At 47.1% G+C, this 121,896-nt stretch overlaps 3 protein-coding genes and 1 pseudogene across 9 annotated transcripts in view; 1 reads left to right on the top strand and 3 right to left on the bottom strand.

Moving 5' to 3' along the window:
* Nucleotides 1-4,213: 4,213 nt before the first annotated feature.
* NDRG4 (NDRG family member 4) lies at nucleotides 4,214-72,499 on the bottom strand. Of its 7 annotated transcripts, none has more exons than XM_077453750.1 (17): nucleotides 72,448-72,499; nucleotides 43,023-43,114; nucleotides 40,031-40,078; nucleotides 33,372-33,477; nucleotides 27,734-27,854; nucleotides 27,595-27,657; nucleotides 27,404-27,464; nucleotides 22,998-23,084; nucleotides 22,863-22,919; nucleotides 13,716-13,819; nucleotides 13,525-13,581; nucleotides 11,701-11,752; nucleotides 10,208-10,255; nucleotides 7,861-7,896; nucleotides 7,606-7,657; nucleotides 6,268-6,306; nucleotides 4,214-5,587 (listed from the first exon to the last, which is right to left on the bottom strand). In XM_077453750.1, the coding sequence occupies exons 1-17, from the start codon at nucleotides 72,482-72,484 to the stop codon at nucleotides 5,433-5,435; spliced, it is 1,215 nt and encodes a 404-aa protein (XP_077309876.1). In that variant the 5' UTR covers nucleotides 72,485-72,499; the 3' UTR covers nucleotides 4,214-5,432. The 7 variants fall into 7 exon arrangements, with proteins under 7 accessions (XP_077309876.1, XP_077309872.1, XP_077309885.1 ...); XM_077453746.1 differs by lacking the exon at nucleotides 72,448-72,499 and adding an exon at nucleotides 72,048-72,300; XM_077453759.1 differs by lacking the exon at nucleotides 72,448-72,499 and adding an exon at nucleotides 72,106-72,297.
* On the top strand, nucleotides 31,974-32,061 carry LOC143956165 (U2 spliceosomal RNA; annotated as a pseudogene).
* A 24,778-nt stretch (nucleotides 72,500-97,277) lies between the features above and the next one.
* GINS3 (GINS complex subunit 3) lies at nucleotides 97,278-102,150 on the bottom strand. The gene is made up of 3 exons (XM_077453732.1): nucleotides 101,921-102,150; nucleotides 99,286-99,519; nucleotides 97,278-97,674 (listed from the first exon to the last, which is right to left on the bottom strand). Exons 1-3 carry the CDS (start codon nucleotides 102,086-102,088, stop codon nucleotides 97,444-97,446), a joined length of 633 nt encoding a protein of 210 aa, XP_077309858.1. The 5' UTR covers nucleotides 102,089-102,150; the 3' UTR covers nucleotides 97,278-97,443.
* A 3,845-nt stretch (nucleotides 102,151-105,995) lies between these two features.
* Nucleotides 105,996-121,896, bottom strand: part of CFAP263 (cilia and flagella associated protein 263) — a 26,539-nt gene continuing 10,638 nt past the window's right edge. Inside the window, exons 3-9 of the mRNA XM_077453731.1 lie at nucleotides 120,940-121,104; nucleotides 120,645-120,803; nucleotides 118,786-118,866; nucleotides 110,012-110,167; nucleotides 109,745-109,852; nucleotides 106,328-106,483; nucleotides 105,996-106,151 (exon numbers count right to left, since the gene is read on the bottom strand). Coding sequence (XP_077309857.1) covers nucleotides 106,092-106,151; nucleotides 106,328-106,483; nucleotides 109,745-109,852; nucleotides 110,012-110,167; nucleotides 118,786-118,866; nucleotides 120,645-120,803; nucleotides 120,940-121,104 — 885 coding nt within the window. The 3' untranslated portion in view covers nucleotides 105,996-106,091. The remainder of the gene's footprint in view (nucleotides 106,152-106,327; nucleotides 106,484-109,744; nucleotides 109,853-110,011; nucleotides 110,168-118,785; nucleotides 118,867-120,644; nucleotides 120,804-120,939; nucleotides 121,105-121,896) is intronic.

Below are 121,896 nucleotides of genomic sequence, written 5' to 3'. Positions count from 1 at the left end.
TGTAAAATGTGAGTAGATCTTAATATTAATAAACTAACGATTTGGTTAAGAACGTATTACACTATGGATATGTCTTTCCTTATATAATTAACGTTGGATACCATACGGACGGAATAACGAAGCTTCACCCAGTGCACCAGCAGCAGCCAGAGAGCGACACAGTGGCTTACATTGTGAAGGTCCATCCAGCCCCACAGGGGCACTAACTCTGGTGAGAGCATTCACATACTATAGCACTGAGTGGCGCACCGGGGATGAAGTTCTCTAATTGAAAACCCGCACTATTTGCACGAGTGAATCAAATATTCCCTATTGACTTTATGTACCAATTACAACAATAATCTGAAGAGGCAGTATTACTAAGCCAAATATTAACTTTGGACTTACATTGGACATAGATGCGTCTTCATGCGATTATTGGTTGAAAATATTTCAGACCCCTGGTTGTTCTGATCCTTAGTTGTTGTTTATTTGCACATTTTGCGTCTTCATGTGATTTTTTGGTTGAATTATTTCTGATCCCTGGTTGTTCTGACCTTTAGTTGCTTTTTTGCACATTTTTTGCACATGTTTGCACAATCAGTTCTGAACTAGCACATTGTTGAATACTAACAATATTTCCACCATTTTGCACACTTAAATGAATGTTTACATGGTTTTAGTACCCATCCATAGTAGGTTGATACGCATATGATAATTTAATACCCATTTTGGTTTTAATTATAATGGAACATGAATGTTGACTCCACATTAATCACACACAATTTTCTTTGGATAAAACTGTTTTAGGAAATCTCTGCACGGTATCACCAAGGCCGCGTACACACGGGCGGACTGTTCGCCCAACCTTGTCCGCTGAACAGTGTTTGGGCGGACAGTCCGCTCGTGTGTGGGCTTTCAGCGGACAGTTTCAGCGGACAGTTGGACGGACAAAGTCTTTCGGAAATTCCGAAAAACTGTCCGCTGAAACTGTGTTTGAGCGAACAGTCCGCCCGTGTGTGGGCTTGTCCGCTGTACTTTCGAAATGAGCGGACTGTTCCCGCTCGGAAAGTCCGCCCATTTCGAGCGCGTGTACAGGTAGGCGGGGCCCGCGAAGGAGACGTCGCGGGCTCCGCCGCCTGGAATGGGCTTAAAGGGGAACCCCAACGCCGAAAAAAATCGGCGTGGGGGTTCCCCCCAAGTCCACACCAGACCCTTGTCCGAGCACGCTACCCGGCCGGCCAGGAAAGGGGGGCGAGCGAGCGCGCCCCCCCTCCTGAGCCGTACCAGGCCGCGTGCCCTCAACATGGGGGGTGCCTTGGGGAAGGGGGGGCCGCGCGGCCCCCCCACCCCAAAGCACCTTGTCCCCATGTTGATGAGGACAAGGGCCTCTTCCCGACAACCCTGGCCGTTGGTTGTCGGGGTCTGCGGGCGGGGGGCTTATCGGAATCCGGGAGCCCCCTTTAAGAAGGGGGCCCCCGGATACCGGCCCCCCACCCTATGTGAATGAGTATGGGGTACAATGTACCCCTACCCATTCACCTGTAAACTAAAGTACAATAAAAAACACAACACAGAGAAAAAATATTTTATTGCACAGCTCCGGGGGTCTTCTCGCCGGACTCCTCCGCTATGTGTGTGTAGCTCTTTTGCTAGCGGAGGAGTCCGGCTTTCTTCCTCCCCGCCGCCGGCCTCTTCTCCCGACTTCGGGGGTCTTGTCCCCCTCTTCGGTTCTTCTGCCGGGCCACCGGAGAAGAAGAACAAGAACGGAAGGCGGCGGCGGCGGCGACGACAGCGGCGACAGAAGACCGGGCCACCGCCTGTAAAAGAGCTACAAGAAGGCGCGGTGGCCCGGCAGAAGAACCGAAGGCGGCGACAGAAGAACGGAAGACGGCGACAGAAGACCGGGCCACCGGACCAGGCGCGGTGGCCCGGCAGAAGAACCGAAGAGGGGGACAAGACCCCCGAAGTCGGGAGAAGAGGCCGGCGGCGGGGAGGAAGAAAGCCGGACTCCTCCGCTAGCAAAAGAGCTACACACACATAGCGGAGGAGTCCGGCGAGAAGACCCCCGAAGACCCCCGGAGCTGTGCAATAAAATATTTTTTCTCTGTGTTGTGTTTTTTATTGTACTTTAGTTTACAGGTGAATGGGTAGGGGTACATTGTACCCCATACTCATTCACATAGGGTGGGGGGCCGGTATCCGGGGGCCCCCTTCTTAAAGGGGGCTCCCGGATTCCGATAAGCCCCCCGCCCGCAGACCCCGACAACCAACGGCCAGGGTTGTCGGGAAGAGGCCCTTGTCCTCATCAACATGGGGACAAGGTGCTTTGGGGTGGGGGGGCCGCGCGGCCCCCCCTTCCCCAAGGCACCCCCCATGTTGAGGGCACGCGGCCTGGTACGGCTCAGGAGGGGGGGCGCGCTCGCTCGCCCCCCTTTCCTGGCCGGCCGGGTAGCGTGCTCGGACAAGGGTCTGGTGTGGACTTGGGGGGAACCCCCACGCCGATTTTTTTCGGCGTTGGGGTTCCCCTTTAAGCCCATTCCAGGCGGCGGAGCCCGCGACGTCTCCTTCGCGGGCCCCGCCTACCTGTACACGCGCTCGAAATGGGCGGATTTGCCTCCGCCTTACGTGGGCGAGTCCGTTCATTTCAAAAGTTGAGCGAACTGTTTGCCCAACCTTGTTCGTCAAACAGTCCGCTCGTGTGTGGGCAAGTCCGCTCATGCAAATTTTGAGCGGACTGTTTGATGAAACTGTTTGCCGAACAAGGTTGGGCGAACAGTCCGCCCGTGTGTACGCGGCCCAACAGTTTTTTTCTTTTTATATAAAAAATAAACACCAGGTTTTGATGATAAGTTAACTCATCACATCACTGATAGGGTTTAGCGCCATAACCTTTCTATTTTACACTTCTCATTTCCCTCTCCTCCCCAATAAGGAAGTGAGGGTTTCAGGCACAGGCAGCTCTAACCCAGTATATTTCCTTTTCTCTCTTCATTTTTCTAATTTTATTTCACATATTTCTATCACATTGGAGATCTGATTTTTCCATAGCGCGACTTTATTTATTCATTTACCTTTCTTAGACAGGTATCTGCACCCCCCTCCCCCCTGAAAGGTGCCAAATGTGACACCAGAGGGGGGGAGGGTTCTGAAAAGCGGAGGTTCAATTTTTGAGTGAACCTCTGCTTTAAGAGACTGGCAACCTGGGGCAATTTTTTATATTTTCATACACATGCTAAAATCAGAATTTGTTGCTAGAAAATCCCTAAAACAACCAAACGTTATATATTTTCTGAAAGCAGAGGCGCTGGAGAATAGAATGGTGGCGGTTTAATTTTTTTATATGAAATATTTGCACAGCTATTTATCAAATGCCAATTTTCAGCAAAAAAATAAAAAAAACCCTGGAGACCACCATCAATAGGTGTACCTAGTAGTGGACACTCAAGATCTCCATACCGTTAGATTTGGAGGCCTTCACTTTTAGGCCTGTCTGTTAGATCCCAGAGACCAGCATCTTTATGATGTACCATTGGTTCCTGGAGACCAGATACTAGGATCAGATACCAGGATCTAATGGTACAGCCAGACAGTGGTGATCTCAAAGGAGTTGTAAAGTCAGAAGGTTTTTTATCTTAATGCATACTATGCATTAAGATAAAAAAAAACTTCTGTGTGCAGCAGCAGCCCCGCTAATACTTACCTGAGCCCCATCTCTGTCCAGTGATGTCCATGAGTGTCTCAGCCGTCTGAGACTCTCCCTCCTTATTGGCTGAGACACAGCAGCAGAGCCATTGGCACCCGCTGCTGTCAGTCAGTCAGCCAGCCAATCAGGAGAGATATTGGGCGTGGCCAGGCCACAGCTCTGTGTCTAAATGGACACAGGGGGCTGTTATTCGGCTCGGGGTGACCCATAGCAAGGTGCTTGCTGCGGGGGGCTCAACAGGAGGGAGAGACCAGGAGCACAGAAGGGGCACCCGAGAAGAGGAGGATCTGGGCTGCTCTGTGTAAATCCACTGCAACACAGCAGGCAAGTATAACATGTTTGTTATTTTTATTGAAAAAAAAGAGACTTTACAGTCAGTTCAAGGTTCTAAAGGTTATGGCCCATTGGTGGTGGTCATCTGGGTACTAATAGTGAAGCCTAGTGGTGGTCCTAATCCCCCATCCCCACAAAAAAAAAAAAAATTGACAGAGAAAAGAGAAATGCATGAGCAGGAATAAAGAAAATGTGCAGATTTCAGACTTTTATTGAGATTTCTTGAATTTTTCCATTACTATCATGGAGTTATTTGTACTGATGGCTTAATGCAACTAGAAGCATTCACCACCACAATAGACATATATGAGTACAGAGTCACTGCACACACAGACAGGATCTGGGAATGGTCACAGGAGAGGAAGAAGAGTGAATACGCCTAGTACGTAGAATAATGTCTAGATCAGCAGAACACGCAAGTGATGGATGGGGAAGAGACATCAAGATAAGGGGACAGGGGAGACAGGACACCGCTAGAAATAAGGAAAATTTTCAAATCTACGCAAAGATAACCCCTAACTGTCCACATGTTTCTTGCCCACCACATACCTCATACCATAATTCTACATTTCACCGTCTACAACCAATATTAACTTCTGAGCTGCCAGATACACCAAACCTATCCAACTATGTCCTTCAACACACTGAACTTGTAGAGTCTGCCTTACCTACTGACAACCCTGTCCATTGAGGACTCAGAAACCACCCATTCCTAGTGTTATCTGAAGATTTCCAGATCCCAGCTCTAGATTAGAATCAACAGATCTCCACTTTCTGTTCTGTTCTAAAGATCTCCCAATCCCAGTTTCCGGGTATGTTCCTGATCCATGCTATACATGATCAAATGGACATCTCTGGCTCTCTTCTCTTAAAAAGCATAAATCCTAGCTTTACAGTTTTTATCTGGAGATCACCAGGTCTCATTTCTACAGTATTGTATTGTGACCTATAGATCCTAACCATCAAGTATAAAATGTATGGTCGCAATGTTTTTAGGTGCCATAAACAGATCTCCAGCTGACTTTCACCTCACCCAGCAATCTCTGCCCATGGGCTTTCAGAGCTTAAAATGAATCTCACCAAAGCCATCAATTTGCTGCCCCAATTCTACACCTCTACAGAGAAGAGTCAGTCTTCTGCAGCATGGGATGACTACCACATGTTTCCCTCTATATAAATCTCATCCACCACTTACCCCACACCTATCTGCTCTTACCCCTGTTAATTCCAATCACAAGGGGAACTAAGAGACAACACACCAGATGAACTACTGTCACCCAGGTTTTTGGATCCCCAAGAAACGCCAGACGCTGTTTAGAGGGGGAGGGGTGCAGGAAGCAGAACTTGCAAAGAAGAGATGGATAATGAATGGGGAAGAGGGGGACTTGGGGGAGAAGGTGCGGGTTGCAACTCTTCAGCAGGACACTTCCATGGTGTGATTGATCTGCCCAATCCCCTCGCTGCTTTCTGACTGGGTGCAGGGCCGTGGGCGTCCTCCATCCACAGAACTGGCGCTGGTGAGAGAAGCTGTGCGAGAACGGGCGAGTCGGGTCATGCTGGCGGAGGGCACTGAAGGCATAGAGAAGGGAGAACAGGATACATGTTAGTAGAGAGGCTACAGATGAACACTAGCTGCATAACAGGAGCTCCAGTAGCAACTAAATGGTTAACACCCTAACATATAAGACCCGGAATATGGCCAAGATTTAACCCTTTCATGCAGTAGGGTAGCAGCAGCCTGAGATTCTACAGGAACCTGCCAACCAGGACATGCTAACCAGAACAATACGCCCCCCGGGGGAAGGAATGCCATGGGCCCCTTGGAAAAAGGAATGCCATGGGCTTCCCCACCCCAAGATTTAACACCAAGACAGGGGCCTGGTGATAGCCTTGTTACTTTGAAATTGATGTTCTAAAAAGCAGGCAAAGAGTACCCGTTTCCACTGTTACAGTGGCAGCTGCATGTAGTGATGACAGAGGTAGGGGCAGATGCCCCATAGCTGCCAGAGTCTGGGGTGATTCAGAGGGGTCCTCGGTAACTCAGAGTCTCACATTTGCGAGAGAGGGGCCCATTACGAAGAGCTCCTCCCTGGTAGTACTGGGACTCAGAGGGGTAAGCTGGAGTTACATCATCCTCTATGAGGGAGGTAGGCACAGCAGTCATGGGGTTGAGGTGAGCTACAGCACTGGGAACATGCAGCATTGACAGCAAATCTGACAGCAGAGCAGGGGAGGGGAATATTGGGTACCTGCACTGGCACTTTGTCTCCGATCCTTCAGGGAAGCAACTGAGGGAGAAAGACGAGGAGGGAGAGAGGGGCGCACACAGGGCAGTTATGAGGAGAGGTGGAGGAGACACAGAAATGTCACATTAACACATTAGATACAAATATTCTGAGAGACAGACATGGTACACTGCACACAGGGTGAGCAAAGACATAAACATGGTGGGAGGCAGACACAGCTATAGGACCAAGGAATGGGTAGGGTGACACACAAACAATGTTAACACTAAAAGGGACTTTGGTAGACGTTTCCACTTAGGAATGTGATGGTGGTTGTGAAAACTGGACACACACACACATCGTAACACAAATTGCCAAAAGGTGTACCCACAACTGCCAGACACACAACCAAACAAAATAACCAACAGACAAATGGCGAAGACCATTGGATACTCACCATTAGGCACACATAAATGGATACCCACTACCAGCCATTCACCATTGAATACCATCCACCATCAGATACGCACCACTGAATACCCCCTCCCTTCAGGCACACACCATTGAATCCCTGCCTTCAGGCATTCAGCACTGGATAACTGCCAGTAGGAACATTCCAATAGGTACCATTCATCTGGCACATACCACTGGATACCTGCCATCAGAAATTCATCCTCAGATACCCACTATCAGGCACACGCCATTAAATAACCACCATCAGGTTCTTACCAGTGAATGCTTGCCATCAGGCAAACACCACATACCCACCATCAGGCACACAACATTGGATACAGGTCATCAGGTACTCACCATATCAGACACAAACCAATGGATACTGACCATCAGGGATTTACTATTGCATACCCCCCATCATGCAAACACCACTGGATACCCACCATCAGGCACTCCCCATTAGATACCCACCACTAGGCACTTACCACTCGATACCAGCTATCAGGCACTCACCATTGTATACCCAACATCAAGCACCCACTCTTGGATACCTGCCATCAGGCATCCACCACTGTATACCCAGCATCAGGGACTAACTTAGGCTGTCACCATTGGATACTCACAATCAGGCACTCCTCACTGCATAACCACCATTAGGGATTAACCACTGGATACCCTCCTTTAAGGATACACCAATGGCTACTGTCCATCAAGCACACACTATTGGATAACTGCCATCTGGCACTCACTGCTGAATACCTGTTATCAAGCACAAACTATTGCATACTGGCCATCGGACACACACCACTTTATATCTGCTATCAGGCACACAACATTGGATACCAGCCATTGACCACTGTGCCATATGAGCTATGATACCCCCACATGATCCAGGCAAACTGTACTTACTATATCCCATTCCTTGGAGGAAATATTTGAAGGCTTCTGTCAGTTTTCCAGGCTGTGCAGGAGAAGGCATTATGTAACTACACTTCATATTAGCGACATCTCAAGACCCACAACATACCAGTGATCCCCTCCCACAGTCTTGTTTTTGTCTCATATAATTCCTTTTGTCTAACGATCTCCCATGACAGTTTGGACATGAATGTTTATTCATAGACATAGGGTTACTGAATGATATAGAGAAATGGTTGGCGTTACCTGTGTCACTTGAGGAAGTCCACCAGAATCGGCCATCTGTGGGGGCAGAAGAAGGGGCAGCTAGTGAATAAATATGTTTACATAAGAAATGCAGCTCAGATGAAAAATAAAATATTGGTGAAAAAAAAGTGATGAACAGACACCGCTCCCCAAAATGAGAAACCAAAAATCCTGTCCTCAGCTCGCTTCACCTGCTGCTATTGTGGTAAAACAGAACAACACTGAGGAGAACCCAGTATGGTCATACCAATCAGTAAGAAGGATGAGATTAGGGGTTGAAAATTCTACAGAAGGCGTTTGGTTAATTGTAGGAGGATGGTGCACAGTAAATGGAGGCTATGGAGAAGGGGGTGGGAAAGATGGAAGAGACATTAAGGGTGGGATAGTTGGGGGAGGCAGATACTGGGGGATTGGAAGCCATGGGTAAGGGTGAGGGTGAAAGGTTGGAGGAGGGTGAGGCTGAGAGTTTATATGAGGTTGAGGAGGTTGGACTGGGCTGATACTGTGAAATGAAAGCTATAGAGAAAAGTGGGCTTGGAATGGTTAGAAGAGAGTCACACTGCGGATTAGGAGAATTGGATGGTTGGAGAATGGTAATACTGAGGGATTGGAAGCGATGGAGAAGGCGAGGATAGAAAGGCTGGTGGAAGATGATACTGAGGGTTGGGAAGGTTGGAGGAAGGTTATACTGAGGGATTAGAGGCTACAGGAGAGATTAGAGGAGGAAAGGTTGGAGGAGCGTGATACTGAAGGTTGGGATGGTTGAAGGAGGGTGAAACTAAGGGACTGGAAGCTATAGGAGGGGGCAGAGGTGGAAAGTTTAGAGCAGGGTGACACTGAAGGTTGGAACAGCTGAAGGAGGGTGATAATGAGGGATTGGAGGTTATACCAGAGGATGGAGGTGGAAAGATAAGAGGAGGGTGATAGTGAAGGTTGAGGTGGGTGAAGAAGGGTGATACTGAGGGATTGGAGGCTATAGGGAACGGTTGGAGAAGGGTGGTGTTGTGGGTGGGGATGAGGTTGGCAAGGTTGAAATAGGGGTAATGCTGGAAATTTGGAGGCTATGGGTAGCAATAAAGTTAGGATGGTTGGAGGGGGTGATACTGAGGGACTGGAGGCTATGGGGAAGGGATGTGGTTAATATTGTTGGAGGATGATGAAGCTGTGGGTTGGCAAGGTTGTAGTAGCTTAATGCTGAGACATTTGAGGCTATGGGAATGGAGCAAGGTTAGGATAACTGGAGCAGGGTGATACGGAGGCACATAGGTTATGGGGAAGTGATGCGATAAGTATAATAGGAGGAGGATAATGCTGAGAGATTGAAACAATGGTAATAGGGAAAGGTTAGGATGGCTGGAGGAGGGCGACACTGAGGCACAGGAGGCAGGGATGAGGTTAGGATGGTTGAAGGAGGATAATGCTGAGAGATTGGAGGCTATGGGGAAGGGATGAGATTAGCATGGTTGGGGGAAGGTAATGCTGAGAGATTGGAGGCTATAGGGAAGTAGTGAGATTAGGATGGTTGGGAGAGGGTGATACTGAGGCACTGTAGGCAATGGGGAAGGGGTGAGATTAGTATGATTGGAGGTGGGTAATGCTAAGAGATTGGAGGCTATGAGAATGAGGCAAGGTTAAGATGGTTTTAAGGTGATATAGAGGCACTGTGGGCTATGGAGAAGGGGTGAGGTTGGGATAATGTGAAGAAGGTGATAGAGAGGCACTGTAGGCTATGGGGAATGGATAAGATTAGCATGGTTGGAGGAGGGTAGTGCTGAGAGATTGGAAGCTATGCAAATGGGGAAGGGTATGATGGTTGGGGGGTGACACACAGGCACCAGAGGTTATTGGGAAGGGATAAGGTTAGGACGGTTAAAGGAGGGTAATGATGAAAGTATTAAAGGCTATGGGGAAGAGGTGAGGTTGGGATGGTTTAAAGAAGGTGATACAGAGGCACTTTAGGCTATAGGGAAGGGATGAGATTAGCATGGTTTGAGGAGGGTAATGCTGAGAGATTAGAGGCTATGAGAATGGGGAAGGTTAGGATGGTTGGAGGGTGACACTGAGGCACCAGAGGCTTTTGGGAAGGGTTAAGTTTGGACGGTTAAAAGAGGGTAATAATGAAAGATTGAAGGCTTTGTGGAAGGGGTGAGGTTAAGGTGACTATAGGTGGGTAATGCTGAGAGCAAGGATGAAGTTGGAATAGTTGGAGGAGTCTATAGGGAAGGGCAGGGGTGGGAAGATTGGATATATTTAAGGGGTCAGAGCCTGCAAAGAAAGATGAAGCCAGGACAGAGTTAAACTACTTCAGGGGTTCCCACAATTGTATGAGAGAAATAGTTTCAGTCACCTTCAGGAATGTTGTGTTTGTTGGGTCAAGTTTAGAATTACATTCAACCTGTTAGAGAAAAAACACACAGTGAGATCTCCACATCAATAATATCTATAAAGAGAACAATTCTCTGGCAGCAGACACTGGGATGAAGCCAGGGACACTGGGGTGCAGGACATCAGCATTCAATAAGGAAGGGACATGCAGCCAACACAGATGAGCAGTTATGATGCAACATCCCCACAACAGACCGTGACAACCATCATTCCCAGAATGCTTCTCATTAATCGCACATGTGGAGGGTGCACAGACTCCACAAATAGGAATACTCTATGATTTATGTTTCTGCATTCATCTGATCCAAGATATCTAAAGCACATACAGCCTACTCTAATAAACCACTATACCCATGGGTCTGATTTATCACAGATGATCTTGTAATCTACTACACAGTGTCTGACCAATCTCTATAAATTTCGTAACTGATTACACAATGTGTCTAATCATGTACTAGGGATCTAGTAATCTACACTATATGGGGTCTGAACAATCACATGGTAATCTATAGTTAAGCTGATCCATAGACGGAGCAATTTTCTTGATTGCCCCATCGAAACAGTCAGTGTTGATGGGGGATTCCCTCCTGTGGAGCCATTGTGTTCTACCAGCAGTGGGGGGGGGGGGGGTTGGCTAGGGGGAGCCGTCCTTGCCAAAAAAAAACACAGCAATTATTGCTACCGGCTTTAACAGCCACTAGCAAACAAACATCACAGGCTGGTTGTACCCAAGTTAATCAATTAATCGATCAGCTTGGTTACATTTAGGCTGCCCATACATGGTTCGAATCTCGGCCGATTCCTGCTGAATGGCTGAAATTCAAACAGCCTATGGCCGGCTTTAAAAGAGAAGTTGGGCTTTTTTTTATTTTTCAAAAATAATACTTACCTAGGTGGATGCAGCATCAGTCCGGTGCTGCATTAGTCCCCCTGGCTCTAAGACTGAGAACAGAGCGATCAAAGACCGCTGATCGCTCAGTTCTCAGAGCTCCCTGAGCAGAGAGCTGGTAGCTGTCAATCACCAGCTTTCTGCTCTGCCCCAGTCTGCTTCCAGAAGCCCGACTTTGTTGACGCGATTTTGCCGGAGCCTGGACTGGCTCTGTGATGTCAGCGGACGTCGACCCCCTGTCAGCTGAAAACAGGTCACAGGAATGCAGATCCTGTGATCCACAAGCGATGTGCAGCCAAGCAAGCTTTGGCTGTATTTCTCCTTTAATAAAAAATAAAATAACTTGGGCATAGGGTTTTAGCGATCCACTATACAAAAGATACGAACCTATGGCTGGGGATCTAGCAATGTACTACACACAGGCCTACCTGCTGCTGTAATCTGCTGGATCATTCAGTGTATGAGCAGAGACAGTGTAATGATACAATCTAATCCTACGTCTATGGACATGCAGATGTAGTACCAGATAGAAGAATTATCAGATGATAGAAGAGTACAGAACTGACCACACTGTCTTCAGCTGGGGAATTATCTCCAACCACCAGCATGACTGGAGCCCTGAGAGAGAGAAAGAGAGAGGACAGGGAAGCGAAAGGGACAGAGGGTGGGGGGGGGGGGGGTGAGAAAAAGGTGTGGTGGTGAGAGATAGGGAGAGTGGTGAATGAAGGGTCAAAGTTAGGGAAAGTGGAGGATGGGGGGAGTCAGAGATGAGGAGAGCAGTGAATAATGGGGTTAGAGTTGGGGAGTGTGGAGGATGGGGGTTCAGAGTAAGGGAGAGTAAGGGATGGAGGGAGGGGAAACAGAGATGGGGAGAGTGGAGGAAGGGGGGGGGGTCAGAGATGAGAAGAGTGGAGGACAAGGGGTCATACATGAGGACGGAGGATGTGGGGGGGTCAGAGATGGTGAGAAAGGTGAATTGGGGGGGCCAGGGATTGAGAGAGTGGAGGATGGTGGGGGGGTTGTCAGAGATGAGGAGAGTGAAGGATTTTGGGGGGGGGGGGGGGGGTCAGAAATGGAGAGAATGGTAAATTGAGGAGTCAGGTGGGGAGAGCAGAGGATGGGGGGGAGGTCAGAGATGGGGAGAACAGTGAATTGAGGGGGTCAGAGATGGAGAGAGTGGAGGAAGGGGGGGGGGTCAAAGATGAGAGGAGTGGAGGAAGGGGGGGGGGGTTCAAAGATGAAAAGAGTGGAGGAAGGGGGGGGGTTCAAAGATGAAAAGAGTGGAGGACGAGGGGTCATAGATAACGAGGATGGGGGGGGGGGGGTCAGAGATGGGGGAAACGGTGAATTGGGGGGGGGGGGCAGAGATGGGGAGGTTGGAGGATGAAGATTGTGTAGGATGGGTGGGTGAGAGGAGGGGAGAGTGCAGGATGGTGGGGGGGTTGTCAGAGATGAGGAGAGTGAAGGATGGGGGGGGGGGGGAATGGAGAGAATGGTAAATTGGGGAGTCAGATGGGAAAAGTGGAGGATTTGGGGGGGGGTCAGAGAGGGGGAGAACAGTGAATTGAGGGGGTCAGAGATGGAGAGAGTGGAGGATGGAGGTTGTGTAGGATGGATGGGTGAGAAGAGGGGAGAGTGAAGGATTGGATGGGGGAGGGGTCAGAGATGGAGAGAATGGTGAATGGGGGCATCAGGGATGATGAAAGTGGAGGATGGGAGAGTTTGAGATGGTGAGTGGAGGATGGTGAAGGAAGAGGTCAGAGATGGGGAGAGTGAAGGATGATGGGAGAAGAGGTCAGATATGGGGAGAGTGGTGAATGGGTGGTCAGAGATGGGGAAAGTGGAGGATGGGGGGGGGGGGGCAAAGGTAGGAAGAGCAGTGAATGGGGGGGGGGGGTCAGAGATGGAGGGAAGAATTGGGGGTCAGGGATGGGGAGATTGTAGAATAGGAGGCCAGATATGAGGAGAGTGCAGGGTGGAGGGGGGTCAGCGATGGGGAGATTGGAGGATGGGGAGAGTGGAGGGATGGGGCATTGGAGAGAAGGGGGTCAGAGATGGAGATGATGGACAGAAGGCAGAAGGGGGGGGGGGGGGGAGACAGAAGCAGAGAGAAGTAAGCAGCGGGAAGATCACATGTCAGTAACAGGACACATATGATGGATATAACAAAGGCGATGGAGAAGAACTGACAGTACAATTTACTGACATGGGAAGAGTGAGGAGACTGGAAGATGTCATCATGGGTCACATGACCACTGCAGAGCACAGATGACATATGACTTCCAGTATGGCAGTAATGTGAGGCTACATGGGCACTCCCATACTGATAGGTTTCCTGCATGCCACACAGCTGCCACATGAAACACATGTACATTCACAATGCCACTTACCTCAAAGTCTTGGCGTTCGGTACTGTCCCAGGACGGTTCATCTCCAGGTCTCTTCGGCTACAGAGTGATGAGACGGGTCATTGTGAGACACTATAGAAGCGTGTGTCATGTGTGACAATATACAAGCAAGTGGAGTACATATTACAGCTCAGATATGATGGTACACACAGCAATAGACAGACGGCTCCTACCCGTTGTACATGCTCCAGAAAAGCTGCAGGTTGTTCTGGTTGACACAGCTGCTGATCTGCTGGCGGTAATTCTGCACCAGCTCTGTGTTGTTCATCAATTCCTCCTAAGGGGGGATACAGAATGTTAACTCCAAGGGTCAACGATGTCCGCCCTGAATCGGCTATGGTGCTACTACCAGAAAGATCCATTTTGTAGCTACACTACGATAATACAGTGCAGCGTTATTAATAGCGATAGATCTGCACATAAAAGACACCTACACTGTGCACAGTCTACACACCCCTGTTAAAATGTCAGGTTTCTGTGATGTAAAAAAAAATATGAGACAAAGATAAATCATTTCAGATTTTTTTCCACCTTTATGCCGCATACACACGATCAAACTATCCGGCGGAATGTCACAATCCCAGAGGATGCTGGGACTGTGACATCATAATGGGCGGGGACATCACCCAAGGATGTCCCTATATAAGTCGCCGCACGCCGCGTCCCTGTCATTGCGGCCAGAGAGAGCGATGAGTCAACATCTGAAGAAGAGAAAAATAGAAGGCGGCGAAGACAGCGGCGACAGAAGACCGGGCTACCGCCAGTAAGAGCTGGAAGAAGGAGCGGAGGCCCGGCAAGAAGAACCGAAGAGGGGGACAAGACCCCCAAAGTCAGAAGAAGACCCCCGGACGGCGGCGGCAACGAAGAAGAAAGCTGGGCTCCTCCGCTAGTAAAAGAGCTAGCAGAAGGCAGTGGAGGAGTCCGGCGAGAAGACCCCCCAAGACGGAAGAAGACCCCCGGAGCTGTGCAATAAATTATTTTTAACCCTTGTGTGTTGTGTTTTATTTACATTTTTTTCACAGGTGAATGAGTAGGGGTACATTGTACCCCATACTCATTCACATAGGGTGGGGGGCCGGGATCCAGGGGGCCCCTTATTAAAGCCTGGCTTAATTTTGCAAAAACACATGTGAAGTCGCCCAAAAGCATGTGGGAAAATGTGTTATGGTCTGATGAAACCAAGGTTGAACTTTTTTGGCCATAATTCCAAAAGATCTGTTTGGCACAAAAACAACACTGCACATCACCAAAAGGGACCCACAGTGAAGCATGGTGGTGGCAGCATCATGCTTTGAGGCTGTTTTTCTTAGGTGCATGATAACAGTGGCAAACCCAACCGCGACAGGGGCTTTTGAAGGGGACCACAGGGTAGCCTCTTGCCTACTGACTCTGGGCCCTGGCTTTTGAGGGGGCTCTATTCTTTGGCAGGTGTGTGCCTGGGGAACCCTTGGAGTAGTTTTGCTTCTGGGCTCGGGTCTAAATCTCTCCGAAACACACAGATTCTGGGAACCAAGCACCTGGACACAGATTTGGTGCATCTGCGTCCAAACCAGCAATGACTGCTTCAACCCCTTCCCAGACTCAGAGACTCTTAAACAGATGATTATAATCAGTTCAAACAATCTGACGCTAGCGTCTCCTGCTGCTTTGTGTAAATCTGTTTATTAAGGTTTAATGTGTGACAGACCCAACTGGGGCAGAGACATTTGCAGGGGACTAGGGGCAAGCCTCCAACCCACTGATTTTGGCCCATGGAGTGGACCAGGGATCTTGTCATCTTCTTCTTCTGGTCAGATCATGGGGAAGAGCTCAGTTCAGCCTCTGATCCCATGGAGAAAGCTGATTATTTTCTAATGATGGACAACGTGATGAAACGGCGAGAGCGAGGCTTGGATTAAGTCTTTGAATAAGGGCAATAAAGCTTCCTTTCTGGAGTGGATGGATGGTAATATTAATCTTGTACAGGTTAATGGTCAGAGGAAATATGGTGGCCCTTCTGCAGACTGATTTGGAGAAGCCCATTCACTTGGGACAGTAATATTTATCAACAATATCCCTCAAGAAATCTGCGAAGATAAATTCATTCCACTTTTTTAGACTGCTGAAACATTGTGAGTTTTGTCTTTCTAGTGGACAGATTAAGTTAACCACTTAAAGACTGCCTACCAAATATATACTGTGGCAGGGCGGCTCTATTGCACGAAATGACGTACCTGTACGTCATTTTGTGCAATATATACTGTGGGCATGTGCCCCATTGGACAGAAGGGGAACCAATCAGCGGGTTGTTCCCCAGAGAGGCAGAACTGTGATCTACCTATGTAAACAAGGTAGATCGCCGTTCTGATAGGGGAGGACGCAGAGTTCTTCTGTTCCTGCTAAGCAGGAACACAGATCTCTGTGTTCACCCATTCAGTCCATCCCCCACAGTTAACAAGCACCTCCTAAGGACACACTTAACCCTTTGATCGTCCTTGGTGTTAACCCCTTCCCTATGACAGTAAATATTTTTAGCACTGATCACTGTAATAATGTCACTGGTTCCCAAAAAAGTGTCAAAGTGTCAGTTAGTTGTCCGATTTGTCCGCCGCAAATTTCGCAGTCCCGCTAAAAATCACTGTTCGCCGCCATTACTAGTAAAAAAATTAAATAAAAATGGCAGAAAAATATCCCATTGTTTATAGATGCTATAACTTTTGCGCAAACATACATATATATATATATATATATATATATATATATATATATATATATATTGTACAGGACGCCGTGGCTGGGTCCTGGAAGGACGCTATATTTCCCCTCTGTTTGGGTTGTGGTATTTTTAAATGAATAAAATTGATTAACCCACCTGTTAAGGGAGTGCCTTTAAAAAAAAACAAGACAGGAAGTGGTAGGTGTGTGGAGGAGTGGAGAACACATGGTGGATGGTGTTTGGTGTTTGTTTTGGGTTGCAGCAACTGAAGTGGACAGCAGTGTCCTGTTTGGAAGGCTCCTGGCAGGGGAAGCTACCTGCCATCAAGATCAAGCTCTGTTTCTGATAAGGACAGCTATTCTGGACTTTGCAAGTCGGTGAGACTACAAACCTTTTTCCTTTTGTTTTTGGCTGCTGTAAGCTATTTAAGTTAATAAACCCTTTGTTGTATGAAAAGCCTGTGTCCTGCGATCTACCTGGTCCCCCGAACATTACAAGTGGTGCTCGAATGCGGGCAGGACAAAGTAACAGGCATTTTCTTGCTATTTTTTATTTTTTTGCATTGGATCTGAACTGACATTTAAAGGGACAGTACAGTGAATTTATGTCCTGGGTTAAAGCTGCATAACTGTTGAAAGCTGAAACAATGGAGGAGCTAATTAAACAGCTGTCCTTAGCTAATATACAAGCGCAGACTCGCCATGAGGAAGCTAATCAGCGCTTAGCAACCCAGCTGGAGGTACAAAAAACGCACCACAATGAGTTGGTGGCCCAGTTAGCAGCCCAGCTAGCGACCCAACAAGAGGTTATGCAGGCTCAGATGGCGGCCTTAAAAGAAGCAGTGCAGCAGCTTTCTCAGGGCCGTGAACAAGTGGCCGTTGCCCCTGGCAACCAGGTGACCATAAGGGCAAGCCATTTTTTGCAGAAGTTGTCCCTGAGTGATGACGTAGAGGCGTTTCTGGCAACATTTGAGAGGACGGCAGAGAGAGAAGGGTGGCCCCAGGACCAGTGGGCCGGCTTAATTGCTCCTTTCCTCACCGGAGATTCTCAAAAAGCCTATTTTGACCTACCACCAGAAGATGCTAAAAATTATCAAAAACTAAAGGCAGAAATACTGGCTCGGTTGGGGGTGACTACGGCCGTTCGGGCCCAACGAGTGCACCAATGGAAGTATCGTTCAAACCGGCCACCGCGATCTCAAATGCATGACCTGGTGCAACTAGTAAAAAAAATGGCTGCAGCCCGAAGTGTTGTCTGGCCCCCAAATTGTGGAGCGGGTCGTGCTGGACCGATACTTAAGGTCACTGCCAGATGACCTTCAACGGTGGGTCAGCCATGGAGACCCCAAAACGGCAAACTGCCTTGTTGAGATGGTGGAACGATATACGGTGGTGGAGGATCTGCTTGGCCCCACCAAGCGTCAAGGGCCCAGTCTGCCACGGCCCTTCCGACCAACTGCCGCCCTTCGAAAGGATGTCCCCAGGAGCCCTGGAACCAACACCCCGGAAGGCCAAGAGTCACACCCGTTACCCCCTCAGCGACCTGTTCCTGATCGGAGAGGAGGGGATGTACAATGTTGGCGATGTCATGCCTGGGGCCATACCCGGGCCCACTGCCCATTGCAGGAAGAACCCATGGAGTGCGGGGTTCTTCGGAGGGGGTCTTTTTATGCTCATAAAGCGTGTACAACACATCTTGACCTTGGAGAGGGGAAGTTTGAGTGTGAAGTCCAAGTGAACCACCACCCTGCACAGGCTTTGCTGGACTCTGGAAGCATGATAACCCTGGTTCACCCTAGAGTAATTGGGAAGATCGGTCCGGTAAGCAAAAGGTTGCGGGTTGTGTGCATTCATGGGGACACTAGTGAGTACCCTCTCATCTCGGTGTCCATCTCCACAGCATGTGGCACTGGTACTCAAGAGGTGGGGGTGGTAAAGAACTTGGTACATGACGTTATCATAGGACGTGACTGTCCGTTATTTACAAAACTTTGGAGACAAGGAGAACTGTCTGAAAGGTCCAGAGACTGGGAAGAAACTAGTCCCTCTGTTCCTGTTGTTGAGGGTAATAACCCTGAGATGCCACATATTCGTAATATGGACCCAGTTGATAAAAACGCCAAGACTTTAGTTAATAATGATGAAAATAGTGCTGATACTGTTAAGGATGTCAATATGTGGGGTTCTCAGACCTACCTGAACACTGAGGGGGGGGAACCTTCCCCGCTTCAGGTAATGCTGGGGGAAGAGGATGAGGAAATGGCCTCTACCCCTGACTTGCCAGATTTGGGTGTTCCCCAGGGGACATTTGGTACTGCCCAGATGCAGGACCCCACTTTGGCCAGGGCACGGGAACAGGTTGTAGTTATAAATGGGGAGCCCCAAGAGCCAGGTGCTAATGAGCGGTGGCCACATTTTTCAATATGTAATGAATTGCTTTATCGGGTTACTAAAGTGAGAGAAAATGTGGTAGAACAATTATTGGTACCCCAACAGTATAGACGCAAGGTCCTGGAACTGGCCCATGATGATGTTTTAGGGGGACACCTGGGAGTTGAAAAGACGGAGGCACGGATCGCCGACCGGTTTTACTGGCCAGGCTTGAAAGCAGAGGTAAGAAGATACTGTACCTCTTGTCCCACCTGTCAGTTGACCGCTCCGGCGACCCATTTCCGGAGCCCGTTGGTCCCTCTGCCCATAATTGAGGTCCCATTCGAGAGGATAGCCATGGATATAGTGGGTCCCTTGGTAAAGTCGGCTCAAGGTCATTCTTGCATACTGGTGATCCTCGACTATGCCACTCGATATCCTGAGGCACTACCCCTGCGGAATACCTCCTCTAAGGCTATTGCACGGGAGTTATTCCAGTTGTTTACACGGACAGGTTTTCCCAAGGAAATTCTCACAGACCAGGGCACCCCGTTTATGTCGAAGGTTATGGCTGATGTGTGCAAACTGTTCCGGATTAAACAGCTGCGCACATCGGTCTACCATCCCCAAACAGATGGATTGGTAGAACGTTTTAATAAGACCCTTAAGTCTATGCTCAAGAGAGTGGTACAAAGGGATGGGAAAGACTGGGACTGCCTGTTACCAGCCCTCCTGTTTGCTATCCGAGAAGTGCCCCAGGCCTCCACTGGGTTTTCGCCTTTTGAATTGGTATATGGGCGGAGACCTCGTGGATTACTGGACTTTGTTAAAGAAGAATGGGAAAGTGAACCAATTCAGCATAAAAAAGTGTTCTTGAATATGTCTCCCAAATGCAGGAGAGGATCCGAACTGTAATGCCGCTAGTTAAGGAACATTTACAAAAAGCCCAGGAGGCTCAACAACGGGTCTATAATAGGGCAGCCAAAATTAGGAACTTCCAAGTGGGGGATCGAGTAGCAGTGTTGATTCCCACTGTGGAAAGTAAGTTCTTGGCCAGATGGCAAGGCCCTTTCGAGGTTGTAGAAAAAATGGGAGAGGTAAATTATAGAGTCCACCAGCCAGGCAAGAGGAAACCCTTTCAGATATATCATGTAAACTTGTTAAAGCCCTGGACAGACAGGGAACCAGTGACCTCCCTGGCTAGTACAAAACTTGAGCCTCGGGTTGGGGTGGAGAGTGTCCAAGTAGCAAATACCCTGTCTAAAACCCAAAGTCAGCAGGCAAAGGAGTTCTTGCAGAGAAATAAAGAAAAATTTTCAGACTTGCCAGGGCTCACTGGTGTCATAGAGCATGATATTGTCACAGAACCAGGAGTCAAAGTTTTTGTCCGGCCCTACCGCATCCCAGAGGCTCAAAGGAAGGCCGTTTCAGAGGAAGTAAAAAAGATGTTAGACCTAGGGATTATTGAGGAATCGCAGAGTGAGTGGTCGAGCCCGATTGTGTTGGTACCGAAGCCCAACGGGACTCCGCGATTTTGCAACGATTTCCGGAAACTTAATGAAGTTTCCCGGTTTGATGCCTACCCCATGCCCCGGGTAGATGAGCTTATCGAGAGACTAGGTCCAGCCAGGTATATCACTACGTTAGACCTTACCAAGGGGTATTGGCAAATACCGTTGACTAAGGCCGCTAGAGAGAAAACAGCTTTTTCTACCCCAGAGGGGAGTTTTCAGTACAAAAGGATGCCTTTTGGATTGCAAACTGCTACAGCCACGTTCCAGAGAGCAATGGATAGGATTTTACGACCTCACCGGAAGTATGCCTCAGTATACTTGGACGATATAGTCATTTTTAGCAAAGACTGGGAATCACATTTGCCCAAAGTGCAGGCAGTGCTGGACTCTCTTTGGAAGGAGGGGTTTACAATAAACCCTGAAAAATGTGCTTTGGGAATGGAGGAGGTGAAATACCTGGGTTATATCGTGGGTAGAGGGGTAGTGAAACCTCAGGTCAACAAGATAGAGGCTATACAGAATTGGCCCCGCCCCCTCACAAAAAAGCAGGTACGTGCATTCCTGGGCATAGTGGGATACTACAGGAGGTTTGTACCCAACTTTGCCACGTTGGCGGCTCCGTTGACCGATCTGACTAAGGGTCGGAAATCGGTCATGGTGGAGTGGAATGCAGACGCTGAGAAGGCTTTTTTGGAGCTCAAGGCGGCGCTGTGCCAACACCCTGTCCTTGTAGCACCCAATTTTTCAAAAGAATTTGTTGTCCAGACTGATGCTTCCGATGTAGGATTGGGAGCGGTGTTGTCACAGGTTATTCATGGCGAGGAACACCCGATAGTCTTCCTCAGCAGGAAGTTAACACCAGCGGAGAAAAACTATGCCATAATTGAACGAGAGTGTCTGGCCATTAAGTGGGCTCTGGAATCCCTCAGATATTACCTTTTGGGAAGGAAGTTTAGGTTGGTTTCTGACCATGCCCCTTTAACATGGCTGAGACAGGGAAAAGGGACTAATGCCAGGGTTACCCGGTGGTTCCTGGCACTCCAGGAATTTAAATTTGTAGTGGAGCATAGGCCCAGGAGACTGCATCAAAATGCAGATGCCCTCTCCCGAGTCCATTGTTTGAGCTCCACTGTTGCCTCCACCTCCTTGGCGTTGGGGCACAGGGGGGGGATATGTACAGGACGCCGTGGCTGGGTCCTGGAAGGATGCTATATTTCCCCTCTGTTTGGGTTGTGGTCTTTTTAAATGAATAAAATTGATTAACCCACCTGTTAAGGGAGTGCCTTTAAAAAAAAACAAGACAGGAAGTGGTAGGTGGGTGTGGAGGAGTGGAGAACACATGGTGGATGGTGTTTGGCGTTTGTTTTGGGTTGCAGCAACTGAAGTGGACAGCAGTGTCCTGTTTGGAAGGCTCCTGGCAGGGGAAGCTGCCTGCCATCAAGATCAAGCTCTGTTTCTGATAAAGACAGCTATTCTGGACTTTGCAAGTCGGTGAGACTACAAACCTTTTTCCTTTTGTTTTTGGCTGCTGTAAGCTATTTAAGTTAATAAACCCTTTGTTGTATGAAAAGCCTGTGTCCTGCGATCTACCTGGTCCCCCGAACATTACAATATATATATATATATATATATATATATATATATATATACACACACACACACACATACACACACGCTTATTGGGATTTTTTTTACCAAAAATATGTAGCAGAATACATATTGGCCTAAATTGATGAAGAAATTAAATTTTTTACATTGAGTGCATTTTATAGCATAAAGTAATTTTTTTTTTTTTTTTTTAATTGTCATTTTTTTTGTTTATAGTGCAAAAAATATAAACCGCAAAAGGTGATCAAATACCACCAAAAGAAAGCTCTATTTGTGGGATAAAAAAAAACATATCAATTTTATTTGGGTAGAGCGTCACCGAGTAATTGTCAGTTAAAGTACACAGTGCCGTATAGCAAAAAATGGCCTGATCATTAAGGGGGTAAAACTTTCTGGGTTCGAAGTGGTTAAAGCCAAACACATGAAGACAGCGTGTGTAATGCATTTTGTGTATTCAGGGTCGTAGACTGTTGCTGGACTGTCTGGGATCCCTGATTAGTCATAGCATTGTGGGTGGGCAGTGACTGGAGGAAGTGGTATACTGACGGAAGCACCCAAGCAGGGTGCCAAGTGATCTCGTTGTATAATTCCCCACTGTGTGCCTCCTAGGTGTGAATTCTCATTGTTAATTGAGTCACCTATTGTTTCTGTCTGTCTGCTAATCCTCTTGGAGATGTGACTAGTATTGTGTACACTTTACCTTGTTACCAAACTATTGTGGGGTGTTTATAATAGATATACTGATGATTTTACTTTAACTACTACTTTAACCTATGCATTGTTTAGGAATGTGGTTAAGCTCTTATCTGAATGTGTGTGGTATAAATTCTGTGTGAACTTACAATAAAGAGTTTGAGTTTGCACCTAAGTTAGTATGGTCTAGATCTTGAGTGCAATTCTCAACTGTAATACCTAGTTCCTGGTTCCAGAGTGGAGGAAGCTGTACCTTGGCAGAAGCACCCAGGCGGGGTGCCAGGTGGTCTGTCACAGTAACCATCACAACAGGAATTCTAGTATCATCACCACACCAGCAGGTAGCAGTAAGCCATGTTACCCTCGCTGACAGTGGTGTCTCTGCATGTCTAGGAGCCATTCTGTAAACCTGGCACAGTACATAACGCTGTATGACCCTACCTGGCTGAAGAGGTGAGACAGCACGGTGTCCGTGAGGGAGCTGGTCAGTCCAGACAGCTGGGGAGACACAAGCAGTGTGAGGACTCGGAGGGGGCACAGCAATAAATATACAGGGCATGTCTTTGCCTGGCTTACCTTGGAGGCCGCCCAATCAATCCAGCCTTTCCCATTGGGATCAATGTTCAGCAGAACCAAACCTTCCACCAGTTCCGGGAATATTAACTGTGGAAAGAGATCAGGCTAAGCGCGGGCAGTAAAAATCCAACAACTGGTTATAGCAAGAACTATCTATGAAGGAAACCCTAATAACCATCTTCAGATATGTTTTTTTTCTAATGTAACCATTTCTTGATTATTCGGCCCAGGGGATTGTCATGTCTGTTGGGGCAGTGAAAAGAATTTGCAGATGTGAAAGGACTCGTACAGCTAGTCATCTTCTCAGGTAGTTTGGGATTTACAGATGCGTTCAAGTTTGGGTTTTGCAGATGGGTTCAGGTTTGGGTTTTGCAGATGGGTTCAGGTTTGGGTTATACAGATGGGTTCAGGTTTGGGTTATACAGATGGGTTCAGGTTTGGGTTATACAGATGGGTTCAGGTTTGGGTTATACAGATGGGTTCAGGTTTGGGTTATACAGATGGGTTCAGGTTTGGGTTATACAGATGGGTTCAGGTTTGGGTTATACAGATGGGTTCAGGTTTGGGTTATAGGGATGGATTTTGGTTTGGATTATAGAGATGGGTTCAGGTTTTATTTATAGGAATGGATTCTGGTTTGGGATAAAAGGATGGGGTCAGGTTTGAATTATATAGAGATTGGGTCAGGTTTGGGTTATGGGAATGGATTCTGGTTTGCGATAAAAGGATGGGTTCAGGCTTGGATTATAGAGATGGGTTCAGGTTTGTGTTATACAGATGGGTTTGGTTTTGGGTTATAGGGATGGATTTTAGTTTGGGATAGAAGGATGAGTTCAGGTTTGGACTATAAAAGATGGGTTAAAGGCTTGGGTTATACAAGTAGGATCAGGTTTGGGTTATATGGATGGATTCTGGTCTGAGACATAAGGACATAAGGACAGGTTCTCGTTTGTGTTACAGAAATGAATTCTGGTTTAGAATATAAGGATGGGTTCAGGTTGGGTTAAAAGGAATGGATTCTGGTTTGGATTATTGGAAAGGATTCAGGTTTGGAATATAAAGATAGATTTACATTTGGGATATAAGGATGGGTTCAGGTTTGATTTTGGTTTGAGATAGAAGGTTTGTGATATAAGGATGGGTTCAAGTTTGAGTTATAGGGATGGTTTAAGTTTTGGGATGTAGGAATGAGCTCACGCTTGGATTATCGAGATGGGTTCTGGTCAGGGTTATAATCATGTATCCAGACTTGGCTTATTGGGATGGGCTCAGGTATGGGTTATAGGGATGGATTCAGGTTAGGGATAAAGGAATGTGTTTATATTTGGGTTGTAGAATTTGGATCTGGTTAGGGTTATAAGGATGTGTTTGGACTTGAGTTATAGGGATGGGTTCAGATTTGGATTATAGAGGTAGGTGTGAGTTTGAGTTATAGGAATGGATTCTGGTTTGGGTTATAGTGATGGGTTCAGGTTAGAATAATAGTGATGGATTCAGGTTTGGGTTATATGAATGGATTCTGGTCTGGGACATAAGAATGGGTTTGGGTTGGGTTATAGGAATGGATGCTGGTTTGGGATAAAAGGATAGGTTCGGATTTGGGTTATAGGGATGGACTTTGGTTTGGGATAAAATTATGGGTTCAGGTTCCAAAAACAGAATAGGGTTATAAGAATGGGTTAGGGTTGAAGAGATGGGTTCAGATTAGAATTATGCAGAAATGTTCAGGTTGGGGTTAGAGCATAAGGTTTGGGTTAGGGTTATAAGAATACATTAAGGTTAGGGTTATAAGGACGGGTTCAGGCTAGGGATTCAGTGACACAGAGACAGGCTTAGGTTAGAGTTATAGAAATAGGTTTATGTAAGGTTTAAAGGGATAGGTTCAAGTTAGGGATGGGGGAGGGTGGATTCAGTTTTGGGTTATATAAATGGGTTGGGGTTGAAGAGCTGTGCTTAAGTTAGTGTTATGGAAATGTGTTCAGGATAGGGTTATAGAGATAGGTTTAGGTTAGGGTTGAAGGGATCGATTAAGGGTTCAGGTTATAGAGAAGTGTTCAGGTTAGGGTTATAGGGACAGATTCAGATTGAGATTAGAGTAATGGGTTCAGGTTAGGATTATAGAAAAGGGCACATGATAGGTATAAAGAAATGGGTTTTGGCAATAGGTTCAGGGTAGGTTTATAGCGATGGGTTGAGGTTAGGGTTATAGGAATGTAGGATTAAGTGTAAAATGCAAAATAGGGTAAATGGGTTGGAACAGTATCAGGTTAGCGTTTTAGGTATAGGTTTAGGTTAGGTTTATAGAGGTGGGTTCAGGTCAATATAATAAAAAATTAGTTCAGGTTAGGGTTGAAGAGGTTGGTTCAGGTTAGGTTTAGAGCAGGGGTTGACAAATTTGCTTTGAATTTAGGAGCCAGTTAAAAAAGTTAGGAGCCAGTTTTTCTTCAGCTCCCGGGGTAAGGCTACTCATTTTCACCCCCTATCCCTAACTCACAATGGAGCACACAGTCAATAACTCCATTGAAAAGCTGTTACATCAGGGGTATGGGCTGACCAGAAAGAGTAAGGCTGGCAACAGATGGAACTGGCTGGCACTGCCAGGTGGCACTGGTTGCCACTGGAAGGCACGTGGAACTGCCAGATGGCACCGACAGGTGACACTAGTTGGCATTGGCAGGTGACACTGGTTTGGAACTGGCAGGTGACACTGGTTTGAAACTGGCAAGTGGCACTGGCAGGTGGCCCTGGTTGGTGATGGCAGGTGGCCCTGGTTGGTGATGGCAGGTGGCCCTGGTTGGCGATGGCAGGTGGCCCTGGTTGGCGATGGCACTAGTTGTCACTGGCAGATGGCACTGATTGGCGGTGGCACTGGTTGGTGTTGGCAGGTGGCACTGATTGGCAGTGGCACTGATTGGCGGTGGCAGGTGGCACTGGTTGGTGGTGGCATTGGTTGGCGGTGGCACTGGTTGGCGGTGGCACTGGTTGGCGGTGGCAGGTGGCACTGACTGGCGGTGGCACTCGGCACTGGCAGGTGGCACTGACAGGTGGCACTGGTAGGTGGCACTGATTGGCACTGGGTGGTGGCAGGTGGCACTGGGTGGTGGTTGCAGGTGGTATTGATTGGCGGTGGCACTGGTTGGCACTAGCAGGTGGCACTGATTTGTGGTGGCAGGTGGCACTGATTGGCGGTGGCAGATGGCACTGGTTGCCGCTGGCAGGTGGCACTGATTGGTGGTGGCACTGGCAGGTGCCAGTGGTTGGCACTGATTGGCGGTGGCAGGTGGCACTGATTGGCGGTGGCACTGGTTGGTGGCAGGTGGCACTGGTTGGTGGTGGCATTGATTGACCGTGGCACTGGCAGGTGGCACTGGTTGGCAGTGGCACTGGTTGGTGGCAGGTGGCACTGGTTGGTGGTGGCAGATGGTATTGATTGGCGGTGGCACTGGTTAGCGCTGGCAGGTGGCACTGGTTGGCGCTGGCAGGTGGCACTGGTTGGTTGCAGGTGGTATTGATTGGAGGTGGCACTGGTTGGCACTGATTGGTGGCAGGTGGCACTGATTGGCACTGGCAGGTTTCACACGGAGCACTCTGTTACTGAAATGTAACAGAGGAGCTGGCGGGACCCTGCCGGGGTGTGAAACTGACAAGTAACAGAGAGGTGGATATGTCAGATTTCAGCCTGATGTCGGGGTGGGCGGGACCCGGGCTGGGGTGGGCGGGACTCAGCAGCTATCAAACACCAGCCAACGATTGGGCTGCTTAAGAAAAGGGGCGGGCCACATACACGTAGTGGCCCGCCCAGATCCCATTGGCTGGTGTTTGATAGCTTGCTGGGTCCCGCCCCCACCCCGGCCGGGTCCCGCCCACCCCGACATCAGGCTGACAGATCCTCCTCTCTCCATTGCGTGTCAGTTTCACACACAGCGCGGTGCTGCAGAGTGTGAAGGAGGGAGGAGGACGGCAGTCAGTGTTAATGCTGCTGCATGTCTGGGGCACCGATAGTGAGTCGGCTGGTGGCAGCTTAGGCGCCAGGTCGCGATTTCTGGTCGCATTGGCGACCTGGCGCCTGGGGTTTGTCGAGCCCTGGTTTAGAGGAATGGGTTCAGGTTAGGGTTAAAGGGATATTCTCTGGTTGGAGTTATAGGGATGGTTTCTTTTTAGGATTATAGGGATAAATTACAGTTATAAAGATGGTTTCAGGGGATAGGGATGGCTTTAGGTTGGTTATTGGGAATTTAGGTACAAAACCAATAAGACAAGAAGTCAGGTCCGCTGGTTCAGGTCACAAGGTCTCTTCATTTAGGCTCTGAATGTGGACATAGGCAATGTGTGATATAGGGCAGGGATGTGGCACATGTATCCAAAAGGGCCTGCAGTTTTCCTCCACATTTATCTAATTCACTTACAGCAAACTTGGCCAGGACATATGACCCAGCGCCCACGCCAATGCCAATGATGCTCTGAAAGCTGCAAGACAGAGAAAGGATTTGTCTGTAATCACATGAACATATGTACTCATTCTGCACAAATAAGTCTGAGGTCACACAGAGCATCAACTGACACATGTGAACCCACAAAGACAGTTCACAAGTCTCACCCAAAGTGCTGCAGCACACTTGGTAACATGCCGGCCAGGTTTTCCATGGTGGGGTACTGATACCTGTGGGAAGAGAGGCATTTATAGTGTGCAGCTTATAGCTGAACCCCTGGCACTGTAGGTGGCTCATACTACTTACCCCTGTGGGAATTGGGAGGCTCCCACCTGCTGTCCTGGGGCGTCTATGTGACAAACAACAAAGTGCTTGGTGATCTCCTGCATGTCTTCGTAATTGAACAAGGTATTGAAGCAAAGCTTATCTAAAAGAAAGGAAAAGCAAGGCATTGACTATCAATAATTTGCTCAGAGGAAGATATGTGCCATCCATTCACTCATATTCTTTATCTGGTGCACATCCCATTAATCTGTGACTAGCTGGAGAAATCAGCTTTCAAAAGTGACAGATGATTAGAAGTTCTTGGCAGTGTGTTTTAGAGTCTGCATTCCATATACAGTTGTGCTCATAAGTTTACAAACCCTGGCAGGATTTCCTGGCTATTTTTCAGAGAATATGAAGGAGAACACAAAAACTTTTCTTTCACTCATGGTTAGTGTTTGGCTGAAGCCATTTATTATCAATCAACTGTGTTTATCATAATGACAACAGAAACTACCCAAATGACCCTGATCAAAAGTTTACATACCCCAGTTCTTAATACTGTGTATGCCCCTTTAACATCAATGACAGCTTGAAGTCTTTTGTGGTATTTGTGGATGAGGCTCTTTATCTTCTCAGATGGTAAAGCTGCCCATTCCTCTTACCAAAAAGCCTCCAATTCCTGTAAATTCTTGGGCTGTCTTGCACGAACTGCACATTTGAGATCTCCCCAGAGTGGCTCAATGATATTGAGATGGAGGTGGCCACTCCAGAACCTTCACTTTATTCTGCTGTAGCCAATGACAGGTCGACTTGGCCTTGTGTTTTAGATCATTGTCATGCTGGAATGCCCAAGTACGTCCCATGTGCAGCTTCCTGACTGCTGAATGCAAATGTTCGTCCAGTCTTTTTTGATAATATACTGCATTCATCTTGCCATCAATTTTGACAAAATTTCCTGAGCCTTTGTAGCTCACACATCCCCAAAACATCAGCGATCCACCTCCGTGCTTCACAGTAAGTATGGTGTACCTTTCATCATAGGCCTTGTTGACTCCTCTCCAAATGTAGCATTTATGGTTGTGGCCAAAAAGCTAAATTTTTGTCACTCCAAATGACTTTGCGTCAGAAGGTTTGAAGCTTGTCTCTGTGCTGTTTGGCGTATTGTAAGCGGGATACTTTTTGGCATTTGCGTAGTAATGGCTTTCTTCTGGCAACTCGACCATGCAACCCATCTTTCTTCAAGTGCCTCATTGTGCATCTTGAAACAGCCACACCACATGTTTTCGGAGAGTCCTGTATTTCACCTGAAGTTATTTGTGGGTTTTTCTTTGCATTCCAAACAATTTTCCTGGCAGTTGTGGCTGAAATTTTAGTTGGTCTACCTGGCCGTGGTTTGGTTTCAACACAACCCCTCATTTTTCTCTTCTCGATTAGAGTTTGAACACTGCTGATTGGCATTCTCAATTCCTTGGATATCTTTTTATATCCCTTTCTTGTTTTATACAGTTCTACTATCTTTTCCCACAGATCCTTTGACAATTCTTTTGCTTTCCTCATGACTCAGAATCCAGAAACGTAGTATAGCGCTGGATGAAAGATGCAAAGGTCTGTCAGGAGTCCAGAAACTCATTGACCTTTTATACACACTCACACACACTAATTACAAGCAAACAAATCGCAGGTGAGGATGGTTAACTTTAATAGCCATTCAAACCCTTTGTGTCAACTTGTGTGCATGTTATCAGGCTGAAATCACCAGGGTATGTAAACTTTTGATCAGGGTCATTTGGGTAGTTTCTGTTGTCATTATGATTTAAAAAGGGTAAACACAGTTGATTGATAATAAATGGCTTCAGCCAAACACTAACCATGTGTGAAAGAAATGTATTTGTGTCATCATTCATATTCTCTGAAAAATGGGCAATAAATCATAAATTAGGCCAGGGTATTTAAATGTATGAGCACAACTGTATGGGGAACACATACAGTATACCAGGGATGTGCAGTCAGGGGAGGCATGCAATGAACATTAAAAAAAATAAAAAATAAAAATTCGAGCTTCGATACTCATGGGGTGGGATTGGGTGTGTGGTGTTGATTATGTAGCCCAAGTCCTATCCCACAACTTGTATCATTGTAGGGCTCCTGCGACCTATGGCAGCCTGTCAAAAGCTAAATACAGAGGGGCCTTTAAATACATGCTGACCAGGGGCGTAACTATAGGGGGTGCAGCAGTCGCGACTGCAACTGGGCCCTGTGATGTAGGGGGCCCATTCAGCCCCTCTACATATGGCCGGCAGCAGCATAGGCAGCTAGGGGTACCAGTGCACCATGCACACGGGTGGCTGGAGGTGGAGGGTGACTAGCAGAGCTCCATGCTCGACTATCGCACTGGCTGCTCTTTAGTTGTGCATTCCCCACATGACCTGTGTCCTCAGCCGGCTCCTCAGAGTACCCCTCTCCTGCTCCATGCATTGCCTTTCAGTCCGATGTCTGTTTCCCCAGCCAGAGTCCCGTCCCCCCCGCATCCGGCCCACACTGCACTGCATACTTCTCCCGGGAAAAAAAACTTTAAGCACACAGATGCAGTGCAGCCCTATGAGAGCCGGCTCGCCGGAGGACACTGCAGGCTTGTCTGCCAGCCCCCCTCCTCCCCCGTCATACACAGATGATGAAAGGTCTTTCTGGGAGATATGCTGATCACCCGTCCAGCACACTGGATGAAGCCCAGGCCAACATGGATGAGTGTGCGGCCTACAGCTTGGTCATGGTGAGTGAGAGGACCCCATCCCCCACACACCATTACATACCCCCTCCATCTCCCCCTGGGGACAGGGACCCCCACCTCCCCTGGGGACAGGGACCCGTTCTCATCTGGGGGCAGTACCTTTATCTGCCCTGGAGAAAATGACCTAATCTCTTCTGGGGACGGGGACCCCATCCTGCCTAGGGACAGTCCCCCAATGAGGCACCTAAAAATAAAATAATAAAAAAAAACTACTGATACCTGTGGTGGAACTACAGGGCTCACAAAGGTCATACCTGTGACCACACCCTGGAGTTCCACTGCCAGACTCGGAGGGAAGGGCCCTGGCTGGGGCTCAGGGGGGCCCTTCATGGTTTCTTGCATCGGGGCCCTGAAGGTTCTAGTTACGCCACTGATGCTGACACACTCTGTTTGCAGCAGACAGAGGTTGACCTCAATGAATAGCTTGGAGTCTTGGACCAATGGTAAAGTACCATTGGTCCCAGCTGTCCAATAAAAAATGCTGCAGTGGAGGCACGCCTCTCACTGCAGTGTCATAGAAGGGGCATGTGTCTTAAGCCTCGTACACACGGTATGATTGTTGGCCAACCGAGCATCTGATTTTTGTCAAAAGGGCGTGTGCCAGGAACTTGTCTTGCCTACTAAGGGTACTACGAGGAATTTCAGCTCTTGAGAGCACCCTTTTGGCCCCTTCTGCTAATTTCGTGTTTGGTGAGCATTGATTTCAAACATGCGTGTTTGTACTTTCGACTTTTGTATGACAGATTTGTGTACTGACTATACGAAAATCTGACGTCAAACTGTTGTCCGCCGAAAATGTACTAGCCTGTCATCCAACATTTGTTTGCGGAAAATTGGACAACAATTGGCAAAAGGAGAGCACTACCGGTAAGATTTTAGGACAACAGTCTGTCAACAGATAATCCCCAGCCAACAATCGTACCGTGTGTACAAGGCTTAAAAGACAAATGCCTTTTTCCAGCCCAGCCCTCTAAACTACAAGGAAAAAACGTGTTTATGGATATAAGATTTACCCACAATCCCATGTATTTCTCACACAATTAACCACTTGCTGCCTGCCATATAGCAGAATGGCTGGACGTAATATGACATGATCAAGATAACACAGCCCATGTGCGCCTGCAGCGATTGGGAATAAAATAGTGGTCGTGGCAACTTTTCATGTCAGACGGTATCAATTTTTGTAAACGCATTTTTTTGGGGGGAAAAAAAACTTTTTCATGAATAAAAAAAAAAAAAACACGAACGTTAGCCCGCTTTTCCCGTTTTTTTTTTTTTTTTTTTGTATAATGTGAAAGATGAAATTACGCCAAGTAAATAGATACCTAACATATCACACTTTAAAATTGTGCACACTTGTGGAATGGCACCAAACTTCAGTACTTATAAATCTCCATAGGTGACGCTTTACATTTTTTTTTACAGGTAACAGGTTTAGAGTTACAGAGGTCTAGTGCTAGGATTATTGCTCTTGCTCTATCGATTGCGTCATCTGTAACGGCCTTTTGGCTAAGATCAAGTGTAGTATCTGTTCTTATCAGTTGCCAAAGGAGGCGCTGGTCCATCCCTATAGAGGGTTTGGGCGGCGCTCTCCGATGGTGTAATTTGCATCCCGAAGGATGGTTTCGGTAGGGGCCACGTCGTGCCGCCCGACAGTAAACTGGGGGCCGATGCATGGTCGAGTCTGAGCCATCTGGAAGGATGCACCTGGTGAGGGCGGAGAAACACTGGGTCGAAGCCAGGGGAGGGGACCCTGGCAGACCGGCTTGGATTGTGGCAGCTTTAGCCCCAGTCAGTTTTTCGGGATTGGAACGCTTGTTCCCCTTTAGCCTGGAGGGGGGAACGGTCAGTACGTCCTGGATGTAATTAGGTGGGAGTGACGGGAGTGAGGGTGGGACCTGATGGTAAAGGGTCTCACTAAGCTCCTTGATCTCCATGCCTTCCTGATAGGGGTGGGGGCTGTTGTGGTCTGGGCTGGGCTGTCGGGGATGCTTTTGTTGGAAAGCCCATGGTGATGTGCCCCTGGAGTGGCAGTCCAGGGGTGCCTTCTTTCACTGTGCGTCAGCACTTTGATTTAGGCACCTAGGTCACGTCACCATTACACGCTTTTTTTACACCTGCCTCTAGGGCCCGGCCTTTTGGCTAGGACCAGAGGAATTTTTGATTCCTGGCCGGAGGGCCGGCCATTGTATCTCACAATGGTCACTTTTCACTCTCCTCTTCACTATCCCTTCCCCACTTTTTATTTATTTTATCTTTGTGTGTTTGTCACTGTGTGTCACTTCACGTTTGATTAGTAGGGTGTCGGTCCTCGGACCAATCCTGAACGTCTTGTGGGAGAGCGGACATAGGCCTTCTGGCTTGGTCCAATCTCCATGAGGGGGGGCCTACCTTCGGGGAAGCCCCCTACAGTACCAAGTACCTAGGAGGTTCTGTTTCGGCAGTCCTCCCGGGGAAAGGAGGGATTCCGGTTTCGTCCGGGTCCCACTTTGTTGAGTCTGGTACCTCAGTCCCTGTCTGGAGCCTAACGCCCCGGGGGATCAGGGTATGGTCCTTCTTTTGGAGGACATCAGGCACCCGTCTGCACTTTTTAGTGTGTCACTCTTTATGTGTGTGCACTTTTTTTATGCACCGGGTGGAAGTTTTTTGGGTGTGTTTGCACGCCATGGGCTTTTTCAAAAAAAAAAAAAAAAAAAAAATCTGTAACCTGTGTGCATCTGGATCTGATACTAGCCAGTGCCTCACCAGCCATGGACCTCACCGCACGTCCCTGCAGTATACAGTACATACCCCCACCCTTCTCATCGCACCACACAGAAATGACCAAAAACTCACTTTTGCACCACAATCACAGGCTGTAAGCATCATCCAAGCATTGCCAATACTTACGGTTTAAGCCCACGTCATGGTATGTGAGTATTGCCGGGCGATTGCCTTTTGGGGTGCCCCGGATAACGACATGCAGCATGCCATAGGGCGTCTCAATGTCATGTTCCTACAAAAGAGAAAGAGTACATTTATTGTCTATGGAAATTGGGTGTAAAAATCCTCCCAGTGCTTCCACAACCTCCTCCAAGCGCCTCCAGACCCTCCATCCAAAGCTTCCACACTCTATGCCCAGAGCCTCCACCATTAACATAGAGCCTTCACACCCTCTTCTCAGAGCTTCCACACCCACAACATACATGACACACATGAAAACTGGAACACAGAACAGGTCAACCCTGCACAGTATAACTGGGCAGAGAAAAACTCAAATGTACAAAGGCCAAACTATTGTAGGACAACTGGACACAAGAAAGGATAAGCTGACATGGGATGGGACAACCAGACAGGACACAGGACAAAAGAACAGGACAACCTAACAAGGGATAGGACAGGGCATCTGGGCACAGGGCAGGAAAACAGGGAAAAGACAGGTCCTTTGATGCAGTCATGACTGAGCTTTGCCAAAGTGTACCTTGAAGATTCTGAGGCCAAATGGGATAGGTGTTATGGTCCGATGAGACTAACATTTATTTAATCGGCCTTCATACCAAAACGATACGTCTGGCAGAAATCCAATGCAGCTTACCATCCAAATAACACACCATTCCTACAGTAAAGCATGGAGGTGGTAATATCCTGCTATGGGGGTGTTTCTCTGCAGCAGCGACTGGAGCACTTGTCGGGACAGAAGGAAAAATGGATACGGTAAAATACAGTCAAATTGCTGAGGATAATCTGCTGCCCGCTGTCAGAAAGTTGCCAATGGGAGGAAGGTTTACCTTCCAACATAACAATGACCCAAAGTACACAGCAAAAATGACTACGGAGTGGCTGAAGGAGAAAAAGGTTAATGTCCTTGCATGGCCTAGTCAGAGCCCAGACTTAAACTCCATTGAAAATCTTTGGAATGATTTGAAGACTGCCGCCCACAAACGGTCACCATCAAATTTACAGTGCCTTGAAAAAGTATTCGTACCCCTTGAAATTTTCAATAATTCATGCTACAACCAAAAACGTAAATGTATTTTATTGGGGTTTTATGTGATAGACCAACACAAAATGGCACATAATGGTGAAGCGGAAGGAAAATGATAAATTGTTTGCAACATTTTTTACAAATAAATATGTGAAAAGTATTGGGTGCATTTGTAGTCAGTCCCCCCGAGTAGAACCACATTTTACTCCAATTGCAGCTGCAAATCTTTTTGGGGATGTCTCTACCAGCTTCGCACATCTAGAGAGGGACATTTTTGCCCAAGGGGCGGAGCCAGTGATGTCAGAACAATCAATCACAGAAGTACCGGATAATGGATTGAACAGTGCGCCTCGAGATGTTCAAATCATGGGATTTTTTTTTTTTTGATAACCTAATCCTGCTTTAAAAAAGGTAAAAAATTATTCCCGCATTCTGTTTGAGGGATTGAGCACTCAGCACTTTATGGATATCAGTTATTATTCATTTATGATTAATTTAGAATAATTGTGCATGAATTTATATTTTATATTGTGCTCACAAGTATATTGATTTTTTTATCTACACTAAGTTCACATTTATTGATTATTTATTATCAGATATTTTATAGATTATTGGCTTAGATATTTAGAGCCAGGAGTATTAAATACTCCCCAGACTGATCATTCAGTGCTAGATCAGCACGACACCAACACACCCCATATATAATCCTGCTTTAAACATCTCCACAAATGTATCCCTGACCTGACTGATATGTTCCTTGGCCTTCATGATGCTAATTGTTCACTAAGGTTCTCTAACAAACCTCTAAGGGCTTCACAGAACAGCTGCATTTATACTGAGATTACATTAGACACAGGAGGACTCTTTAATTCTGAACAGCAGAGACCAGATAGGGTTGGGCAGGACTTTTTTTTTCCCTCAGAGAATAGGTGCGGTACTCCTCCTTTCTGAGTCACTCCTCATGTCCGCCCCCCTACCCACCTCTGGAACTTTCCCTTGGTTCTACCCTTTACCTATAGAATACAGAAAAGTATCATTATATGGTGCTAAATAGCATGGAATTTGCTAATGAAAGACAGTAAAATGGATCTCCTACAGCCAGAAACAACAGACCCCCCCCCCCCCTCCAGCAACAATAGATCCACACAGCAAAATAGGTGCCCTCAGCATAGATAGATAGATAGATAGATAGACCCCCCCCCCCCCCGCAGCAACTATAGATACCCATAGCAACAATAAATTTACCCAAAAACAATAGATCCCTCCACAAGAAGATAAATCTACCGGTATCTAGCATCAACAGACCCCTCCCTTAACAGTAAATCTCTCCCATCAACAATTCACCCCGCCCAGAAGTATTAGACCCGCCTCCCCCCCCCCCCCCCCCGCCCCACCAGCAGCAATAAATCCCCCAGTGAGAATAGACCCCCTCAGCAGCCAGCATCAATAGACCCCCCAGCACATCCTAGCACCCCTTGGCATATACATTCAGTGCTGGAGGTGCCGGAACTGTGTTCCCCCACGTTCCTACTGAAAAAAAAACCCTGGGGATAGGGGTGGGGTTGGATATTATAATGCAGGTAATGTTAACCTGATAACAGAGATGATAAGACTATGAAGAGGAATTCCACATTGGAGATGATATATAGACAGAGGTGATGGCAGACTGCAAATTATAATGTAGAGCAACATCTACATTCTGAGACAGCCAATATTAGAGCGCATATGTATACCAGAGCATGGATGGGACAAATACAGCATATACTAGCGGCAGGGTACATACTACACTTATGACATATACCAGCAGGGTATATAATATATATTACCAACAGGATCTACATTACCGGCAGGGTAGAGATTACCGGCAGGACCTACATTATTGGCAGGACATATAGTACCAGCAGGACACTGGTGGTAGTATATGTACAGTATGTGGAGCTCAGAATACAAGCACAGCTGATATACAAATGTGAAGTCAAGGACAGGCTATATACTGGACAGCAGAGATATTGATTACACAGCAGACATTACACAGCAGATATTGGGGGGTGGAACGCTGCACAAGTCAGATATAGGTCACACATACAGACGCAGAGCATCTCACCATGTGGCAAGCACAGAGACGCAGAGCATCTCACCATGTGGCAAGCACAGAGATGCAGAGCATCCTGACGTGTCCAGCACAGAGACGCAGAGCATCCTGCCACGTGTCCAGTACAAAGATGGAGAGCATCCTGCCATGTGCCCAGCACAGAGACCCAGAGCATCCTGCCATGTGCCCAGCACAAAGATGCAGAGCATCCTTATATGTGTTTAGTACAGAGATGCAGAGCATCCTTATGTGTGTTTAGTACAGAGATGCAGAGTATCCTGACGTGTGTTTAGTACAGAGATGCAGAGCATACCACCATGCATTAAGTACAGAGATGCAGAACACCCCGCCATGTGTACAGCCTAGAGATGCAGAGCATCTCAAAATGTGTCTAGCCCAGAAGTGCAGAGTATCCCGATATGTGTTTAGCACAGGGATGCAGAGCATTCCTACCTGTGATTAGTACAAAGGCACAGAGCATCCTGACCTGGGTGCTGAGCTCCACACATTTGTCCCTGTGTCTGTGCTGTGACATTGGCAGCAGTTTGTGACCTTGAAGCTGGGACATCTGGAGGAATCCAGCACACAGATCCCCCCCACACAGAAGAAAATGTGCCCCCCCCTTTAATATTGAGATCCCCGCAAACACTCACCCCATCCCAGCACTCCGGCATGTCTAGGTGACACTGGGCAGACCACAGATAAGGAATATAGAGATGGATTTAGACAGAGGCTGCTCAGCTGTGCAGTGCTTTATACAGCCTCTCCTCCTATATCCCCCCTCCCTCCTTTTACTGCAGAGACAGCAGCTGGCTGATTGGGCGACACACACACCCTCCACCCACACACACTCATCTTCATGCAAACCCTGAACACCAGAGACCCCCTGACACAGCGCTGTACATAATACATACACATCGCTCTGTGTAATATACAGCCACCATGTGGGACCAGCCAGACTCTATATCCATATACGTGATTTAAATATATAAAGAATGGGAAGGGGGAAGAGATGACATGGTGGATCCCTGACACAGCACCGGAGCATATAATATGTATAAATATATATTTGACCCATAGAGAGAAGAATGGACTCCTCTTTCACCTTCACCTCGCTTATTATCTTATTAATCCATTGTACCAACAACCCACACCACACTAGATTTGGCACTGATGGTTTTCAGTGTATGTGATACTGACATAAATTTACCACATGTGAAAATGAAATACTAAAATAAATTACTAATTGTGAGCCAAACCTCACCCCAAAACTTCAGTTTATCACTCAGAGCCGAAATAATCTTTCCTCTGATGATGGTGGTATTTTGCCAATTCACCAAATACACCAGCATGGGACAACAAGACACAGGACGGGACAACCAGACACAGGACAACCAAACACAGGACAACCAGGTACAGGGCAGGACAACCAAACACAGGACAACCAGACACAGGACGGGACAACCAGACACAGGACAGGACAACCAGACACAGGACGGGACAACCAGACACAGGACGGGACAACCAGACACAGGACGGGACAACCAGACACAGGACAGGACAACCAGACACAGGACAGGACAACCAGACACAGGACAACCAGACACAGGACAGGACAACCAGACACAGGACAGGACAACCAGACACAGGACGGGACAACCAGACACAGGACGGGACAACCAGACACAGGACAGGACAACCAGACACAGGACGGGACAACCAGACACAGGACGGGACAACCAGACACAGGACAGGACAACCAGACACAGGACAGGACAACCAGACACAGGACAGGACAACCAGACACAGGACAGGACAACCAGACACAGGACAAGATACAATTTGCCAAAAAGAAAGAACAACCTGACAGAAAACAGCTTGACACAAGACAGGACAGCATGACACAGAGAAGGGCAATGTGACATAGCACAGAACAATGTGATGCAGGACAGGCTGGCATGACACAAGACAGAAAAACATGACACAGGACAGCACTATACAGGACAGGACAACATGACATAGGACAAGAAAACATGTCAAAGGACAAACTGACACAAAACACAACAATGGGACACAAACCAGACAATGTGACACAGGACAAGATAGTACAAAGCAATAGACAATGAGACACCAGATAGGACAAGACAACTGTCACAGGATGGGACAACCTGACAGAAAAGTACAAGGTGTTGTAGTACAGTACAACCTGTTACAAGACAACATAAGTAATGGAACAACAAGACACAAGAAAAGGATAATGTAACACAGGGCAGAACAATTTGATACAGGATAGGAAAACGTCACACAGGACAAGACAAACCGACAGGACAGGACAAAAAAAAAGGATGGGAGAACCTGACACAGGACAGAACAACCCGAAAAGACCACAAAACTAGTACAGGACAGGATTGCTGCAGACAGACAGTACAACCTTAGACAGGACGGGACTTTATACAGGACCAGACATCCTGACACAGGATGGGAAAACATGCCACAGCAGAGGACAATCTGACACAATACAAGAAAACATAATATAAGATGGCACAGCCTGACACAGGAAACAACAATGTAACACAATACAGGACAATGTTATACAGCATAGGACAACCTGATACAGGAGAGGACAATGTTATACAGGACCAGACAGCCCAACACAGGATGAGACAACATGACATAGGACCAGACAATGTGACACAATCCATAACTTTGTGACACAATCCAGGACAGCATGACACAGAAGAGGACAAGGTTACACAATACAGGACACTGCGACCGTGTTATAGATAACCAGACAACCTGACACAGGACAGGACAATGAAACACAATACAGGACAAACTGATACAGAATGAAACAATGGACAGGACAGGACAACCTGACAGAGGATGAGATAATGTAACACAATTCAGAACAATGTGACAACTGGACAAGACAACCTGAAACAGGAGATGACACAATACAATGCAGGACAATGTGACACAGGGTGAGACAAGGTGGCGCAGGACAGGACAACACTATACAGAACCAGACAACATGACACAAGATAGGACAATGTGACACAGAAAGAACAATGTCACACAATATAGGGCAATGTGATACCGGATGTAACAACATGACACAGGACAAGACAATGCAACACAGGGTAAGACAACCTGACACAGGATGGGGCAACGTTATACAGAACCAGACAATCTGACACAGGACAGGACAACATAACACTGGATCAGACAATCTAACACAATGCAGGTCAATGCAACACAATACAGGACAACCTCACACAGAATGGAATGACAAGACACAGGACAGGACAACCGGACACAGGATGGGACAATGTGAGCAGTGTGGTTCCAGGGGACAACAGTTCCAAGTATGTAGTGACAGAGTGTATGGGGGAGGGGGAAAGGTATACAATTCTTTTTATACACCATTCATCAAAAGACAATTGGCAACCAATAAGATATCCTGACATGATCTATATACAGAGGAAAACTCACCTTCCAGTCAGTGTCAGTGGATGCAGAAAGGAAAGTATCAGCTGATTCCTGAAACCACAACAAATTGTGTTTATTACTACTGATATCAATGATAGGCTCTGCAGACTATCACTCCTAATCTTTCACAGAGTATAACCCCTAATACTAAACTCCTGGGTAAAGAAATGTTCCCTACAATGCAATATTGATTATAAAACATCATGACTTGTAGTAGACAACTCTATAAAGTATTACTCCGAATACTACATGTCAGTAGAGTAATGCTCCTAATACCATATGACTAGAGCAGCCTTTCCTCAACCTTTTCAACACAGAGGAACCCTTGAAATAGTTCTCCGGGTCTCAGGGAACCCCTGCTAAAAATGTGAAATCTACAACTCATGATACATTAGTGTGATGGTCATTGGGAAGAATTACCTCCTTACAGATAGCTAAAAAGATCAATGGTGTCAGTGGGAACTTATCTGAGAGGCAGAAATTGCCCAATGCTGAAGGAACCCCTACAACCTCTGGAGGAACCCTAGTTGAGAATCACTGGACTAGAGAATCACTCCTAATACTACATAACTCTGTAGTATATTACTCCTAAACCCACACACCTCTGTAGGGTATTACTCCTAAACCCACACACCTCTGTAGGGTATTACTCCTAAACCCACACACCTCTGTAGGGTATTACTCCTAAACCCGCACACCTCTGTAGGGTATTACTCCTAAACCCACACACCTCTGTAGGGTATTACTCCTAAACCCACACACCTCTGTAGAGTATTACTCCTAAACCCACACACCTCTGTAGAGTATTACTCCTAAACCCACACACCTCTGTAGTGTATTACGCCTGAGCCCACACACCTCTGTAGGGTATTACGCCTAAACCCACACACCTCTGTAGGGTATTACTCTTAACCCTGCATGACTAGTCTGTATAGAATTACTCCTAATACTACATATCAGTAGAGTATTACTCCTAATCCTCACATATCTGTAGAGCATTAATCCTAATCCTGCCTGACTCTGTAAAGCACGTGTCAAACACAAGGCCCATGGGCCAAATCCGGCCTACCAAGCCATGACATGTGGCCCTAGCACCTCTCCTGCAGCTGCCGCAAGCCCCTCGTCTCTACCCCCGCCTTGTCTCAGCAGTTGGCAGCAGAGAGGACAGAACTTCTCCGCCAGATCCTGCGGTTCTCCATGTAGCCACGGAGAGGCTGGTCTCTGCAACCCCCCAACACCCATTTTAGCAGTTGGCAGTAGAGGGGAGGACAGACAGAACTCTGTACAGCTGCAGCACCCCCTCGTCCCTGCCTCCCCTGGTCTCAGCATTCAGCAGACTCTGCCAGCTGACTCCAGCCCTCTTCTGGTCCTCCACCAGACCCTGCACTTTCTGCTTCCATCTCCGCCCCCCCCCCCCCAGCTCCTTTCGGGCAGCAGGACATGGAATGGGGGTGGGGGGACTCTTGGGGTGCACTGTGATGTAAGGGAGGATGGAGGACCGTTGACTTCTGATGGTGGGGGGGGGGGGGGAGGCCTTGACGTCTGATATAAGGCGGAGGGGACGGGTACTTTGGAAATCTAGTCTTACAGATAAAACTGGCCCTTTGAGGGTAACCATAATGCTGATTGCGGCCCATAATGAAATGAAGTATGACAACCCTCTGCGGTACTAATCCTGCATCACTCTGTAGAGTATCACTCCTAATCCTACACAGATTTATAAAATATTACTCATAATAGTACATGACTTTGTACAGTATCACTCCTAATCTTACAGGACTCAGCAGAGTATCACTCCTAATCTTACAGGACTCAGCAGAGTATCACTCCTAATCTTACAGGACTCAGCAGAGTATCACTCCTAATCTTACAGGACTCAGCAGAGTATCACTCCTAATCTTACAGGACTCAGCAGAGTATCACTCCTAATCTTACAGGACTCAGCAGAGTATCACTCCTAATCCTACACAGATTTGTAAAATATTACTCTAATACTACATTCATTAATACTACAAATGATGTTTTACAATTTATTGCTGGAATACAGATTCTCATGAAAACATTTTGTTATCAGATATACAATGCTTAATATTAATAATGACACCTTCTCAGTCTATATACCAGTGGAAATGCTTTTTTTTTCTTTTTAAAATGGAGGGAATGAAGACATTTCTTGTATTGCCTTTGATTTTAGCAAGTTAGGTAAGTAAGATTAGAAGGAAGGTAGATCTGTAGGTAGGTGAAGGTAAGTGAGGCGCAGAGAAGGGAGATTTGCAGGTGGATGTAGGTAAGTGAGGGTAAAGGAAATATAGATCTGCAGGTGGGTGTAGGTAAGTGATGGTTAAGGGAACTCTATATGTGGGTGTAGGTAAGGAGTTAAGGGAAGTGAGATCTGCATGAGGCTGTAGGTAGTGAGGGTGCAGGGAGAAGGTAGGTACAGGTGAGAATCGGTAAGTGAGGGTGCAGAGAAGACACATGCTGGTGGGTGTAGATAAGTGAGGGTTCGTGAAGAGGATAGGTACAAGTGGGAGTAAGTGAGGGTGCAGGGAGAGGAGAGGTTTGGGTGGGAGTAGGTAAGTGGGGGTGCAGGGAGAGGAGAGGTGTGGATGGGAGTAGGTAAGTGGGGGTGCAGGGAGAGCAGAGGTGTGGGTGGGAGTAGGTAAGTGAGGGTGCAGGGACAGGAGAGGTGTGGGTGGGGGTAGGTAAGTGAGGTGTAGGCAGAGGAGAGGTGTGGGTAATAGTAGCTAAGTGAGGGTGCAGGGAAAGGATACATGCTGGTGGGTGTAGGTAAGTGAGGGTTCAGGGAAAGGATAGTTGCTGGTGGGTTTAGGTAAGTGGAAAAGCAGGGAAAGGACAGGTGCTATTAGGTGTAGGGTAAGTGATAAAGCAGAGAGAGAGAGGATAGATGTAGGTGGATGAAGGTAAGTAGGGGTTAGAGGACTGGTGCTAGGGGGTGTCCGTGGTGTTGCAGGAGCACAGCCTCGATGACACTCACCATCTCTGTGTCTTGCCCTCTCAGTAGGGGTTTCTCTTCAGGGAAGCGCAGCTCACTCATTCCCGTAATACTGAGCTCCGGCAGCAGCAAACCTGCAGATTAATACAAAACAATTTACCAGGACAGCAGCCTGCAGACAATATCTGCCCCACTACTCAACCTGCAGACAATATCTGCCCCACTACTCAACCTGCAGACAATATCTGCCCCACTACTCAACCTGCAGACAATATGGGGATATAGAAATAGTGTCTCGGTATAGAAAATCTGAGTATTGATAAAGGGTCTCGATGTAGACAGTTGGGGTATAGATGTGGGGTCTCAATATAGACAGTCCAGGTATTGATGGTGTGTCTCGGTATAGAGAGCAAGGATATTGAGGAGAAGTCTCAGTACAGACAGTCAGGATATTGAGGTGTCCCGAAGTAGTCAGGGTATTGATGAGGTGTCTTGGTATAGACAGTGAGGGTACTGATGAGGTGTCTTTGTGTAGATAGTCAAGGTATGGATGAGGTATCTTGGTATTGACAGTCAGGTTACTAATTAGGGGTATTGATGAGGGGTCTTGGATAGAGACAGCCAGAATAATGATGAGATGTCTCGATATAAACAGTGGAGTAGTGATGAGGGGTCTCATTGTAGAAAGTCGGGGTATTGTTGAGGGGTCTCAGTATAGACAGTCAGGATATTGATGAGGGGGTCTCATTTGGGATATTGATGAGGGGTCTTGGATAGAGACAGTCAGAGTATTGATGAGGTGTCTCAGTCAGTAAAGACAGTGGGGGTATTTATGAGGGATCTTTGTATAGACAGTCAAGATATTGATGAGGGGTCTCAATACAGACAGTTGGGATGTTGATGAAGTGTCTCAATATAGACAGTTGGGATATTAATGAAGGGTCTCATACAGAGACAGTCAGGCCGTTGATGAGGGGTCTTAGAATAGATAGTCAGGGTATTGATGAGGGGCCTTAGTATAGAGAGTCAGGGCATTGATGGGGTGTCTCGGATAGAGACAGTCAGTCTCCGATGTTTGCTGACTCACCCTGGTGTCACAATGAGGTGCGATCAGTTACGTAGTTCCTGATTGGAAACTGTGAACTTCCAGCTGCTGAATCTTCTCCTGAGAAACCTCAATATAACCCTCTATATACCCTTTATCTGTATATAAACATCATCTCCATATACACCTCAGCCCCTTTCTATATACCCTTCATCTCTATATAACCATCAGCCGCCCTCTATATACCCCTCATCTCTTTATAACCTTCAGCCCCCCTTTATATACCCATCAGCCCCCCTCTATATAACCATCAGCCCCACTCTATATACCCCTCATCTCTATATAACCATCAGCCCCTCTCTAGATACCCCTCATCTTTATTTAACCATCAGCCCCCCCTCTATATACCCTCATCTTGATATAACCATCAGCCCCACTCTATATACCCCTCATCTCTATATAACCATCAGCCCCCCTCTATATACCCCTCATCTCTATATAACCATCAGCCCCCCTCTATATACCTCTCATCTTGATATAACCATCAGCCCCACTCTATATACCCCTCATCTCTATATAACCATCAGCCTCCCCTCTATATATCCCTTATCTTTATATAACCATCAGCCCCCATCTATATACCCCTCATCTTTATATAACCATCAGCCCCATCTATATATCCCTCATCTTTATATAACCATCAGCCCCCTCTATATACCCCTCATCTCTATATAACCATCAGCCCCCCTCTATATAACCCTCATCTCTATATAACCATCAGCCCCCCTCTATATACACCTCATCTCTATATACCCCTCATCTCCATATACACCTCAGCCCCTTTCTATATACCCTTCATCTCTATATAACCATCAGCCGCCCTCTATATACCCCTCATCTCTTTATAACCTTCAGCCCCCCTTTATATACCCATCAGCCCCCCTCTATATAACCATCAGCCCCACTCTATATACCCCTCATCTCTATATAACCATCAGCCCCTCTCTAGATACCCCTCATCTTTATTTAACCATCAGCCCCCCCTCTATATACCCTCATCTTGATATAACCATCAGCCCCACTCTATATACCCCTCATCTCTATATAACCATCAGCCCCCCTCTATATACCCCTCATCTCTATATAACCATCAGCCCCCCTCTATATACCTCTCATCTTGATATAACCATCAGCCCCTCTATATACCCCTCATCTCTATATAACCATCAGCCTCCCCTCTATATATCCCTTATCTTTATATAACCATCAGCCCCCATCTATATACCCCTCATCTTTATATAACCATCAGCCCCATCTATATACCCCTCATCTTTATATAACCATCAGCCCCCTCTATATACCCCTCATCTCTATATAACCATCAGCCCCTCTCTATATAACCATCAGCCCCCCTCTATATAACCCTCATCTCTATATAACCATCAGCCCCCCTCTATATACACCTCATCTCTATATACCCCCATCTCCAAATACCCCTCCGCCCCCCCTATATACTCCTCATCTCTATATACCCTTTAGCCCCCCCCCCCCTATATACACCTCATCTATATATTTCTCAGCCCCCCTCTATACACCCCACTTTCTCTATATACCCGTCATCCTCTTCCCAAATTACTCCTCATCCACCCCTTTCATACACCCCCCTCAATATATCCCTCACCCCCCCCCCCCCCCCATGTATCTTTCACCCCTGAAAAGACCCCCAATCCTACAATTTATCTTTTATTCCTGCATAGACCCCCTCCTCCCTCCCTTTTCTATACTGTATACCTTTCATCTCTTAATATTCCCTTCAACATATCATTCACCTCTCCTCCTCTATATACCCCTCATCCCTCATCCCCAAATTATCCTTCTAATCCCTCAATTTATCTTCATCCAATATATATATATATATATATATATATATATATATATATATATATATATATATATATATATATATATATATATATATATATATATATACACACACATACACACATACATACATACATACACATACACACCCCTCACCTTCTCCCCAATATACACCTCATCCACTCTTATATACCCCCTCAATATTGCTCACCCCCTCCTCTACATAGCCCCTATTCCCAGTATATCTTTCTATATACCCCTTGACCCCTCTTCTAAACAGCTACCCCACCCTACCATCCCCTCCTCCATTTATCTCTAACCCATCCATATAACTGCATGGTAAGCCTCAGGAAAGCCCCCATCCAAGCACCCTCCAAATATTTAGCACCCTCCACCTCCTAAAGACATACATAGCATATCTCTGACACCTCCAGCTCCTCCGTCTCCCCCATCTATCCTCCGCTTGCCTGTGAAAATCCCTCATTTTGAAATCTCCCCCCACTATTTACCCCAGCCTCCCCATTCCAATCTTCCATCCCTCGTCTGCAACCTCTAAATGATCCCCCAGCGTCCCTCAGTGCTACATTTCCAGCCTCCCCGTTCTGCGTGGAGTGTGAAAGTTCCCTTCTCTGAACTTCCAGCAGCTGCAGTAATCCTATCTCATGCTGCAGCAGCTGCGACTGTGATGGGTGCTGTGCTCCGGATGGACACTCACCTCTCTCCTCCCCATGCCACAGAGACATCAGGGAGGAAAACATCTTCTAGCATCTGCATGCAGAGCCCTGACTCAATCCTCGCTCTCTGCCAACAGACTACACCCATCCCTCTCACTGCCAGATTCACCCTCCCCCTACCGGGCACAAACCTCACACCCACCTGTGCCCTACACTACCGACCCTCCTCCAACTGACTCCGTCCTGACACCCACCTCTGCTCTAGACCACCGACCCTCTTCTACCTGACTCCATCATCACACCCACCTCTGTTCTACACCACCTGACACCATCCTCATACCCGCTTATGCTCTACACCATTGACCCTCCTCATACCCACCTCTGCTCTACACCACTGACCCTCCTCCACCTGACACCATCCCCACACCCACCTGTGCCCTACACTACTGACCCTCCTCCTCCTGACACCACACTCACCTGTACCCTACACTACTGACCCTCCTCCAGCTGACACCTACCTCTGCACTACACCACCGACCCTCTTCCACCTGACTCCGTCCTCACACCCACCTCTGTTCTACACCACGACCCTCCTCCACCGGACACCATCCCCACACCCACCTGTGCCCTACACTACTGACCCTCCTCCTCCTGACACCATCCTCACACTCACCTGTACCCTACACTACTGACCCTCCTCCAGCTGACACCTACCTCTGCACTACACCACCGACCCTCTTCCACCTGACTCCGTCCTCACACCCACCTCTGTTCTACACCACGACCCTCCTCCACCGGACACCATCCTCATACCCACCTCTGCTCTACACCAACGACCCTCCTCCACCTAACACCATCCTCACACCCACCTCTGCTCTACACCCCTGGCCCTCCTCCACCTGACACCATCCTCACACCCACCTCTGCTCTACACCACTGGCCCTCCTCCACTTGACGCCATCCTCATACCCACCTCTGCTCTACACCACCGGTCCTCCTCCACCTGCTACCATCCTCAAACCCACGTCTGCTCTACACCATCCTCACACCTACCTCTGCTCTACACCATTGACCCTCCTCCACCTGACACCATCCTCACACCCACCTCTGCCCTACACTACCAACCCTCCTCCACCTGACACCCACCTCTGCCTTACACCACCAACCCTCCTCCAACTGACACCATCCTCATACTCACTTCTGCTCTACACCATCGACCCTCCTCCACCTGACACCATCCTTATACCCACTTCGGTTGTACACCATCGACCCTCCCCCACCTGACACCATCCTCACACCCACCTCTGCTCTACACCAATGTTTCTCAGCTCCAGTCCTCAAGTACCCCTAACAGATCATGTTTTCTGGCTTTCCATTATTTTGCACAGGTGATCTGATCAGTTTCACTGCCTTAGTATTTACCACAGCCATTTAATCTGAGGGAAATCCTGAAAACATGACCTGTTGGGGGTAGGACTGGAGTTGAGAAAAACTGCACTACACCACCGGCCTTCCTCCACCTGACATCATCCACACACCCACCTCTATCCTACACCACCGGCCCTCCTCCACCTGACATTATCCTCACACTTACCCCTGTCTTATACTACCAACTCTCTTCCACCTGACACCATCCTCACACCCACCTCTATCCTACACCATGACCCTCCTCCTCTACCTGAGATCGTCCTCACACCCATCCCTGTCCTATACTACCAACCCTCCTCGACATAACACCATCTTCACACCCACCTCTATCCTACACCATGAACCTTGGCCACCTAACTCCATCCTCACACGCGCCTCTGATTTACACCACCGACACTCCTTTGCCTGACACCATCCTCACACCCACCTCTGCTCGACACCACTGACACTCCACCTGACACCTTCCTCTCACCCACTTCTGCTCTACACCACCGATCCTCCTCCACCTGACATTGTCTTCACATCACACTCTGCCTTACAACCCCGAACCCCGTCCATCTGACACTACCCTCACACCCACCTCTGTCCTATACCACGATCCTCCTCGACCTGACACCATCCTCACACCTACCTCTGCCCTACACTACTGACACACCTTCACCTAACATTGTCTTCACATCCAACTCTGCCTTACAACCCCGACACTCCACCGGGCATCATCCCCACATGGAACTCTGTTCTAAACTGTTCTCTCTCTCTCCATCTGATAGCATACTCAAACCCACCTCTATTCTACACCATGACCCTCCTCCACCTGACACTGTCCTCTCACCCACCTCTGTCCTACACTACTGACCCTCCTCCACCTGACACCATCCTCACATCCCTGACCCTCCTCAATATGACATGGTCCTCACACCCACCCTTGCCCTACACCACTGACCCTCCTCCACTTCTGCCTTACACTGTCCCTCTGACACCATCCTCTCACCCACCTCTACTCTACGCCACTGATCACAACCTAAACCTACACCACCAATTATCCTCTCCTAAACTAACCACCTCTGCCCCAAACCATGGAACACAGTCTCATATTGCCATAACCACATCCCACCAGCTCTGACCTTCTTCACTAATCCTTATTCACCTGATGCTATTCTTACACCCACGACCTCTAACCTACATGAACATCTTCCCTGGATCCAACACAATAATCACACCCATCCACTTCTACCATGCACCTCCAACTATTCTCCATCTTCACACACAGCCCCTCTTCTCTACACCACCAATCCTCTACTACATTATTCCATCCTTACAATCTACCACCTCTCTGCTCTTCAGCACTAGCTCTTCTCACCTAACATAATCTTCACACCTGGCTACCTCTGCCCTGCAGCACATACCTTCCTGACAGCTGATACAACTGGCACACCAAGCCACCTCTGCCCTATAACATTGCCCATTCTCCACCTGATATAATCTTCAGACCCTGCCACCTCTGCCCTGAAAACGCCAACCTCCTCAACCTGTCACTCTCTTCTCTCTTCATATATAGCATCTTCTACTCTATACCTCTACTATAAGGCTGACCATCTACCACATGACGCCATCTTTACACCCTATCCAATTTGTTCTATATTAATGATACTCTTCAATCAACCATAACCTGGCACAATCCTCTCACCTGGATACTTCTGCTCTGCAACATAACCCTCTCCACCTAACACCACCCTCACACCAATACCCATTCTACACCAATAACCCTTTTCCACCTGCCACTATAATAACTTCTAGCTGCTTCTGTCTTGAACCAGCAGCCCTTCTTCATGGGATTAGACCTTCTACTACCTCAAATCATACACTTTACAATCTCTTTCCTGAACTACAGAATCTCCTTCTCATGACACTATCCTCACACAAGGCCAACTCTGCCCTATACCAGGGGTCACCAAACTTTTTAAACAAAGGGCCAGTTTACTGCCGGATTGTGTCCAGTGTGAGTAGAAAATGCCTTGGCTTCAATGGGAGTAAACAATGCCCCATGATTGGAATTGGTGGGGAGGGGATATTGCCTCATTGTTGGTATCATGGTAAGGAATAGTGCCAGTGGGAGGAATAGTGCCCCTTCACTGTTGTCAATGGGAAGAATAGTGCCCCATTGATGGGGTCAGTGGGGGGGGGGGATTGGTGTCCCATCATTTGTGTCAGTAGGAAGAATAGTGCCCCAAAGGCTGGATAAAGGTAAGCAAAGGGCCACAACCGGCCCCTGGGCCACCGTTTGGGGACCTCTGCCTTATACTATAGAATCTCCTCTACTTGACACTATCCTCATACGCCACCACATTTACCTTTCTGCCCTGCACAACCAACACATCTTTATCAAATTCCATTTTCACACCTAGCCTCTCTTAGCTACACCTCCATCCATACGGATCTTCTACTTCCTTACACGATTTTTCAAACCTGGCACCATCCACCCTGCAGCACCAATCCTACTGACAGCTGATACCATTGTCACACCAAACCACCTCAGGCCTTTGCCATTGACTGTCATAATACAGCAGTAGGTCCGGATCATATTGTCTCTTACGGTCATTAACATTTTTACTGTCACAGTCATAATCCACCCAAAAGTTAATTCACAAAATACAGTACATTCTAACATTGTCCATAGCTTATCAAGAATATGCCAAGCACTTTAACCCTCTCCTGGTGGCCTTTTAACTGGGTCTTCATGCCAGGAGGTGGCATGGACTTCCGGATCATGTGATCACTGTGATTAGCAGTCACAATGGTCACATGATCGGGAGACAGTCCTACAGGCTCTCAGCGCAGAAACCTCGGCCACTTGGATACATATGTGCATCATAGGGCATTAAAGGGGTTGTAAAGCTTTGTGTTTTTTTTCACCTTAATGCATCCTATGCATTAAGGTGAAAAAACACCTTGCACTCCCCCCCCCCCCCCCCCGAGCCCCTGTTTTACTAACCTGAATCTCTGTGGGCTCGATACCACGTTGCTTTCCCCCAGCTCTTGTGGGCTCTTTATTGGATAATTGATAGCAGCGCAGCCATTGGCTCCCGCTGCAGTCAATTGAATCAATGATGATTCATCATTGCTATGCTATGGCCGCCGAGTGTATCACACAGGAGTGCGCCCGCAAGCTAACCCCCTTGGGAGAGAGCTTCCCAGAGGGGGGTTAGCTCTTGTGGAGAGAATCCGATACAGCTGCCGAGGGACTCCAGAAGACGAGGATCGGGGCCACTCTGTGCAAAACTAACTGCACAGTGGTGGCAAGTATGATATGTTTGTTATTTTATAAAAAAAAAAAAAAAAATGGAAAGCCAAGACAACCAGCTGAAATCTATCAGTAGTTAGAAAGCAATCCTGACCCTTTGTCAGTGCAAAATAATATCAACTGGTTCAGTCTCAACTGTCAGTTACCAAGGTGTCACACAAGAAACATCTCATGATGGGTAAAAGCAAAGAGCTCTCTGAAGACATTCACAACCTTAATGTTGCAAACATATTGATGGCATTGGTTACAGAAGGATTATTAAACTTCTGAATGTTCCAGTGAGCACTGTTGGAGCCATAATCCAGAAGTGGAAAAAACATAATTTCACCATAAACCAGCCACAACCAGGTGCTTCTCGCAAGATTTCAGACAGAGGAGTTAAAATAATTATCAGAAGAGTTGTCCAAGAGCCAATGACCACTTGTGGAGAGCTTCAGAAAGACCTGGAATTAGCAGGTACAATTGTTTCAAAGAAAACCATAAGTAATGCACTCAACTGCCATGGCCTGTATGCTCGCTCACCATGCAAGACTCCATTGTTGAAGAAAAAGCATGTTCAAGTTAAACTTTGCGGCACAACATTTAGACAAGCCTGTGAAATACTGGGAGAATATAGTCTGGTCAGATAAGACCAAAATTGAACTCTTTGGATGCCATAATACACATCATGCTTGGAGGTCAAATGGCACTGCACATCACCCCCCCCCCCCCCCCCCATACCAACAGTGAAGTTTGGGAGGTGGGAACATCTATAGAACACGCTATAGATATACCCTATATGGTAAAATATGGGGGAGCTATTATTATTTAGAAATTTTTACACTGGTTTTGGTCCTGCGAGGCGTAAAGCACTGACGTTTGGTGTCTATGCAAAACAGAACAACTGGAACCAACACTCATAATTTTGGGCCCATAAATCATAACTGGACATAATTTACTAACAGGTATATCAGTCTGGATGTCACACCACTTTCTTAAACTCAAACTATCCAAAACCGAACTTATAATTTTTCCTCCCCCACTTGCCCCTTCCCCTGATCTGTCTATCAAAATGGATGGCAAAACTATGAGCCCATTCCCACATGCCAAGGTTCTAGGTGTGGTCCTGGACTCTTAACACTCCTTTAAGCCCCACGTCTAATCAGTGTCCAGATCTTGCTGCGTCTACCTCCGTAACATCTCCAAAATACACCCCTTTCTAAGCAATAACACAACAAAGCTCTTAATTCACTCCCTGGTTAACTACTGCAACTCCCTCCTCATTGGCTTACCTATACATAGTCTATGCCACCTTCAGTAAGACTCATCCACATTACCAATCACTCTGGGTCTGCTACTCCTTTATGTCAATCCCTCCACTGGCTTCTGCTCACTCAACTAATTTAATTTAAAATACTAAAAACTACTTACAAAGCCATCCACAACTTAGCCCCCCACTATGTCACTAGCCTAGTCTCTAAATACCAACCTACTCATTCTCTTTGTGCCTCTCAAGACCTCCTGCTCTCTAGTTTCCTCATTACCTCCTCCCATGCTCCCCTCCAGGACTTTTCCAGAGCCTCTCCAATCCTATGGAACTCCTTACCCCAATCTGTCCAATTATCTCCTACTCTATTAGCTTTTAGACTGGGGTAGGCAACCCCTGGCATGCAAAGCCTCTTTTGCCGGCACTTGACTCCCACCCTATCAGCAGAGCAGGGCAGGGAAGTGCGAGTGAGATGCTAATGCATTCCAATCTCACAATTCCCCATGCCGCACTTGCACTGGGGGGGGGGACACTGTACCCTCACACATTGGTTATCTAATTTTGTTGTAGCTGCTTTTGTATCAGCTTTTGTGATAGGGAAGAGTTTGGGTGCAGTTCTGCTGGGGGGGGGGGGTCCATGTTTCCAGGAAGAGGAGGACTGTGATTGGCCACTGCCAAAGCCAATCACAGTTCTGCTAGCCCCGCACACCATCTGGGGGAAGATGACTCGCTTTGGTGTCACTTACTACTGACCCCTCAGCTCTGCATCATCTACTACTACCAACCTCTACATCACCTACTCCCAACCTCTGAACTCTGGGTCACTTACACCTGACCCCTGAACTTTGCATCACTTACTACTGAAACACCACACTCTGTGTCTCTTTAAGCCACAACCAGTATTCAGCACAATAAAAATCACACTCAATTTTGCTGTGGCACTCAGCGCTGCACTTTTTCTCAGCTGCGGGGGCTCGATCTTGCACACAGGCCCACTGCTTTCAGAAAATGCCCCTGATCTGAGCTTATCAATGCATATCCATTCCAGATGCTTGTATGTGACATCACAGCAGTGGCGGCCTGTGCACTGTGGGCGCATAGGTGCCACCCCCCCATCCATGCGCCCAGCCCCTTTCAGGACACCGGACGCATGAATTCCTATAGCAGGGGTGGGAGGGGGTGGTATATTTTGAAGCAATTGATTAGAGCCAGAGGCTCTAATAGGCTTCAAAATAGGGTGGGCTTGGGGTGCAGAGAGTGAGCTCTGATCCCACCTAATTGTGTGACAATAGCGAATCAATTTTCGCCATTTTCACACTAACCTTTCTCCCAGCCAATCAGGAGGCAGGATGTCAGACCTGCTTCCTGATTGGCCAAAGCCAATGATGGGCACAAGTGGCCGCCCTTGATGGGCACAATGGATGTGTTTGATGGGCACAAGTGGCTGCCACAAGGAAGGAGGTACATTGTTGGGGCAGATGTTCAGGGTAGTACAGTGAGGGGACAAAGGAGCAGTGGGGGGACAGATTTTCAGGGGGTACAGTGATATGAGGTGTGAAGGTGCAGGAATTGGGGCTGATCTAAGGCATGAAAGTGCAGGATGTTAAAGTGACACTAAAGCTTTTTTTTTTTTTTTTAAACAACAAACATGTCATACTTACCTCCACTGTGCAGTTCGTTTTGCACAAAGTGGCCCCGAACATCCTCTTCTGGGGTCCCTCAGCGGCTCTCACGCTCTCCCAGGGGGGTTACCTTGTGGGAAAGCTTCTGAGTCATTCATTTGGCATCCATAAAAGCCGAATGTATGACTCAGCCCTGTCCCCCGGTACCCGGGTCATTGGATTTGATTGACAGCAGTGGGAGCCAATGGCTGCGCTGCTATCAATCTATCCAATCAGGACACGAGACACTGGCTTTTGCTGGTGTGCATGTCCCCGGAACATGATAGAGGGGGTACAGGTAAGTAAAACGGGGGCTCGGGGGGGCTGCAGCATTACAGGAGGTTTTTCTCCTTAATGCATAGAATGCATTGCGGTGAAAAACCGTGAAGGTTTACAACCCCTTTAAATTAGTCACTATTACTCAAGTAGTTTAGAGCATTTACTTTATAAAAAATCCTTTTTTAGATGATCCCTGAAAACCCTTCTCTTCAGAGAGGCCTATCCTACCCACACCTAACAACTGTATTTTTATTTTCTCCATCAGTTGATCCCCAACAGTCATTACCTTTTGTATCACTTGACCCTCCCTACTAGATTGTAAGCTCTAGGGATGAGCTCAGGCGTGTTCGCATGGTCCACGCGCATCGCTGCACTAATCACAGGCAGTGAGACATTGCCCCGATGTGCGGCTGCAGAGATTGGGTAATGTCTCAATGCCCACCTAGGAATTCTAAAAATATTAATATACAAGTATGGACTTTTTTTTTTTTTTTTTTTTTAAAAAGGTAAAAAACCTTGTGGGGTGCCCCCTAAAAAAAAAAAAATCTAAAGTCAGCAGCTACAAATACTGCAGCTGCTGACTTTTAATAATCGGACACTTACCTGCCCCAGGGTCCAGCGATGCGGGGGAACGAAGCCCCCCCTCGTTCCCTGCTCCGCTTGCGGCCCCGTCATTCTTACTGTGGGCACCTGGCTGTGGCTTCACAACCAGGCACCCACTGCGAATGCGCGAGCGGCTCAGGGCGCCGTGATATGCCGCACAGTCATCTGGGACACGTGACAGGTCCCAGATGACTGTGCGGCACGAGGGGAAGTGATGTCACCAGCCCGGGAAATGAAGAAGGCAGACTTCGAGGGACCCCCTAGCAACAGGCATTTAGAGGTGAGTAAAAAATGTATTTTTTCCAATTATTTTTATTTATTTTTTTAAGAATTTTAAACTATTTTTTATTTTTATTTTTTTATGGCAACACCACTTTAAGGCTTTACAACCACTTATAGCCAATTAGCTGTAAGAATGGGGTCCAAGACGAGCAAAGCAAACACCACACACATACACACACTGCTCCCCAAAGTAGTTACAGGTTAATTAAACCAAACAATATTACCATAGTTCGTACGAACACAAACCCACAGTCCCAACCTGCAATACCACCAGCCACTACTAGATGGAGACTCAACCAAAATCTAGCTGGCTGGACGAACGTAGACAGATGCAAATCTCACATACAATTTGGTGTTCTCGAATGGTTTGGTAGGCGATTCCCCGAGATATCCTGTGAGCTGGAATTCTATCCCATTATCTTTCCCACACACACATACGAGACACACAGACCCTGGTCTGACAATGAGATCTGTCCCTATCTATGACAACCTAGTTTATGACAGATACCCACTCCCACTTCCGCTTGGACCGACCACCACTGTTCCAATCTAAGGTCAGCTATCACTACCCTACGCCAACTACCTTCTACTGGGTAACACACTACTTTCTCTACTCTATAACCACTGATCATTCTCCACCATGCTAACTCAACCAACTCTGTCCTCCAATACCAACTCTTCTCTACACAATTCTCATAGCAAGCACCCTGCCCTACACCAATGATTCTACCACAAACCCTCCTCAGCCCAATGCAATACACCTTACTTCCCTATACCTGCACCTTCCACCCTACATTCCCGACTATCCTTCACATGAAACCATCCTGGTGCCACCACCTGCTCCAAAAAAAACTAAAAAGCACCCCTGTTCTGTATGCTCAACATTACAATATCTAGCATACAGGAGTGAATATCATATTAACATTTACTTAACAACCTAAATAAAACAGTAAATGGGGGCAATAATAACAATCTATAACCCCTTCAATAATATACAGTAAGGAAGTGCATAAATGCCATTCACATGTCATCACTTCCATCACAAATCCAAAAAAGGGAGAGGAACTGTGTATTAAAAAGACAATGAGGAAGTCATATATTATGCAGTATACATTTACTAGAGAGATGTCACACAGTGTATACAGATACCAGAAAGAGATCAACCTTGGCACAGTGTATACAGAACCCAGATAGAGACCAAGCCTGGCACACAGTGTATAGAGAGAGCCTGGACAGAGACCAAGCCTGGCATACAGTATATACAGAGCCGAGATAGAGACCAAGCCTGGCACACAGTGTATACAAAGCCCAGATAGTGACCAAGCCTGGCACACAGTGTATACAAATCCCAAATAGAGACAAAACCTTGAACATAGTGTATACAGAGCCCAAATAGAGACCAAGCTTGGCACACAGTGTATAGAAACCCAGATAAAGATCAAGCCTGGCACAATGTATACAGAGCTCAAACAGGGACCACACCTGGCACACAGCGTATTCAGAACCCAGATACAGACCAAGCCTAGTAGCACACAGTGTATGCAGAGGCCAGATAGAGATCAAGCCTGGCACACCGTGTATGCAGAGGCCAGATAGAGATCAAGCCTGGCACACCGTGTATGCAGAGGCCAGATAGAGATCAAGCCTGGCACACCATTTATACAAAACCCATATGATGAAGACCAAGCCTGACACATGGTGTATAGAGAGGCCAGACAGAGATCAAGCCTGGCACACCGTTTATACAAAACCCAGCTAGAAGCCAGCTAGAGGCCAAGCCTGGCACAGTGTATACGGAACCCATATAGAGACCAAGCCTAGCACAGTATTATCACTATTGAACAAATAAAGATATAGTAATGTACCATCGTCCTATCAATTGAAGAAACAAAAGGCAGCAAATTTGAGGCAACTATGGACTTTCATGGTACAGTAATATATTATATTACACTTCTGGCAGGCAGGTTATTCAGTTAGCTGCAGTGTAATTTATATATATATATATATATATATATACACACAGACAGTCTTATGTGTGTGTGTGTGTGTGTGTGTGTGTATAATAAATATAAATATATATATATATATATATATATATATATATATATATATATATATATATATATACACACATACATACATATATAAAAATATATAAATGTATTTAAGACAGAACATGATTAAAATAGTCCATTAGAGAGAAAATACAATACACATAAGCTTGAGTCCCTGAAAAAGAACTGAAAGAGTAAACGTATATCCATCCGTGAAGGGGGGGGGGGGGGGACGATCTGCTGAGGCTGAACTGATAAACGACGATTATTGATTATTATAATAATGATTACGATTACTGATTATTATAACTATTATCTGATTATTATAAAAGGCTTACCCGTAGGTAAAAATCACCAAGCTGCATTGATTGTTATCCCAAGAAAGCCGACCTGCGGGGCGGGTGCGCGTGAATTCATCACGTGCACCGACGTGTTGGACATATAGCGGTGAGTGCGGCCCCTGGGTGGTAGGTTGCCGACACCTGGTCTAGAGTTATGAGCAGGGTACCCCAGGGCTCTGTCCTGGGACCAGTTTATAACTTTTTCATAAACTATATAAAGATTGGAATCTGTTCAATCTCAAGGTTTGCTGATGATGCAAAACTAAGCAGGGAAATAACTTCACAACAGGATACAGAAACTTTACAAGTGTTTATTAAAATAGAGGGTTGAGCAGCTAAATGGCAGATGAAGTTTAATATAAATAAATAAATAAATAAATAAAAATGTAATATACTTGGGAGATACACTTGGGAGGGGGGGGGACCCCTGGGAGAATTGTGGCTGGAAAGGTCCTAGTAGAACACAGACTTAGCAATAGCATGCAATGTCAAGCTATTAGAATGCATTAACGACTGTATAACACATATACGGTGGCAAGGCAGCTCTGCTGTGCAGGATCACATACCTAGTACATGATCCTGCATATTCAGGTCTGGGGTGCATGCGCGCGCCGCCACTGGCCCGCTCCACCACCACCGACACCCGCTGATGCTTCGGTACAGAGGCAGAATGGCGATCCACCTATGTAAACAAGGCAGACTGACGTTCTGTTAGTAGGGAACGCATTGATCATGTGTTCCTGTGAAACAGAAACACCAATCCATGCCTTCCACTACATTGACAGCAGCTAGGCACACAGTTAAGCATTTGATTGCCCCTGATGTTAACCCCTTCCCAGCCAGTGTCATTAGTATTAGCATATTTTTAGCACTAATTACTGTATTAGTGTCACTGGTCCCCAAAAAGTGTCAAAAGCATCAGTGTCCGATTTGTCCACCACAATATCGCAGTCCCGCTGTAAGTCGCTGATCGCTGCCATTACCAGTAAAAAAATAAAAATTAAGAAAAAATAAAAAATCCCATAGTTTGTAGATGCTATAACTTTTGTGCAAAGCAATAAATATACACTTATTGGTATTTTTTTTTTACCCAAAATATGTAGCAGAATACATATAGGCCTAATTTTATGAAGAAAATAGATTTTTTTTCAATTTTTTTATTGGATGCGTTTAATAGCAGAAAGTAAAAAATACTCTTTTGTTTAGGATCCATGCACATTGGACGTTAAAATAACGTTATAAAAACGCCAGTAGCTTTCAACGTTTTTGCAATAGTGTTTTTTTTTGTATTTTCTTTTTTTTTTAAAGAAATTATTTTTTTTCAATGGATCAAAAACGTTAAAAAACGCTGGTTTATCTACGCTTATCAGAATTTTTTGTGGTCAGAAAAAAAGCTTCCGAACACGATTTTAGGGCATTCAGACAACAGCCCAAAAACTCCACTGCTGATAAACGTCCAAAAACGTGAAATAATGACAACGTGAAAGAAGTTTGTTTGAAATCTTTGCAAATTTATAAAAAAAAAAAAAAAAAAAAAAAAAACAATCCCATGTACATAAATATTCACAGCCTTTGCTCAATACTTTGTTGAAGCACCTTTGGAACCAATTGCAGCCTCAAGTCTTTTTTTGAGTATGGTGCTACAAGCTTGGCACTCCTATTTTTGGGCAGTTTCTCCCATTCTTCTTTGCAGGACCTCTCAAGCTCCACCAGGTTGGCTGGGGAGCGTCAGTGCACAACCATTTTCAGATCTATCCAGAGATGTTCAATCAGGTTCAAGTCTGGGCTCTGGCTGGGCCACTCATGGACACTAACAAAGTTGTCCCATAGCCACTCCTATGTTATCTTGGCTGTGTGCTTAGGGTCATTGTCCTTTTTGAAGATGAACCTTCGCCCCAGTCTGAGGTCCAGAGAGCTGGAGCAGGTTTTCATCAAGGATGTCTCTGTACATTGCTGCATTCATCTTTCCTTCAATCCTGACTAGTCTCCGAGTTTCTGCAAAAACATCCCCACAGCATGATGCTGCCACCACCATGCTTCACTGTAGGGATGGTATTGGCCAGGTGATGAGTGGTGCCTGGTTTCCTCCAGACATGATGCTTGCAATTCAGGACAAAGAGTTCAATCCTTGTTTCATCAGACCAGCAAATTTTGTTTCTCATGGTCTGAGAGTCCTTCAGGTGCCTTTTGGCAAACTCCAGTAAAAGGCACATGACAGTGTTTTGCTGAGGAGTGGCTTCTGTCTGGCCACTCTACCATACCGGCCTGATTGGTGGAGTGCTGCAGAGATGGTTGTTCTTCTGGAAGGTTCTCCTCTCACTACAGAGAAACGCTGGAGCTCTGTCAGAGTGACCATCGGGTTCTTGGTCACCTCCCTGACTAAGGCCCTTCTTCCCCCGATTGCTCGGTTTGGCCAGGTGGCTCACTCTAGGAAGAGCCCCAGTGGTTCCAAACTTCTTCCATTTAAGGGTGATGGAGGCCACTGTGGTCATTGAGACCTTCAATGCTGCCCTTCCCCAGATCTGTGCCTTGATACAATTCTGTCTCGGAGGTCGACAGACAATTCCTTAGACTTCATGGCTTGGGTTGTGCTCTAACATGCACCGTTAACATAAAAGCGCAGACATTCAGGTTGGACTTGATGGACTTGTGTCTTTTTTACACCTTACCAACTACAGGACATTATATAGACAGGTGTGTGCCTTTCCAAATCATGTCCAATCACCTGAATTTACCACAGGTGGGCTCCAATCAAGTTGTAAGAACATCTCAAGCATGATGAGTGGAAACAGAATGCACCTGAACCCAATTTGTCATGGGAAAGGCTGTGAATACTTATGTACATGTGATTTTTTTTTATTTTTAATACATTTGCATGTTGTCATTGGGGGTATTGTTTTACAGAATGTTGAGGAAAATAATGAATTTATTCAATTTTGGAATAAGGCTGAAACATAACAAAATGTGGAAAAAGTGAAGCAATGTGAATACTTTGCGGATGCACTGTAAGTATAAACCTGTTTGTTATTTAAAAAAAAAAAAAAAAAAATACGTACAGTAGGCCTGAAATGTGCCATGTTAATGTACATTTAGTGTTTTGAATACTATTTGGGGGTCACCCCACGCATTTTATACTTATTGTAATTTTTTTTTTTTTTTAATAACGCCTTATTATGCATTCTGTATGGAGGATCCACACCCTTTGTCATAATTGTGTATTCTCTTTTGTAAAAATTCTTCAATAAAAATATTGAGACACAAAAAAAATATAAAAAAAATTACAATCAGTTTAAAAAGGATATTTACTCAAGAGATAAAACTGTAAGGCCGCGTACACACGCGGGGACTGTTCGGCCAACTTTGTCCGCTGAACAGTGTTTCGGCAAACAGTCCGCTCGTGTGTGGGCTTTCAGCGGACAGTTTCAGCGAACAGTCCGCTGAACAAGGTTTTTCGGAAATTCCGAAAAACTGTCCGCTGAAACAAAGTTTCAGCGAACAGTCCCCTTGTGTGTAGGCTTGTTCGTCAAACTAAGTTCCGCGCATGCTCAGAAAGGATTTACACGCCGAAAGTTATAATGCAGTGTATAGGACGTCGTATTTTTCGTCCCGTCGTACGTGCCGTTCACGTCATCGCGCACGGTTTCAGCAAACTGTTCGTTCGTCGTGTGTGGCCATGTCCGTCCATGCTAATTTTGAGCGGACTGTTTGCCGAAACTGTTTGACGGACAAAGTTGGGCGAACAGTCCCCGCGTGTGTACGCGGCCTTACAATTATTTCGCTTTACAACACCCTGAGGATGCTGTGCAGTTTTGGTCACCAATCCTCACGAAGGACGTCCTTGAACGAGAGAGTCTAGAGAAGGACTACAAAGCTAATAAGTAAAGTAGTGAGTGTACAGCTTGTATAAATTTGCTGTCCCCTCAAAATAACTCAACACACAGCCATTAATGTCTAAACCGCTGGCAACAAAAGTGAGTACACCCAAGTGAAAATGTCCAAATTGTGCCCAATTAGCCATTTTCCCTCCCCGGTGTCATGTAACTTGTTAGTGTAGAGTGTTTTGGAGGGGACTTGCCTATGGGCCCTGGCTTTTGAGGTGGATCTATTCTTTGGGAGGTGTGTGCCTAGGGCAGTGATGGCGAACCTTGGCACCCCAGATGTTTTGGAACTACATTTCCCATGATGCTCAAGCACTTTGCAGTGTAGCTGAGCATCATGGGAAATGTAGTTCCAAAACATCTGGGGTGCCAAGGTTTGCCATCACTGGCCTAGGGGAACTTTGGAGTGGTTTTGCTTTGGATTTGGGTCCATGTCTCCCCGAAACACACAGACCCTGGGAACCTAGGACCTGGATACAGATTTGGGGCCTCTGTGCCCAAACCTGCAATGGCTGCTTCACCCTCCCCCCAAGACTCAATAGATGTTAACATAATCAGCTCAAAACAACCTGATGCTGGTGTCTCCTGCTGTTATATGTAATCTGTTTATTAAGGTGTCTCTCTATGGGACGCTCTCACATATAGACCTGTCTGTGAGCTTGTCTCAGGCTGGTACTCTGATATTGCGTATTCAGTATGACCCAAGGGGGATATCAGATCATTCTCCTCTAGTATTTTGGCCAAACTACCTTATCTATGGCCCCATGGTGCTTAAAGAGGAGGGCAGGTTTAAAAAAAAAAAATTTAAAAGTCAGCAGCTGCAAACACTGTAGCTGCTGACTTTTAATAAGCACACTTACCTGTCCAGGGCGCCCGCGATGTCGGCCGCCCGAGGCTGACCCGTCCCTCGGTCTCGGGTCCCAGCGCCGCCATTTTGGCTAAGGGAAACAGGCAGTGGAGCCGTGCGGCTTCACTGCCCGTTTCCTACTGCGCATGCGCGAGTCGCGCAGCGCTTTGTGAATGGGGCGCGCTGTGTTCTGGGACACACAGTTTCCAGAACACAGTGCGACCTATTACCCAGAAGACAACACACAGAGGAGAGAAGACCAGAAGATCTCCGTGGAGGAGGAAGAGGCAGATTAGGATGATGTGCCTAGCAACAGGCATTTCTGGTAAGTTAAAAAAAAAAAAAAATGTGTTCATTTATTTTCAGATTTTTTTCAAATTTTTAATGTATTTTTTTTTCAGGGTGGCCCTCCACTTTAAATGCGTTCTGGTTGAAACGGTTACCAGCAGACAATACCATTGCACAGCACATAACAAGCTTTATTGCTGATAATGCCCTCCATGACAATGTTTTGGTCAAATTGGAGGCATTTAAATGCTTTGTGCAAGGTATATTTTTTTCTAACATTAATACTATTACCTCTGACACAAAGCAACACGAGGAACAGCTGACTCAGCATGTTCGGAGGCTTGAGCAGGAGTATATATATTGCATCTGTCTGATAGTTCTAAAGCAGCCTGGATTTCAGCGCAAGATGCCTTAACCCATGTAATACATTCTAAGACAGAAAAAAAAAAAATTCTTCTCTAGGGAGAAGGAACAGACTGGTCGGCTCCTGGATAAAATATTAAATGTTAGACCTGCTGTTTCAGCTATAGGAGCACTGAAATCGCCCAATTGCCGGATTACTAATTTGCCCGCTGTCGTTATGGCTGAACTAGTTCCGATACTATACAGATCTATATGCTTCCAAAGAAGGAGTCTCTGTATCATTGTATTATTGTGTTCCACCTAGGTGTGAATTCTCATTGTTAAATTGAGGCACTTTTTTGTTTCTGTCCGCCTGCTAGTATTGTGTCCACTTCAACTCGTTACCAAACCATTGTGGGATGTTTATGTTAGCTGTTCATTAGATGTACTGATATTACTGTTTAAGGGCCGGTGTCTTGTCAAATAGGGTCCTCCATCAGATGCTGTCCTCTGCGTACTGCGCATGCGCAGTACACAGGAACACAGATTCCGAAAATTGCCGAGGACGAACGGCGCCTGCGCCGTGAGTCCAGGTTCTATCCCCACTATCCAAGTGGACATAGAGTTAGAATAAAAAAGAGCCGAGCGCAGCGAGGCCGAGCCCGAAGCGTGGCGAGCGAAGCTCGCCCGCGAGGGGCCCTCTAAAATTCTAAACCCTATGTCCGCTTGGATAGTGGGGCTACCTCCTCCACTCACGGCGCAGGCGCCGTTCAGCTTCGGAGATTTTCCGAAGCTTCGTCTGCTCCGTACTGCGCATGCGCAGTACGGAACGGACACATATCGATGGCCGGACTCTATTAGGCAGAACACCGGTTCACACAGCAGGCGAGGCGAGGCGACTCCGACTTGCCTCGCCGCGACCTGCAGCGGCCTCGGCGGCGACTTGCAAATGACTTCTGTATAGAAGTCAATGCAAGTCGCCCCGAGGTCGCCCGAAAGTAGTACAGGAACCTTTTTTCTGAGTCGGAGCGACTCGAGTCGCTCCTCTCAGAACGGTTCCATTGTACAGAACGGGGGCGACTTGCGGGAGCGAGGCGAGGCGAGTCGTGTCGCCTCGCATCGCCCGCTGTGTGAACCGGCCCTAAAGTTTGCATTGTTTAGAACAGCCTTTCTCAACCTTTTCAACACTGAGGAACCCTTGAAATAGTTCTCCGGTCTTGAGGAACCCATGCTAAAAATTACAACTCTACAACTCATGATACATTAGTATGATGGTCAGTGAGAGGAATGGTCCTTACAATTGTGGTCATTGGGAAGAATTACCTCCTTACAGATAGCTAAAAAGAGCAATGGTGTCATTGGGAACTTATCTGAGAGGCAGAAATTGCCCAATGCTGAAGGAACCCCTAGCAACATCTGGAGGAACCCTAGGGTTCCACGGAACCCTGGATGAGAAACACCGGTTTAGACTATTGTGATCAAGCTCTTACCTGATTTTGTGTGGTATAAATGCTGTGCGAGTTTACAATAAAGTCAGTTCCAGTTTGCACCTAAGCTAGTGTCCTCTACCTCTTGGGTGCAATTCTCAGCTATAATACCTGGGTCCTGGCTTCAGAGTAGAGGAAGCAGTATCTTGGCGGAATCACCCAGGCTGGGTGGTCTGTAACATTTGGTTGACAGCAGTGCAATCTGCTTCCTATGGGCAGTCCAAACCACCACTGGGACCCGGTACCAGGTGATATTGAACAAGTGTTCCATATCATACCAAGGAAGCGGAGTTCCAGTTTAGAATGCAAGAGATGCTCACCCAGTATAGAGAGCCTGGTTCTGCCCGGGACGTGCTGGAATTGAGAGATGGGATCCGCCTGGAGCTCTGGATAGAGGTTCTCCAAGTGGAGCAAGACTATTATGGAAAGGTCCCCCCTATGTCCATGGATTGGTACTGGCTGCAATTGGATTTGCGTATACCATTCCTAGGAGAGCATCCTTGGGAGGACTGGCTGATGGAGCAGGATAGGCTGGTCCAGATGCAAATGGTGCTGGATGATGGTTATCGGGCGCTGCAATGGTATGCTAAGCAAACATGTCCGTGGCTGAAAAACAGAAATCCTATAGAAGGCTAAGACTATGCTGGCCCGGGATGAATATCTGAGACTCTTCAGGAGTATCCACATTTCGGTAGTGCAGCGGAGTATAGATGGGAGGACATCAGAGCAGATCCACAATCCATGAGAGGAGGTGGTCGTCCTCCCTCCCCAGCAGCTTCATCGTTTCAGCTGGGGGTAGGAGCTTCACTTCATCAGCCTGTTGCTGCGGAGATAGACCATCTGCCCTGGCTTCCTGGAGCTCCGGAGTTGCTGGCGCTGGGCAGAGTCCCCAGCAGTTACTCTGCTGGGGACCCCACATCATCCGCTTTGGGGAGGAAGGCCTGCTTCCTTCACTCCCAGACTGTGGATCTACTGCTGGGGAGGGAGGACGACCACCTCCTCTCATGGATTGTGGATTTGCCGCTGGGGAGTGAGGATAGCTTCTTCCTCTCCCGAGTCTTTAAAACTGCTGCTGGGAGGATGGGCCAGCTGTTCCATCCCATGTACTCTCATCCAGCTGCTGGGAAGACGTTCCTGAGCAAGCTCTGCACTGGTGGTGCCCCAATCCTGCAGTCTGACTCAACTGTAGGAGACAGTCCTGGCACTTGCTGGACTTTCTTGGGTGCCCTGAAGCCTTCTTTGCAAATGCAGTGAAAGTGTTTTTTTATGGGAAGTTAATTTTCATGGCAAAGAGGGACTTTAATTAATTAATGGGAATTCACCTGATCACTCTTCATAATATTCTGGAGTATATGCAAATTGCCATCATAAGAACTGAGGCAGCAGGCGTTGTGAAAATTAATATTTGTGTCATTCTCAAAACTTTTGGCCATGGCTCTAGTAAAGCTCCTACTCCCAGCTGAAGCGTCTAGCACCTACAGTGCCCCAGAATGGTGAAGATCAACCAGCTGAAGCGCTGGCAGCCAAACAGAGGGTCCGCAACCTCTGTCCCACACCTACTGATGACAGCCCTTCCCTGGGGCCAAGAGTGGAGATCATGTGGACCGACTACGTGGGTTCACTCTGCCCAACTAACGCATGTCCAGACCAGGTGGAGGTCTGGGACCTGGCTAGTCTCATTTCGATGGGAGGAGAAGTGTGACAGACCCAACTGGGACAGTTTTTTTGGAGGGGACTGAAGTGTAGCCTCTTGCTTACAGACTATGGGCCCTTGCTTTTGAGAGGGGGGGGGGGAGCTCTTCTCTTTGGGAGGTGTGTGCCTGGAGGACCTTTGCAGTGGTTTTCCTTTGGGTCCATGTCTCTCCCCCGAAACACACAGACTCTGGGAACCTAGGACCTGCATACAGATTTGGGACCTGTGTGCCCAAACCAGCAATGACTGCTTTACCCAAAATCCTAACCCCCCCCCCCACCCCCCCACACTCAGAACAGATGTCAATAAAATCAGCTCAAAACAACCTGATGCTGGTGTCTTCTGCTATAATCTGTTTATTAAGCTGTCTCTCTCATTATATAATTCCCCATTGCTTACCTCCTAGGTGTGAATCCCCATTGTTAATTGAGTCACCTTTTGTTTCTGTCTGTCTGTTAGTCTTGTGTCCACTTCACCTCGTTACCATACTATTGTGGGATTTTTATGTTAGCTGTCCATTAGCTTTACTGTAGGCTTCATGTACACTGCTGCTAAACGGACGTTTAGGAGCAGTTGGGTATTTTTTTTCAGCTGTCCCTGAACTCTCCTCTATGTTATCTTATCAGTACATGCACACAGGGTCCTTTATCATTTCTAGGCAGATGAGTTTAGAAGCATTTTTTGGAAAGCAAAAAAAAAATGTGTTCAGGACGGATGTTCAGAGGCATTTGAAACGCCAAATGCCTGTAACAGCTTGTAAAAGCGTGTCGTTTACAGGTGGATTTAAAGGAGATACATTTTTGACTATTTGAAAAACAAAAAAAATGTTTTCTCAAACATTTTAAAAATGCTCCTAAATGCAAAATATTCAATGCAAAAAAAATTAAGGCCTCATGCACACGAGACGCAGTTAAACGCGCGTTCAGATGCAGTTGGACAGTTTTTTCAACTGCCCCTGAACTCATTCAATGTTATCCTATGTGTCCATGCACACAGTCTCGTTTTTTTCCGTTTTTATGCAGTTGCGTTTAGTCTCGTTTTTCCAGAAGCAAAAAAATGCGCTCAGAAACAAAAATTTCCACGTTTCAGACGCAAAACGCGGCAAAACCCGGTAAAACGCGGCAAAACGCCGCTACCGCGTTTGCGTTTATATGCATTTTTAAAGGTGACCTTTTTTTTTACATTCAAAATCTCAAAAATGATTGCAAATGATGAAAAACCATTAGAAAAATATTTTAAACAATTGCAATTGCAAGTGGACAATCCACAACTTGTGGCAAGTGACATGGCAGGTGGCAAGTGACGTGGCAAGTGGACAATCCACAACTTGTGGCAAGTGACATGGCAGGTGGCAAGTGATGTGGCAAGTGGACAATCCACAACTTGTGGCAAGTGACGTGGCAGGTGAAGTGGCAAGTGACGTGGAAAGTGGACAATCCACAACTTGTGGCAGGTGACGTGGCAAGTGACCTGGCAGGTGACGCAGCAAGTGACCTGGCAGGTGACGTGGCAAGTGGAAAATCAACAACTTTTGGCAGGTGACTGGCATGTGACGTGGCAAGTGGACAATCCATAACTTGTGGCAGGTGACGTGGCAAGTGACGTGGCAAGTGGACAATCCACTTGTGGCAGGGGACGTGGCAAGTGACGTGGCGAGTGGACAATCCACAACTTGTGTCAGGTGACGTGGCAAGTGGACAATCCACAACTTGTGGCAGGTGATGTGGCAAGTGGACAATCCACTTGTGGCAGGTGACGTGGCAGGGGACGTGGCAAGGGACGTGGCAAGTGGACAATCCACAACTTGTGGCAGGTGATGTGGCAAGTGATGTGGCAAGTGGACAATCCACTTGTGGCAGGTGACGTGGCAGGGGACGTGGCAAGGGACGTGGCAAGTGGACAATCCACAACTTGTGGCAGGTGATGTGGCAAGTGACGTGGCAGGTGATGTGGACAATCCCCAACTTGTGGCAGGTGACGTGGCAAGTGACGTGGCAAGTGGACAATCCACAACTTGTGGCAGGTGATGTGGCAGGTGACGTGGCAAGTGGACAATCCACAACTTGTGGCAGGTGACGTGGCAAGTGACGTGGCAGGTGATGTGGCAAGTGATGTGGCAAGTAGACAATCCACAACTTGTGGCAGGTGATGTGGCAAGTGACGTGGCAGGTGATGTGGCAAGTCACGTGGCAAGTGGACAATCCACAACTTGTGGCAGGTGATGTGGCAAGTGGACAATCCACAGCTTGTGGCAGGTGGCATGGCAGATGACGTGGAAAGTGGACAATCCACATCTCGTGGCAAGTGACGTGGCAGGTGATGTGGCAAGTGACGTGGCAAGTGGACAATCCACAACTTGTGGCAGGTGATGTGGCAAGTGGACAATCCCCAACTTGTGGCAAGTGAAGTGGCAAGTGGACAATCCAAAACTTGTGGCAGGTGACGTGGCAAGTGACGTGGCAAGTCACGTGGCAAGTGGACAATCCACAACTTGTGGCAGGTGACGTGGCAAGTGACGTGGTAGGTGACGTGGCAAGTAGACAATCCACAACTTGTGGCAGGTGATGTGGCAAGTGACGTGGCAGGTGATGTGGCAAGTCACGTGGCAAGTGGACAATCCACAACTTGTGGCAGGTGATGTGGCTGGTGACATGGCAAGTGGACAATCCACAGCTTGTGGCAGGTGGCATGGCAGATGACGTGGAAAGTGGACAATCCACATCTCGTGGCAAATGACGTGGCAGGTGATGTGGCAAGTGACGTGGCAAGTGGACAATCCACAACTTGTGGCAGGTGATGTGGCAAGTGGACAATCCCCAACTTGTGGCAAGTGACGTGGCAAGTGACGTGGCAAGTGGACAATCCAAAACTTGTGGCAGGTGACGTGGCAAGTGACGTGGCAGGTGATGTGGCAAGTCACGTGGCAAGTGGACAATCCACAACTTGTGGCAGGTGACGTGGCAGTTGGACAATCCACAACTTGTGGCAGATGACATGGCAAGTGACGTGGCAGGTGATGTGGCAAGTCACGTGGCAAGTGGACAATCCACAACTTGTGGCAGGTGCCGTGGCAAGTGACACGCTAAATACAAGTACACTGCAGCTCTCACAGCTGCTGCTACTCACTCTGGTCTCACAAAATTGCTGAAATAGTTAATTTTTGAGCTGGGGAGGGTCTATGATGTTAGCTTAACTAAACGCTTCTAGACGCAAACGTGGTAAAACGCCGCTAAATCGCGGTAAAAATCGCGGCAAAACGCGTGTTTCTAAACGCCGGTTTCAACATGTGTCCAGCAGCGTTTGCATCTGCGTCTCGTGTGCATGAAGCCTAAATGTGGCAAAATGTTTTTAAACGTTGTTTACTACCTGTCAAGTTAAATCGTTCAGGGGAGATTGTAAAACATCCAGCGTACAATAAAGAGGTCATAAACTGCCCGAAAAAAATCCACTCTCCCCCCCCCCCCCCCCCCCAAAAAAAAAAAAAAAAAAAAAAAAAGACCCTGCAAGACAAAGGCATAACGAGCTAGTATGCATCACATACTAGCTCATTCTTAAATACTTAACTTAAAAGGAAGCTATTGCAGAGGTCCCCTTGCAGCGATCCCCGCACACTGCTGTTATAGCCCACATTTTTCCCGAAGCTTCTTCCGGGTTTGCGGGCTTCAGTGCTGTGATTGGCTGGATCCGCCATAACATCACTCCTGTGCATGTGCGTGGGAGCCACAGTTCACAGCATCAGCTCAGAAGGAACAGCACCCGTGGGCCATTCCTATAGAGCGCATGCGCCAGTGATGTCACTGGCTGCATGCACTGGAAATATCTTCTAAACTGTACAGGTTTGGGACATATTTTCACTACCTATAGGCAAGCCTTATTATAGGTTTACCTATAGGTAAAAGTCTGCAGAGGAAGTTCACTTCCTCTTTAAGCCTTACATGATATTACTGTTTAAAGTTTGCATTGTTTAGGATAATGTGATCAAGCTCTTACCAGATTGTGTGTGTGTGTGTGTGTGTGGTATAATGTCTGTCTGAGCTTACAATAAAGTCAGTTCCAGTTTGCACCTAAGCTAGTGTTATCTAGTTGTTGGGTGCAATTCTCAGCTTTAATACCCAATTCCAGAGTGGAGGAAGCTGTATCTTGGTGGATTCACCAGGTGGGCCATCACAGAGATCAAGCCTGGCAGACAGTGTATACAGAACCCAGATACAGACCAAGACTGGCACAGTGTATAGATATCTCAGACTAAGACCAAGCCTGGCACAAAGTGTATACAAAGCCCAGCTAAGAGACCAAACTTGGCACACAGTGTATACAAAGCCCAGTTAGAGACCAAGCCTGGCACAGTGTATACAAAGCCCTGGCACAGTGTATAAAGAAGCACTAAATATAAAAAAGATAAGTGCCAGAGGGGCCCGGGTGCTGGGTCAGTCTATGTGCCAGTATTATGGGGAGTGCCGTCTCACCCAATTTTGGGTGGCGCCTATCGCTTCAACTCCTAAACACAATAGAACTGTAAAGCAAAAATTGGGGGAGAGCCCATAGGAGTTCAAAAAGGGAGGAGGGGAATGAGGCAAGCCGCGGTTGCAACCTATATACAATAACCTTTATTAGTGACAAAAAAATTCAAAGGCAAAATTAATAAGCAGACAATACAGAATCATTAAAAGACAATGTTGCCCCATCTTTTAATGATTCTGTATTGTCTGCTTGTTAATTTTTGCCTTTGAATTTTTTGTCACTAATAAAGTTTATTGTATATAGGTTGCAACCGCGGCTTGCCTCATTCCCCTCCTCCCTCTTTGAACTCCTATGGGCTCGCCCCAATTTCTGCTTTACAGTGTATGAAGAGCTCAGATAAAATTCAAGCCTGGCACACAGTGTATACAGAACCCAGATAGAGACCAAGCCTGGCACACAGTGTATACAGAACCCAGAGAGAGACCAAGCCTGGCACACAGTATATACAGAGCCTAGATAGAGACCAAGCCTGGCACACGGTGTATACAGAACCCAGATAGAGACCAAGCCTGGCACACAGTATATACAGAGCCTAGATAGAAACCAAGCCTGGCACACAGTGTATACAAAGCCTAGATAGAGACCAAGCCTGGCACACGGTGTATACAGAACCCAGATAGAGCGAAAACCTGGCATACAGAACAAAGACCAAGCTTGGCACAGAGTGCATAGATATACTTCACATAAGGATTGATGGTGCCCTTCATCTGTCGTATGCAAATGTGTATACAGATCCTATAAAGCACACAGACTAGCATTACCCCCAATAATGCCCCTCATGGCAGTGCTTCCTCCCCCCAGTGATGCCCAGTATTGGCAGTGCCCCCAGTGATGCCCAGTACTGGCAGTGCCCCCAGTGATATCCAGTATTGGCAGTGCTGCCTCCCCCTTCAGTGATACCCAGTATTGGCAGTGCCCCCAGTGACGCCCAGTATGGGCAGTGTCCCCTCCCCCCGTGATGCCCAGTATTGGCAGTGCTCCCAGTGATGCCCACTATTGTCAGTGCCCCCTCTCCCCCAGTGATGCCCAGGTTTGGCAGTGCCCCTAGTGACGCCCAGTATTGGCAGTTCCGCCTCCCCCCTCAGTGATACCCAGTATTGGCAGTGCTCCCAGTGATGCCCAGTATTGGCAGTGCCCCCTCTCCCCCAGTGATGCCAGGTATTGGCAGTGCCCTCAGTGATGCCCTATTGGCAGTGCCCCCTCCCCTCGCCGGTACCTGCCCACAGCTGGATCTTGTGCCGCAGCAGTCTCATGGCACAATGCAGAGCACTCACCGTCTCCGGGCACAGAGCCGCGTCTGCCAGCTGATCAGTGCTGCGTCACTGTGCAGAAGAGGGCGGAGCCGGCTGTCAGTTGTGTGCGGGATCCGCCCTGGCCGCCCGGTGTAGCGGTATTGTGTATCCCGGGAAATCTGCACCCCCCGTGCTGTGCCGTGCCGTGCTGTGCCGCCTTCGCATGCGCTGCTTCACATCCTCCTCGCCATCAGTGATGGTGACGTGTTGGGGGAAGGAGCGGAGAGAGCGGCGCAAACCAATTAACCCCGCGAGTGCCGGGGAGGGAGGGAGCCGGGCACACCGCACACGATCAGGCGCTCTATAACTTCACTATGTACCCACATTTCACATGGAGGAGAAGGGGTGTCCCATCCCCCATCTACGGGCCGCCACTCCCCCCATTGTATGATCAGATCTCCGATCACTACAACTGATAGATGGTGGGGGAGGGGCAACTGATTGACTTCCTGAGATTGAAGTGTTTGGAGGGGTGTCTATCAGTCTGGGGTGTCAGTGATTAGAGGTAGGTGGGTGTCAGTCTGGGGTGTGGTGTTGGGGGTAGGTGGGTAAGTTTCTATCTGGGGTGTCGCTCTGGAGTGTCAGTGTTTGGGGGTAGGCAAGTGTTATTCTGGGGTGTCAGTGGTTGGGGTGTAAGTGGTTTGGGGTAGGCGGGTGTCAGTGGTTGGGAGTAGGTGGGTGTCAGTGGTTAGGGGTAGGTGAGTGTCAGACTGGGGTGTCAGTGATTGGGAGTAGGTGAGTGTCAGTAGTTAGGGGTAGGTGGGTGTCAGTGGTTGGGGTAGGTGAATGTCAGTCTGGGGTTTTTGGGGTAGACGGGTGTCACTGGTTAGGCATAGGTGGGTGTCAGTGGTCAGGGGTAGGTGGGTGTCAGTGATTAGGGGTAGGTGGATGTCAGTCTGGGGTGTTAGGGGTAGGGGGTGTCAATGGTTGGGGGTAGGTGGATATCAGTCTGGGGTATTAGGGGTAGGTGGGTGTCAGTGGTTGGGATTTGGGATTAGGTGGATGTCAGTCTGGGGTGTCAGTGGTTGGGGGTAGGTGGGTGTCAGTGGTTGGGGGTGGGTGGGTGTCAGTCTGGGTGTCAGTGGTTGGGGCTAGGTGGGTGTCAATCTGGGGTGTCAGTGGTTGGGAGTAGGTGGGTGTCAGTCTGGCGTGTCAGTGGTTGGGGGTAGGTGGGTGTCAGTGGTTGGGGGTAGGTGGATGTCAGTGGTTGGGGTTAGGTGAGTGTCAGTCTGGGGTGTCAGTGGTTGGGGGTAGGTGGGTGTCAATCTGGGGTGTCAGTGGTTGGGAGTAGGTGGGTGTCAGTCTGGGGTGTCAGTTGTTGGGGGTAGGCGGGTGTCAGTCTGGTGTGTCAGTGGTTAGGGGTAGGTGGGTGTCAATCTGGGGTGTCAGTGGTTGGGGGGTAGGTGCGTGTCAATCTGGGGTGTCAGTGGTTGGGGGTAGGTGGGTGTCAGTGGTTGGGGGTGGGTCGGTGTCAATCTGGGGTGTCAGTGGTTGGGAGTAGGTGGGTGTCAGTCTGGGGTGTCAGTTGTTGGGGGTAGGCGGGTGTCAGTCTGGGGTGTCAGTGGTAGGTGGGTGTCAGTCGTTGGGGGTAGGTGGGTGTCAATCTGGGGTGTCAGTGGTTGGGGGTAGGTGGGTGTCAATCTGGGGTGTCAGTGGTTGGGGGTAGGTGGGTGTCAATCTGGGGTGTCAGTGGTAGGTGGGTGTCAGTCTGGGGTGTCAGTCGTTGGGGGTAGGTGGGTGTCAATCTGGGGTGTCAGTGGTTGGAGGTAGGTGGGTGTCAATCTGGGGTGTCAGTGGTTGGGGGTAGGTGGGTGTCAGTCTGGGGTGTCAGTGGTTAGGGGTAGGTGGGTGTCAATCTGGGGTGTCAGTGGTTGGGGGTAGGTGCGTGTCAATCTGGGGTGTCAGTGGTTGGGGGTAGGTGGGTGTCAGTCTGGGGTGTCAGTGGTTGGGGGTAGGTGGGTGTCAGTCGTTGGGGGTAGGTGGGTGTCAATATGGGGTGTCAGTGGTAGGTGGGTGTCAGTCTGGGGTGTCAGTCGTTGGGGGTAGGTGGGTGTCAATATGGGGTGTCAGTGGTAGGTGGGTGTCAGTCTGGGGTGTCAGTCGTTGGGGGTAGGTGGGTGTCAATATGGGGTGTCAGTGGTTGGGGGTAGGTGGGTGTCAGTTTCTGCTGTCAGTAGCTGGAGGTTGGTGGTTTTCTTAACTCTTCAGTTAATATTTAGTTGTATATTTGGATGAAATGTTTCACAATCTCTGGGTGTGTATTTATCTCGGCATTAGCGGGTATTTCCATTGATTTTCGGATCCTCCTGGAAGGGCCCATTCACTGTATATTGCTGAATCCACATGTGACAACCTTGTTTACCGCATTGCACGTTTTTGCAGCCTAAGTTTGTCAATGTGATGGGGTGGTGTTCTTAACGACACCCACTTACCTCTAACCATTGACAACCACTTACCCCCAAACACTGACATTCCAAATTGACATCTGTCTAACTACAATCACTGACACCCCAGATTGACACCTATCTACAACCAATCACTGACACCCTAGACCAGTGATGGCGAACCTTGGCACCCCAGACTGACGCCTATCTACCCCCAACCACTGACACCCCGGACTGACATCTGCCTACTAGAAAAAAAAGAGCAAAATTGTTGTAAGACTTTAATGGTTGCAACTATAATCCCAAGTGGGAAAAGAGTACTCTCATATGTATACAATTTTAAGGTTTATTGTAACAATTCTAAAATGTCATAAAAACATATTGAGAAGAGTTGTGCATTCTACATAGAACAGTCTCCCGTGTATCCAATAACAAAATACGTTGTATCATATGCTTACTCCTCCCAGAGCTGGTTGCATGTGGGTTTTTTCTTCTTCACGCTGTGGACAGGGCACCCCGTGCTTTCCAGTCTGGCCATGTACCAATAGGATTCCCTGAAGAAGCTGTTGGCGAAACGCGTAGCGATCCATTGGTGTTGGTAATTCCGTCATTTGGCCTTGCACGTGGAAGACTATTGTATACTTTCAGTATCTCACAAAAGTGAGTACACCCCTCACATTTTTATAAATATTTTATTCTATCTTCTCATGTGACAACACTGAAGAAATGACACTTTGCTACAATGTAAAGTAGTGAGTGTACAGCTTGTATAACAGTGTAATTTTACTGCCCCCTCAAAATAACTCAACACACAGCCATTAATGTCTAAACTGCTGGCAACAAAAGTGAGTACACCCCTAAGTGAAAATGTCCAAATTGGGCCAAAAGTGTCAATATTTTGTGTGGATACCATTATTTTCCAGCACTGCCTTAACCCTCTTGGGCATGGAGTTCACCAGGAGCTTCACAGGTTGCCACTGGAGTCCTCTTCTACTCCTCCATGACGACATCTCGGAGCTGGTAGATGTTAGAGACCTTGCGCTCCTCCACCTTCTGTTTGAGGATGCCCCACAGATGCTCAATAGGGTTTAGATCTGGAGACATGCTTGGCTAGTCCATCACCTTTACCTTCAGCTTCTTTAGCAAGGCAGTGGTCGTCTTGGAGGTGTGTTTGGGGCCATTATCATGTTGGAATACTGCCCTGCGGTCCAGTCTCTGAAGGGAGGGGATCATGCTCTGCTTCAGTATGTCACAGTACATGTTGGTATTCATTGTTCCCTCAATGAACTGTTGCTCCCCAGTGCTGGTGTTCCGGCATATTCAGTCCGGCCATCATATAGTGTCTGCCCTGTACTGTGCATGCACAGTACAGAGCAGAAGAAGCTTTGGAAAATTCCCGAAGATGAACGGCGCCTGCGCCATGAGTCGAGGTGGTAGCCCCACCATCCAAGCAGACATAGGGCTGGCAAAATTACAGGGCCCCTTGCGGGCTCGCTTCACTCCCAACGCTTCAGGCTTGGCCTCGCTGCGCTTGGCTCTTTTATATTCCAACTCTATGTCCACTTGGATGGTGGGGCTAGCGCCTGGACTCAAGGCCCAGGCGCCGTTCATCTTCGGCTATTTTCAGAATCTGTGTGTGCAGTACACAGCGGACACTATCCGATGGGGGACTGTATATGATAGGACACCGGCAGCACTCATGCAGCCCCAGGCAAAGACACTTCCACCACCATGCTTAACTGTAGGTTACACACATTTGTCTTTGTACTCCTCACCTGGTTGCCACCACACACACTTGACACCATAAGTTTATCTTGGTCTCATCAGACCACAGGACATGGTTCCAGTAATCCATGTCCTTAGTCTGCTTGTCTTCAGCAAACTGTTTGCAGGCCTCCTTGTGCATCATTAGAAGAGACTTCCTTCTGGGACAACAGCCATACAGATATATTTGATGCAGTGTGCGGCGTGTGGTCTGAGCACTGACAGGCTGACCCTCAACGCCTTCAACCTCTGCAGCAATGCTGGCAGCACTCATATGTCTATTTCCCAAAAACAACCTCTGGATATAACTTCTTTGTTCGACCATGACAAGGCCTGTACTGAATGGAACCTGTCCTGTTAAACCACTGTATGGTCTTGGCCATGGTGCTGCAGGTCAGTTTCAAGGTCTTGGCAATCCTCTTATAGCCTAGGCCAGTGATGGCGAACCTTGGCACCCCAGATGTTTTGGAACTACATTTCCCATGATGCTCCACTACACTGCAGAGTGCCAGAGCATCATGGGAAATGTAGTTCCAAAACATCTGGGGTGCCAAGGTTCGCCATCACTGGCCTAGGCCATCTTTATGTAGAGGAAAAAAAAAAATCAGATCCTCGGAGAGTTCTTTGCCATGAGTTGCCATATTGAACTTCCAGTGACCAGTATGAGGGAATGAGAGCGATAACACATTTAACACACCTGCTCCCCATTCACACCTGAGACCTAAGAACAGTAACGAGTCACATGACACCGGGGAGGGAACATGGCTAATCGTGCCCAATTTGGACATTTTCACTTAGGGGTGTACTCACTTTTGTTGCTAGTGGTTTAGACATTAATGGCTGTGTGTTGAGTTATTTTGAGGGGACGGCAAATTTACACTGTTATACAAACTGTGAGGGGTGTACTCACTTTTGTGAGATAATGTATGTTTCCATTTAATAAGTTACTGATTCATGGGCCATCTGAATAGGTTTCTCTGTACAGTTCTCTGTACAGTTATACATTTTGTTATTGGATACATGGGAGACATGTAGAATGCACAATTCTTCTCAATATGTTTTTATTACATTTTATATTTGTTACAATAAACCTTAACCACTTCAATACTGGGCACTTCCCCCCCCCCCCCCTTCCTGCCCAGTACAATTTTCAGGTTTCAGCGCTGTCACACTTTGAATGACAATTGTACTCAAACAAAATTTTAATCATTTTCTTCCCACAAATAGAGCTTTCTTTTGGTGGTATTTGATCACCTCTGGGGTTTTTATTTTTTGCTAAACAAACTAAAAAAAAACAAATTTCAAAAAAAGGTTTTTCTTTGTTTCTGTTATAAAATTTTGTTTTCTCCTTCACTGACGGCCACTGATGAGGCTACACTGATGGGCACTGATAAGGAGGCACTAATATGTAGAACTGATGAGCACTGATATGCGACGCTGATAGGTGGCACTGACAGGCAGCACTGATGGGTACTAATAGGTGGCACTGATGATGAGGTACTGACAGTCATTATTGATGGACACTGGCATCTATGAAGGGCACTGACAGGTGTTACTGATGGGCACTGATTGGCACTTTGGGAACTGACTAGCAGCTGATGGACAGTGATTGGCAGCTATGGTGGGCACCTCTGATGGAGGCTAAGCTGATAATCAATGTGCTGATTATCAGCGGAGACCCCCCCCACTTCCTGGTTACATGCTGTGATCAGCTGTGATTAGTCACAGCTGATCACATGGTAAAGAGCCTACATCTATCAGAAACCATGAAATCAGACTGAGACAGAAGTACAGTTCAATCACACTTGTTTAATAATAAACGTAAAAAGAACAAACGTAGTCAAAACATAGCTAAAGTTCAGTAACCAGAACGGATAGTCAGCCAAGTCAGAAGTCAGGGATCAATGTAGTGGAACAGCAAGCAGGATCTGGAACCAGAAAGGGTTGTCAGCAAAGCAAGTTTTTAAAGCGGGAGTCCGCCGGGACTCCGCGTTTTTTTTTTTTTTTAAAGCCAGCAGCTACAAATACTGTAGCTGCTGACTTTTAAAATAGTGACACTTACCTGTCCAGCGCGCCCGCGATGTCGGCACCCGAAGCCGATCTCTAGATTGTCTTGTTGGGTGCTGCCGCTGCCATCTTGGGTATGGGAATCAGGAAATGGAGCCTTTCGGCTTCATTTCCCGGTTCCCTACTGCGCATGCGCGAATCGCGCTGCGCAATAAGGATGGTCCCCGCTGCCTCTGGGATCTGTGTGTTTCCCAGCAGGCAGCGGGGCACTTGCGGAAAGGGGCGGGCACTTGCAGAAAGGGGCGTAATCTACGCTCCTTTCCGCAGAGAGCTATCCCGGAAGTGGGTGCAGAATACCTGTACTGTACAGGTATCTGCATCCCCCTCCCCCCTGAAAGGTGCCAATTGTGGCGCCGGAGGGGGGGAGGGTTCCGATGAGCGGAGGTCCACTTTAGGGTGGACCTCCGCTTTAAGACCCCTTTCACACCGAGGGTTTTGTAGGCGCTATAGCGTTAGAAATAGCGCATGCAATCCGCCCTCAAACAGCTGCACCATTGTCTCTCGGTATTTCACACTGGAGCGGTGCGCTGGCAGGACGTCAGGAAAAGTCCTGCCAGCAGCTTCTTTGGAGCGGTGAAGGAGAGGTGTGTTTACCACTGCTCCCCATTGAAATCAATGGGGCAGCGCTGCAATACCACTGGCAAAACGCCTCTATTGATGCGTACTGCGGGCAGTTTTAACGCTTTCTCTGCCACTAGCGGGGGTAAAAGCGCCCCGCTAGCGGCTGAAATGCGCTTCAAATCCGACAGTAAAACGCCACTAAAAATAGCGGCGTTTTACCGCCGACGCTATGGGCGGCGCAGTGTGAAAGTCCTCTAAACAGGAACGCAGGAGATAGGCTCTATGATATTGACCAAGGCGAAGGCAGAGATCCTTTTGGGCTGGACGGCTTATGTAGGCAGGACTGACGAACAGGATATCATCAACAGCTGAGTAACTGTGGAGAGACAGGAGCTGGCAATGAGCTGACAGGTGAGCGACCAGCTCTGAGAAGGAAGGGCTGAGCCCAGCCCTGACAATGTCATAGGCTCTTTACCACGATCGGAGATGCGGTGTGTCTGAGTGACACACCACACCATTGGTTGCTGTGCGCCCCCGCAGCTTGTCCTGCTGGACATCATATGATGTCCAGGCAAGATAACTTAACCACTTTGCGCACGTCATTCTGTTATATGGCGGGCGGGAAGTGGTTAAAATTTTACATATACAGTGAGGGAAAAAAGTATTTGATCCCCTGCTGATTTTGTACATTTGAACAAAGAAATGATCAGCCTATCATTTTAAAGGGTAACTCCACTTTCGTGGGGAAAAAATAGCAAATAAAGAAAAAATAATATAGCACATGTAATTGTGACACAAGTCATATTGTGATTGAATGTTATTAAAAATCACCTTAGCTTTTCAATCTGCAGCCGCTGTAATTTTCTGAAAATGCATTGCAATATGGCTACCGGTACATAGAGTTGTTCTGTACACAGAATGTGTACTGACCACTCCCCAGAAACATCATTTCCTGCTTGTGTACTGACCACTCCCCAGAAACATAATTTCCTGCTTGTGTGATTGGCTCACCAATTTTCCCAGAAGTCTGCCTAAGATACAAGTCAGATTTCAGGCATCCCCTGCAACAAATATTTTTGGAGAGATGCTTTCAATAGGAGCACGTCTAAAGGCTTTCCTCATTAGTGCCCTGCAGTTGCACAGCCGATAGATAATTATGAAACCACTCCCATTAGACCCACTTGGCACTGAAAAACACATTGATTTCTTCAGGATAACAAAGGTAGGAATCTGCAACACAATTTGTTATAATCTTTGCCATGTACATAGATCACCCAGAGGGGAATATTTTTTTCTCAACAAAAGTGCAGTTACGCTTTAAGGCACTTTCAATGCAATCAGATTCCATTCTTTCCACCATGGCCAAGACCAAAGAGCTGTCAAAGAATGTCAGGGACAAGGTTGTAGACCTACACAAGGCTGGAATGGGCTACAAGACCATCGCCAAGCAGCTTGGTGAGAGGGTGACCACAGTTGGTGCGATTATTGGCAAATGGAAGAAAGACAAAATAACGATCAATCTCCCTCGGTCTGGGGCTCCATGCAAGATCTCACCTCATGGAGTTTCAATGATCATGAGAACGGTGAGGAATCAGCCCAGAACTACACGGGAGAATCTTGTCTGATCTCAAGGCAGCTGGTACCATAGTCACCAAGAAAACAATTGGTAACACACTATGCTGTGAAGGACTGAAATCCTGCAGTGCCCGCAAGGTCTCCCTGCTCAAGAAAGCACATGTACAGGCCCGTCTGAGGTTTGCTAATGAACATCTGAATGATTCAGAAGAGAACTGGGTGAGATGGGCGGCACGGTGGTGTAGTGGTTAGCACTCTCGCCTAGCAAGAAAAGGGTTCAAATCCCAACTACAACACAACCTGCCTGGAGTTTGTATGTTCTCCATGTGCCTGTGTGGGTTTCCTCCCACGCTCCAAAGACATGGTTATTTGGATTGTGTCCAAAAATTGGCCCTAGTATATGAATGTGAGTTGGGGACCTTGGATTATAGGCTCCTTGAGGGTAGGGACCAATGTGAGTGTGCAATGTATGTAAGGAGCGCTGTGTAAAATTGATGGTGCTATATGGGTACCTTTAAATAAATATATAACAGTTGAGCATCTTAATGAGACACAATCTACATGGATAGGGGCAACTGTAGACATGCACCCTCACTCAGGATGGACTGGTGTCTTTATTCAACCTTACTAACTATGTAACTGTGAAAGCTTTGTGGTCAGATGAGACCAAAATTTAGTTCTTTGGCATCAACTCAACGTGTTTGGAGGAAAAGGAAGCTGAAGACAGCAGATATACATGTAAAACTTATATAGGGAGATTTGTTTCATCTCCGTGTATCATCTGAGGCTGTTCACTTCACTTCACTGGGTATATGTGAGGGTTTACATCCACTTTTAAAGTGGTTGTAAACCCTTACAAACCACTTTGACCTACAGGTAAGCCTAGATTAAGGCTTACCTGTAGGTCCAAGAAATATCTCCTAAACCTACACGGTTTAGGAGATATTTACTAAGACAGTGACAGCATGCGCCGTAGACAGCGGCACGCAGGCGCACTATCGCCGTTAGCAGCATGCCGTTGCTAATGGCGATATGCAGTTAGTGGGGGCTCCCGTGCGCATGCGCGGGAGTGACGTCATCGCTGCTCCAGCGCTGTGAGTGACCGGAGCAGCAATACCCAGGAGAAGATGGATGCTCCGGACTACAGGGGATAGCGGTGACATCGCTGGCTCCTGTGTCAGGTAAGTGACACATAATGGGTTACTATGCGATGCATAGTAGCCCATTATGCTTTACCTTTGCAGGGAAACAAAGAGGAAGTAAACCCATCAGGGTTTACTTCCTCTTTAAGGCCGGGTTCACACTGCTGCGGGGGGAGATCCGGATGTGATTCGCACCGCACTGCAGTGCAAAACACATCCGATCTCCGTAGCGATGCGAGTTCAGCCATACAGATAGTATGGCTGAATTCGCATCGCTCCCGCAGCAAACTCGCACGGGACCCTTTTTTTGGTCCGCAACAGAATCGGATCGCATGGGTGTTCACACCATGCGATCCGATTCCTGTGCGAGTCGGCAGATCGCACTGCGATATGCGGACGGATCTGGGGGTGTCATTAACATATCATTGACACTCCCAGCCGTTCGCATAGGGCAGTGTGAACTGCCGGCGGGAGTAATGCGATGCGGGAAAACGCCGCGGATTCGCGGCGTTCCCGCATCGCTGTGGTGTGAACCCAGCCTCAAGGAGAAGTCCAGCCTGAGCTTGTTTGGCTGGGCTTTTCCTAAGGGTCACAAGAGTGCAAATAATTTTGCATTCTTGTGATCCATTTTCAGTAGATAGCGGTCTACTAGTCCGCTCTCTGTTGACGTCACACAGATCAGTCCAGTCACCTCGACTCTGGAAGTCTGGATCCATCAGGTGCCTGGACTGATGGCCATCTCAGCCTCTCAGTGAGCCACTGAGACGGCCGCTCCCTGCCCCTCCACAGCTCAGCGCTCCAGGGGAGCTGAGAGAACCGAGCCATAGGCGATGTTCGATGGTTCGGTTCCCAGTGCAGCTGCGGGGTCCGATGCTGCATCCACCTAGGTAAAAATGATTATGAGAAAAAAAAATCCCATATTTCTCTTTTAATGACTTGGAGAGAATCTGCAAAGAGGAATGGGACAAAATCCCTCCTGAGATGTGTGCAAACCTGGTGGCCAACTACAAGAAACGTCTGACCTCTGTGATCGCCAACAGAGGGTTTTGCAAAAGGGGAAAATACGTATTTAACTCATTAAAATGCAAATCAATTTATAAACTTTTCGAAATCCGTTTTTCTAGATATTTTTGTTGTTCTGTCTCTCACTGTTAAAAAAAATAAAAAATCTACTATTAAAATTATAGACTGATCATTTCTTTGTCAGTAAACGTACAAAATCAGCAGGGTATCAAATACCTTTTTCCCTCATTGTACTCTTTTCCCACTTGTGATTATAGTGGCAACCATTAAAGTCCTATAACAATTGTGCTCTTTTTTTTTTTTTTTTGTACTATTTTGGATGTAGTGCCACACACAACGGGTTATGTCTCTGCATTCCTTTATGACATCTGCCTACTCCCAACCACTGAGCCCACAATGACAACCGACTACCCCAACCACTGAGACTCCAGATTGACACCCGCTTACTTCCAATCACTGACATTACAAATTGACATCTGCCTAATTACAATCACTGACACCCCAGACTGACACTCACAACCAACTGCTGACACCCACCTACCCCAACCAATAATACCTGCCTACCCCAACCACTGACACCCACCTACAACCAACTGCTGACACCTCAGAATGAGAACCGACTACCCCCAACCACTGAGACCCCAGATTGACACCCACCTACTCCCAACCACTGACACCCCAGACTGAGAACCGACTACCCCCATCCACTGAGACCCCAGACTGACACCCACCTACTCCCAACCACTGACACTCCAGAATGAGAACCGACTACCCCCAACCACTGAGACCCCAGATTGACACCCACCTACTCCCAACCACTGACACCCCAGACTGACACCCACCTACTCCCAACCACTGACACCCCAGACTGACAACCGCCTACTCCCAACTGATGACACCCATCTACAACCAGTCATTGATGCCCCAGACTGAAACTTGCCTACCCCAACAACTGACACCCCAGACTGACAGTCACCTACCCCCAACCACTGACACCCCCACAGCCAATGACTGACACCCCAGACTAAAACCCACTTAACCACTCCCTACCACTTGACACCTTAGACTGACACCCCCACTCACCCCAACCATTGACACCCGCCTACCCCATTCACTGACACCCGAGACTGACAACACCTCCACCACCAACCACTGGCACCCCAGACTGACACTCACCTAAATCCTGATGCCCACCTATCCCAAACTGCTGACACCCCAGTCTGACACCTGCCCACCCCCTACCACTTACACCACAGACTAGAACCCCTAACTGGCAACCACTGGCACCCCAGTTTGACACTTGCCTACCCACCATTTACCACTGACACCCACCCACCCCCATTATTGACAGCTCAGGCTGACCCCCCTCCCACCTCCCCTGCACCCCCAGCCACTGACACCCTCCACTCCTGACACCTCTGACTGATACCCATGCACCTGCCATTTACTGAAACCCCAGATTGACACCACCACCCACACAGCTCTGACACCCCAGACTAATAGACCCCCGCCCTTTTCCACTGACACCCCACCCAAAAAAATGTAATCTCAGAACTTCAGACAATCAATTGCAACCCCCCCCCCTCCCAAAACTATCAGCTGGGATGAACGCAGATACAATTATACAGTAGGGGGAAAGGAAGCTGCTAGAGGGGGAGAGGATCAGATGAAACATCCCTCCTACTCCGTGTGAAATATTGCTTTAGATAGCGCTTGCCGCTTACATAGTAAAGTTATCCTGCAATTGTGGGGTTAATTGTGTGCAGCATTCTCTGCTTTCTCCACGGCAGCTGTGGGGTTAATTGATATGTGCCCGACAGTTGTGGTATTAATTGGTTTGTGCTGCAAAGAAACTGCATTAAGAATTTACTGCTACACTGGTATTTGCCCCACTCCCCTTTCCACTGTGCCACTCAACCCTTCCTGGCATAATTTACTGTGGAGCCTCCCCTCCCCATTGTGCCACTCAGCCTCCCTTGCATCATTCAGGGTGGAGCCACCCATCCCAATATGCCACTCAACCCTCCCTGGCATTCAGGCTGGAGCCTCCCTCCTTACTGTGCTACTCGCCCCTCCTTGATATCACTCAGGGTAAGCTTCCCTCCGCACGCTGAAACCAATTCTTCTAAATTGAGTCACCCACTCCACTGTGCAATCCACCCCTCCCTGCCATTATTCAGAGTAGAGCTTCCCTCCCCACTTTGTCAATCATCCCTCCCCCCTGTAGAACCTACCCCTTCCTAGCATCATTCAGGGTGCAACCTCCAAACCCTCTGTGCCACTCACCCCTTTGTGGTATAATTCAGGGTAGAGCCTCTTTCCCCACTGTGCCATTCACCTCTCCCTGGCATCATTCAGGGTGGAGCCTCCCTCCTCAGTGTTTCACTCACATCTCTCTAAGGTAAATTAATATGCAGCCTCCCTCTCCAGTGTGCCAGTCACCCCTCCCTGGAATAATTCAGGGTAAATCCTTCCCCACCATTGACTCCAAGTTTATGATCTATGAGAATACCCAGACCCTTCTCCATCATTGACTCAGTCTATGGTCTACCAGAAAACCCAGATCCTTCTCCATCATTAATTTCAAGTCTATGGTCTACCAGAACACCCAGATTTTTCCCCATCATTGACTTCAATTCTATGATCTATCAAAACACCCATATCCTTCTCCATCTTTAACTCCAAGCCTATGATCTACCAGAAAAACAAAAACGCCTCTGCGCACACCGCACTAGTTGGTCCAATCAGTATGAATCTTCAAAATTATATCCATTAACTCCAAACTTGTGATCTACCAAAACACCCAAATCCTTCTCCATCACTGACTCCAAGTCTATGATCTACGAGAACACCCAGATCCTTCTCCATCACCGACTCCAAGTCTATGATCTATGAGAACACCCAGATCCTTCTCCATCACTGACTCCAAGTCTATGATCTACGAGAACACCCAGATCCTTCTCCATCACTGACTCCAAGTCTATGATCTATGAGAACACCCAGAGCTTTCTCCATCACTGGCTCCAAGTCTATGACCTACGAGAACACCCAGAGCTTTCTCCATCATTGACTCCAAGTCTATAGTCTACCCAGATTATTCTCCATCACTTAATCCTAATCTATGATCTACCAGAATACCCAGATCTTTCCCCATCATTGATTCCAAGTCTATGAGAGCACCTAAATCTTTCTCCATCATTGGCTTCAAGAATACAATCTACCAGAACACCCAAATTCTAGTGTACCAGTACACTATGCAGCAGCGCTGTCCCTGGGGCCAAGTACAATGGGCAGGAGCACTATCCCTAGGGCCAAGTACCTTGTGCAGAAGCACTGACCCTGGGGCCAAATACACTGTCCAGGAGCACTATCCCTAGGGCCGAGCAGTCGAGCACACAATTCAGGAGTGTAGAAGTACTGTCCCTAGGGCCGACTACACTATGCAGCAGCTCTATCTCTGGGGCTGAGTCCACTGTGCCGGAGCTGTCCCTGGCCAAGTACACTGTGCAGGAGCACTATCCCTGGGGCCAAGTACACCATGCAGGAGTGCTGTCCTTTGGGCCAAGTACACTGTGCAAGAGTGCTCTGCCTGGGGCTGAGTCCACTGTGTGGGAGCGCAGTCCCCGGAGTAAGGTACATTGTGCAGGAGCACTGTCTCTAGGGCCGAGTACACAATTTAGGAGCAAGGTCCTTAGGTTTGAGTATGCTGTGCAGGAGCGCTGTTCTTGGGGCTGAGTACACAGTGCAGAGTCGCTGTCCCTGGAGTCAAGTGTGCAGTCCAGGAGCACTATCACTAGGGCAGAGTACGCAATTCAAAAGACCTGTCCCTGGGGTCCAGTACCCCATACAGGAGCGCTGTTCCAGGGGCCAAGTACACTGTGCAGGAGTGCTGTTTCTGGGGCTGAGTCCACTGTGTGGGAGCACTGTCCCTTGGGCCGTGTACACTGTGCAGGAGCACTATCTCAAGGGCCGAGTACAAAATTCAGGAGCAAGATCCTTAGGTTTGAGTATGCTGTGCAGGATCGCTGTCCTTGGGGCCCGAGCACACATTGCAGAAGTGCTGTTCCTGGGGCCAAGTACACTGTGCAGGAGCGCTGTTTCTGGGGCCAAGTACAGTGTGCAGGAGTGCTGTCCCTGGGGCTGAGTCCACTGTGCAGGAGCACTATCCCTAGGGCAGAGTACACAATTCAGGTGTGCAGAAGTGCTGTCCCTGGGCCAAAGTACACCATGCAGGAGTGCTGTCCCTGGGGCCAAGCACGCTGTGCAGGAGTGCTGTCTCTGGGGCTGAGTCCACTGTGTGCGAGTGTTGTCCCCGGGGCCCAAGTACATTGTGCAGAAGCACTGACCCTGGGGCCCAGTACACAATTCAGGAGCAAGTTTCTTAGGTTTGAGTATGCTGTGCAGGAGCGCTGTCCCTGGGGCTGAGTACACTATGCAGGAGTGCTGTCCATGGGGCCGAGTGCACTGTAAGGAAGCGCTGTCCTTGGGGCAAGGTAAACTGTGCAGGGGCACTGTTGCTGGTGTCAAGTATGCTGTGCAGGAGCACTATCCATAGGGTCGAGTATACTATTCAGGAGCACTGTCCCCGGGGGCCAAGAACAGTATGTAGGAACGCTGTCCAGTGTTGGCCCTTGAGTTGGTAAGTCAGCTCAGGGTGGATTTTTCCCACTTTCATAAATAACTTTCCTGTAATATTGGGAAAAACACTTCACCGAATAAACAGGCACTCCCTATAGTGCCATCCATAAGTATTTCAGCTAAACAAGCAAAGTGAGGAAATACTTCAGGATAAACCTCCCAGAAGGCATTGTGTGTCCAGGCGGAGCTCTGCAGTCTTCTATGCGATGGACTATTGAACAGGAAGCTCCCACCACTTTGGGTATTCACAATTGCTTTGGTGAAGCCGCTTCTCTTCTAAGGTCATGCAACCGCTCTCTCATAGCCGTCAGGGAAAATGTAGGCGCAGGGGACCAATGTTTGTGAGGATGATGAGTGCTCGCCGACGTTATAGAGCTGGAGCAGGAAGAAAAGAGAGCACCTGCTGTTAGGGAAGCGAGAAATAACTTAAGTGTGCTGGCTCACAGAAAACGCAATTATGTATATCCTGGTGCCTATGCGGCTCCTGGCTGTGTTCACGGATGTTTGACACAGATCAGCCCCTACTGCAGCCTTTCACGTTGTGACTTTCTACAAAGTTACAATATTGCAACCATAGAATAGCGCTAGCTTAGTGACTTTAACCAGAAAGTGCCAAAGATAACCAATCACAGACGGTCTCCTTCCTCCTCGTTCTTTTTTATGTAGCCCCCCCCTTCATGTACACTTTCCACTCAAGTTTTAATCTGATCAAAGTTTTCCCTTATTTTAATGATCCTAATTGTTCAGTGATGCTAGATTGTGTGTGGTTGTATTGATCTCTTTGGTGATGTGCGGGTTTATTGATCTGTTTTCTCAGTAATGGCAGGGAGGGGTCTGCATGTATATGGCCAGGCATCAGATCTGTATCCTGCTGATATTCCTGGCTGTGCAGGCCTCATACACCGGAAAAGAGGATCCAGACCAGCAGTAGATGTGGTCACACTAGAGGTGCGTAATGACATACTGTAAACTGAGGTTTACAGTGAAATGGGATGTGTCAGTGCTACACTATATACAACCCCATTCAAAGCAGGCCTGAAACTTCCATTTGCTCTGAGGAAATACTGACAGTTTTTATTTCACACTGAACAGAGTCGGCTCAGCATAATGGTGACGCATTGGTCTGGATTTTTTATTTGGCTCAGTGACAATTAGCGCAGGGAAAATATGTGAAGAGCTGATAAAGTCTGCGCAATGTCAGGAGGACGCTGACGAGCCATCAACACCTACACACCAGATCTGAAAATTAAGAGTCATAAGACAGCGAATTAATTCACAGAACAACTCCACCAATCCGTTCCCACATCCTCCCCAGGGGGCTTTGTGAGGGCAGCAGAGAGAACCCAGAACAGGGAAGGGGGATGGGGGCAGCATAGAAAAGCTCAGAAAAGGGGGGTAGCAGAGGAAAACCCTTAACAGGGTGGAAAGCATAGGGGACCCAAGAACAGGGTGGACAGCACAAGGGAGTCAAGAACAAGATGGACAGCACAAGGGAGTCAAGAACAAGGTGAACAGCACAAGGGAGTCAAGAACAAGGTGAACAGCACAAGGGAGTCAAGAACAAGGTGAACAGCACAAGGGAGTCAAGAACAAGGTGAACAGCACAAGGGAGTCAAGAACAAGGTGGACAGCACAAGGGAGTCAAGAACAAGGTGGACAGCACACGGGAGTCAAGAACAAGGTGGACAGCACAAGGGAGTCAAGAACAAGGTGGACAGCACAAGGGAGTCAAGAACAACGTGGACAGCACAAGGGAGTCAAGAACAAGGTGGACAGCACAAGGGAGTCAAGAACAAGGTGGACAGCACAAGGGAGTCAAGAACAAGGTGGACAGCACAAGGGAGTCAAGAACAAGGTGAACAGCACAAGGGAGTCAAGAACAAGATGGACAGCACAGGGGTGTCAAGAACAAGATGGACAGCACAGGGGTGTCAAGAACAAGATGGACAGCACAAGGGAGTCAAGAACAAGATGGACAGCACAAGGGAGTCAAGAACAAGATGGACAGCACAAGGGAGTCAGGAACAAGGTTGACAGCACAGGGGGGTCAAGAATAGGGTGGACAACAGAGGGCATTCAAAAACAGGGTACACAATAGGGGGAGGCCAGAACAAGGTGGATAGCAGAGGGGACTCCTTAAAAGTATGGACAGTAGAGGGGATTCAAGAACAGGGTAGACAGCAGAGGGGATCCCTTAACAGGATGGACAGCCAAGGGAACTCAAAAACAGGCTGGACAACAGGTGGGACTCAAGAATAGGGTAGACAGCAGAGGGGATTCAAGAACAGGGCTCCCCAGCACGGCTTGATGGACAACTGCAAGGAGAGGGGAGCATGAAGAGCTCTCTCATTGGCTGCTGCCACATCCAGTGGAATGAACCACATGCTGCAGTATTGAAAGCTGCTGACTGCAGTGACCAGAGGAAAGAGAGGTACAGAATGTTCAGCGGTGAGGAGTACTAATGATCCAGCGACTGTGCTGTTTGAGTATTACAGCGTTGTGCTGTTGTATGAGGCGCAGACTTCCACAGAGGTGCAGGCTGGTGAGACAGGCCCAAGGCTTGATAGGCTTTAACCTGACAGCATTCAGGACCTGTGATACTCTTCCTACTCAGAACCATCTGGGTAGGACCATACAGCGCCCAGTCACACTTTACCAGAGTACCTGGGTGGTGAGAGGCCTGAGGGCCAACTTTATGTGCTATTGTTGTCACTGCCCCCTAGTTGCCAAGGATTCCTGACAGGAGGGGACAGTGTTTTCCTTATCCTGAGGATTACAATATCCCCATGTTAGGGAAAGAGCACTATAACATGAGGATCAGGGCTCAGGTCTCCTCTACCTATGATGTTATTATTATTATACAGGAATTATATTTATTAGCTCCAACAGTTTGCGCAGAGCTTTACAACATGAGGGCAGACAGTACAGTTACAATACAATTCAATACAGGAGGAATCAGAGGGCCCTGCTTGTTAGAGCTTACAATCTAAGAGGGAGGGTCAAGTGATACAAAAGGTAATAGCTGTGGCGGATGAGCTGATGAGTAAAATAAATGTACAGTTGTTAGGTGTTGGCAGGATAGGCTTCTCTGAAGAGGAGGGTTTTCAGGGATCGTCTAAAAGCAAACAGATTAGGATATAATCGGACAGATTTGGGTAGGGAGTTCCATACGATAGGGGAGGCTTTGGAAAAGTCCTGGAGACAAGCATGGGAGGAGGCGATGAGATCTAGAGAGCAGGAGGCCTTGGGAGGAACAAAGAGAATGATTAGGTTGGAATTTGAGCCTAGGCGAGTGATGTAGCTGGGGGATAAGTTGTGGATGGCCTTTGTAAGTTATTAGTATTTTTAATTTAATTTGTTGAGTGAGCGGAAGCCAATTGAGGGATTGACAGCGAGGAGTAGCCTAGGATAGCCTAGGTAAAGGTAAGTCAATGGGAGGGGTGTTGCAGTAGTTGTGGCAAGAGATGACCAGGGAGTGAACTAGGAGGCTTGTGGTGTCATTGGTTAGAAAGGGGGGGTATTTTGGAGAGGTTGAAGCAGCAAGATTTAGACAGCGATTGAACATGGGGCCTAAAGGATAAATTAGAGTCCAGGATTACACCTAGAACTTTGGCATGCAGGGATGGGTTGATAGTTGTGCCATCAGTAAATTAGTGATATGTAAGGAGACTGAGGAGTTATGATGTGTTATTTCACATGCATAACTCCATAAACCCCATACACCCCGCTCCCAGTACTCCTTTACATATGACTTGTTATCTCATGTACTGAGCTCCGGCTATGCTCTCCATACCCCCCATAAACTCAGATCCCAGTACTTCTTTACATACACTATGATGTGTTATTCCATATACTGGGTTCAGGCTATGCTTTCCATACACCCCGATCCCAGTACTTCTCTACTTACGATGTGTTATTTAACATACTAAGCTCAGGTTATATTCTCCATATCCCCTATACACCCCACACCCAGTACGTTTCCTCTACCCATAAAGTGTTATTTCATATACTGAGCTCAGGCTATCTTCTCTGTGTCTGCTCCCAGTAATTCTTCTCTATATATAGGCTGCAGCTGAATGTACAAGCCCGTGCCTTCCAGGAAGAGGGGCAGAATGCCATCAATCACATCCTGCAGCTCTGCACATTTCAGATATTGGCTGCAGTCCCCAGCAGTGCAGGAAAACTGTGCTCCATACATACATTATTATATATATATATATATATATAGAGCATCTTCTGTTGTGTAAATATCCCTCTAAACTCAGCCCTCTATTTTGCTGAGTTTAGGCCTCCTGATTATTGTGTTAGAATTGATAAACCAAGTGCCAGGAAATTTTTCAGGCCCAATAAAAATCTTTCTTTAAATCATGTGCCTTGAAACCTGGGCATAGAACACAGAAGGATCGGTAGCAGCATTTCAGGTCACTGGATCACGCTATTTCATATTCCAAAGTGTTCCCCCTAGAAATGATGAGATATTCTGAGACTGGCTACATATATGATGTACAGGAGAAACAGCCAGCCCCCTGCAGTCTCCCAGCCAGACCACCAATGATAGACAGCAATCATGTGATGAGACACAAACACTCGGGCCGCCAGGCCACGAGTGGGGGGGAGAAACAAACGGGCTCCGATCGTGAATGTACCGTTTGAAAAAGGCTATTTATTTATTAAAATAAGGTAAGACCAGGGGTATTAACCACCATGGCCGTAGTACAAAAAAGACTATTGTACAGCAAGGATAATGTATAATAAAAAAACAGTTTAAATAAAAACAAATATACACCCATGCTAGGGGATAATGTATACGTGGTGGTATCAGCATAAACAGCCCGACATGTTTTGTAATACCTTACGTCCTCCTGGGGCACAGGTGATATGCTGATCCATCACCTAAATAGCATTGGGACTGAACCAAGCCTTGACTTCATTAAGATGCCATTTTCTTGAAGACCAATAATGAACCAGGCCTAAGAATCAAACCAGGCCTCGACTTCGTTCAGACCCCATTTTCTTGTGGACCAGACATGAACCCGATCTCATAGTCTTATCACTTCTAAGGTGGCAACCCAAACCTCATCAGTGTATAGATACTCCACAAATCTTTCCTCCACACCTCCACCTAGTTGCAGCTTTCCTTTTTTCTTTTTCCTAGCGCGATATTGTTTTATTTTAATTTATAGCAATCATGAGAACCCAGCAGAGGCAGCATTCATTATAATGGGGCCTTGTGTATGGGCTCTCCGGGCCACAACATGGCTGCTCTGTTGGCATTCAGAAAAGGTCTAAATGATGGAAAATGGAGCTGGACCTCCAATGTCTCCACTGAAAAGATTGGTTGGGTGGGGGCTCATTATTCCTTCCTTTACAGCAGTCTCACAATATCTCATCATTTCTAGGGGAACACTTTGGAATATGAAATAGCGTGATCCAGTAATGTGAAATACCGACAATGCTGCTGCCGATCCTTCTGTGTTCTATGCCCAGGGTTTTAACTCACACGATTAAAAGAAAGATTATCGTTGGACCTGAAAAATTTCCTGCCACTCGGTTTATCAATTCTAACACAACAATCAGGAGGCCTAAACTCGGCAAAATAGAGGGCTCCCGGTAACAAGATTTACACAGCAGAAGATGCAACTTATACACCTGGGGCCCAGTACTGCACAACCAGGGGCCCACTAGACTCTTCCTATTCATATGAGGAGAGGCAAGTGAGCCCATTGTACAGCAGTCCTGTATGCCAATGTTCCCTGTCAGAATGGAAATAGAAGGCTACATTCACACCGCAGGTTGGTGCACATTGTAGCGGCAGGAACCTTCTGATTCCTGCTGCGGCTCTGAGCGTCTAGGCATGGCAGCCAGCCCCATTCACTACAATGAAAGGTCGCCGGCAGCCGCAGGCATTCGAGGGTGTCTGCACAGCCAACGATTATCTGTGGTGATCACTGCTGAACGCACCTTCTCTGCGATTACCACAGGTAATTGCTGGCTGCGCAGTTAGCCGCAAATAGCCAAGATACCCGGCGAGCTGTCGGGGCCGCTGCACTAAGAACCAAAAGATAAATTGAATGTAGCCTAAAGGTTGTCATTGCTGACATAGCGGTCATTCTGATCCTTCACTCATCTGGTAAGCCCCTTCCTTGGATCACCAAATTTGCTTATCCCTGGATAGCTACAGAAAAAGATGACAGCCTTGGAGACTGTGCAATTGTGTCTTACGTTTCTGTCTTGACAGGTTCTCTTTATTAGTTTACCTGGAATGGATTTAAAGAGGAAGAATGTTTCCCAGAGCAAGGTGGTTCTTCATCCCTTCAAAAAAATAAATAAATAAATAAATAAATAAATAAATAGTGGCTGTCCTTACATTGGGGGAATGGAAGGCTATTGCACTTGTACAGCCCCTCTTCAAGGGCAATGGGTAGAGGCAGCAGCTGTGGTCTTTGGCACCGGTGGCAACCCTCTGATTTTTAGGGATAGTTAGCATCATAAGCAATAAAAGGACACATGGACAGATCGCTACATGAAGGAGGCAGACAGAGTTCTACACAAAGAAGGCATGGACAGGCCGCTACATGAAGGAGGCATGGACAGACCACTACTTAAACAATGCATAGACAGAGATCTACATGAAGGACGCGTGGACAGACCACTACTTAAAGAACGCATAGACAGGGTTCCACATAAAGAACGTGTGGCCAGGGTTCTACATAAAGAATGCATAGACAGACCTCTACATGACGTACATGTGGACAGAATGGTACAGTGAGGGGAAAAAAAGTATTTGATCCCCTGCCGATTTTGTACGTCTCCCACTGACAAAGAAGTGATCAGTCTATAATTTTAATAGGAAAGAAAAGAAGGCATCCTCACAGGCAACCAACAAGTCAGCAATGAAAATAACAAGCTCTCACACATCTGTGCATCCAGACAGCATTGTCTGGATGCACAGATGCTGGAGAGCTTGTTATTTTCATTGCTGACTTGGTGGTTGACTACGGGCCTTACTATGTGGCAGCCCGAATGCGACATGAGGGTGGAGGTTATTATGCTTTTATATTTGGGGGCTGTAGTTCACCCCTTATGAGGCTCACTATTCCTCCTTACGAATTTCCCCCGCTGGACACCACTGTACTGCTTTATTACTTCCTTGCTCACGTTTGCAGATCTCCCTACCCCTGGTACACAGTGTAATCTACGTCTTAAAATACCAAGGATGATTGATTACTATGAAACTATAATACTTCAAGCTCCTGACCTGAAGAAGCGCATCAGCGCAAAACATGTAGAGCTTCGAGTTATTTTACCTATACCAGGCCTACCGTATTGATGACTGCATCTGTACAAACCTTATGCCAAGTTACAGTTTGGCCTATGAATGGTTATGGTGATGTCTATGTGGTAGCTTTACTAGCCTTTGATGCTCGGAATTTTTAAGTTCACCTTGTTTGTCCTTTTAATTCTTTTTTTTGGTTTAAATAAAAAAATATATACTTTTAGATGACTATTTGTGTTGTGGTGCCTATAAAGTCCATTTCGAGTCCACTGGTTCAATTTTGTCTATAATTTTAATGGTAGGTTTATGTTAGCAGCGAGCGACAAACATGCATTTCTAAAAAGTTATAAAATAATTTGCATTTTAATGAATGAAATAAGTATTTGATCCCTTTGCAAAACATGACTTGGTGGCAAAACCCTTGTTGGCAATCACAGAGGTCAGACGTTTCTTGTAGTTGACCATCAGGTTTTCACCTATCTCAGGAGAGATTTTGTCCCAAGGATCTTTTCAGATCCTCTCCAAGTCTTTAAGGTTTCAAGGCTGATGTTTGGAATCTTGAACCTTTAGCTCCCGCCACATATTTTCTATTGGATTAAGGTCTGGAGACTGGCTAGGTCACGTCGGGACTTAAATGTGCTTCTTCTTGAGCCACTCCTTTGTTGCCTTGGCTGTGTGTTTTGGGTCATTGCTATGCTGGAATACCCATCCACGACCCATTTTCAATGCCCTGGCTGAGGGAAGGAGGCTCTCACCCAAGGTTTGACGGTACATGGCTCCATCTATTGTCCCTTTGATGCAGTAAAGTTATCCTATCTCTTTAGCAGAAAAACATCCCCCAAAGCATATTCTTTCCACCTCCATTTTTGATGGTGGGGATGGTGTTCTTGGGGTCATAGGCAGCATTCCTCCCCCTCCAAACACGGCGAGTTGAGTTGATTCCAAAGAGCTTGATTTTGGTCTCACCTGACCACAACACTTTCACCCAATTCTCCTCTGAATCATTCAGATGTTCATTAGCAAATTTCAGACGGTCCTGTACATATGTTTTCTTAAACAGGGGGGCCTTGCGGGCACTGCAGGGTTTCAGTCCATCGCAGCGTAGTGTATTACCAATGGTTTTCTTGGCGACTATGGTCCCAGCTGCCTTGTTCTGGTCTGATTCTTCAGCGTTCTCATGATCATTGCAACTCCACGAGGCGAGACCTTGCATGGAGCCCCAGACCGAGGGCGATTGACAGTTATTTTGTGTTTTTTTCCCCATTTATCACCCTCTCACCAAGCTGCTTGGCGATGGCCTTGTAACCCATTTCAGCCTTGTGTAGGTCTACAATCTTGTCCCTGACATCACTGGACAGCTCTTTGGTTTTGGCTGGAATCTGATTGATTGCTTCTGTGGACAGGTGTCTTATACAGGTAACAAGCTGAAATTAGGAGGACTCCTTTCAGGAGAATGCTCCTAATCTCAGCTTGTTACCTGTAAAGAAGACACCTCGGAGCCAGAAATCTTGCTGATTGATAGGGGAGCAAATGCAAATCAATTTATAACTTTTTTGAAATGTGTTTTCCTGGATATATTTTTGTTGTTATTCTGTCTTTCACTGTTAAAATAAACTTACCATTAAAATGAAAGACTGATCATTTGTTTGCCAGTGGGCAAACGTACAAAATCATCAGGGGATCAAATACTTATTTGCCTCGCTATACATGAAGGACACGTGGACAGACTGCTTGTTTACTTTATATTTCTTGTGGGTTCCATACTTCCATCAACATATATTGTATAATAAATATATAGCCCACAACTAAGTAGATGGATGTCATATAGTTTATTATCATTAGTTCCCAGCATGGATTTTAGTATAAATTGTAAATAAAATGTTTTTACTGTAACGCATGGGTTGGGTATCTGATACTGTATATTTCTAGAACAGACATATTAATCACTACTGGTGCCCAACCTATGGCATGAGGGCAATATGTGGCCCTTTACAGTGCAATCCTCTGACCCCACCAGGCAGTAATTGTTGTATTACTTGCCTACTCAGGGACGTTAAAATAAATATTTATAAAAATATTCCTCTGGATTCTACTATATAATATTTCTTCCACAGATTTCAACAATGCCTATAGCATGTTTGCAGTCTTTGACAATGTCTTGTGGCATACCCACAGTCTCTGACCATTTTCTGTAAGGTTGGCCACCACTGTCTAAAGCCTCGTACACACAATGCTATTGTTGGCAGGGGATTGTCTGTTGACAAATTGTTGTCCTAAAATGTTACCGTTAGTACGCTCCTTTTGACAATTGTTGTCTAACTTTCAACTAACAAATGTTGGCTGGGAGGCTAGTAAATTTTCAGCGGACAATGGTTTTTGACATCAGATTTTCATATGGTCTGTACACAAATCCATCACACAAAAGTTGAAAATCCCAACATGCATGCTCAGAATCAATGCTCACCAAACACAAAATTATCAGAAAGGGCCCAAAGAGTGGCGCTCAAGAGCTGAAATTCCTCGTAGTACGTCGCTATGTTTGTTTGTTGCATGACAATTGTGTACCGTTAGAATGCAAGACAAGATCCTGGCACACGCCCTTAAGACAAAAATCAAATGCTCGCTTGGCCAACAATCGTACCGTGTGTATGAGGTTTTAGAGTAATAGATTAGGAGAGGAGGGAAGACAAAGTGGTATAAAACATATAGACCATACAACACCGATCCTGCTCAGTGTTTATTTTATGTACAATTAGGAAATGTAAAGACACAGATCAGAAACCCTTGCAGCAATTGGCTTTGTATTTAAAGTGATTTACTCAGAGAATCTTGTCCATCCCCCATATAAGACATTATTTGACGAATAGGTAGTGCAGGCTCAGGAGAGGCGTCATGTATCTGTCTCATGGAACTTTCTCTTCTTGTAACTTTGCACCAGGCTGGAGGCCCTGATCTGAGCTGCCTGCCCCCTTTCCCAGTTCTGAAAAGCATTGAGGCCCTCCTGTCCAGCTCGAAACAAGCAGCGCTCTAGTTCATCCAGTTTGGCCACCAGGCCAGAGGTGTCCTCATTGTAGGCGTTCTGGGAGGAATCCATGATGCGGCGGAAGCGTCCGATGAAAGTCTGAGAAGGGAGACATTAAATCACATTTTCAGCTTACAATCTCATGCCTGTCCTTCAATATCTTATACGGACTTCTAGTACACAGAGTGCAATTGAGGAACATATGTGGAGGGGGGATTGTGGGACTGTCTTATCCAGGATGGAGACCAGCAAAGGCGGCCGCTATCAGGATCCATACCCTTCACCTATCCAATCAGACCTAGACTTGCCCAGTATGCAAATACCCAGCAGGATGCAGACATTACAGTGACTGACATTTTACTGGGGGTGCCAGGGTACAAGCAGATCTCACATACCCAAACATTATAGTGCCCATTTCGTCACTGCTGCTTTATACAGTGCTGCCAAACAAAGGACTCGCTTTAAGATAACTAGCCCTGTGTGCTCCCCAGGCCACTACTCCTGATCAGCTATCATCTGACTGAGTGGCTGGATGGATATCTTTGCCCTGGGTCACAGCATGGTATAGCTAAATTGCTATCCTCTCCATGGGTTGCAGTGTGGTAAACTTGACTGGATATTCAATCCTTGGTTATGTTCTTTCTGGGTAGCAGTATGGTATGGTAAAGGCTATCCTTTCCCTCCCTCACAGTGCAGGAAATGTGGATATCCTGTCTCTGGGTGCAGTGTATACACCCGACTGGTTATTCTGCCTTTGGATGAAACCTGTACACTGGATTGGACCGTCTGTATCTGGATGTAATGTGTATACCTAACTGGTTATGCTCACCTCTTTGAGTGCAGCGTGTACACCTGATCAGTTATTGTATCTGGGTGCAGTGTGTACCCTCGACTGGTTATCCTCTCTTTGGGTGCAGTGTGTACCCTCGACTGGTTATCCTCTCTTTGGGTGCAGTGTGTACCCTCGACTGGTTATCCTCTCTTTGGGTGCAGTGTGTACCCTCGACTGGTTATCCTGTCCCTGGGTGCATTGTGTATCCTTGACTGGTTATCCTGTCCCTGAGTGCAGCGTGTACCCTCAACTGGTTATCCTCTCCCTGGGTGCAGCGTGTACCCTCGCCTGGTTATCCTCTCCCTGGGTGCGGTGTGTACCCTCAACAGGTTATCCTCTCCCTGTGTGCAGTGTGTACATTTGATTAGTTATCCTCCCCCTGGGTGCAGTGTGTAGCCTCGCCTGGTTATCATCTCTCTGGGTGTGGTGTGTAGCCTCGCCTGGTTATCATCTCTCTGGGTGTGGTGTGTAGCCTCGCCTGGTTATCCTCTCTCTGGGTGCGGTGTGTACCCTCGACTGGTCATCCTCTCCTTGTGTGCAGTGTGTACCCTTGATTAGTTATCCTCCCCCTGGGTGCAGTGTGTACCCTTGACTGGTTATCCTCTCTCTGGGTGCGGTGTGTAACCTCGACTGGTCACCCTCTCTCTGGGTGCGGTGTGTACCCTTGATTAGTTATCCTCCCCCTGGGTGCAGTGTGTAACCTCGACTGGTCACCCTCTCTCTGGGTGCGGTGTGTACCCTCGACTGGTCATCCTCTCTCTGGGTGCGGTGTGTACCCTCGACTGGTTATCCTCTCTCTAGATTGGATTCCATGACACCTGACCAATGTTCTTGCTCCGAGTTGTAGTTTAGACAATTCTTATCAGCAGCGAAGTTACCTGTAGCAGGGTCTGAGCGATCTCTGTGTTCTCCGGACTATCAAAGTTGAGGAGTTGTGAGCCAAAGCTGTAGTAATGTGGCCCCATCTTGTGGAGGTCCACCACATTGGCGTCAGCACTGAACACCGTGCGCCAGCCCTCTCTGTAGATCTTCGGCAGTTCCACAGAGATGATTCGCCGCTTGTTGTCGTACAGCCCCTTCACCAGCCACAGTGGGAGCTCCATCTTACTGCCCTGGGATGGGACAAAACAAAAAAAAATTAAAGTAATGTTCTAGAACTTGGATACAATGTAACCAATCACCAGTGAAAGCATTTCTTTGACCAGGGAACATGGACACAATGGGGTTGATTTACTGGAAACTGTAGAGTGCAAAATGTGGTGCAGCTTTGCACGGTAGCCAATCAGCTTCTAACTTCAGATTGTTCAATTAAGCTTTGACAAAAGAACCTGAAAGCTGATTGGTTTCTATGCACAGCTGCACCAGATTTTGCACGCTCCAGTTTTAGTAATGTAACCAATCACCAGTGAGCAGGGAACCTGGACACACAAAGTAAGCAATAAACAGTGACCATGGACACAATGTAACCAATCATCAGTGAGAAGAACTCCTCAGACTGAGGAATCCATAGGACACATCCTATACACCACTATTACTGATCATTATTGAAAGGAAGTAACACCGACCATCAGACCTCATCCAATCCACCATCACATAGAGCAGGGAGTGGTCGGGATGGCTTTGCTCCCCCTACAGTTACTGACATATAGCACAATGGTGCTCCAATCAGAAGATTCCTAAAAGCTGCATGTTATAGACATTCCCCATTGTTCTCTAGAACAGGATATCACTCATTACAACATAAAAATGAGAGTAACTTCTCCCGGGGTGTCACACAGTGGGGATGACAGTTGATAATAGCGGCATTACTGAGGGACACGCAGTAGGAGTCACAGATGACAGAAGGGTCACGGCAGGGTGCACAGAACAAAAAATGAGGTGGTGTAGGTGCTCCCTGGGGACACAGTGACAGATGACACATGGGGTAACAGATGGAAGGGTTAACTAGACACAGTGATGTGACAGACAGAAGGGGTCACTCTTGGGACAGATGATGGAGGGACAGATGATGGAGGGACAGATGATGGTGCAGTCACCTCAGGGGGACATAGTGGGAGTAATAAAAGATAGTGGTGACAGATGAAGAGGTTACGGCCAAGACACATTGTGACAGATGGAGGAGTTACCCAGGGACACATATCAGGGTAGTACATGTGAGGGTGACGGGTAACAAAGGTTTCATCCTGGGGACACCAAAAGGTGACAGAAGGGAAATCCGGGGAAACATAGTAGGATGACGTGATGAAGGAGACATCCCAGGGAATCGCAGTGGGGGGACAGATGATGGAGGGGTCACTATGCGGGGGGGGGGGGGTCGAGATGATGGAAGGGGTCACTATGCGGGGGGGGGGGGTCAGATGATGGAGGGGGTCACTATGCAGGGGGGGGACAGATGATGGAGGGGTCACTATGCAGGGGGGGGACAGATGATGGAGGGGTCACTATGCAGGGGGGGGCAGATGATGGAGGGGTCACTATGCAGTAGGGGGGGCAGATGATGGAGGGGTCACTATGCAGTAGGGGGGGACAGATGATGGAGGGGTCACTATGCAGGGGGGGACAGATGATGGAGGGGTCACTATGCAGGGGGGGGCAGATGATGGAGGGGTCACTATGCAGGGGGGGGCAGATGATGGAGGGGTCACTATGCAGTAGGGGGGGCAGATGATGGAGGGGTCACTATGCAGTAGGGGGGGCAGATGATGGAGGGGTCACTATGCAGTAGGGGGGGGCAGATGATGGAGGGGGTCACTATGCAGGGGGGGACAGATGATGGAGGGGTCACTATGCAGTGGGGGACAGATGATGGAGGGGTCACTATGCAGGGGGGGACAGATGATGGAGGGGTCACTATGCAGTATGGGGGGGAACAGGTGATGGAGGGGTCACTATGCAGTATGGGGGGAACAGGTGATGGAGGGGTCACTATGCGGGGGGGGGCAGATGATGGAGGGGTCACTATGCAGGGGGGCAGATGATGGAGGGGTCACTATGCAGGGGGGCAGATGATGGAGGGGTCACTATGCAGGGGGGGGAGATGATGGAGGGGTCACTATGCGGGGGGGGAGATGATGGAGGGGTCACTATGCGGGGGGCAGATGATGGAGGGGTCACTATGCGGGGGGGACAGATGATGGAGGGGTCACTATGCGGGGGGCAGATGATGGAGGGGTCACTATGCGGGGGGGACAGATGATGGAGGGGTCACTATGCGGGGGGGACAGATGATGGAGGGGTCACTATGCGGGGGGGAACAGGTGATGGAGGGGTCACTATGCGGGGGGGGGACAGATGATGGAGGGGTCACTATGCGGGGGGGGGGGACAGATGATGGAGGGGTCACTATGCGGGGGGGGCAGATGATGGAGGGGTCACTATGGGGGGGCAGATGATGATGGAGGGGGGGTCACCCTGGGGACAGATGATGGAGGGGGGGTGGCAGATGACGTGGTGGGGTGACAAGCAGTCAGTATCGGGGTTCCCGGTGTCTGAGGTAATATTGGGGTCTCTCACCTCAGGGATGTGCTCCGTGTCCCCTCCTTTGTCCAGGAAGCCCAGGCGGGCCAGGCCGCTCTCCAGCCGGCACGGCAGCTTCTCCTGAGACATGAGAACATCTTCCAGGGACAGAAAATTCTCCTCCCGGCCCAACCCGGCCTCCACCGCACGGTACGACTCCCACATCGTCCGACCGACCGGCCAGGCGAATCTCCCGCCTTCCGTGTCACCATGGAGACCGGGCGGGGCTTCCCTTCAGTTACAGCCAGAGGTGAGGCTTGTTACACACAGGCTGCCAGCGGGCGCCACCTGTTGGACTCAGAGTTGCTACTACCACCGCCGCTGTGTGTGTGCAGCATAGAGTGTGACTGAGAATGATGTTGTGTGCCATCTCCTTCTATTATTATTATTATTATTATTACTACTATCTCCATCTATTATTATTATTTCCACCTATTACTATTATTATTACTGTTATCATTACCTATTATTATCTGCAGTGGTGGCCGTGCCCCCCCCCCCCCCCCCAAGTTCCCAAAGTATAAGAAAGCTAATCATAGAACAATTTATTTATAATATGACTAACAATTTTTAACGTCTTAAAGTTGAGAAATGTTAGTCATATTATCATTTATTTAAAAATAAATCGTTCTATGATTATGATTGTGTGGGGTGCCGTGCTATTGGGTCAGTCATTTTTTTCCAAGCATGTGATTGGAGCCTGAGGCTCTAATTGGTTTGTTTTAGGATGTCCAGTGCGCTGCGCCCCGAACCCTCCCACTTTTGATTCTAGCAAATTAATATTCGCCATCGCGTCTTTTCTCATCCCGGCCAATCAGGAGGCTGAAGATTTGGAACCCGGGAAGAAGAGACCAGTTTAACACAGAAGCCGCCGGGTATCAGGGGAGCCGTGACTGCTGGGGGGCTCCTTTTTGAAGGTAAGTCTCACAATGTCCTCTGCCCACCAAAAATATTTAGCACCAGCCGCCGCTGATTGTCTCCTTCTATTACTATTACTATTGCATGTAGTATGACGCAGAGTTATGTGCTGGGATCTACTTCTATTATTATTATTATTATGGTCTTATTGATGCAGGGTGATGTGTTGGGAAATCCTTCCATCTTGGAACACACAAATAAATCCCAGATGGCTGCTCTCTTCATAATCTTTATTATTAAAAGTGCAAAATGTACATCACAAAACAGTGGGGGGCAGGAGATGGCAAACGCGTTTCGGGCCCACTAGGTGGGTTACGACTTAGCACCTGGTGGGCGTTATGCATCTCCTGCCCCCCACTGTTTTGTGATGTACATTTTGTACTTTTAATAATAAAGATTATGAAAAGCGCAGCCATCTGGGATTTATTTGTGTGTTCCAGTAGCAGCTGGCAGGATGGGTGCGCACCTTCTGGAGGAGCTTTCTACAGTGAGTAACAAAGTGCGACAGCAGCCACCGGGAGCTGTGTGCAGTATCTTTAAGGCCACTTTCACACTGATGCTTTTTATAGGACTAAAAATAGCGCCTGTAACGCGAGGGCTTTCACACTGGAGCCGTGCGCTTGCAGGACGTTAAAAAAAGTCCTGCTAGCTGCATCTTTGTGGTGCTTTAGGAGCAGTGTATACACTGCTCTTAAAGCACCCATGCCCATTGAAATCAATGGGTAGCGCTGCCGAAGTTCCTCGGCAGCGGCAAGTTGCGGGCGCTTTTAACCCTTTTTCGGCCTCTAAAATGACTGTAAAGTGCCGTCAAAAATAGCCACGCTTTACCGCCAAAGCCCCCAATGCCCCAGTGTGAAAGTGCCCTAACACTTCCATCTGTTATCTTAAACCCTTCCATCTGTACAATGTCTATCTATTGGCACATTGGGGTTGATTTACTAAAAATTAAGAGTGCAAAATCTGGTGCAGCTGTGAATGGTAGCCAATCAGCTTCTAACAGTTTGTTCAATTAAGCTTTGAAAAAAAAAAAATGGAAGCTGATTGGTTTCTGTGAGGAGCTGCACCAGATTTTGCACTCTCCAGTTTAGTAAATCAGCTCCACTGTGACCTCACCATTCTATATGCTTCCCATTATATTCCACTCCTACCACACTACATAGCCACATCCAGCTCTGCAATCACATCATAAATCTCACATTATTTGTGTCCATAGAGGTTCTCGTGTGTCCTGGTCATGGTAGATCCAGCAGTAGTTGGTCACATTCATCTGACTTGTTTTGTAAAGTTGAAGTTGTTTCTAATATTCCTCAGTTCTAATGTCAGGAAGATACACCAGACAACACTGTAAATCCCCCAAAAAAACAACACCCAACCACAAGGGCAGCGACTTGGTATATGCAGAGCAGGGTGGTGAGGAATACAAAGACCTGTCTATTGCAGAGAAAAGGCAACCTCTCTACAAATGAATGGACCACCATAGGAGGACGTATCCTACAGGTCAAGACTCAGCAGTCTTCCTTCACTTAAAGAGGAGCTCCAGTCTCCAGTCTAAAAATTAAAAGTCAGCAGCTACAAAAACTGTAAAAACATCATAAATCTCACATTATTTGTGTCCATGGAGGTTCTCGTGTGTCCTGGTCATGGTAGATCCAGCACTAGTTGGCCACATTCATCTAGACTTGTTTTGTAATGTTGAAGATGTTTCTAATATGCCTCAGTTCTAATGTCAGGAAGATACACCAGACAAAACTGTAAATCCCAAAAACCAACACCCAACCACAAGGGCAGTGACTTGGTATATGCAGAGCAGAGTGGTGAGGAATACAAAGACCTGTCTATTGCAGAGAAAAGGCAACCTCTCTACAAATGAATGGGCCACCATAGGAGGGCATATCCTACAGGTCAAGACTCAGCAGTCTTCTTTCACCTTAAAGAGGAGCTCCAGTCTAAAAATGAAAAGTCAGCAGCTACAAAAACTGTAGCTGCTGACTTTTAATAAACAGTCACTCACTTATCCCATGATCTAGCACCATCCTCACCAGGGCAGGACTTAGGGTGGTGGGGGCCCTTGGGCTTGAGTCACTTTCGGGCCCTACCTTCTATACATTACCGTATTTATCGACGTATAACACGCACCCCAAGTTTAGGAAGGAATTTTAAGGGAAAAAACTTTTAGGAGGGAAGTTTAGGGAAAAAACTTACATTTAAATGCCCATCAATTCAGCCTTATCAGTGTCCATCTGCAGCCTTGCCCCAGTGTCATTTGCAGCCTTGTCATTGCTGCCCTTAAGTATAAAAATGGCGCCGCCGAGATACAGAGTCCTGTGTATCTCGGTGGCTCTCGGGTCCTCTTGGTGGCTTTCAGCAGCTCTCGGTCCTCCCGGCGACTCTCGCAGCTCTCAGGTCCTCTCGGCGGCTCTCGGTCCTCTTGCAGTTGCGAGCGCAGCCGGGAGTAGCTGAGTTTACTTGTCTCGGCTCACAGTCACGCGCAGTCCCTGTGTTATGTCCATCATAGGGTGGGACCGGGCATGACTATGAGCGGAGCCAAGCCGAGTACACTCGGCTATGTATCTAGGCAGGGCCTGCGGGGCCCCCTATTGGGCGGGGCCCATGGGCTTGAGCCCAGTCAAGCCCAATGGTAAGTCCGGCCCTGATCCTCACCCAGGCTAGTTCTTCACTAGTCTTCAGGTTCCTGGTTCCGGCATCTTATCTCTGGGCACCCAGCGGTGACAGCTTGCAGCTTCACAGCCAGGTGCCTGCTACGCATTGTGAATGGTCCCACAGTCTTCTGGGACCTGTGGCGTGTCCCAGAAGACTGCGAGGAGGGAGATCGCCTAGGTGATCGAAGTGAAGGTGGTAGCGGGTACTTGTCAAAATCAGGAACCTGGCCCACCCCCCAAAGTGCCACATTTTGAGTGAAGTTCCGCTTTAAGGAAAAAATACATTCCTCCAGGGACAGAGAAGGGCAGGACCTGCAACCTATACAGTTGACGTAGTTTACAGCACTGCTCCACCGACTGAGGGAAATCTTATGACAGTGTATCTCCTGCTCTAAGCTCACTTTGTAAGATGAAAACGATTGCTTTCTGTTTATTGATCACAATACTTTACACAGTCAGCAGTGATAATTATAGGAGAACACACTGGATACTCATAGTGTGGCAAAGCGTTTATTTAGATCATAACTTGTCCTCAATCAGGCTGGAGGTCAACAGCAGGCGGCAAATCCCCAGCAAGTTCAGAAACGACTCTACATTACATTGGCTGCCTTCAGCTGCTCCCAGGACCGGCGCTGCGTCTTCAGAGAGAGCTGCAAGATCAGACACAGACCAATTTAGTATTTGTTATCTGAAATAGCGTGTCCACTCAGGTTCAGGCCTTACACACCAGAGCGACATATGAAGCTCATTATATCACTCACACGGGTTTTGGTGAGTTATCGGTCACAGGCAGGTCTCCTATTCACCATAGTACAGCATCAATTACCTCAGCAATCTCCACCTTTCTCTCCCATGCTCGGATACATTTCTCCAGCTCTTCCTGTTCCATCTTCTCATGGACGTAGTTCAGGACATCTGGGACACGATAGTCACTCAGCTGTTTCCTAAGCTTCTTATTCAGACTTTCAGCCTTGGCTCGTTCCTGCGGATAGGAGCACAGACATGAAAACTTCTATAACCCTCAGCCCTTGTACACGCAGTCAGAGATTCCGATGGAATGTGTCCTATCGGACCGTTTTGTTGGATATTCCGACTGTGTGTGGTCTCCATCTGACTGTTTCCGTCAAAATATCTGACGGACCAACTTTTCCGACTTGCCCGTAAAATTTTCCGACAAAATGCTCCGATATACTCCGATCATGTGTAGCCTACTCCGACAGACAAAGTGCTACGCATGCTCAGATCAAATTCCTAGACCAAAGCTATTGGCTACTAGCCTGAACGTAGTCCAGTCGTAACGAAATAACGTCATCACGTTATGTACAATCGGATTTTCCGACAACTTAGTCCGACCGTGTGTATGCAACATCACTTCCGGACCTCTTCCGGAATTAATCAGTCGGAATTACCGACGGATTTAGTTGTCGGAATCTCCGACCGTGTGTACAAGGGCTCACACATTCCTCTCTGATGACCCTCTGTTGACATTCTAATCCACTGTGACATCGGCCCATTCCTTCATGGAGGAGAACATTTATAACTCCAGAACATTTCTTTAACTGAAGCCTCGCTGACAACCTACATTTGCCCCTCTAATGCGCTGTGACACTGGCCTGTTCCTGCATAGGAGGGAAACTTTAAGGCCTCATTCACACCTGAGCATTTTGTAGCTTGAAGCCTGAAGCTACAAAAAGCTGGAGGGGAACAAATCTATTATTCTCAATGGAGATGGTTGACATCTCCACTCCAAGTCGCCTGAAGCTCAAACAAGTTCTGGACCCTTTTTTGTCGCTCGAATCGGGCAGATTTGGGCGTTTCTCTTCTTTTTACATTGACGACCTTTTGCTCTGCACAAAATCGCGGCAAAACGTGGTAAAAAACGCTGCAAAATTGTGCGCTTTTCTGCCTAAAAACGCTATGCTCAGGTGTGAATGGGGCCTTATAACCCAACCCAGAATATTCCTCAAATGAAGTCTAAACGCTCCTGTTCTTAGACTACTGCTGGTCTCATTCCAGCATCCTGGTTTTGGCTATGATGCATTCCTGCCTGTCTGTCCACCTGAAAGGTGATTAATTTGGCCTCTAGGATGGAGACCAAACCTAATTTAAGCCAGCCAAGCCTGCAGTCTCATGCTTGTGATAGCCTGTGTAATACGTGCAAGCTCTCTGTCTGTCTCGCTCTGCTGTTTGGATTCCCCTGTTTATGACCACGGATCGGATATCGACTATTCTCTGAACTCTGCCTGCCATTTGACTATGGATTGACCCTGAATATTCTGAACCTTGCTTGCCTTGTACCTGGACTGTCATTGAACCACACTGCCTGTCTGCCAACTGCAAGTACCCATTTTCTTTGCTTAGTTCGCACCTACCCCGGCGTGGTGGTCAGGCACTATAGAATTGTGTATAAGACCTGGGAGCACCAGGCACTATAGAATTGTGTATAAGACCTGGGGTCAACCAATTACCAGTATCCCTGCGTGCCTTATGGGAAAGGGGGCTGCAATAGGTGAAGAACACAGACGCTAGCTATAGTGTCTGACCACCTGCATTAGGGGTAAGCGTTACACAGATGACCAATAGCTGCCCCTCTATTTCACCATATCACAGCTCAGCCTGCAACTGTGAAAACTTCTAAAACCCAACCCAGAATATTCCTCAACTGAAATCTCTCTGATGACCAGCTGCTGCCCCTCTAATCCACTGTGACACTGACCCATTCCTGCAGAAGGGAGAACATTTATAGCCTAAAACATTCCTCAACTGAAGTCTCTCTGATAGTCAACTTTGACACTGGCCTGTGCCCTCATATAGGAGAGCATCTATAACCCAACCCAGTACATTACTTAACTGAAACCTCTCTGATGACCAACTGCTACCCCTCTAATCTGTTACAAACTTCTATAACCCAACACAGAACATTCCTCAGCTGAAGTCTCCCTGATGACCAACTGCTGCCCCTCTAATCTGCTATGGCACTAGCCCATTCTTGCCTAGAAGAGAACTTTTATAACCCAACTCAGAACATTCCATCAACTAAAGCCTGTCTGAAGACCAACTGCTGACACTCTAAATCCACTATGACACCAGCCCATTCCTGTAGATATGATTACTCCTTCAACCCAACCAGGAACATTTTTCAGCTGCAGTCTCTGAAGGCAAACTGTTGTCCCTTTAATCCACTGTGACACCTGCCCATGTCTGTAGATATGGGAACTTTTACAATCCATCCCAGAACATTGTTCATCTACAGTCTCTAAAGACTAACTGCTGTCCCACAAATCCTCCTTGATAAGTTGTACCTGCCCACCTGCAGTCTTCTCTACAGCCATTCAGAGTGCTGAATTTATAAGCTTGGTCTGAGAAAAAAGGGGGGCAGACTGCTGAAGTCACACTCTGCAGAGCTCAGTGAGGAGAGCTTTGAGAGCTGATTGGAGGGAAGAGACACCCCCTCCCCCTTCACGCAGCACACAGGAACAGAGCAGAGTCTGTCAATCTGCTGGAGGTCCCTCCCGTCACCATTTTTCTCCAGGCAGCAGGAAAACTTGTCAGAATTGATTCATGCTGATAGCAGATGAACGAAGCAGATGACAGAAATGACACTTAGTGCTTTTAATTGAGACAAGTACACACTATAGAGGGATATGCTTTGTTCATATTTAATGTCTGAGTTTACAACCACTTTAACTCAAAACATTCCACAGCTGAAGACCAACAGCTGCCCCTCTAATTCATCATGACCCTGAACAATCCCTCCACCTCATGGCAGCAGAACACTTTCCTCCACCCACAATGACTGTGGGAACTCTCAGCCCTTGTACACACGGTCGGACATTCCGACAGAAAATGTCCGATTGAACCGTGTTGTCGGATAATCCGACCGTGTGTGGGCTCCATCGGACTGTTTCCATCGGAATATCCGACCAACAAAGTTTTAGAGCTGGGCTATAAAATTTTCTGACAACATGATCCGATCGTTTGTAGAGAATTCCGATCGGACAAAGTGCCACGCATGCTCAGGTCAAATTCCTAGACCAAAGCTATTGGCTACTAGCCTGAACGTAGTCCCATCGTAACGAATTAACGGCATCACGTCACGAACGATCTGATTTTCCGACAACTTTGTCCGACCGTGTGTATGCAACACCAGTTTCGGACAAAATCCGTTGGACAAAAGCCGACAGATTTTGTTGTCGGAATGTCCGACCGAGTGTACAAGGGCTCACGCTTTCCTGTGATGTACCTGTTCCACTTGCTGTGTTTCCTGTTCGATCCGTTGCAGCATGTCGTTTCTGGCAGAAATCTCTTTTCTTAGATAAGTGGACTCTGTTGTGGTGTGGTGAAGCTTCTTCTGTAAATAAAACAAGAAGTATGGAGATGAACAGACCTCCCATGTACCATGTATGACTGACTTCTTTCTGGATATTTACATATTGGCAGGAAACACAAGACCATCAGAGACCCATCTGATCATGTGACTTCCCTGAATCTCCTCTGAGGACTCACTCACTTTGTAGGAGTTGAGAACCTGTAATGTCTCTCCTGCGTTCAGCTTCAACTGGAGAAGATCCTGATTCCGCTTATCGATTCTCTCCAGAAATTGGGCATTTTCTATCTTCAGCTGCTGGAAATCCACCTCATTCAGAACTTCACCCATCTCTTCCTTCTGAAAGAGAGGATGTGCAATCTCAGGGCTGACTCTGCATTGTAACATGGTGTTGGCAGATCTAACAAGCTGTGAGCAACAAGACTTGGAACATTTACAGAGAACGGACTCCAAAGTCACCAGGAGCACATACTGTCCGGTGACATATAGCTTGTAAGCTTGGCTCACCTGAATGCACATGGACAAAGAACAAACTGAGACAACGGGCCTCAAGTACAGCGGGTATTGAACATGTCACCATTTTTCTAAGTAAATATATTTCTAAAGTTGCTATTGACATGGAATGTTCACCACATGTTGGTAACAACCCATGCAATCCTTACATACATAAAACCAAAACAAATACATTCAGAAATGAAGATATGTGTAATATAATGGAATGACACATAGAAAAAGTATCAAACACATAACGAAAGGGAGGTGCAAAAACGCATTGAAAGCCAAGACGCTAGCTGAAATTTATCAGTATTTAGAAAGCAATCCTGTCCCTTGTCAGTGCAAATTCAAATTAATATAAGCTGGTTCAGTCTCAATTGATGGTTTATAAAAAGATGTCTCATTACCAAGTTCACACAAGAAACATCTCGCGATAGGTAAAAGCAAAGAGCTCTCTCTAGACCTTTGCAACCTTATTGTTGCAAAACATACTGATGGCATTGGTTACAGAAAAATTTCCAAACTGCAGATTCCATTCTGGTGTTCCAATGAGCACCATTGGGGCCATAATCCAGGAGTAGAAAGAACATCGTTTCACCATAAACTGGCCACGACCAGGTGCTCCTGACAAGATTTCTGACAGAGGAGTGAAAAGAGTTATCAGAAGAGTTGACCAAGAGCCAAGGACCACTTGTGGAGAGCTTTAGAAAGACCTGGAATTAGCAGGTTCAATTGTTTCAAAGAAAAAAAAAAAGTAATGCACTCAACCGCCATGGCCTGTATGCACGCTCACCACACAATACTCTATTGCTGAAAGAAAAGCAAGCCTGTGAAATACTGGGAGAAAATGGTCTGGTCAGATGAGACCAAAACTCTTTGGATGCCAAAATACATACCATGTTTGGTGGTCAAATGGCACTGCAAAAATACCCCAAAAACATCATACCAACAGTGAAGTTTCGAGGTGGGAATATCATGGTGTGGGGCTGCTTTTCAGCCTACGGTACTGGCAAACTTCATCATGTGACTGAAGGAAGGATGAATGCAAAAATGTACCAAGATATTCTTGATAAAAATCTGCTGCCATCTACCAAGATGATGAAGATGAAATGAGGGTGGATATTTCAGCAAGACAATGATCCCAAACACAAAGCCAAAGGAACTCTCAATTGGTTTCAAATACAGAAAAGAATGCTGCTAGAATTGCCCAGCCAATCACCTGACTTGAATACAATAAATCTATGGAAAGAACTAAAGGTCAGAGTTCATATAAAAACAGTATAAAAAAAAAAAAAGATTAGAGTTCATAAAAGAGGCCCGCTGAACCTTGGAGCACCCTGGGACTTTTCAGCACATTGTGTACATCCAACACATCGGCCTTGGTGTCTCCAAATTGGGGCATCTTGTGAATTCAGTGGGGTTCCCATTTGCCATGTGACACCTCTACAACAATTTCAGCCTTATCCACTTGCATATTTTTGAAATACCTGTGTCACACACTCCTCGGCTGCCCCTTCCTCCATCCTTAGGAATTACCTTTGAACTTGCTGCTTATATTTAAGCCTTCTATATCTTTGGATCTATATAGTTTGGCTCCATCTATCAAGCCAGTGTCCCTTTAACCCCCTCCTGGCCACTGGGATGTCCGGGAAGGTCTTAGTTGTGTTTGCATAAATTTGGTCTCCAGTTGGCACATTACTATATCCATCCTATTGTTTAAAATAACCCCCCTAAAGAAGACTCATAGTGTTGAAATGCGTTGGGGTTCCTCTCTGTCATTTATGTTCCTCTGAGGAATGGAGACGTTCTCTCTCATTGTATATATTAGAGGTCGACCCATATATCGGCCGGCCGATATATCGGCCGATATTTGCAGTTTTTTAAATAATCGGCATCGGCCGATTGTGCTGCTAAAAAGCCGATTCTACAGCGGGACTTTGAAATGACTTCTGTATAGAAGTCAGTGTGAGTTGCCTGAGTCGTCATAGCAACACTTTCCTCCTCTCTGGGCAGGCTGCAAAGAAAAGAACTAAATGATACAATGTTTACACTTGTATGAATGAAGTCAACTCTGTGTGTAGAAGTTCTCAGTTTAACCATTTAAAGACTAAATCTTTTCTGACACTTGTTGCTTACAAGTAAAAATCCTGTATTTTCTGCCAGAAAATCACTTAGACCCCCCCAAAAATTATATATATTTTTTTAGCAGAGATCCTAGGGAATAAAATAGCGGTTGTTGCAATATTTTATGTCACACAGCATTTGCACAGAGGTCTTTCAAATGCATTTTTTGGGGAAAAAAATACACCATTTAAAAAATAAAAATAAAATAAAAACAGTAAAGTTAGCCCATTTTTTTTTTTTTTGTCCAAAAGTTTTGACTACCCGTTTTTATTTAATATATATAGTTTTTTTTTTTTTTATCTAGATCATACATACAAGTAAACTGATTGGAGGTTTGTTTTGTTTAATAAATGTTTAAGTGTAAGAAATTTTCTGTATCACTTATGAAAACTGCTTTCACACTGGAGCGGGCAGGCGTTGATGGTAAAACGCAAGTTTTAGCGGCTCTTTACCATCATTTTAGCGGTGCTATTTGGCTGCTAGTGGGGCACATATAACCCAGCTAGCGGCCAAGGAAGAGGTTAAATGCGCCCATGAAGCACCGCTGCCAAATCGCATTGCATGCGCTTCGGCAGTGGTGCCCATTCATATCAATGGGCAGGAGTGGTGGAGGAGCGGTATACACCACTCCAAATGTGCTGCTTGCAGGACTTTTTTTTTAAGATCCTGCCAGCGCATCGCCTCAGTGTGAAAGCACTCTGTCTTTATATCCCATCTCCCAACTCTGCTCCCAGCCCTTAACATGGCCATTGAGCGGGGCAGGAGTGCCACGTACCCCTAAACAGCGGGTTGTGGTTCACAGTATTTATATTTTAACCATTGGGTAAAACAAAACAATACAATCATCCACTGCAGAGCAAGATACCACCACATAAAGTGCATCACTTCAGTTTAAGTTGTACATGGAGCCCTACTGCACTACTCCTTCCGGCCACACACGCTGCCCATTGGACTAATAACTTCTACGGTTAAGCAGACGTGAGGTCCTGCCACCGAGAATTTTATTCTGAACCAAGCGTAAGGGGGCTACACCAGGAACCTCTAGCCAAGCTTCCCAGATATTTTTCAAACTTCCTTGGGCTACCTCGATGTTTGTATGTCAGTTGTTCCTTTATAAGAGTGTCATTTATGGCAGTAACCCATTCCGTATATGTGTAGGAGGTGATACAGAGAGCCATTTTTTAATAATAAGTTTTCTAGCTAAAAATAGAACCCTAATGCCACATACACACAACCATGTCGGATATTGCGATCGTGTATGGGCTCCAGCGGACTTTTTTTTCCCAAAAGTCAGACGGACCTAGAAAAAATAAGTTACACCTTCAGCTGCAGGGTAAGAGACCTTTGAGGAATAAACATCCTGAAAGAAGGCACAGAACCCCCTCATAATTGAGGGAGTATCCATAACAGAACCCCCTCATAATTGAGGGAGAATCCATAACCACTTGAGTGGGAGACACGGCCAATCTGTGTATGACCGGGGAAGGTTGTTGGGACCTAGCTATCATGGATAGCATATGGCCAGTTTTCTCACCCTCTTCAAAATATGTTTGAGAGGTAAAGAAACGCTTGTTATCTGCTTGCTGTTGATGTATAGCGCGGTAAAGTTTTTGTGCATCTATCCACTTCCTCTCATGCTCAGGTGTAGGGTCTCACAGAAATTCTTCTTCAGCCCTATCTACAGATGTACTGGCATCTTTAGCCCATTGTCTACTTTTGGTCTTGATCATAGCAATCGCTTTAATGCACATACCTCTAATGAAAGCCATCAGGGTATCCTACCCTACACCAGAATGCAGAATGCTTATTATCCACTAAATTTTTTTTGATTGAACCTGCATATATTCAGTGTCAGTAAACAGATGAAGCCAAAATGGATTCAGCTTCCAATGGATGGTAATCTAACCTTAGGGAAATTTAAACTGAGTTGCACTGGAGAGTGGTCAGATAGGCCCCTGGCCACATATGAGACCTCAGGGTTACATACTTAGTCAGGTTGAAAAAAAGACACAAGTCCATCCAGTTCAACCACAAAAAAAAAAAAAATATATATATATAATAATATCATACCAGCCCATATACCAAATTCTATACCCACAGTTGATAACAGTGACCCACAGGGTCATAACAGTGGGTCATGATATTGTCCAATGCAAACTCTATACGGGATAGAGTAGAGAGGGTCAGGAGAACAGGGCCTTGAGAGGAAACTTACATCTCCATAGATATAGTAATCCAGGTTCTGTTATATATTTGGCTAAACCATATGTGTTCTGGGGCCCCGAGGGCAGTATTTCTTGTGTACATCAAGTGAGATATCAAGTGCACTGTTAAAATCACCAAAAACATACACTGGGAGCCGAGGATGCCTAACCAGAAACCTAGCCAAGTTTAGACATATCTGATGTAATTGATCCATACATAGAAGAGGCCCACGGAACCTTCAAGATTTGAAGACTGTGTGGAAGAATGGGCCAAAATCACACCTCGGCAATGCAAGCGAGTAGTTTCTGCTCACAGGAGGAGTCTTGAAGCTGTCATTACCAACAAAGGATTTTGTACCAAATAATAAATACATTTCAGTTTGTGTGTTCAATACGTCTATTTCCCTGTGTCATTCCATTTTATTACAAATAACTTAATTTCTGAACTTATTTGTTTTGGTTTCTTTGTATGTATGGATTGCATGGGTTGTTAACGACATGTCGTGAACATTTAATGTCCATAGCACCTTTAGAAATATATTTACCTAGAAAAACAGTGGTGTGTTCAATACTTATTTTACCCACTGTATAAAACTGCCTGCAAGGGGCTCAAAGGGCTACACCCAGATGACACCTCCCACTTCAAAACCTGTATCAGAAGTGTAATCTTATACTTTGCCTTCCCTGATTGCCCTGTCCCACCAACAACATGATATTGACAATATTTTAAATCCATTTTAATTATATGCAAGAGTTTATATACAATGATGTCATCACTGGATCTCTGTGCTTCCCAATGCAATGCAGGCAGATCATGGTGGATGGGAGGGGCGGGCAGGCTGCTGTACATAGCTTCCTGAAGACGTCACAGCACCCTACATCAGTACTCCTCTCAAGATCCCTCAGTTCTGATGAAAAGCAGTGGGCTGGCTCTTGGGAGGAGTTATGCAAATATAAAAATGGGTTGGTGCGCAGGCGAGTGTCTATGCGGAGGAGAGGGCAGTCCTAGGCAGGTTATATTTGCATGCGGATCCCCCCTTGGTAACGCCCACATGTGATTCTGATCCTCCATGATTGGAAGAACTGATATTTAATGAATGAAAGGGCTGGGCCAGGGACAGTCAGGCTGAGTAGGAAAGGACTAGATCAGTGGTCTCCAAACTGTGGCCCGGGGGCTGGATGTGGCCCTTAGGCTGCCTTTATCTGGCCCTCGGGGCACTATACCACCAACTGACTTCAATGATGGAACACCATCCCCCCTGCTGACACCATCAATGATGCCGTGTACACACGACCGGACTTTCCAGCAGACTAGGGTCTAACGGACTTCCGCCGGACTTTCCAAACCAACGGACTTGCCCACACATGACCGGACTTTCCGTCAGACTAGGTCCGCCGGACTTCACGGCGGAGTTCCGAAGGAGTTCCAGCGGACTTCCAAATGAACGGACTTGCCCACACATTTTCATTTTGAACGTGCTGAGTTATGATGGGACTAGAAAAGGAAGTCAATCTCGCCGCTTTTATCTGCGAGATTGACACCTTGCGAGCCCTATCGCCTGGTATGGATTTTAAGGGGAACCCCCCTATGCCGAAAAAAGGGTGTTGGTGTCCCCCCAAAATCCATACCAGACCCTTATCCGAGCATGCAGCCCGGCCGTTCAGGAAAGGGGGTGGAGACGAGTGAGTGCCCCCCCCCCTCCTGAGCCGTACCAGGCCGCATGCCTTCAACATGGGGGGGTGGGTGCTTTGGGGAAAGGGGGCGCCCTGTGGGTACCCATTCACCTGGGGGAAAAGTGTCAATAGAAAAAACACACTACACAGGTTTTTAAAGTAGTTTATTAGGCAGCTCCGGGGGTCTTCTTCCGGGCTGCGTGCTCAGATAAGGGTCTGGTATGGATTTTGGGGGGGGGGCACGCAGTTTTTTCGGCGTAGGAGGGATCCCCTTGAAATCCATACCAGACCCAAGGGCCTGGTATGCCCCTGGTGGGGCATTCCCCCTTGTGCTCACTGCGATAGGAAAATGTGTTATTCCTATTACAGCCAGCGTGAGATGTACTGTACCCTGTCGCCGAGAACCAGCGCTATAGGATTATTGTCGCGGGCAGGTGCTGTAGCTGCCCACGCTTCGTATTTGGTCCGTCGGACCAGCATACAGACGAAAGGGTTTCCCGCTAGGAACCGGGTCCGGTGGAGTTCCGGTGGGAAAATTTAAAATATGTTCTATTTCTAAAGTCCGTCAATCAAATAGTCCAACGGATTCGTTCCGTCGGACCTTTGCTGTCAAAAAGTCCGGTCGTGTGTATGCGGCATGAGGCACTATTCTTAATGATATCAATAAGGAGGCACTATTCCTCCCATTAAAACCAATGAAAGAGCACTGATGTTAGGCCATTTCTACTTCCACTGGCCACAGTCCAGCCCCCCTAAAGCCTGAAGGAAAGTAAACTGGTCCTTTACTTTGAAAGTTTGGACTAGATGATGCTGGACGTCCCCCACCCAGAAAATGCAATGGGCTCTATTGGATTTGCATCAGCTTCTAATGCGCATTGGGGTTGATTTACTAAAAATGGAGAATGCAAAATCTAGTGCAGCTGTGCATGGTGGCCAATCAGGCTCAAACTTCAGATTGTTCAGTTAAGCTTTCACAGAGAAACCTGGGAGCTGATTGGTTTCCATACAGAGCTGCACCAGATTTTGCACTCTCCAGTTTTAGTAAATTAACCCCTTTGTGAGACGCTCACAGTGTGCAGTGAAATCAAAGTAAGACCAGCTTCACACTGGGGCAGTTTTCAGGCACTTTAGCACCTGAAATGGCCTCTGCTGAGCGCCTGAAAATGGGGTGGTGCGCTTGTGGGATGTTTCGAAAAGTCCTGCAAGCATCTTTGGAGTGGGTTGAGAGCGCTGTATTTAGTGCTCAAAAAATGCCCTGCCACTTGGAACAAATGGGCAGCTCTTTGAAAGCGGCAGCGACTTTTGCTCTGCTAGTTGCTGAAAAGTGTCGCAAAAGCGCTGCTTAAACAGCCGCTAAAACGTTCGGCCATCACTTTCGGTGTGAAAGCAGTGTAAGCCATTTCAATCCAGGAAAGGAGCCTGTACAACTGTGCAAGATCAGATTTAAATGTAGACTTTGATTGGACCCTAGGGGCAATAAATTCTCGACTAGACATGTGCAATTCGTTTCGGTCTGAATATAAATTCGGCCAAATTTTTGGTTATTCAGAGATTCGGATGTATCTGAATCTCTCAATGAAATAGTAACTAATTTAGTTGAAATTTAGTTGAAAAATAACTGACCGATCTGCAGAAGTCTATCAGATTGCCTTCAGGTCATTATGGGCTTACAGAGCTCAACGTCACCCAACAGAATTGTGAAGGGCTGGTTGGTGGGTCTGATATCTCTTCTACACATATCTTCATGTAAGGCTGCGTACACACGGGCGGACTGTCCGCCCAACTAGGTTCGTCAAACAGTTTGACAAACAGTCTGTTCAAAATTTGCATGAGCGGACTTGACCACACACGACGAACGAACAGTCCACTGAAAACTTGCGCGATGACGTGAACGGCACGTACGACGGGATGAGAAATTCGGCGTCCGATACACTGCAATGCAACCTTCGCCGTGTAAATTCTTTCTGAGCATGCGCGAGACTTAGTTTGCCGAACAAGCCTACACACGAGCGGACTGTTCGCTCAAACCAAGTTTCAGCGGACAGTCTTACGGAAATTCCGAAAAACTTTGTTCGTCAGACTGTCCGCTGAAACTGTCCGCTGAAGCCCACACACGAGCGGACTGTCCGCTGAAACACTGTTCAGCGGACAAAGTTGGACGAACAGTCCGCCCGTGTGTACGCGGCCTAAGAGATTCTGCCAGTGATATGAGTATATGTGCTTTGTAGTTAGATACTAAATCTACTTTGTGTTTACACAACCACCACATTTTCTCCTGTCTTTCCATTTTATGAAAACCAAACAGGACAGCTGTGGAGAAAATAGATTCCCCAGAAACACCCCCACTGAGGAACCCACCAGCGTATCAGCTTAAATATAATATCTGCTGGGGGTATCATACTCATGGGAAGGGAATGGGATGGATATCGCCTTCCTCTACAATGTGTGTCAATGTCTTACCTGCTTCAGTTGCATCTGCAGCTTCTTTTTCTGGATCTTCAAAGCAGCATTCTTCAGTCGTAACTTGTCTACCAAGCTGTCCTGTCATAGAAAGAAGAGGGATAGGATCCTATAAGGTCACACTCTGCCCAAATCCCGGCACTCCATGTGCTCCCATAGACAAGAAAGAAGCTGAAGAACATCACTGAGCAGAAAACTGCAATGCTCGGATCATAATTTAAGAGGCCATGCTCAGCATTGGAGAGAACATGTCCATGTTCCTCCAGCCGTGGCTGTGATTCCTCGACCGCGATAAATTATTGTACACACGAGAAACTAAAGTTGGATATAAATGTATCGAAATGCATCCGGTACAGCAGCAGCTGGAGGAATTTTGATCTACGTGTACCCCTCTCTGTTAAACAGGAGCCGATTGTTGGACCGGCTTCCGTCAAACGGTCCTGCTAGAAAAGCAGAATTTGATCAGCTGCGGCAGCACTTATCAGTGTAGGGGGGGGGGGGGGATGCAGTGATGGAAAGAAAACTCCCAGTGTACACAGCTTTATCCCTGCCCTCATATTTTCCTCCATGTAGATGTACAATAATTGGGGAGATCAGTATTAAGGACAATGTGATCATGTTCCTCCAGCTGCAGGTGTGATATCCCACCATTAGACTTTATTGTACACACACAAGACTTAGGCCCTGTATACACAATAGGATTTTCCGACCATGAATGTTGGATGTGAGCTTGTTGTCGGAAAGTCCGACCGTGTGTATGCTCCATAGAAAATTTGTTGTCGGAATTTCGGGCAACAAATGTTTGAGAGCAGGTTCTCCAATTTTCCGACAACAAAACTTGTTGTCGGAAATTCTGAGTGTGTGTACACAATTCCGACGCACAAAAGTCCACATATGCTCGGAATCAAGTAGAAGAGCCTCTCTGGCTATTGAACTTAATTTTTCTTGGCTCGTCATACGTGTTGTACGTCACCGCGTTCTTGACGTTCGGATTTTCCAACAACATTAGTGTGACCATGTGTATGCAAGACAAGTTTGAGCCAACATCCTTCGGAAAAAAATCCACGGTTTTGTTGTCGGAAAATCCTATTGTGTGTACAGGGCATCACTTTGTACAGGGCATCACTCTTTCCTTTATTTTTTCCTCCATGTAGATGTCTTGTACTTCTGGAGATCAGCATTGAAGACAACATGCCACATTCCTTCAGCCCCAGCTGTGATACAGCCACCATGATACAATATGGTACATATGGGAGACTTACCTTCACCCCTGTGCTTTCGTACATGTGGCTGTCCAGTACTTCTGGAGATCATTATTGAGGACAACATGGTTGGACTCCTCCAGCCCCAGGTGTTATACCCCCATTTCTTCTATGTAGATGACCTGTTCTTCTAGAAATCAGTTTTGAGGACAACATGACCATGTTCCTTTAACCTAGGCTGTGATACCACCACCATGACACAATATCATACACAAGGAAGACATACCCTTGCCCTCATCTTTTCCTCCATGTTGATATCCAGTACTTCTGGAGATCAGTATTGAGGAAAACATGGCCATGTTCCTCCAGCCCTAGCTGTGACACTCCTACCATCATACAGCTTTGTACACATGGAAGACTTACACTTGCCTACATTTTATCCTCCATGTAGATGACCTGTACTTCTAGAAATCAGTTTTGATGACAACATGACCAGGTTCCTTTAGCTCTGGCTGTGATACCCCCACCATGATACAGTATCATACACATGCAAGACCTATCCTCGCCTTTGTCTTTTCCTCCATGTAGATGTCCACTACTTCTGGAGATCAGTATTGATCATGGCCATGTTCCGCCAGGCCCAGCTGGAAGACTTACCCTTGCCCTCGTCTTCTCCTCAACGTAGCGAAGAACCTTTTCTGGGGTAACTCCTCCACCTTTTTTTCCGCTTATAGCTGCCTTCCCGATGTCTCGCTCAAACTCATACATGGCTTTCCTAATTTCCGTGCTGCGAATCTCAGCTTCCTCCATTGTGGCCTAATAAGGCAGAAAAGAGATGTTGGGTAATTTCTGGACTCAACATCAGAGAGTCTGACAGCTGAATAGAGAAGCTCTTCACATAATAAATATCTATATAGAAGACAGGAAAATGTAAAAACATGAGAGGATGCACCTTGTAACTCTGCAGGATCCGATCTGCGATCTCGGCGTCACGCTGCGCCTCCTCTTTGGAATCTTCCATTTCCCGTAGCGCCAGCTCCAGCTTCTGATCAACACTCAGACTCAGCAAACGCTCAGAGATGGTACTGCGAGACTTTGACCTGCGCCGGCTTCGCATCTAACAGAGGAGATTAAATGAGGACCAGCAGTTGCTCTTCCCTAAGTCCTCCATCAAATTGACTTGATTTGTCTAGGTCTTTTGCTCCTATGGGGAGGGCACTAACTATGCCCAGTGTTTCCTGTATATGTGCTTGTTTTGTAGAGTGCTGGTAAGGACGCTGAGCCAACATACTGTACATCTATAGTAACATATACAGATCGCCACCTGACTGACCTGCAGACTTATTTCATGAACAGTGTGTCGGTCAGTCCCCATAGAGAGCAATCAGGACTCATCTTGTACTGGTCTGACTTCAGTAAAATAAATTCTGGTTGGATGTTCTTGGTTTTTGATTGTACCTAGTGAGGACAATTGTGAGTACAGGCTGGATATTGTATATATCAGTTATTCTAGACCTATGGTCTCAAGGTGAGATAATGTGGTCCTTTGCTGGCATTTATCTGGCCCATGGGCACTATTCCTCCCACTGAGAATGAAAAGTTTATCACCAGCACACCAAGGATCTCCACACTTCCAAAGCTTTAGTCAGCAATCACACCTTTGGGGCACCTTTCCTCCCTTTCACGCCAACAATAGGGCATTATTCCTCCCACTGATGCAAACAATGGGCCACTATTCTTCCCGCTAGTGCCAACGATGGGACAGTATTCCTCCCACTGATGCCAACGATGGGGCACTGTTCCTCCCACTGACGTTAATGATGACGCACTATTTCTCCCACTAACACCAACAATGGAGCACTATTTCTCCCACTGACACCAACGACGGAGCACTATTTCTCTCACTGAT

The sequence above is a fragment of the Lithobates pipiens genome, unplaced genomic scaffold (genome assembly GCF_037356315.1).
Source record: "Lithobates pipiens isolate NorthernLeopardFrog02 unplaced genomic scaffold, aLitPip1_a1.2 Scaffold_10, whole genome shotgun sequence".
In the NCBI taxonomy this organism is placed as follows: Eukaryota; Metazoa; Chordata; class Amphibia; order Anura; family Ranidae; genus Lithobates; species Lithobates pipiens.
This window is presented reverse-complemented; position numbering and strand designations above follow the sequence as displayed.

What these genes read in the sequence shown, in the direction of transcription:
- NDRG4 (XM_077453739.1), bottom strand. Translation starts at nt 46,664, where the DNA reads ATGTTTTCCTCCCTGATGTCTCTGTGGCATGGGGAGGAGAGAG. An exon ending in CCATGACGTGGGCTTAAACC is followed by an intron (nt 27,855 to 33,371) that starts GTAAGTATTGGC and finishes CCTTTCTTTTAG; the next exon opens with ATAAGCTTTGCTTCAATACC. An exon ending in AGTGTGCTGCAGCACTTTGG is followed by an intron (nt 27,465 to 27,594) that starts GTGAGACTTGTG and finishes TCTGTCTTGCAG; the next exon opens with CTTTCAGAGCATCATTGGCA.
- GINS3 (XM_077453732.1), bottom strand. Translation starts at nt 102,088, where the DNA reads ATGTGGGAGTCGTACCGTGCGGTGGAGGCCGGGTTGGGCCGGGAGGAG. An exon ending in ACACGGAGCACATCCCTGAG is followed by an intron (nt 99,520 to 101,920) that starts GTGAGAGACCCC and finishes GTCCCATCCCAG; the next exon opens with GGCAGTAAGATGGAGCTCCC. An exon ending in TCGCTCAGACCCTGCTACAG is followed by an intron (nt 97,675 to 99,285) that starts GTAACTTCGCTG and finishes CTCCCTTCTCAG; the next exon opens with ACTTTCATCGGACGCTTCCG.